General features: G+C 42.9%; 3 protein-coding genes across 13 annotated transcripts; all 3 read right to left on the minus strand.

Moving 5' to 3' along the window:
• Window positions 1-9,019: 9,019 nt before the first annotated feature.
• On the minus strand, window positions 9,020-16,410 carry cdca7a (cell division cycle associated 7a). 3 transcript variants are annotated; one of them, XM_029703185.1, is made up of 10 exons: window positions 16,390-16,410; window positions 11,259-11,402; window positions 11,032-11,142; window positions 10,686-10,910; window positions 10,518-10,592; window positions 10,213-10,383; window positions 9,912-10,046; window positions 9,652-9,801; window positions 9,416-9,552; window positions 9,020-9,311 (listed from the first exon to the last, which is right to left on the minus strand). In XM_029703185.1, exons 2-10 carry the CDS (start codon window positions 11,367-11,369, stop codon window positions 9,281-9,283), a joined length of 1,146 nt encoding a protein of 381 aa, XP_029559045.1. In that variant the 5' UTR covers window positions 11,370-11,402; window positions 16,390-16,410; the 3' UTR covers window positions 9,020-9,280. The 3 variants fall into 3 exon arrangements, with proteins under 3 accessions (XP_029559045.1, XP_029559044.1, XP_029559042.1); XM_029703184.1 differs by lacking the exon at window positions 16,390-16,410 and adding an exon at window positions 12,185-12,296; XM_029703182.1 differs by lacking the exon at window positions 16,390-16,410 and adding an exon at window positions 11,719-12,101.
• map3k20a (mitogen-activated protein kinase kinase kinase 20a) lies at window positions 12,450-49,965 on the minus strand. Of its 5 annotated transcripts, none has more exons than XM_029703177.1 (20): window positions 49,761-49,965; window positions 42,710-42,928; window positions 42,084-42,171; window positions 38,290-38,391; window positions 37,819-37,884; window positions 37,617-37,645; window positions 37,360-37,497; window positions 34,499-34,585; window positions 34,015-34,089; window positions 33,117-33,223; window positions 22,963-23,098; window positions 18,240-18,284; window positions 18,088-18,118; window positions 17,835-17,974; window positions 17,637-17,699; window positions 17,457-17,549; window positions 15,198-15,314; window positions 14,831-14,905; window positions 13,974-14,127; window positions 12,450-13,835 (listed from the first exon to the last, which is right to left on the minus strand). In XM_029703177.1, exons 2-20 carry the CDS (start codon window positions 42,866-42,868, stop codon window positions 13,114-13,116), a joined length of 2,427 nt encoding a protein of 808 aa, XP_029559037.1. In that variant the 5' UTR covers window positions 42,869-42,928; window positions 49,761-49,965; the 3' UTR covers window positions 12,450-13,113. The 5 variants fall into 5 exon arrangements, with proteins under 5 accessions (XP_029559037.1, XP_029559038.1, XP_029559039.1 ...); XM_029703178.1 differs by having other exon boundaries at window positions 42,710-42,924; window positions 49,761-49,830; XM_029703179.1 differs by having other exon boundaries at window positions 42,710-42,920; window positions 49,761-49,825.
• Window positions 49,966-50,260: 295 nt separating this feature from the next.
• Window positions 50,261-104,115, minus strand: rapgef4a (Rap guanine nucleotide exchange factor 4a). 5 transcript variants are annotated; one of them, XM_029703186.1, is made up of 31 exons: window positions 104,037-104,115; window positions 100,210-100,352; window positions 100,027-100,115; window positions 97,389-97,535; window positions 71,117-71,192; window positions 70,573-70,637; window positions 68,220-68,270; window positions 68,042-68,148; window positions 65,950-66,071; window positions 65,201-65,384; window positions 64,902-64,986; window positions 64,392-64,452; window positions 64,061-64,137; window positions 63,722-63,868; window positions 61,915-62,036; window positions 60,821-60,906; window positions 60,315-60,393; window positions 59,898-60,048; window positions 59,545-59,633; window positions 59,420-59,450; window positions 59,238-59,316; window positions 58,871-59,017; window positions 57,187-57,284; window positions 56,756-56,881; window positions 56,352-56,530; window positions 54,362-54,452; window positions 54,089-54,139; window positions 53,764-53,851; window positions 51,572-51,636; window positions 51,306-51,360; window positions 50,261-51,208 (listed from the first exon to the last, which is right to left on the minus strand). In XM_029703186.1, the coding sequence occupies exons 1-31, from the start codon at window positions 104,102-104,104 to the stop codon at window positions 51,081-51,083; spliced, it is 3,087 nt and encodes a 1,028-aa protein (XP_029559046.1). In that variant the 5' UTR covers window positions 104,105-104,115; the 3' UTR covers window positions 50,261-51,080. The 5 variants fall into 5 exon arrangements, with proteins under 5 accessions (XP_029559046.1, XP_029559048.1, XP_029559047.1 ...); XM_029703188.1 differs by lacking the exon at window positions 97,389-97,535; XM_029703187.1 differs by lacking the exon at window positions 68,220-68,270.
• Between the last annotated feature and the right edge of the window lie 12,596 nt (window positions 104,116-116,711).

Here is a 116,711-nt window from a genome sequence, read left to right on the forward strand (position 1 = left end):
ACAAACCTCAACAGAATGCAGACTCTGTCATCAGTATCATCGGGTGAGCCATTCTATCCCATTTTTGTCAACGTTTAACCCTTTTCAGTTTGGTAACACGTTCCCTGCTTTACTATAATGAATAGATAGAGCTATACTCACACGGTATATGTTGAGATGGGGATGTGCGAAACACCCAAACTCGGAGCAAGGCCCTTCCTTCTCCCCAGAGGACACCAGACTAGACCCCATGACTTTGGTCATTAGTCATCATGCTCCTCACCAGCATCATCACATTCATCACAGGGACGCAGAAAACGTACTCGCAACGTGCATGTGCACATTAATAACGCCACACACAATTCATCTTACAGAAGCAAAATTAATTTCCTTCCTATTGTGTAATTCTTCATTTTTGTCACTAGTCTACAAGCCCCCCCCCCCCTTTTTTTGTGTGATTTTGCCCAATATTCTGTGGTTCCTACCTCAGAAAAATCATTATCCTTGAGGTATGACTTATAAGCTAATCAAAAATGTTTTGCTACCAAGTAAGTCAACTAAGCTTATAGGCATAAACTCAAGTGAAAGATTCCTCTTTGCCGTTGAAAGAGGTCTTTGAACATCAGTCGACCGGGCCATAATTCCTCCCTGAATGTGTAATTTGAGGATTGAGTTTCCTTTTAATAAAGAGACTAAAGCGAAGATTTAAAATGAACATGGTGATTAAGAGCAAATGTGCCGGGCATTTATATAGCAGGACTGCAAGATAATTCATAAAGATTCATGCTTTAGACCCAAATGAAAATTTGGCACAAAATGTGCTTGATGAAGGCAGCATTTAATCACCTTGCTGACTGGAGTAACTGCTTTCATTTAACCTTGACTGAAGATCATGAATTCTACCACGTCTAATTGGAAACATCATTTAACAGAATGAACAGAGCAAATTGTCCCCAATTCAAAGGCTTTGATTGACAGACAGTGGCAGTAAGGCCTGCTACAATTAAAGCTGATCTGTATTCACTGGCCCCGTCACCCAGCTCCATAAGTGATGTGACTCTGTTTGATCATCGCTGTAGAGAAACTTTTTTTGAACCTCACCTTGTTTTGAAAAGGGAAGGTTGGGAGGGGAAACCCATTGGGTGCCAGCGATTCCTCCCACCTCTGGCCCAACAGCAGTTACCCTCCTTATTCCTGACAGGGACAGGACAAAAGACAACACCAGAAGTCTCTCACCATTATGTTTATTATCACCATCTGCAGCTTAATTGAAACGTTTCGAAATCAGGAAAATGACACTGCCATCTTTCTGAGACATTGGAAGTAATGATGTCTCATAGCCCTCTGCAGACAATTGCCCCGATGATGTGAAAACTGTGTTAAGTGGCATACAGTGAAATGTGATGCAGACACTTAATTGTTTTTTGCCTTTCTTGACTCTGGAGAGAACAAATGTAATCTGTGAGCCAGACATTTCCTCAGCGACGAAGCCTAACCAGCCAAAGCATGTTTGGTTAAGCAACCAAGCTCAAGGGTTAAATTTCAGATTTTGCAATTACAGGGTTCATTTTTTATGTAATGCATTATTTAAATGATCATAGCTTTGGGATGTTTCTGGGATCATGCTTCCAGGATGTTATATTAGGGAGCTTAAACAGTCAATATGTGAATCAGTGACATAGGCTACTGGCTAATGGATGCATAACCATGTCAATTTAATTATTCATCTATTTAGACGTTTGTGTTGGAGAAAGCCCCTTGGTATGGTGCCAAACCCTATGTTGTTGCTGCAGCATGTGCTACAAAACAAATGGATGCGTGACGGTGAATCTCCCTTTACGGTGGCTCTTTGTTAAGAGCCCTGATGTTTGGTCTGAAAGTTAACAGGCATTGCTTGTGGTTCTGTTTCGGAAACATAACAAACATGTGTTTAGAAAACCGCTTTGAAAGCGATGATTATTGACTTTTCTAAATGTTAAATTGTTGTTTACACAGAGCCAAATGCAGTGGTGTAAAGTACTTAAGTAAAAATACTACTTAAGTCGTTTTTTGGGGTATCTGTACTTTACTATTTATATTTGTGACAACATTTACTTTTACTCCACCACATTCCTAAAGACAATAATCTACTTTTTACTCCATATATTTTGCCTGACACCCAAAAGTACTCGTTACATTTTGAATACTTAGCAGAACAGGAAAATTATCTAATTCCCGCACTTACTGTATCAAGAGAACATCCCTGGTCATCCTTACTGCTTCTGATCTGGCAGACTCACTAAACACAAATACTTTGTTTGTAAATTATGCCTGAGTGTTGAACTGTGCCCCTGGCTATCCGTAAATTAAAAAAAACAAGAGAATTGTGTCGTCTGGTTTGCTTAATATAAGACATTTTAAATGATTTATACTTGTACTTTTGATACTTAAGTACATTTAAAACCAAATACTTCTAGACTTTTACTCAAGTAGAATTTTACTAGGTGACTTTTACTTGAGTCATTTTCTTTTAAGGTATCTTTACTTTGACTCAAGTATGAAAATGGGGTACTTTTTCCACCACTGGCCAAATGTGGGCGAATGTAATGGCTGAAAACCCTACACACGGAGAAGAGTTTGACAGCTTGGATACAACATGTTATGTGGACACCAAATCTCTCACGCTGGTTCATGGAAACAATCCTTGGGATGTTTACTGTGGGATGATGACACAGAGGTTTGTTAGGCCAGCTGGGTCAGAACAATACTGCCATTTAGGAACAGATGAAAGACATGTTAAAGGAAATGCACATTAAGGGAACCCAATCATATCCAGTCGAGTGTTGTTCATCCTGTTTCACAACAATAATATAAACCATCTGTGCTGCTTTTAAAATGGGGGAAATAGTCTTTAGATTACAGAGTGGTCTCTGGTGCTAATTGTCTAAGAGCTCTTTTATTTCTCTCCCATTAATTCTACTTCAGAGTGGCTACCTCAAACGTTTTCACCGTTTCTTTTGTCAACTGATAGCTTCGTGGCACGATTGCTTGAAAGTCAGCTAACAACCATGACAGAAACGTTACTCCAGCACGTGCGGTAAAACAGATGTCATTATGATGTTCTTTGGGACGGCAGTTCTAAAGCTAAATTGAAAAGCAGAAACTTTGGAAGTTGTATTGCCCCTGCAGAAGTGCTCCAACCATACGCCCGACACAGCCAATACTCTCTGTTTGCTCATCTTACCACCCTCACTCCACCCCACTATTCTCTCCAGTGTCATGTTCATCAGGGAAAATGCATCCATTCTCCTGTATTATACCATATTCCAGGTCAAGCATCAGATCCAGGGCTAATAAGACTTGTATGTCCAGCTGTTGGACTTGCTGGTCAATCTACAAGGTCACAATGGACCTACCCTCTCTCCTTTCTTCTCCCCTGTAAACCAGTATAGTCAACCGCCATGGGTTAATAGAGACAGTGGATATTACAGGGCAGAGAAGCATGCACAGGTGCTTTCATGACTGAGTTATATTGTTGGGTTTAAGACTATAATATTAAACAAATGGTCCATCGAAAAGGAGGAGATGCCATGAGAATGGTTGAAATCCTTGCCCAGGGAAAAGGGAGAGCTAGATGTCAAATAGATGTTGAGTAAACCAAGAGAAAGCATAAGAAACTTTACTTTGTTTGTCTTTTCAGCTCTGCGTATCCACAACCTTGAATGAATAACGGTTCATACATGATTCATTAATTTATGGTCTGCTTTTCTTCAGGCAAGACAAGACCCAGCTAGCACATAATGTTCTGAGAACCATATGTTTCTTAGAGCTTGGTGAGAGCATGGTTGTCCTATGGATATTTTGCATACAACCTTCCCACAACTTTCGGGGAATGGTGCAGGATAGTAGCTTGGCTTTGGAACATTCTTTATTTTCTTGGAATTTCATTACTTTAACAGAACGTTTCCTAAAAGTTCAAACACGGCTACATTTCATTTCATTTTTGGATCCTTAGAACGTTCTCCAACTGGTTTGACATTGGGAATGTTCTCAAGTAGTTCAGAGAACGTTAAGATACAAGGTCCTTCGATAGGAACTTCAGTACTTCAGCAAAACGTTTCCTACAGGTTTCCTCGTGGTTGTATTTAAAGTCATGTTCTCAAATTGTTCCGACAACGTTAAGGAAACTTTCTTTCAAAAACACAACTTTAGAATGTTATTTAAAAACATATACATTCTGTTCTCAGCATCAACAAAATGCACTCTGTCCTCTATCTTGTTGAGTATGTTCAGGTGTGATCTTGTGCTTGTTTCCTTTGCAATGGGGTCTGTTTAAATAGACTAAAATGAACAGCTTTGTATGCGTAAAAAAAAAAACATGGCACGTTGGCTGCATCCTGGTGGCGAAGAGGACTAATTCAATGGCTAGAGAACAAAGGATTATAGGTTCAAATCTCACTAATACCGCGTCACAATAAAAAAAATGTTTTTGCATGAATAACCCGTAATAAGCTAGCAGTGTTATTAAAAGTCTTGAGATATTCAGTGAAAGTTTAAAGAAAGTTATTCAAAAACCTCCAAGTAACCTCCAAGTAACCTATAGGCTAATTTCCGTTTTACATTTACATTTTAGTAATTTAGCAGACGCTTTTATCTAGAGAAACTTACAGTAGTGAGGGCATACATTTTCAAACAGGATTTCTTTGAGACATATCATTTCTACAGTTTAATTCAAATGGTTCCTTTGACTAGCTAGAGTAAAGAATGCTTTGTTTTTCAGACATGTTTTCCTAATGCGAAGACATTGATGAAATGCAGTGCAGCAAGGCAGAAATACAAAATGCCTCTGAGGTTCTGTATTTTGCATGTGTTTGTGATTTGTTTAGACTGTGAGCTGGATTTAATCTGCATCGTGGAAGATCCGCGTTAAAGCAGGATTGAAATTTAAAGGAAATGTTTCCGTGTTTGCGGAGACTGCGTTCAGGGTAAACGCTATGCATGTCAACTCAATTGGAAATGACCTTTACATTTTAACGCGGATCCTCCGCATTACTTCCGCAATACGGATTGAATCCACGCTTAGAGGGGATTTCCACATAACACGATAATTCGGATAGCCGCTCTAGCTTCGCCCTCATGTTGGTGCTAGCAAGCAGGCTAGGGAGTTCTAGGTATCAACAGCCAATGCAGTAGGGCTGGAAGCGATAGTGAGCTTCGATTGAACAATAGCGTTGCGAAATTGCAGAGTATTTACATAAAGTTGAGCTTTCCCCAACTTTGGTCCCGCCCTGTTCACTCTCCCATCGCCTTAAGGTCCCCCGAACCCTTCCCTTCTATTGAAAATGCATGGCTCTCCATTGTTTCATCGCCCCTATCGTGTTATGTGAAAATGCACTGTTAGTCAGTGTATCCATTGCATTGTTTTCTGTGTCTAATCCTGCTGTCCATTTGCCTGTGCTCTGGATTCATGACCAGCAATGAATTGTGTTGTAGGCTCTGGAGGAGAGAGTTAATGAAGTAAAAATTAATGAAGCATATGAGTACCACAAACTCATGGCTGTAAGCTCCTCTTCATATTATATGATCTCAATAAAATCAATCAAATGTACCAGTTCTTACTTAAGGTAAGATTAGATTTACACATTACGGCCCTGCACTCCCCGGCATCATAATTAGCCCCTCCCTCTGCCAGGTCACAGTGGCAGGCTGGACTCCCATTATCTCCCTATTGCTCCTCAAGACTTTAATGGGAACACTGACAATGTCATCACCCTCTCGGGCGATGGCTATAGCCCGTTTGTCTATATGAAGCCCTCGCCCGGATGACAGACACCCTAGACTAGTCATTCTCCTCCTCAGCGTATTGTGGGTATAAACTGTAGCGATTAAACGGTTGTCTAAATGAATCGGTGTGGAATACACTTTGCTATGTACAGGGCCGAGAAAACATGGATTGGCGACACCTCCGTGAAAGTGTTGCTTTCATTGACTAAAGACGAATGAATCTGTAATTTGTCTGTACTTGCAGGTAAATCATTGCCACAAAGTCAACGGTAAGATGCTTGTTTCTCCACCAACTCCGTGGAAGAGTCACTGAAAGTTGAAGCTGTCTGAAGATGTCAGGCTGTCTACAGAGTTGCCTGCATTAGAGCTCCCCCTGTAGGAAGTGAAGGGAACAATGTATTGGGTAACTTCCATCAGATGAGATGAATCGATAGAAATCAAACAGTCAAAACCTGGTGATGGTGTGAGAAGCCATGCTATGTCTGTCTAAACGGCAACAACAACAACAACAACAAAAAGCAGGTATGTATGGTTAAGAATGTGGCGCAATGACATCCAAGGATCATTTGTGTTACATGTGTGATCACAGATAGGGCTGCTAGGGTTGCGTTGGTGAGGAGAGGGTCAAAGGTGAGTGTAGTATATAGTAATATAGCCTAGCTGTGAGATGAACAACCTTGTCACTCTTCAGAAATTCCCTTTTAGATGTTTCACTTATATCTGAAATATCCAAATGACACTATTCGTGATATTGAACATTTGCTTTAAATGCTCCATGGGTAAACAAGTTAGCTTTAAGGAAGCAGAAATAACACAATTGTTTCGCTGCCTGATGTGGTTTTTTTCCCCCCTCTGTGAAGAATTGTCTATTTATAATGTCATCTTATCACGCTTCCTTTGAAGGCGGCAGCGAATGCACTTATGCCTTCCTTTGTTAGGGTGTGTTTTCAATTTCCTCCGAGATGGAGCAGGCTAGCTTTCTTCCCTTTGATAATTTCCCTGACACCTGGACCAAACGGCTATTTCTATCAGCGCACATTCTGGAGCCGGAGGTAAGAAACACGTCCTAAGCCTCCAGACACCCGGAGTCATTCGCTGCTGTGCCTCAACAGCAGCAAACTCTCGCTCCACTTTTCACAGGACGCGGTGGTCAGGGGGAAAGGAATATTATCGTCTAGAAACTTCTGTCTGCAAAAGGAAAAAGTGTACTGAGGATATCTTTGTCCCCCTTCTGGCTTTATTTTTGTGATCGTGTGACCCGGGCCTTACTGTTGCTCCTAACGTAGAACGACATGTCAATCTAGTTGTTAGGCACCGAGCTGAAAACGGGTGTTTATTGCGGAGGCCTGACAGATGTATTCCACATTGTAATTAATCTGTTGATTTTGACCTACAGATCCCATTGCGATAATGCCTCGTGTGTTCCATTTCGTCAGCTGTTCTTCCTCTGACTACACAACAATCACTAGAAACCTACAGGACACTAGGAAATTAACAGCAATTTCGCAACCCTGCAGCCATAATGAAAATATCAATCAATCAAACGGGAGAAAGAAAAAAAAACCCAGCATGCGAAATCATTCTATGTAATCTGAAAAGCCGCGTGACGATTCTCTACGAAGTTACTTCCAGCGCCACTGCTCACAGTTCAACCACCACATATCACTATCGCTATTAATGTAACAAGGTTGTCATCATTACCGCTCTGATTCCTCCAGCCCAAGCAGAACAAGGCATAGTGGGCTGAGGGCCCATCTGTGTGCTGTCTCCAGGTCCAGTGATGTAGTGCTGGGGGCTGGACAGACAGGCCCGGGGAAGGGCTGTGGCTCTGTGTTGCTCAGTGTTGCATGGCACTCAGGGCACTTCAACCCCCATTTCCCTCCTTACAGGTACCCGACAGCCCACCACCGTGCGCTACTCATTTACTGCTACACTGGTTTTCATAATTAGCGCCGCAAGGCCTCATTAAATCCGCTCTAATGAATAAATATTGTATTTCATAGCCTGATTACCAGATCAGCTCAATGCTTGAGCGTCGTAAACAATTATTTCCCTAAATATTCATCACCCCCAAAGTGGATGATCATTGGTATTTAATACCAGTATTTTCAAGTGCATCTTTATTATGCTAATAATAGATTTTGAAAAATTTGTTTCCGAGGGAGAAAAATATTTCTACACGTTTTTACATCTTTTTTGGGTGTGATGGAAATTTTTGTAAGGAATGGGGATGAGGACGTAACAGTGTCGCTGTATAATGAATGGCTTTGTGGAGAATAGTTAAAGAACTAGAGCACTCTGTTTTCTTCGCTCATCATCAGATAAAAAAACAGCTACTTTTCTTATATGCCATTCAGACAAAATTGGAAGCTTGATCAGCTTGTTTGAAAAGGTCTCAATGTTTTCTACAGCCTCACTGCATGCCAAAGCCATTTTCTACTGCACATGACTAGCAATATGACAGAACACAATGGACTACTTACTACCAACCGTTGTGACCAAACATATCTTTCTATAAACCCAGCTGGGCAAGCTGGCAACTTTTACAAAAAGAGAACAAAGCAGTGCACTCCGAATTAGAGTAGCAACTCTGGTAATAAGAGAGAAAGTCTCCTACCAGACTAGCAAAAACGCTCAAGTGTGGACAGTAATTTCAGAAGGTGTCGGTGTTAATGAGAGCATGTTCACTGGAAATGGTGCAGGTCAAATGAAGTACATTCTCAAAGGCTTAATAGCAACGAGCCACCCAAGATTTACCTCACGACATTTCCTGTGTAGTACCACACACACTGGACGGAAAATACCGGTAATAACTTTCATTGCCACTCGAGTGACACCTGAGAACATTACCATTTGCACTGTAAAACATCGTTGGGAAATGAAAGGAGAGAAAAAGACCAGAGCAACAAAGTGCTATAATAGGATAAATGATTTACAGGTATGAGATTCCCATTACGGACTGCTAATTGTTTCCACACCATTAGTGACAGTTATCTAATGAAGGATTTAACCAGGCACTGTAGTATATCCGTTTCTCTCTGTTCAGGAGGAAATAGCCCCCACTAGCTGTGCCCTTTCCACCCTCACCACCTCAGGGGTACAATGGGACAATGGTGGACTAACATTCCACTTCTTGTACTCCGTGTCATATGCCAAACATTGTGGAACGTTAGCACAAACGGACGAACACTCCCAGGCTAGCTGAGACTTATTACAAACAGCAAATAAACCTTATTGAAGTTTAAAGCGAACAAAAAAATGGACGACTCAAGTACAATTCACAGAGGACAACCAATTTATACATATAGTTTTTATCCAAACTTGCAGGTTAAAAGTGTGAATGTCACAGGCAAACATCACAGTATAAACATACCACTCACGTAATTGACAGTAAAACTGTACACATTTAAAACAATGTAAACATTTTCAGAATCAGGAGCAATAGAAAAATCTACTGTTTTGCATTATGGAATATAAAAGCCATATCACATGACAACATCGTCAGTCAGGTCCAGAAGCCGGTTACATTCTCCACGGTTTACTGGCTCTCTTCCATTTCCTTCTTCAGACTGCAGAGACACAGACATCATTAATTCCCAACACAGTAGCAGTCAAAGTACTAATACGACTGCAAGACAAAAAGGTTATAGTTCATAAGTAGAAAGAGCCTTACCTCTTGAGATAAGAATGGACGTTGTCGTAGCCGTGGTATTTAGCCAGGTAGACCAGGACTCCAGTGGCACAGCGACCCTCTCTGGCTCTACAGAAGCTGCAGTTACAGATCCCTCTGCACGACGGACACTCCCACTCCTGCAGGAGATCAGGGCGATGTCAACCAAGGCTGCATTCTCTTGACAAAACAGTCAAATAATCTGTCGGTGGCTCGGAGAAGAAGAGTACAGCACTTACAGGATCCAGCAGGGCATCTCGGACCTCCTCTCCATAGCGGTTGCGGAGACACGGGCCACAGAACTGACCCCTCACCCCCACACACTCCGGGTTACGGCAGTTGGTCTTGGTGTCGACCGTTTTCTGGCGGCACTGATGGCAAGTGGACCCCTACAGCAAGAACATTAGAGGGGTGAACGTGGCTGTATGAACGTGACTTAACAGAAATCAAACTTTGAAGACAGGCGTTTGAGAACCACTGTAGGAGAAAGGGAACTTACAGTGGATCGGTTGTAGACCTTCTGCCGCACGTTGTCTGCGATCAGATCCAGCTCCGTCTGGGAGATGTCCTCCACAGGCCGCACCACATGAGGAAAGGCCGGCACACTGTTGTAGCTGCGCCGACGGGGCTCCTTCTGTAAACACACATATATCAACCAAACTGTCAATTCCTGGAGTTCGGTATTCACCATTTCTGAAAGGACAGATCAGGAAACGGTGGGAGATTTATTTTTCTTTCTTCGCTTTACTTGATGTTACCAAACGAACGCTGAGGTCAACAAGGGTGTGTGCGTCACTCACTTCCTCGTAATAGCGGCTCCTGCGCACCAGGCTGAACTTGTCCTCTTCTTCCTCCTCTGATGGGGGGCCGTCCACCAGGGAGCGGGAGCGAGTGTGGAGCCTAGAGGTACGCTCAGGGTTCCTCCTGCAGGGTCCAGGGGCTCCCAAAGACCGGCGTGGGGTGCGACAGGGCTACAGAGGAAACAGAAATGCATTAACTACAGTCCAAAAATGTAAATGGTGATAGCATATTTCATCACTACTAAAATCTTTCCTGAATACATGTTTTATAGGACAGCCATATCCCTCCATATAGTCTCACTCACCGCATTCATCATGGGCAGGGATGTTCTTCTAGGGAAGCCAGGGATTTTGTTGAGTTCTGCCATCAGCTTCGCAAGCTAAACAAAATAAACGGAAATAACACAATTAGCACTCAAATGTCCCTCGGCAAGCTACAGCCACAACGACTTCTCTGAATGATTCTGTCGTACCATGGCTTTGTTCTCCCTGATGTTAAGCGCTCTCTTGTCCATGAAGTTGTCTCCCTCGTCAGTGGTCTGTTTGGGAGCGACTTTGGGCTGTTTAGGGGGCTCTGCTGCAATAGTCTTCTTCTGGCTGGCCCTCCTGGTGGGGAATTTCATGGCCACTTTCAGAGTTTGGGACCGGCGGCCCCTCTTCCGCGGCGTCACCGACTCCTCAGAGTCAGAGTCCACTCTCTGAAGTACACAGTACATTTGTCTGAGCACACATTCTGAAATGTTTTTTTGTTGTTGTGTATAGTAGCCACCATTGCATAGTAACATTAAGCTTCGTAATATCAATACAAAAAAACCACACCATTTCACTGCTGAAGGCCTTCTCAAACCCACTGAGAGACTCTTCCTCCGAGCTGGCCTCAAACACCTTGGCTCTTTCCGCCACCTTCTTAGCTTCCCTGAAGCTACTTTTCTGTGGAAAGTGAAAGCACAACCTTCAGTTAGTTTCATCAACAAATAACTCATTCGATGAGTGAATATGGTCAAACACTGATTGTAAACGGGGTGAAATGTGGCAATTTGCCTTACCGTGTTAGCAAAGCCACCGTCAGAGCCAAAGCTGTCACAACTGTCATCTGATGAAGAAGAGGATGTCTCCATGGGCACCAGAGGTACATTACGGAAACTCCGCAAAGCCATCCTGGTGGAGGGAGGCTGGGGGGCCCGCTGCCGCTGGAGAGACAAGATGAACGAGTCAGGAAAAATGTAATGGGTCGACTGGAAGCTCAGACCACAGATACGTGAACAATGTGAGTACTAGTAGTTTTGGAAAGTGCCTGCACACTGCCGCCCTTCTGGACAAGGAGAGAAGCAGCAATACCTATGGTGATAGAGATGTGACTGCAAGATTCAACAATGGAAGCTCGCATGGTTAAACCATATCAAGGCTACATTAACAGAAATGTATCTTTTACAAGGTCATTGAAGCTAGCTAGTTAACGTCAGGTGGTTATACAAAGGAGTGTGATTATAGCCAAGTAAGACTTACTTTGATGGTGGCCAAAACTGACATTTTAAATGGAAAAACTTTTGCCAGGATAAAATCTAAATCTGTGTAGCCAAAACTATGTTTTATAACTACTGTTAGATAGTAGAAATTGAAATTGTTATAACATCCAAACTGGCTAGATTCAAATGACAACTACATGGTAACTAGGTAACGTTAAACCTTTAGGATACTGGATTTGAAGCAAAGCAATGATTGCATTGCAACTCCAATAAGACCTAGGCCGTCTGTAGCAGCTTTTGCATAATGTAGCTAAGGCAACAGGTTTACTAAAATGTGAGCAAGAAAATAAGAGCCTAACGTTAAGTTTACCACAGCAGAATTGTTGCCATGTAAAGTTAGCTACTTAGCATTACATTCCCTGCAGCTATAAAAAGTAAATGACCCTGTTATTGTTTGATATATTAAGACATATATATTATATTATACTCTAAGAAACATTCATTACCTTAGAGCCAGATGGACGCATTTTGTTTTCTTTAAAGTTTTCTGCAAAGAAATTCAGTCAAAACTCGAGTACAAGTTTCTGCAGTCCTTTTATGAATGCAGAGAAACCCCACTAATCCGAAACTAGCAGATGCTGGCTGAGAAATCTCCCGCGTCAGGAAAGTGTCCTGAAAGCTGTATAAACTTTTGTTTCAAAAGACGGTCTAAAAGAAAAATAGAACCCACAAATATACGCCACATAAAATGTGAAAAAATCTTTAGAAAATACCGCTGGTGGACACTTATTTTTGTGCACATTTTTTAAAACATTATGTCATATGCGGATCCACCAACATCTAACCTTTCAAGTACTAAGCCGTGGCGCGAAATCACAAGGTCCACATTTGCCTAAAGGGGCGGGTTTATAGAAAAACTCCCGCGTCCTTTCCATCAGGTGTTGTCGTGGCGTCCTTGTTTAATAATGAAATAATACTTTGAACTTTCATGTATGTTTATGTTTTTTTTACCCAACATATAGTTATAGACTATTAAAAAAATCTATTCAACTTATGTATCCATAGGTAGATTAACCTTTTAATATTGTAGTAAAATAATGATCTAGCTATACAGTATATCTCATATATAAAAAGATTAGGACAATGTAGGCTATACAATTTACAATAGGCTTATGTACAATAGTTCACAATATACAACTACAAATGATATGTAGGCTTAAATGCTAAATCCCAAAAATATTTCAGTGCAAACAGTACAATTCAGAAATCAGCCCTAAAAGACTGAATTGGGTGCATTCCATAAAACACAATTCTCCCTAGCTCAAATAACACCTAGAAAGATCCCCCCAGAGAGAAAATGTATATATAGAAGTAGTGTGAAGGTTAATGTTCAAAGGAAACCTGATGTCCAGTCTGTTAAGAGATGTTAACACTTTCAAACAGCAAATGATTCTCTGCTTCGTCCACCACGGCCACCTCTACACCCTCTCCTCTGTCTTCCTCTGGCCTGTTTATTGTCCTGTCGAGGTAATCTTTTCTGGCGTTCCACTTTGATCCATCCCCCCTCATTGACTTTAGCCCCCTCTTGCTCTGTACTGGGGTTTTCCACCACCTCCGATATGCCCGGTATCACCCTGGCCCGGTTCTGACCTGCTACACTGTAATTATTGGTCCGAGGCCTCCCCATTTGCTGTGAGGTTCTGCTTGACTTATTCTGTGTGAAGTTGCCCCTTGTATGGGACCATGTGTCTCTGTTGTGTCCCCTTGTTGCACTCAATGAGTTGTCAATGCAGCTTCTGTGCCTGTGGTAACCTTGCACTTCCCCGGCACTGAGCAGGCGTTCTCGCTCCAAGGCACTCTCTGAGGTGGTGCTGGAGGGGCTGCTGCCCTTTGACCCCAGGTAGATGGGGGAGAGCATGGCGGACAGGCCGGCGGTGGGGGACGAGCTGCGGGAGCACCAGGGAGAGAGGGGGCTGTTGGGAGACCTCCGCACTGCTGCAGCGTAGGAAGAGGCCTGATCTCCATATGCAGACAGGAACTGAGACAGGGTGCGGGTTTCTGAGCCTCCGGTGGGGGTCTGGGCACCATGCTGCTGTGCTGCTGACTGGCTCTTCAGCTGCCTCTGTCTAAGGTTGTACAACCATCTGGGATCCACATCTGGAAGCAGAAAGAACATCCACTGCTAGGGTTGGCTACATAGATGTGTGCATGCATATTGTGCATTCTGTATTTAAGACAGCTCTAAATTGATCATTTGTCAATAAAATCTGCATCCAAAACACCATAAAAAGTGACCTTTTGAGTTTGATCTGCTTCTGGGGTTTCCTTCAATGTTTAACGGAGCTGTTTCTATCAGCAACTCCACAGTCTTGATCTCATCTCGTCCACCGGTGGGGTTCCACCTCACTGCATGGCTATGTCTCGTACACCTGGGTGATCTCACATCGTTCTAGTATAGGGACACAACAATCACCGTAGGGGATTTTAAACATTGAACACATCTAGCTACAATGTATTACATTTTTAAAGGCACACCACACAGTACATATGAAGCCATGACAAAATGTGTAGAATTGCAGAAATGTTGTTTTAAAACTGGAAAATGTTCTCCCAGCCTCATGGCAAATGCGTAGAATAGTATGAGATTAGCTATAAAGCTGCACATTTTTCTCTCTGCCCCATGGCAAAATGTGTAGAATTGCAGGAAATTAGCTTTAAAACGTTAAACTTTTCTCTCAACCTCATTGCAAAATGTGTAAAATAGCATGAGAGAAGCTATAAAACTGCAAATGTTTTATGTATTTGTATTATTTATTAAACGTTTTATTGAATATTAAAACATACAATCTACATGCAGTGAAGCCATTCAACATTTACATTACATTCAGTCATCTAGCAGACACTCCCATCCAGAGCGACCCACAGGAGCAGCCAGGGTCAACGCCCTGCCCAAGGGCACGTCGACAGGTCTCACAACGGGGACCCGAACCAGCGACCTATCGGCCACTGGCCCAAGCTCCCAACCACCAGGCCACCAACCCTCCAAGATCCCCCCCACAGTTCCCAGAGAGTTCCCTCTCCCCCTTTTGTGGACCCCCTGGAGGTAGGTTCCCTGGGGCCCTGTTCCTATAGCAGTGTTTGGACTGACTCACCTCATAATTTACAATGCAGTCAACAACCTCATTCTCCCATAGTCCAACTACCCATTTGTCCATCACAAATGGGGGCTGCAAGGAAATAGTTTGATGTTGGTTATTAATCGTCATACATGTTACATACATGTTCGCTACTTCAATACGGCATCTTCAACACGGCAATGACATTCATTTAAGGAATAATTAAACTTATCTGAAGATACAGAAAGGGATTTTTTTGTGGCATAACATTTAGCAAAAAGGTACACTCTTTCAATGATCCTAAAAAACCTTCAACAAATAAATGTAATGGACAAGGGACTGTTTTTAAGTCCTGATGCCCTTTCAGTGCATTCATTGCCTGGAGTAATGCTTATGATCACACCTTGGTCATCTTCAGGACATCCACATCCTGTCTGTTGGCATTAAAGGTCACATCCTTGATGTACGTTATTGCAACTTCATCTCCGTCAAGTTCAATGTACATTTTCCATTTGCAGTCCTAAAAATGACAGATTGTAGGTCTTAAAAAACATGAAATAACTGCTGTTAGTTGAGAACCTAACTGCATTTTTTTCCTAAACCAACAGCACAGCCTAGAGGTAGTTCCTTGGAATTGAACATTTCCGGAATGTAACATGAATTTCTATGAATAAATCACGATCAAAGCCTGACAGAAGCACACGTTATGTTGTACATTTAGATTTTAATCCTGCTTTCACCTAGTATCCACTGTGAGTTGCCTTCAATTGAGACAAATGTATAATTTTGTTTGGCGATTGATTGCTTTCCCCGCACTCTTTTTGATGTGCTCTCAGAATCACAGAAAGGATAGCATGTCTCTTGAATGATCATAGCATGAAGGACGACATAAGTGGTAAATGAGAATGTGAACAACCTATCAATCTTTGCAGAGACATTGGTTTTACTTCAGGGGTAAATATAAGTTGCTATGGTGGATAGCTTGTATTATTTCCTGTAGGGGATATGGTTTGCAGTATCTTAACACCTGGTGCTATTGTTGGTGAAATACACATTTGAGTAATGCTAATGTTATTCCAGTTAGGTGAAAATAAACTCGGTATTTCGATCACTGTTGCACAAGTCACATAGGGATCAAATCCTCACTAGGCAATACAAATCTGAACAAACCCCATACTCCTGCTGAATATTGCATGCTGACAAAGCAGTAATGATTTTGCCGTCCCCAAAAGCCAGCCATGAAGCCACAGGTCACTGCTTAACCACACACGGTTCACGGTGTGAGCCAATCTATTGTGTGGGGATCACAGAAGAAGACATCAAAGAAGTGGCACTAACACACTCATCTGAGGAGTCTCAGCCCACTCCTACACTGTCCCCAGGGGCTGGACCGGGGCTCAAAGGGGGAGCTAGCGCGAGGAAGGCTCAGGCTCCAAGACACACCAGGCAGCGGCCCCGTGTCGGCCCTGGGCAGTCGCACCAGGGCCCCCAAGTCCACTTGTTGGTCTAATCACTCCAGCAGAAACAATGTCTGGTAATGATGCCCAAGACCGGAGTGCGTCTGGTCTAATGGCAACTCATACATAATTCAGCACCTTTCTCTTGGCTGCGCGGTGATATCCTCATTAGTAGGGGACCCTCAGTGGTTGTCAGATGGTGGCCGCACAATCGCAGGCCCTCATTTTGTCTTTGAGAAGTGCAGCTGCTTCCATGACACCGCCAGCAAAGAGGGGCAAAAAAAAAACCGCAGTGCGGGTTTGTTTTATTTAGTGCAAAAAACCTTCCAGTTTGTAAAAACAAGGCTGACATGGAACCTGACACCAGGCAGGGGGAAAATAATTAGCTCTCATTTTCTCAGCCTCCTGTTTCCTTCTCCCTGCTGTGTTTTCTACACACTAAACCACCACATGTCAGAAGAAATGGGAGGCAATTAGCAGGCTCGTTTCAGCCCCGCCGAACGCACTGAAAGGGGACTATTTATGATGGGACAATGAACAGCTGAAAGATTAAATAACATTTGCCTTTCTAAAAAGAAAACGACTTCTGACTAAATTGGCTATTTTTGATTAAATTCAAACAGCAAGTGGAGAAGCAGCCTCTCTCCACCGTCGGAGACCCTAACAAAGGACGATGAGCAAGTGGGGGTGGATGGGATGTATGGCTTTAGATGAAATATTTATTCATCCGTTTCTCTTGCAAGGATATGTCTTGAAGGCAAAGCATGCTCAGTGTAACAGTGGTCAGTGTTTGCTTGAGTTTGATGGGGACCGTAATATGCATCTTTACCTAGAGAAATAGCATCTTGAAGGAGCATTTCCCTCTTGACATACCAGTTTTAAATCTTATCTGACAACACCAGTTGTAGCGGTATTGTTCGAGAGGGGTAAAGATAAAGATTTTGTTTGGGTGCCAGGCAGGTATTAACCCTGCCGAAATTTAAAAGAGTAAGATAGATTTTTTTTTAAATACCGCTAGTTAGCTATTCCTATATGCATTTGAACCAGACCAGAGCTGAGACTAAAGTTTACAAAAGTTTAGTTTACAAATACATTTGAAAATATTTGACCAAATGACTGTATTTGGATGAAAATACATACAGGTTCCCTCCAAGACATCTTGGTTATTGGTCATAGAATATTTTCAGTGTCCGTTGAAAACCTACCGAGTGACATGTTCCTGCTTTCCAGTGGTACCCAAACACCAGCTCCAGATTAACGATCTTCCTCCTCTCCTCCTCCTCCTCTGCCCACTCATCCTGTGGAACAGAGATTTTTCAGGCTAACATATTGCGACAGTAAACAATGCCAACCATTATATAACAAAGAGAAAGGACATACAGTACCTTCATTAGTGGAGGGAAGTGAAAGAGCACCATGTAATCATTGGTTAGCTTCTCAATTTCACTCTGTTGGGAGAAAGCAAGTTATACATAGACTTAAACATGTGTATGAGCATATAGCTCAATTAAAAAAAGTATACCATTTGGACACATTGTTAAATGACTGGCTAGTTCACTTTAGTTTGAAAGGTAGTATGGTACCTTGAGGTGCATGATGTGACCTTTGGACTTGACCCCCAGGTCTCGCATGTCTGTTTCCGTGAGCAGCAGCAGCCTCTTGCCTGTAATGTGGTTTTCCTTAAACAGGTCACCATACAGCTGCATGCCACTTGCCCCCTCCCCTGAGAACATGGAAAACAAATGCAAATGAAAGCACAAGACATACATGCCAAAATGAAGGGTTCATTCATTTGACCAATACCTGCAGTTTGATAAAACTATAAGGTGAACATACCTGCCCCAAATATCTGCTGCATCCAAAAGTACTGTGGGGATGGAATTGGAAAAGCATTAATATTGAAATGGAGCCGCTCATATGGAGCCATGATGGTTATTAATGGCTAATTAGACAGAGGAAGTGGTGGATTGATATTTGTTGATACTGACCACATGTTCCTCTGTCCAGGAATGAATATGAAGGTTGGAAAGGAGCTGCGTGGGGGGGAAAAAAAGACAAAACTGAAATAGTACCAGGCAATACTGCTCTAGTGGTCATATAATACAAACGTGTACAGCTCAAAGAAAGACATGTGCTGCCTATTCTTGGTGTTTGGAGTCTAATGCAAATCTTGCATTTAGCATTCATGTGCGCAAGTACAAAAATCAGCGCATTTACATGCAGTATACATGACAAAATACAAAATACCTCATTCCAAGACAAGTTTACCATGCATTATAACAATGATTTGTGTAGCTATTGTGGTCTGCAATCAAGATGATTGCGTCCTAATGGTCTAACTCAAACCAAAACGTGTCCAATGTCCATCCGACTCGTCTTTCATGATGCATTTCAACGATAAATCATTTACTGTTCATTAAGTGTAATCGAGCAGAAAGTAGCCAGCTAAAATAAAGATTTCATCATGATGATCATGATGCTGCTATGTGGGGATAAAAACAATGCACCGGGGGATAGATGACAAAATGAATGACTAATCTGAGCATTCAATATTTGCTTCCCACGGCATCTGATAACAACCCCAGAGACTGAGCTGAATGGCAACCTCAACAGATCACGTTCAAAGGGGGCCATTTCAGAATCAGCGCGACACATTTCTTTGCAGCCTCCTAAACTCCCTCACTCCCAGCTGCATTTTCCGTCTACTCCGGTGATATGGTTCGGAAGTCAACACATTCAAAAACCCTCCCTTGCCCTACTGCCAAAGTTCCATTACAGATATTGCCTAATTAAAGTGACATAATATCACATTTCGAGCAGCCATATTGTATTTCACAAATGACTTGCATCGTTTATTAAAATCCAAAGCATACTGTTGACAAAGGGAAACAGATCTTAATTGATAAGAGGAGGGGAAAGCGGGGGAAGTCAGCAGAAATTGCTCAGCCATTGGAATTCCTTTGGCAGGGAAGAGTTCAGTAGTTCACACCAATCTGCCCCCATGTGGAATGGGAGTATACTGTAGCAAGTTGATTATCCTATAGAGGCGGACAAGCATTGGAAACCTATTGGCTAGTATTGGCTACACCACAAATTCAAATCCAATATGATTTTCAATCCCCGCAGGGGCAATTAAGCAGGCATTGTCAGCAAGTGTAACATATACAATACAAACGGGTGTGCTGCACCAAGTATGAGTAGTGCCCTGTACTTCTTGTTTATTAGCTAATGATAGAAATTCTGCCATTGATTATATTTTTATTTGAATCAGAGGACTACAGTGAACATGGGTCTAATGCAAATCAATGAATGTAATATGAGAATGATTTCAGGTCTTACATGTAAAAAAATAAATAATATTCCAGACCTTTTCATCATTATCATTATATATCATTATATTTCTAACACCAGTCACATTTTTTTAAATCTTCTCCTGGCATAAATCTTTTCACTTGGAATTTTGTGGTTGACAAACCTTTGATTTGTGACACTATTGTGACATTATTGAATTAGTTGTTCGATTTTGGCCACTCTTGTGTCAGCGAAATGTCACGTCATCATCAAAGCTTGGCCTCCTCAATGCAACTTGTTCACATGGCTCTTTCCTAATTCAAGGTTAACAAAACTGGGAAAACCAAGAGGAAATTTGAGAAAACAGGAAGAGTGAAGAACCAAAGCAGGAAGCTCAATGTTTAATGAGAAAATGTTTATTGAGAAACAAGGAACAGTAGAGAAATTTTGCAGCAAAATAGGTTCACATCAAAAAGTGGTCGGTCTGATAGAGTTATGGCACGCCATTAAATAGACACTATTGGACTAATCCAAGGAACTTGACTAATCCAAAAAATGTGACTAATCCAAGGTGATGTAGTTTGCATAGATCATATTGCAACTCTGGGCATTAGATGTCTAGAAAATACCTTACAAAGTGTTTGACTTTCACACAAGGTAGTGGATCGGTTGGTTATAGTCTGTTAATGGATGTGTTTCAGACTAGGTTTAATAACTACACAACAGTATATAAAAAAACATACATCAACTAAGTAGAAAGAAGTCCAAGCTCTTGCGAGTCAAACAGAAAGATCCTTCATATTGGCGATGTTTAGAAGAGAAGAGCTCCTAGCATAATTTACAGGGCATTTAGTGATGACGCTCGTTAGGTGAGCTTTAATAGGCTCACTTTGGGGGTTGTTAAACTCACTTTGGCCTGTGGTCAAAACTGTTGGTGCAGATGCAAACATATTTAGCTGGTAGATCTTCTTTAGCTTAGAGAAGCCCTCTAAAGAGTATTTCACATCCTCTCTCCAATGAAATACTGTTTTTTACGTCATATATCATTTGATTTAATGAAATGATTCCAGCACACGGTAGCGCTTTTACCACTGAATTAAGTGAATGAAGGTCGTATACAGTTGCCCTTGTCTATGAGAACTTAGTCCTGTCAAGGTGTGGAAGTCTAAGGTCTACGGCACACCTCATAAACATCTTGATTATATGTATCTGTAACATGCTTCTTTCAACCAGCACATGAACCAAGAATTTACTGGGGCCCTCATAGATAGACACAAACACCTACAGTGCACTTTACACCACTAAGCCATAGTATGGGGGCCTGAAATCCAAAGATTCCTGACAGTGTATAGAGAAAAAAGCACAGGAAGTCTGTAGTTTAACAGTGCTATTAGGAAACTTTCTCTCTCTCTCTCTCTCTCTCTCTCTCTCTCTCTCTCTCCTGCTGACACCAGTCTGGGTCAGCTGAGGGAAACATGTTCTTTCTCATCCTGGTGAGACACTTAATCACAGCAACTACGCTCCACCACATACAGAACAAATTGGCCACTCTTAATGTCAGCAAAATGTCACTTCATCATAAAAGCTTTGCCTCCTCCTTGCAACTTGCTCGCATGGCTCTTTCTTCACAGCATGGCACTATACATCCAGTACATTAGGCATAAATGACATCCGTAAGGGCCATGTAGGCGAAAGGTTTCTAATACATTATGTTCATACAGCGTTTGAAAAAGAATGTATGCAAAAGAAAATGGATTGTTACAAAAAATATTAGTAATGAATTATCTAATGTAGCTTGTGTCCATAACACCAGTGATGTGAGAAGGAATATGCATGGGAGCATGCTGCAAGACCACAGTTTTGACACAGGCCAAAAGGATTGATTGACAGATGCTACTGAGTGGCCCACACATAGCTGGACCAATCAGTTCGCTCTAATCACTGTCGTCTGACCAGTTGAAGTTTGACATCCCCAAGGCCATGTTGATTTTGCGGCCCTCTCTGACACTGCTGGACTTGGAAGAGTTCTGCTTGGCCTGCATGTTGACCTGCATGCCAGAGTGCAGGACGGGGCCCCCCATGTCCAAGGCAAACATGTCCCCAAAGCCCTTCATCATGGCCTGCAGACTCATCCCCTCCACCTCCCCGTTACTGGAGGATGTGATCTGACACGTCATCTCCGAACTGTTCGACTCCTCCGTCTTAGACTCATAGAACGACTCAGCGCTAATCTGAGCCGCCACGGGTAGGAACAGCTGAGAGGGAAAGATGGGGGGGGATAGGAAGGGAAGAAGAGGGAGGAAAAGAGGACGGGAAAGAAAAGGAGGGAAGGAAATTAGACCACATACACCAAGAGGAATGATGAAAAGTGAAATCCTTTTTTTAACCAATATAAAAGGTGATTGTCAAAAACTAGAAGAGTAGAGTTCAAAGATACAGTCAATTGGGTTATCAGAGAAGGTTGGATTATAATGATTGGTCTACAGGACAGATTAAGGTAGAAGAAAGGGAGAAAACAAAGAATAAAGAGGTATTGACCTTCCTGACAATTGGAGAGCTAGCATGGCTATCTCTCAGGATGACGGTACTGCAGTCCGTGTATCAATTCCAACTCATGTCAAACTGATACCCAGGCAAAGCACCGTTAAGACAATACCAAGGCATGGCTGTAGCATGCAATCGCACAGCACAACGGACAAAACAAAGAATCTAGCATAGAACGTATTAGTGATGTGGACGTTTGGAAACCAAATCCAACCAATAAAACCAACTAGAAAGGTCATATTCAGGTTAGATGTGTTAAAATCAAATTCAATCAAATCAGGCAAAAGCAATTACAGAAACATGTGGCCAAGGTGGAGCGGGGCGTCGCTTTAGAAGCAGCACAAGGAAAGGGTAGTACAGGCACATACACATAAGCAGCAAAGACTCCCTTTTCATCCCATATCAGCGTGACAACATTGGCATTACCAGCGTTGCAATTACACTGACCTCTAATTATGACTGATCGCCAATAGGAGCTCAGTGACAGTCCCACACACAGAGTAGCACGATGAGCTAATACCTCTACTCAACTCAAACGCCCATCAGTGAGACTCAGTGAACCAGAGCCTTAGATTTCCCCTCCCTTCCACTGCATTTCATTCCGTTCCCCTTCATTCCAGACAGTCTGAAGCAACGTGAATTCTTTGCTTCTCCTTGTGACAATGTGGACAAGACGTGGACCGTGACACATGGTGAAAGGTGGCGCTAAGTGACCGACACAGTGAAGGTGGTGCTAAGTGACCAACACAGTGAAGGTGGTGCTAAGCTGGGGTGCTGGTCATGTTCAGTGACTAGACACAGTGTGTGGTGGTTGTGGTTGTGCTGAGGGTGTTGGTGGCGTGGTGTGCAGTGGGTATAGGCTACTGAGGAACTTACCGGGGTGTTGGACTGCTCAATGAGCTTGCGCTCCCACATCTTCAGCCGACGCTCTCTCTCCTTCAGCTCCTGCTCTTTGCTGCTCAGATCCCGCTCCAACTTCTTCAGTCTCTCCAGTGTGGCCTCGATCTCACAGCTACAGTACAGACATGCGTCGAGATGTGTTTAGGATCAAGCATCACCCACCTCATCACATCCAACTCCGCACTTTCAATACGGATGTCAAACCATTGACTTGAGATACTTGTGCTAAACTCAAATTCCCACTCATATCTCTCATTGACATCAATGCATTATACACAAAAGTTTGGAGTTATGAATGTATTTCTCAAGTTTGGATTCTGCCTTTTTAGCGATAGCCCCACGGCCTCAGACGGTAGAGGAAGACTTATAGTCCAGTGTCTTTGCTAATGGGATTCAGCCACTGAGAGTGGTCGGGTCTGCTTTGCCCAGCAGGTGGGGCTGTGTGGCGTACCACGGGGAAGCCAATACAATCTGCTCCCCACAGTAACTATTTATAAACAGGCAATGTCAGGCATGTGAAGCAGACAGAAACTCCCGCCCCCCGTCCCTGCACCCTCCCACTCCTCCTGTCCCTCCTCCCATCTCTACCTCAAAGACTTTCCACTCATGCTCGAAACTTTCCTCATAATTGATTCTCTTGCTTGTCGCTTTCCTGACCAACACTCTTGGTATTTCTCGTCCTCCTACCCTGCTCTTCCCTTATGGAAAAACCCCATGAATTCCACACGTGATAACATGTATTTCACATGTAATAGAATGACATCTCATGTGATCACAAGTTATCTTATGTGAATTTAATGTAATAACATGTGACAACATGTAAAACCAACATGGGATAACAAACTACGCATTTAAAAACATGATCTCGTCAAATAAATGTGACACCATGAAACTACAACTTTTATTACACGTGAAAGTCCAAATTCCAAATGTTACGATTTTCTGTTTACACCTGAATCACTATGATAACTATAATCGTTTTTCTTGAGTGTATTATACAGAGCTGAGATTTACCCTGAAGTCCAAAGTGTAGGAATACAGGTGAAATCAGTCATTGACACAGACATGGTAGTGTAGCAGGAAGATTGGAATGCTGGGAACCAAGAGGTTGTGGGGGCATGTTGATTAATTATTTACTGTATAAGTATATCATCTACAGTGCATTCGGGAAAGTATTCAGACCTCTTGACTTACAGCCTTATTCTAAAATTGACAACAAAAAAAAGTTTTTTAGAAAAACAGAAATACCTTATTTATATAAGTATTCAGACCCTTTGCTATGAGACTCGAAATTGAGCTCAGGTGCATCCTGTTTCCATTGATCATCCTTGAGATGTTTCTACAACTTGATTGGAGTCCACCTGTGGTAAATTCAATTGATTGGACATGATATGGAAAGGCACACACCTGTCTGTATAAGGTCTCACAGTTGACAGTGCATGTCAGACCAAAATGAGCCATGAGGTCGAAGGAAATGTCCGTAGATCTCAGAGACAGGATTGTGTTGAGGCACAGATCTGGGGAAGGGTACCAAAACGTTTCTGCAGCATTGAAGGGCCTTGGTCACTCTGACAGAGCTCCAGAGTTCCTCTGTGGAGATGGGAGAACAATCCAGAACGACAACGATCTCTGCAGCACACCACCAATCAGGCCTTTATGGTAGAGTGGCCAGAAAAAAAGCCACTCCTCTGTAAAAGGCACATGACAGCCTGCTTGGAGTTTGCCAAAAGGAACTTAAAGGACTCAGACCGTGAAAAACAAGATTCTCTGGTCTGATGAAATCAAGATTGAACTATTTGGCCTGAATGCCAAGCGTCACGTCTGGAGGAAATCTGGCACCATCGTTACGGTGAAGCATGGTGGTGGCAGCATCATGCTGTGGGGATGTTTTTCAGCGGCAGGGACTGTGTGGATCGAGGGAAACTCCATGTGAAATACACTACATGACCAAAAGTATGTGGACACCTGCTCGTCAAACATCTCATTCCAAAATCATGGGCATTAATATGGAGTTGGTCCCCCCTTTGCTGCTCCAAACGCTTTCCACTCTTCTGGGAAGGCTTTCCACTAGATGTTGGAACATTGCTGCGGGGAGCATTAGTGAGGTCGGACACTGATGTTGGGCGATTAGGCCTTGCTCGCAGTCGGCGTTCCAATTCATCCCAAGGGTGTCTGATGGGGTTGAGGTCAGGGGTCTGTGCAGGCCAGTCAAGTTCTTCCACACTGATCTCGACAAACCATTTCTGCATCGACCTTGCTTTGTGCATGGGGGCATTGTCATGCTGAAACAGGAAAGGGCCTTCCCCAAACTGTTGCCACAAAGTTGGAAGCACAGAATCATATAGAATGTCATTGTATGCTGTAGCGTTAAGATTTCCCTTCACTGGAACTAAGAGACTTAGTCCGAACCATGAAAAACAGCCCCAGACTATTATTCCTCCTCCACCAAATTTTACAGTTGGCACTATGCATTTGGGCAGGTAGCGTTCCCCTGGCATCCGCCAAAACCCAGATTTGTCCGTCGGACTTCCAGATGGTGAAGCGTGATTCATCCCTCCAGAGTATGCGTTTCCACTGCTCCAGAGTCCAATGGCGGCGAGCTTCCCACCACTCTAGCCGACGCTTGGCATTGCGCATGGTAATCTTAGGCTTGTGTGTGGCTGCTCGGCCATTGAAACCCATTTCATGAAGCTCCCGACTAACAGTTCTTGTGCTGACGTTGCTTCCAGAGGCAGTTTGGAACTCGGTCGTGAGTGTTGCAACTGAGGACAAACAATTTTTATTTGCTATGCGCTTCAGCACTCGGCGGTCCCATTCTGTGAGTTTGTGCGGCCTACCACTTCGCGGCTGAGCCCTTGGCTGCTCCTAGACATTTCCACTTCACAATAACAGCACTTTCAGTTGACCAGAGCAGCTCTATCAGGGAAGAAAATTGACGAACTGACTTGTTGGAAAGGTGGCATCCTCTGATGGTGCCACGCTGAAAGTCACTGAGCTCTTCAGTAATGACATTTTACCGCCAATATTTGTCTATGGAGATTGCATGGCTGTGTGCTCTATTTTATACACCTGTCAGCAACGGGTGTGGCTGAAATAGCCAAATCCATTAATTTGAAGGGGTGTCCACACATTTTTGTATATATAGTGTATAATCACATGTGAAGTGCTCCAAAAAATGTGCTAAATGTGAAATCATGTGTATTTTCAGTAAGGGTTCTATCATTTTTTAAATACCTCTCACATTTCCTACCCCAGCACTCTAACTCACCCTTTCTTTCCCTCCCCAACTAATTCCCCTTGTCTGCTCTTCCTCTCTGAGCCAGACAGCTGCCAGAGAAACAGGGAAAAGAGTATTTTCATGCTGCTCTGGACTATGTCCAAACTGCCTTAATAGACTGCAACAAGACCGCCCTCTGAGCCATCGTTACAGAACTGTGAGCAGCTTTTGACTGTCACATTTACACAAGTGAGTGCATTGATAGCCTAATGAGACAGAAAGACACTGTTCACTGGACTAACAGTCTGTTAAGAGAGAAGAAACATACTGTACCACCATGCCAGGTCTAATATAGCCGACAACAGGGGCTATGCAAACAGGGTTGGAAATGAACACCCACCTCCTGCCAAATGCGGGTAGATTTTGTCATTGGCGGGTAAGAATGTCTGTTTCACCAGCCACGTTGGCGGGTGGTCACACACAAAGGCTGTCACACAGAGCATTTGGGAACAGTTTCTTTTTTTAATCCAAACGCAACCTGTAGAAGTTGGTTGAATTGACAAGAAAAGCTACTAAAAGTGTGACTTTGTCCTCGTGTTTCTTGGCCAGTTCTATCATTTTGTATACACGCTAGGTTGTTTTTCAATGTTAGTTTGAGTTTGTTGCACCTGTCTGCTGCTATGAAGACATCACAGTCTGGGATTTTGTTTCATCACAGACAAGCCAGTTGCCAAGTTACCACGGTAACAGCCCGTCCCTTAAAGGGGCAGCTGAACATTTTTGTCTCACCTAATGATTGTGCTTGATTGAGCATGGATCACTCCCCAAAAACTTTATTTATCAACTTTACAGACTATTTAGGCCATTACACACTCACACACACACACACACAAATCAGTACCATAGACAGCCACATCATATAGCTTAAGTTGATTGGACAAAATATTTTTTGCTATCTTTTAGTTGTCACTGTATTAGTCTAAGTAGAGGTGATTTGATGATGTTTAATTTTTTACGTTGAAATGGTGCTGGAATAATGGAGGCGGCTCCTGTTTTCTTTGCAACTTGCGGTAACTCTCTGTGGTTCTAAATTAATAGTTGTTTAGTAGTCTGAAAATGTCAGAAACATTAACTTGCTTGACCATGCTGTAGGTAATGTAACTGTTTGTTACATGCAATATGTTTTGTGGACTTCACCAGACAGATGTAGCTCTCCGGTTTTGTGATGAAACAAAGGTGTGGTTGAATTTATTCTGCCACTGTGTCTTCTTATTGTCTCGACCTCAGGTCTATATATCACGGAGAAGCATTTTTTAATTATTTTGGCTCTGTACTTGAAATAATACAATGACTATGAGGTGTCTGTCAGCTTTAATTTGAGGGTATTTTCATCCATATCGGGTGAGCCGTTTAGAAATTACAGCACTTTTTGCAGTGGTGGAAAAAGTACCTAATTGACATAGTTGAGTAAAAGTAAAGTTACCTTAATAGAAAATGACAAAAAAAGTGACAGTCACCCTGTAAAATACTACTTCAGTAAAAGTCTAAAAGAATTTGGTTTGAAATTATACTTAAGTATCAAAAGTAAATGTAATTGCTAAAATATACTTAAGCAAGATAAGTAAAAGTATAAATCCTTTCAAATTCCTTATATTAAGCAAACCAGACGGCATCATTTTCTTGTTTTTTTACATTTATGGATAGCCAGGGGCATTCTCCAACACTCAGACATCATTTACAAACGAAGCATATGTTTAGTGAGTCTGCCAGATCAGGGGCAGTAAGGATGACCAGGGATGTTCTCTTGATAAGTGTGTGAATTGGACCATTGTCCTGCCCTGCTAAGTATTCCAAATGTAACGAGTACTTTTGGGTGTCAGGGAAAATGTATGGAGTAAAAAGTACATTATTTTATTTAGGAATGTAGTGAAGTAAAAAAAAGTACGTGAACCCTTTGTAATTACCTGGATTTCTGCATAAATTAGTCATAAAATTTGATCTGATCTTCATCTTAGTCACAACAATAGACAAACAGTGTGCTTAAACTAATAACACACAAATTATTGTATTTTTCTTGTCTATATTGAATGCATTATTTAAACATTCAAAGTGTGGAGTCAAATCAATGTGACGAGATTGGAGATGTTGGTTAGAGCTGCCCTGCCCTATAAAAAACACTCACAAAATTTGAGTTTGCTATTCACAAGAAGCATTGTCTGATGTGAACCATGCCTCGAACAAAAGAGATCTCAGAAGACCTAAGATTAAGAATTGTTGACTTGCATAAAGCTGGAAACGGTTACAAAAGTATCTCTAAAAGCCTTGATGTTCATCGGTCCACGGTAAGACAAATTGTCTATAAATGGAGAAAGTTCAGCACTGTTGCTACTCTCCCTAGGAGTGGCCGTCCTGCAAAGATGACTGCAAGAGCACAGTGCAGAATGCTCAATGAGGTTAAGAAGAATCCTAGAGCGTCAGCTGAAGACTTAAAGAAATCTCTGGAACATGCTAACATCTCTGTTGACAAGTCTACAACACGTAAAACACTAAACAAGATTGGTGTTCATGGGAGGACACCACGGAAGAAGCCACTGTTGTCCAAAGAAACATTGCTGAATGTCTGAAGTTTGCAAAAGAGCACCTGGATGTTCCACAGCGCTTCTGGCAAAATATTTTGTGGACAGATGAAACTCAGGTTAAGTTGTTTGGAAGGAACACACAACACTATGTGTGGAGAAAAAAGGCACAGCACACCAACATCAAAACCTCATCCCAACTGTAAAATATAGTGGAGGTAGCATCAGGGTTTGGGACAGCTTTGCTGCCTCGGGGCCTGGACAGCTTGCTATCATCGACGGAAAATGAATTCCCAACTTTATCAAGACATTTTGCAGGAGAGTGTTAGGCTATCTGTCCGCCAATTGAAGCTCAACAAAAGTTGGCTGATGCAACAGGACAACGACCTAAAACACAGAAGTAAATCAACAACAGAATGGCTTCAACAGAAGAAAATACACCTTCTGGAGTGGACCAGTCAGTCCTGACTTCAAAACGATTGAGATGCTGTGGCATGACCTCAAGAGAGTGGTTCACACCAGACATCCTAAGAATATTGCTGAACTGAAACAGTTTGGTAAAGAGGAACGGTCCAAAATTCCTCCTGACCGTTGTGCAGGTCTGATCCGCAACTACAGAAAACGTTTGGTTGAGGTTATTGCTGCCAAAGGAGGGTCAACCAGTTATTAAATCCAGGGGTTCACATACTCTTCCCACCCTGCACTGTGAATGTTTACACTGTGTGTTCAATAAAGACATAAAATGTATAATTGCTTGTGTGTTATTAGTTTAAGCAGACTGTGTTTGTCTGTTGCTGTGACTTTCAGTTGAAGTCGGAAGTTTACATACACTTAGGTCACTAAAACTCGTTTTTCAACCACTCCACAAATTTCTTGTTAACAAACTATAGTTTTGGCAAGTCAGTTAGGACATCTACTTTGTGCATTATACAAGTAATTTTTCCAACAATTGTTTACAGACAGATTATTTCACTTATCATTCACTGTATCACAATTTCAGTGGCTCAGAAGTTTACGTACACTAAGTTGACTGTGCCTTTAAACAGCTTGGAAAATTCCAGAAAATTATGTCATGGCTTTAGAAGGTTCTGATAGGCTAATTGACATAATTTGAGTCAATTGGAGGTGTACCTGAGGATGTATTTCAAGGCCTATCTTCAAACTCAGTGCCTCTTTGACATCATGGGAAAATCAAAAGAAATCAGCCAAGACCTCAGAAAAAACATTGTAGACCTCCGCAAGTCTGGATCATCCTTGGGAGCAATTTCCAAACGCCTGAAGGTACCACGTTCATCTGTACAAACAATAGTACGCAAGTATTAACACCATGGGACCACACAGCCGTCATACCGCTCAGGAAGGAGACACGTTCTGTCTCCTAGAGATGAGTGTACTTTGGTGCGAAAAGTGCAAATCAATCCCAAAACAACAGCAAAGGACCTTGTAAAGATGCTGGAGGAAACAGGTACAAAAGTACCTCTATCCACAGTAAAACGAGTCCTATATTGACATAACTTGAAAGGCCGCTCAGCAAGAAAGAAGCCACTGCTCCAAACCGCCATAAAAAAGCCAGACAACGGTTTGCAACTGCACATGAGGACAAAGATCGTACTTTTTGGAGAAATGTCCTCTGGTCTGATGAATCATAAATAGAACTGTTTGGCCATAATGACCATCGTTATGTTTGGAGGAAAAAGGGGGCCGCTTGCAAGCCGAAGAACACCATCTCAACCGTGAAGCACGGGGGTGGCAGCATCATGTTGTGGCGGTGCTTTGCTGCAGGAGGGACTGGTGCACTTCACAAAATAGATAGCATCATGAGGCAGGAAAATTATGTGGATATATTGAAGCAACATCTCAAGACATCAGTCAGGAAGTTAAAGCTTGGTCGCAAATGGGTCTTCCAAATGGACAATGACCCCAAGCATACTTCCAAAGTTGTGGCAAAATGGCTTAAGAACAACAAAGTCAAGGTATTGGAGTGGCCATCACAAAGCCCAACCTCAATCCCATAGAAAACCTGTTGGCAGAACTGAAAAAGTGTGTGCGAGCAAGGAGGCCTACAAACCTGACTCAGTTACACCAGCTCTGTCAGGAGGAATGGGCCAAAATTCACCCAATTTATTGTGGGAAGGTTGTGGAAGGCTACCTGAAATATTTGACCCAAGTTAAACAATTTCAAGGCAATGCTACCAAATACTAATTGAGTGTATGTAAACTTCTGACCCACTGGGAATGTGATGAAAGAAATAAAAGCTGAAATAAATCACTTGCTACTATTATTCTGACATTTCACATTCTTAAAATAAAGTGGTGATCCTAACTGAACTAAGACAGGCAATCTTTACTAGGATTAAATGTCAGGAATTGTGAAAATGAGTTTAAATGTATTTGGCTAAGGTGTATGTAAACTTCCGACCTTAACTCTAGATGAAGATCAGATCAAGGGTTATGACCAATTTATGCAGAAATCCAGGTAATTCCGAAGGGTTCACATACTTTTTCTTGCCACAGTGTATATGTGTATTAAAGTAGTCAAAAGTTTAGTATTTGGTCCCATATTCCTAGCATGCAATGACTACATCAAGCTTGTGACTGTACAAACTTGTTGGATGCATTTTCTGTTTGTTTTGGTTGTGTTTTAGATAATTTCTTTGCCCAATAGAAATGAATGGTAAATAATGTATCGTGTCATTTTGGAGTCACTGTTATTGTAAAGAAGAATAGAATATGTTTCTAAACACTGCTACATTAATGTGGATGCTACCATGATTATGGATAGTCCTGAATGAATCCTGAATAATGATGAGTGAGAAAGTTACAGACGCACAGATATCATACACCCCCCAATGCTAAGCTCCCCTGTAATGGTGAGAGGTTAGTATGTCTTGGGGGTATGATATTTGTGTGTCTGTAGCTTTCTCACTCATCATTATTTACGATTCATTCAGGACTATCCGTAATCATGGTAGCGTCCACATTAATGTCAAACTTTCTCACAGAGCCGTTGAGCCTTCATCAGTGGGACAGTGGCATATTACCTCGTAGTAGAAGCATGGATAAATACGCAGCTGTTGGCCCTGGCAGACTATTACATAGTACCCAGGAGATCTGTCTGTGTGTAACCCAACCAGCACATAGCATCTGTCTGCACAGGGACTCCCTCCTGACCAGGGTGATGAGAAACCATAGCGCAATGCACCTGCAACGCCTGTTTGCCTCTGAGGCACTACTCCACTCTTCTCCTGTTTCTTCACAATGATGATAGACAGCCTTGGAAGCTAGCTAGCACCGTGCTTGATGTGCAACACATCCCTCTTACTATCACACATGTTCTTTATCGACGCTTGGTCTTGAGCAGCTCACCTGCAGGTGCATGCTTGGACATGACTTTATGAAGCGTTGTCAGTGTAGAAAAGACCAAAGAGAGAGTAAGCAGTAGCAGCGAACACCCAGGCTGTGCTGAACATCACTAATCCTCCAGCTGCTCATACAGGCCAATTAAACACTTGGACTTGAAAAAGACCTTGATTATTTTATATACCTTATGGGTATAGAGAGGAAGAATATACAGACGGGGGATTCTTTAGATATTTGATGTCTTTACGTTATCAGTGCAATTATGAATATCTATATGCACACTGCAAGGTCCTTTCAGGCGTTTAGCGGCCCACAAAAAGCAGCACTTGCGCATACACTGAGTGTACAAAACATTAGGAACACCTGCTCTTTCCATGACATAGACTGACCAGGTGAATTCAGGTGAAAGCTGTGATCCCTTACTGATGTCGCTTGTTAAATCCACTTCAATCAGTGTGGATGAAGGGGAGGAGACAGGTTAAAGGAGGATTTTTAAACCTTGAGACATGGATTGTGTATGTGTGCCATTCAGAGGGTGAATTGGCAAGTCAAAAGATTGAAGTGCCTTTGAACGGGGTATGGTAGTAGGTTCCAGGTGCACCAGTTTGAGTGTGTCAAGAACTGCAACGCTGCTGGGTTTTTCACGCTCAACAGTTTCCCCTGTGTATCAAGAACGGTCCATCACCCAAAGGACATCCAGCCAACACGACACAACTGTGGGAAGCACTGAAGTCAACATGGGCCAGCATCCCTTTGGAACGCTTTCGACAACTTGTAGAGTCCATGACCAGACGAATTGAGGCTGTTCTGAGGGCAAAAGCGAGTGTAACTCAATATTAGGACGGTGTTCCTAATGTTTTGTTCACCCAGTGTAGATAGGCGCATTTGAAACATGTCTGGCATCTCCTTAGGCTCTAGCAGTGTGTCGGTCTAGAAGAGATAGGAGGATGCAGTTTGATACAGTATGATGTCAGTACCTCCATTCTGCCTTGTTGTGTAGGAAGGAGTTGCACTGTTCAGGAAGCTTGCTGTCATTGGACATGGCCTCCAGGGTTGTAAGGATATGTTTGAACATTGGTCTTTCCTACATGGAAACAAAAGCAAAAACATAGTGTGGTATTCATAAGCAGACATGGAGGGTATCTATTCATGACAATTCAACTGGTCTCTTGACCGTATGTGACATAAAATGAATCATTAGTATTAGCCATTGTAGTACGGACTTGTGTGCCGAGTCTATTGTGCACAGTGGATATGTGTGGGTGTGTAGGTATGCGTGAGCATAGAATTACCTACACTAACGTTCAAAAGTTTGGGGTCACTTAGAAATGTCATTGTTTTTGAAAGAAAAGGACATTTCTTGTCCATTAAAATAACATCAAATAGATCAGAAATATAGAGTAGACATTGTTAATGTTGTAAATGACTATTGTAGTTGGAAACGGCAGATTTTTTATGGAATATCTACATATGCGTACAGAGGCCCATTATCAGCAACCATCACTCCTGTGTTCCAATGGCACGTTGTGTTAGCTAATCCAAGTTTATCATTTTAAAAGGCTAATTGATCATTAGAAAACCCTTTTGCAATTATGTTAGCACAGCTGAAAACTGTTGTTCTGATTAAAGAATCAATAAAACTGGCCTTCTTTAGACTAGTTGAGTATCTGGAGCATCCGCATTTGTGGGTTCGATTACAGGCTCAAAATTGCAACATTAACAATATCTACACTGTATTTCTGATCAATTTGGTGTTATTTTAATGGAAAAAATGTTGCTTTTCTTTAAAAAACAAGGACATTTCTAAGTGACCCCAAACATTTGAACGGTAGTGTGTGTTATTTAAAAGGATCTGTGTGTGTGAGGATGACATACCTTTGGCTCAGTCACCCAGCACTTCCTCATCAGCTCAGCGAAACTAGCTGGGCAGCTACTGGGAATGGTTAATCTCTGGAACAGACAGACAGGATCACAGTTACACACACACTTCACTCTTCCCGTTTCCCTGAAAGGATTGCAGTAGTTTCAGCTTTCAGTTCTGAGGTCGGGATATTGGTAGAGCATTCATGTCAGGAGGCCGGTCAAACACACTGATGACTCATGTGACTGGAGACTGTGAATGCGGACATTGCACAAGTGGGATCAATTGGCATCGGCCCATATGACGATCTCCCTACTAGCTATGCTGGTGTGTGATGACTGAAATGATTCCTGTACAGATGCACTGGCTCATTACGAAAGACTGTCAGGTATGTGTCTCTTCACAAAATCTATTAGCATAGATAAAGAAAGCAGCAGCTGTTCCTAGAAGACTGCATAACGAGTAAAACGGACAAAAACAAGCGTAGCTGTACAGTACCTCACTCTTCTCCACCACCAGCCAGGCGACTTGTAAGCCCTCCAGGCCTTTAAAGGGAATCTCCCGGGTGAGCATCTCCCAGAGAACCTGAATACAGGGAGAGACGTCGTGGTCAGTCAATGAGCATAACGCAACTAGCCCACAGACTGCATGGTCTGCTCAGGGTCTTCCACTGAACTGAGACACAATACAGACTAAGACTTTACATATTAGATACCATATTAGGAGAACGGAAACCTTGCATGATATGAAATGGAGGGCTTGTTTGAAAATGCTAATTATACCCTTCACTCATTTAATTATTCACATCGCATCGTTTATAAGACGAGTAAATATCATTGTTCACTATGTAAGTAAACCCTTGTGTAAGTGAAAGCCAGGTGATTGTGATAGAAGAGTGTGTTGACCCAGAAACTTGCTGGCCTGAACCCAGGTCCTGCACTGTTTGTACACTGACTGTTTATGACACTCAGGAGTCAAGCCCTTGGCTGGCTGGGTGACACAGAACGCGCCTCATATGCTCTGTCACTCCACACTTCACACCTTCTCCATCACCACGCAGGAATGTGGCCAAGCAGTCATACACACAGGCTGGCAGATACATTGCCTTCAGAAAGTATTCACACCCCTTGACTTTTTCCACATTTTGCTGTGTTACAGCCTGAATTTAGAATTTATGATATTGAGATTTTGTGTCACTGATCTACACACACCACCCCATAATGTCAAACTGGAATTTGGTTTGGAGTTTTAGAAATTAATAAAAAAATGTAAAGCTGAAATATCTTGAGTCAATAAGTATTCAACCCCTTTGTTGTGGCAAGCATAAATAAGTTCAGGGGTAAGAATGTGTTTAACAAATCTGATAATAAGTTCATGGACTGTTTAATAAAAGTGTTTAACAAGATTTTTTAATGACTAGGTCATCTCTGTACCCCACACATACAACTATCTGTAAGGTCAATAAATCGAGTAGTGAATTTCAAGCACAGATTCCACCACTAAGACCAGGGAGGTTTTTCAATGCCTCACAAAGAAGGGCACCGATATCAGACGCTGAATATCCGTTAAAGCATGGTGAAATGATTCATTAGGCTTTGGATGGTGTATCATTACACCCAGTCACTACAAAGTCACAGGCGTCCTTCCTAACTTAGTTGCCGGAAAGGAAGGACACTGTTCAGGGATTGCACCATGAGGCCAATGGTGATATTAAAACAGTTACAGAATCTAATGGTTGTGATATCAGAAAACTGAGGATGGATCAACAACATTGTAGTTACTCCCCAATAATGACCTAAATAACAGAATAAAAAGAAGGAAGCCTGTACAGAATAAAAATATTCCAAAATATGCATCCTGTTTGCAACAAGGCACTTAAAATGTGGCAAAGAAATTAACTTTTTGTCCTGAACACTAAGTGTAATGTTTGGGATTAATCCAATACAACACATCACTGAGTACCACTCTCCATATTTTCAAGCATAGTGGTGGCCGCGTTATGTTATGGGTATGCTTGTCATCGGCAAGGACTACTGAGTTTTTTTGTGATAAAAAGAAACGGAATACAGCTAAAAGAACAGGCAAAATCCTAGAGAAAAACCTGGTTCAGTCTGCTTTCTACCAGACACTGGGACACAAATTCACCTTTCAGCAAAATCTAAACTGGAGTTGCTTACAAAGATGACATTGGTTGGTCTTGAGTGGCCTAGTTACAGTTTTGACTTAAATCGGCTTGAAAATCTATGGCAAGACTTGAAAATGGCTGTCTAGCAATGATCCACAATCAACTTGACAGAACCTGAAGAATTTTTAAAAGAATAATGGGCAAATATTGTGCCATCCAGGTGTGCAAATCTCTTAGATACTTACCCCAAAAGACTCACAGCTGTAATCGCCGCCAAATGTGCTTCTACAAAGTATTGACTCAGAGGTGTAAATTAGATATTGCTGTATTTCACGTGCCAACATTTCTAAAAACATGTCTTCACTTTGTCATTATGGGGTATTGTGTGTAGATGGGTGAGAAAAAAATTAGAAGTCAAGGGATAGGAATACTTTCTGTACACACACACGCGCACAGCCATGCGCAGTAACACACACACACGCAAACACACACCAACACCCACACACATACTAACATATGCCAAGGCTTCATACTCTCTCTCTACTCAGGGGTGACAGATGACATTTTCTGATGATGATAAGGAGGCAGAAAACATATGGAATCACTGTTAGTACTTCTACAAAGGTCAATAATGCCACTCACGTCTACTTTTCAAGTGGATGTAATGCAGGCATGAAAATGTCATCTCTGGAAAGTCTGTTCTTTCAAGTGCTAGGTACTGTTTGATTGACAGTTTACCCTCTCGACCATGAAGTTGCAACAGTGACATTAGAGCTATTTCTTTCCCAAGCTGGTTCAGTCCCTAAATCTCCTCTGATGGTTTCTGTAGTTAAATTACACTATACTACTGTAAATAAAATTCCACGTATGAGTCGATACATATGGACATCACATGCAGATTGTCTTGCAGAATCAGTTTGAGAATAAAAATAGCCCAGTCTAAGTAACTATGGGCTCCCGAGTGATGTAGCGGTCTAAGGCACTGCATCTCGGTGCAAGAGGCGACACTACAGTCCCTGGTTCGAATCCAGGGTGTATCACATCTGGCCATGATTGGGAGTCCCATTGGGCGGCGCACAATTGGTCCAGCGTCATCCGGGTTTGGCCGGGGTAAGCCGTCATCGTAAATAAGAATTTGTTCTTAACTGACTTGCCTAGTTAAATAAAGGTTACACAACTATTGTACTGACTATCAACAGCTGGTCAGTGTGTGTCCTATGTGTTGGTCACTCACCACGCCGTAGGAGTAGGTGTCACAGGTCTCAGACACGGGCAGGCTCTGGATGACCTCCGGGGCCATCCAGGGGAACGTGCCTACCAGGGACATGTGTGTGGTGTGGGAGTGGAACCGGGATGCCCCAAAATCACAGATCTACACAGGGAGGGGGGGAAACAGGTGGTCCTGGGATTTAGCAAGGGTTGGGGATCAAATCGTTTTGGTTGAAGCCAGTATGCAAACGTCAGATCCCTTGCATGTGCAAACAAATGTACCTTAAGAACTTTGTCTGCCGTCACAACCACTGCAATAGAAAACATATTTTTCAAGTCAGGAGAATGTGTATTTTTAGTTTTCTTCTAATTCAGCTTATGTAATATTTGCCTCTGGCCATAGACATAATCAGTTTGACCAGAGATATCTTTTGTACAGACTGAAACAGACACAGAGATCATGCAGATGGATCTGAAACCTTACCATTCCTGGACTTCAGATCCCTGTGGATAACCTTGACCGGGGCCTCTGAGTGTAAATAGTGCATGCCTAACGGAGAAATAAAGCACATTTCATCTGAGATCAATGTGCAACCAGCAGAGGTAAACAAGGCTGTGTTCGTCTGTGCTCTCCTCCATGCCTCCCTCTCAATGCTAATTTCTTATGCAAACTAAGGACATAGATTAATCACATTTAGGCCTACATGTTTTGACCTCACTTGTTCTCAGTGAGACCCGAATTCTATAACAAATATGCCTAGAATAACAATGAGTTGGAATAGACCATAAGCGGACAAATCTGAAACATATTCTATTGCTAAGTTGGTAATGAGCTAAAACAAATGTGGAATCTCAGTGGGTGGTTTAGTTAAGTCATATGGCTATGCAAAAATTCCAAAACAACATGTAGCATTGCCTGGTTTAAAGTAGATCATACAATGAATCGTGACTGTACCTTTGGCAATCTCCATGGCCCATGTCATGACCTGTCCCAGGTCCATCTCCTCACTCTCCGCACTGGACAGGTAGTCATACAGGGACCCTCCACCGGCATATTCTGTGGGAAACACATACAGTATTAAGACTCCCAAATCTACACTTACATTGCACTGCACCCTTAGAGAAAAGGCTTCCAAAAGGGTTCTTCGGCTCTCCCCATAGGAGAACCCTGTTTGGTTCCAGGTAGAACCATTTTGGGTTACATGTAGAACCCTCTGTAGAAAGGGTAGGACCCAAAAGAGTTCTACCTGAAACCAAAAGGGTTCTGCCTCCAACCAAAAAGGGTTCTTCAAAGGGTTCTCCTATGGGGACAGCCGAAGAATCCTTTAAGGTTCTAGATAGCACCTTTTTTCTAAGAGAGTGCAATATCAAATATATCTGTATCATTTAAACCGTATCTCATTCAGAAATCATGAGTTAATAAAATATGTGAGACAATATGTCCTCTATTTGTGAATAGACAGTTTGGTTTATACAGTAGTTAAGAGAGCAGTTGAAGTCCTGTTTACAGTCCTGTCCTCTGTCCTGTCATTGACCTGTCAGATGAGATGAGCTCATTAAATCACAATGCATTGAGGAAACACTACTAACCCAGCTTAGCACCCTGAGTGTCCCTGTTCCTCTTTTCCTTCACCTCATACTCTTTAACATTTCACTGCGGTAGGTTAAATCAGGGTCACACAGAGTCATTCTTGGTAGTCTTAAACAAATCTACGTTGAAACAAAAGTATACACCTCACACACCTGGTTATGGGCTTAAAAACAAGAAGACACCTGGACCATGTCAGAGATAGACTTAAAACGTATTCCATGTTGAGTTTGCATCCCAATATTACACTTTACATACATCACAGAAGACTGAAATATAACACAACCATTCAGCTTTTAAAAATATATAATGTTGATTCCTTTTGAAATTCTGAAAAATATGACTAAAATTCCGGTCACACTTTGGACATTCGACTGCCGGAAAGGGGTACTACTCTATCAACGTCACTCAAACTCACTGTTCAAACACCTGGGGCCTACGCTCTTGTGCACAGTTCTCCTGTCATTGTGATTCCAGCTGTAACTCTCCATATCCAAATGAAGTCAAGGTGTATGGCCACACAAATATCCCCATATACCGTAAATGATTACAGACAGGTACATGGCACTGTTAATACCATCCCTGTAAAACAATGTCCATATAACGTTCAAGAAGGATCAGGCCAATCATATTACTCAAATGCAATAGTTTTCCCAGACCAGAAGTGAAGGGAAACACACTAACAGTAGAAGCATTATGTGGACTTGGATGCTTCGCTACTCAATGCAACACCTCCTTCCAAAAAAAGCCTGCCAATAAACATTGTTAAATCACTGAGATACTTCAGTAGCGGGGAGACAGAGAGACAGACACACAACGCTCCAGTCGCTCCACGAACTATAAAGTGGCCTGACAAAGACAGATGATTCAAACTGATATTATCTGATACCAGCTGGACTAGTGGGAGTCGGATGTTCGTGCAACCAAAACGTCTACGTCACCTCATAAAATAGTGCAAACAAGAATCAACCTTGAGGGAAGGAACCAGGCCTATACTTGTCGTTAATAATATGAATTGACCTGACCATATTATAAATCCAGGAAGGATGTAGGTTATTGAACTAGTCATTTACAGTGTGTTTTAGAAGCGAACACCAGGACTTCCTACGGATAAAAAGAAATAAAAATGGTAATGACCTATGAAGGCTGTAACTACAAAACCAGTTCTGTGAAAATGGTTCATTGTAATGGCATTGCATGATTAGGTCCGCCTACTGGAAAACAAATACTGAGCCATCTCAATATAATATCTCTTAGATAGGCTCACTTTTTATCATTTGGCTCTGTACTTTGTACTGTTTTACAAGACTGGCAAATTCCATAGATAATGCATCTTCCTGAACTGCTTTCATCATACAACATTTGACTACCAGTCACAGTTTAGCCTCGCAAAGTGAGTATGAAGCATGAGTTAACTGAAAGGAATTATATCACCTGCTATGACATTAAAAAGTTAGCTTTTCTCTAGTAAATGTAGGTAGTTATTGACCAGCTCTCTGCCACGTGGGTCAGCAGAGACAAATGTCTTCACCTGATAGATATTTAAGCAATAAGGCCCAAGGGGGTGTGGTATATGGCCAATATACCACGGCTAAGGGCTGTTGTTAGGCACGACGCAAAACGGCCATATACCACAAACCCCCGAGGTGCCTTATTGCTATTATAAACTGGTTACCAACATAATTAGAGCAGGAAAAACAAATGTTTTGTCATACCTGTGGCATACGGTCTGATATACCATGGCCTTCAGCCAATCAGAATTGAGGGCTCAAACCACCCGGTTTATAACGTTTGTTAGATAGCTGAGACAACAGTCCCTGATATATGAGCAGACAGGGGCCATTTATAACAGAGCTGATGAATGTGGAAATGGCATGGTCAGAATGGTCATTAACATTTTTTCCTTTATCTCTTGCTAATTAGATTCTGCTTTGATAAATATAGACAGCAGCTCCTTGACAACCAGCCAACCCCTTCTCTACAACTCACATAACACTGACCGGAGGAGGGAAATGTCAAGTCTGAGAACTCTGATTTCAACATTACTGCCTTGTAACCGACTATAACGGCACAGGGCTAATATATGACTGTATTTTAAGACATAAACAGAGGGAAGCAAGCAGAAACATCAAAGGAGCATCTTTTTCCATCTAGCAACGCCTCCTCATTACAAAGACATGAGGGTATTTTCCAATTCCTCAATCCATGAAGTAGCACACAACATTTATGCAATGGGATTTAGGTTTTTCCCAACTAGGACAGCAAGTTTCCATACAACAGCCTTCCATGATCTATGAAAGTAGAGCAGGACCCAGCAGAGTAAAGTGTGTGAGTGTGGGTGGGTAGAATGGGAAGAAATACATGTCATAGTTTAATGTCATTTGTCTAAATCATCCTAAAAGCAGTGGTCGAACACTTCCAAAATGACCTGATCGCTTAGGTCACTGCTAAGCCAGACCGTGAGAGGAGATCACAAGCAAAAGGACAAAGACTTAAGCTTGCCCAAACAAGGAGTTATAGGGAACAAAGATAGAATCAAGTCTGAAGCATACCAGAATGCACCATAAAATGAGAGTGTAGAGCATGCCTAAAACCCCCCAAGGAAGAGATTAGAAATAGAGTAGGTAAACTCCTAGTAGTAAAAGAATGTAGAAAATCCAAGTCAAAAGTAAATAACTATCTTGAGTGAGCAGTGAGCAGTGAGCAGTGAGCACTGTCCTATTCCTATCAACAGCAGTGTTATTCACCACTCACTGGCTGAGAGAAGTTCACCGCTAACATCCTGATCATGGGAGCGGTGAGTCTGCCAATGACTACCATGTGATAAGATATTCAGAACATGAGCAGGGAGGGGTTCCCCATACCACGGGGAGAGGACTGTCACACGGCATGAACTTTAGAAACATTCAACATAAACAAAAAGCCAGCAACGCGTTATCTTACTGAACCATAAAGTCATCTAGCAATACTGTTAATATAGACCACAGCGCCACTCACTTCTAAGCAAACAGAATAGCTGTGAACCAATCACGAACAGATGGTGATCCCTGGTTTTCTATTAACGCAGCGGATATAAACGTGGTCTGAAGCTGCTGTGGAGATAAACGCTGCGGTTACTATTGGATGGCACAACTAACACGATAAGGGTTGCACGGACTTACCAGTGACGATTCCATAGTTGGGTGCTTCGAGGATCGCCCCGTAGAACTGAATGATGTTGCGATGGCTGAGTACACTGAGGATTTCAGCCTGAACAACAACAACAACAAAAAACACAGAAAACAAAAGATACAGACGGCATAACAGCGTGGCAAATGTTGCCGCAAAACGAGGCCGTATTGCATTTCCATTCAAAATGAATTGGCTTGGCTACGCATTATGTTAAGCTACTGAAGATCAACGGATATCAGTGAACTATTTCTTGAAATAAAGACTCGAAGTTATGCACACCCGGCAATAGGCCTGGAGATCAAATAGAATATGCATGAATAGGTATATCAGATGTGTTTTTTTGTCTTAAGACAATGAGGCCATCACTTACAAGAAATCTCCAGACTACGAAACACTTGCTTTAATTGGTCTTAATATGATCTCTCATTTGGCAATGATCTTTCTTTAAAGCATACAGTATGTGCCAATTCTGTGCACAAAGCGAGGAGGAGCATAATGACTATGACTGATGGGGTCCCAAAAGTCACCACAACCCACTAAAACGGGGCCAATTAAAATGATTGCTACACCGACAATTAAAAAGTATATGAAAAGCCTCGGCAATTACGACTCCTACCTCATTTTCGATCTTGAGCAGCTTTTTCACCGCCACTTCTTTGTCCTGAGAGATCCACCTGGCTCGGTACACGCTCCCGAAGCTGCCGCCGCCGCAGTTCTCGTAGAAGTGGACGTCATCAAACTTGATTTGCACGAAGGAGGCACTGAGAGACGACATCTCATAACGACACTCAGACACAACTCGACTGTCTGTCTGTCTGTCTGTCTGTCTGTCTGTCTGGAGGACCACAGGGAAGGAGACAGTGGAGGAGGAAGAAGAAGAAGCACAGTTCACTAAAACGCTTTTTCTTTTAGAACCAATGCTCAAATCTGTCTCAGGTTTGTTCCCCCCCTCCCCAAAAAAACTCTGATTCCTCAAGTAAAAGTCCTGCGCCGGTGGCACACTAAAAGAACAGCTTGGTGCAGTCCATGTACACTAGAGCACACCATTAGAGAGTGTGTGACTGGATGTGCTGATAACAGTACCCCAGGGAGGCCTCTGTGCCATTGGCTATGCCTGCCCGGAGTGGCACCGTGATATATCTCATCTCAGCCAGTGATTTACGGCACATTCAACATGCCTGCCAGCCCCAGACCGACGTCACACAGTCACCACTACCAGTAAGCACTGAATGAGTGGCCCAGGATCCTCTGTCAGCTTGTATAAGGACTATGGCATCCCTGGCATGCATTCTCCCTCTGCTGTGATCACTTTGCACAAAATACACGCGGCCAAAGCCACAGACTATTCCAGAACAGTCTAGAGTGGTCTGTACATGTAAGGCTAGTGAGTTAGACACAGCAGCGCTCATAAAGGGATCGCATCCTCTAGTCTCCCATGAATCACTGCAAACTTGGAACGACACGCAATCAGTGCACACTTGTTTTAAAAAAACAACCTCAAAGAAGGTGCTACACCTCTAATTCTATTTTCAAAGAACAGAGACTATGTTTTCCTAATGTATATCAATTGCAATGTTTAGGGAGAAGGAACAACTGATCAAAGCATCAAACTTGTGCCCACAGACTATGAGCACCTTTTGTTTTCACATAACCTAAATGCATCCTGTAAAGAAAGAATCCCCACATTACAGGAAATTGTAGCTCGGCTATTGTTCATAAGTTACCCATTTACTGCTCAGCAATTATGGCTTTTAAGAGGCTCTTACTTGGACCTGAATCAGGATTGCTATCCAACCCAGCCGAAAACGCCTCCATTTGTCACAGAGGGGAGTCAATGCTCTCTGCTAATTTATGGCTATTCATGCTATACTTAGCCTCACACCGATCTTCCCAGTACATGAGCAGCTCTGACATTTTCTGGGGCCACTCAAGACGCCAGGGTTGCTGGATGTTATTGGAGCACACACTCTACTTTAGGGCTCGTTTCTGCCTGTCCTCGCTGGAAAGTAAACACTCCGCTGCAGACATTGAAATAACGGGCCAATGCCCATGTGGAAATATACTCTGCAGATAGTAAAAATGTATTTGAGATAATCAAATGTATTGAATTACCTCATCTACTTTACCCATCTATATCATCCCTGTGGTGGATGTCATTACTGTAAATGTTGATATAGGTTTAACTCAGCTACATCAACAAACACGGTAAGTGTCCCATCAGGAATTCCTAAGTTCAGCTCCAGAGAAGCTGCAGTGTTTCAACTCTACCATGTTGATTACGTACATCATCTAAATGACTCCAGGGACGTACAGTCGATATTTCAGCCAGGGCAAAACAGCACTAAGGATGAAACAAAACGTGATCAGCTGATGTTAAGGACAGTGATGCTACACTGAATAGCCTACCGTGTATCTTGTACACGTATTGTGGACATTGTATTGTGGACAAAACGTTGGATGGTCAAGATCGTCCTCTTTACTCCCCTCAAATTCTCCACAACCCTAAGATAATGCATTTGATTCAAGCAAAATGTACTATGCAATTTGTGGCATAAACCGCTAGAATTACTAATATTACTAGTATAGATACTAGTATAGATACTGGTGCACCCAAGAGGACAGAACTGGTTACAACTACTGTGCTCGGTTTGGAGAGATCACCATATCAAGGAAAACAATGGGTGAGCTACTGTATGGGGAGGGACCGTTGCTCATTGGTGTTTATGCTGCTGCACACACCACACCCAAAATATGTACTGGCTACCCACTGGGCAAAAACTGGTTCAGCGGTTGTTTGCACATCATTTCAAGAAGAAAATGTCACGTGATGATGTTGAAACAACGTGGAACATTTATTGGATTTGCAAAAAGTAATCAACGTCAGGGAATTGTAACTTGTTTCAATGACATGTTTTATTGATTTCATGTTGAATTCACGTTAGTTGACGACTCAACCAAATGTAAATCAAAACTAGTCGTTGAAATGACGTCTGTGCCCAGGACGTAGTGCAAGGCTGGGATTCATTCCAACCTGCCATAGCAATGTTTACGCAGTGTCTTTACAATACTCATCCCGTGCCCACACACTTCTAATTCTGAAAGTTAAAGCATACCTGTGAGGGGAGTTGCCCTGGTAGTGGTTGTAGGTTTTTATACAGTACCCAAAACCAGTCTGAGTTAATCTGACCATGGGAAAAAGAGCTAAGGTAGTGTAGGTTATTTAAACTCAGCAAAAAAAGAAATGTCCCTTTTTCAGGACCCTGTCTTTCAAAGATATATCCAAATAACTTCACAGATCTTCATTGTAAAGGGTTTAAAAACTGTTTCCCATGCTTGTTCAATGAACCATAAACAATTAATGAACATGCACCTGTGAAAGGGCCGTTAAGACACTAACAGCTTACAGACAGTAGGCAATTAAGGTCACAGTTATGAAAACTTAGCACACTAAAGAGGCCTTTCTACTGACACTGATAAACACCAAAAGAAAGATGCCCAGGGTCCCTGCTCATCTGCGTAAACGTGCCTTAGGCATGCTGCAAGGAGGCATGAGGACTGCAGATGTGACCACGGCAATAAATTGCAATGTCCGTACTCTGAGATGCGTAAGACAGCGCTACAGGGAGACAGGACGGACAGCTGATCGTCCTCGCAGTTGCAAAACCACGTGTAACAACACCTGCACAGGATCGGTACATCCGAACATCACACCTGCGGGACAGGTACAGGATGGCAACAACAACTGCCCGAGTTACACCAGGAACGCACAATCCCTCCATCAGTGCTCAGACTGTCCGCAATAGGCTGAGAGAGGCTGGACTGAGGGCTTGTAGGCCTGTTGTAAGGCAGGTCCTCACCAGACATCACCGGCAATAACGTTGCCTATGGGCACAAACCCACCGTCGCTGGACCAGACAGGACTGGCAAAAAGTGCTCTTCACTGACGAGTTGCGGTTTTGTCTTTATAGTGTCGGATTTGCATTTATAGTCCAAGGAATGAGCATTACACCGAGGCCTGTACTCTGGAGTGGGCTCGATTTGGAGGTGGAGGGTCCGTCATGGTCTGGGGCAGTGTGTCACAGCATCATCGGACTGAGTTTGTCGTCATTGCAGGCAATCCCAACGCTGTGCGTTACAGGGAAGACATCCTCCTCCCTCGTGGTACCCTTCCTGTAGGCTCATCCTGACATGACCCTCCAGCATGACAATGCCACCAGTTATACTGCTCGTTCTGTGCGTGATTTCCTGCAAGACAGGAATGGCAGTGTTCTGCCATGGCCAGCGAAGAGCCCGGATCTCAAACCCATTGAGCACGTCTGGGACCTGTTGGATCGGAGGCTGAGGGCTAGGGCCATTCCCCCAAGAAATGTCTGGGAACTTGCAGGTGCCTTGGTGGAAGAGTGGGGTAACATCTCACAGCAAGAACTGGCAAATTTGGTGCAGTCCATGAGGAGGAGATGCACTGCAGTACTTAATGCAGCTGGTGGCCACACCAGATACTGACTGATACTTTTGATTTTGACCCCCCCTTTGTTCATGGACACATTATTCCATTTCTGTTAGTCACATGTCTGTGGAACTTGTTCAGTTTATGTCTCAGTTGTTGAATCTTGTTATGTTCATACAAATATTTACACATGTTAAGTTTGCTGAAAATAAACGCAGTTGACAGTGAGAGGACATTTCTTTTTTTGAGATTATAAGGGTTACCTGGAGAAAATCGGACCTCTCTGAAATGAAAATGGATGACCCTCTCTCCAGCATATTTGAACTAAATACTCCCTAAATGCTTTGGGGGAAAAAAGTGACTCTCCCCTATGCCCAAAATAAAAATGAAAACATAAAGTGAATAGCAGATAACATGCCTACCGTTTACCAGAGACTTAGATATGCAGTTTTGGAAATTGATCTTCGTCCTGCACGCAGTACATCGAAACGCAGGAATTTTGATAGCGCACATGGCTGCGAGATAGAAGGTTGTGGGTTCGCAGACCACCATGGACAAGAGTAGGGATGGAAAGATCACCTTTATAGTAAAAACATTGCTGAATCTATTAGTGTATTGACGTGTCCATGAAAAAAATGCCTTTTATAAACATTTCCTACAATTCTACATCATTTTACATGGAGACCTTAGTATAATCTTTTGTATTACCACATACATTACAGGCTGAGAATGGACAGAGAAATAGGCTCATCTTATCATATTTATCCAATGTCAAATCAGTGTGTGTTTTGTTTGCATGGAAACTGTCCCTGTTTGCAAATAATTAAATAAAACCGCTGGTTGACTTAACAAACAAGACGAACTGGCACAGAGAGACAGGAAACACAGAGATAAATACACCGGGGGAAATAAGCGACACCTGGAGGGGGTGGAGACAATAACAATGACAGGTGAAACAGATCAGGGTGGGACAGTACCCCACCACCCCCCTCCCCTCCATGGGCACCACCTGGCGTCCCACCTGGGCGCATACCTGGTTGACCGGGGTGTCGGAGGTGGAAGTCGGCGATGAGGGCTGGATCCAGGATGTCTGTAGCGGGAACCCAGCACATCTCCTCCGGGCCATAACCCTCCCAGTCAACCAGGTACTGGAAACCCCTGCCCCGTGGTCGAACACTCAGTAGGCGTTTTACCGTGTATGCCGGATGGTGGACAGGTGAAACAGATCAGGGCGTGACATTAACGGACCAAAAATGTGCTTTTCTTTCAAAAACAAGGACATTTCTAAGTGACCCCAAACTTTTGAACGGTAGTGTATATAATGTTTAATATTGGGATGCAAACTCAAATGTAATACATTTCAACTTTATATCTGACAAGATGTTTTTTTAAGCCCATAAGCATGTGTGTAAGGTGTATACTTTTGTTTCAAAGTAGCTTTGTTTAAGACTACCAAGAGTGTGACCCTGATTTAGCCCACTGCAGTAAATTAAGCTAACAAGGGATAGGCCTATTGTAATGAGTATGATGGGAGACAGAGAGCTGGTTTCAAGCGCAGGGTTCAGCAGGTGTTTATTTAGTAAAGGACCACAGGAGGAGGCAGGTAGCCGGGTCCAGGGACAGGCAGAAGGTCATACACAGGGAATCCAAAAAGGTAACAGTACAGGCAGGGAATAGGCAAAAAAAAAAACGGATAATAACATAGTCCGGGAGGTCAGGCAAGAGGTTGATGACAGGAAATCTGATAGGCAAAAGTACAGGCAGGGAATAGGCAAAAAAAAAAAACGTTGTTAGTGAGGATGGCCAAAAACTACGATACACGGGAGGACTAAAATGGAAATAAACAGAGCTCCGAATAGAATGTGTACAACAAAAAACAATACCTCACAATGACGAAGTGCAATGAACTGAACTAAATAGTGGGTGATAATGACATACAGGTGTGTGAACTGGTGATCAGAATTCAGGTGATTGGGATCTGGAGAATGAGCTGCGTTCAGGGGATCTAGGTGTTTGAGAGTGTGAGTTGGAAAGTGAGCTGCGTTCAGGGGATCTAGGTGTTTGAGAGTGTGAGTTGGAAGCAGACGTTACACCTATGCTTTTTGCCTTTTTCTTTAATATAAGGAAGGCCTATGGCATACCCTCTCATACACCTCAATCCGAGTCCTGGTTTTAACTTAACAACCCTTCATTGACACGAAGATAGGCTATTTAAAGAGTGCATTGTGGGTGGAGGAATTGGACGAACAATTGATGGATAGCAGCCTATAGCCATATTCTGTCTGTCAAGCAAGTAGGATAACCTCTTATATAGGAAGAAATAAGGTCCAACATAAACCCCTCTTGTTGTTAGTAAAGTAAAATTAAAACGAAGATGGTTTAAATGAATTATACCTACTCGAATTTGCCTAATTTCAGCACCATGAGCTGTCCATTTCAGATTGATTGTGCAGCGGCTGCCACTTCAAGTTTCAGCACCAAGTTAATTGAATCAGGCTTATTGTGAGGTCAAAAACTCTAATAAACACACAATGGGCAAGTGTTCTGCAGCGCATAAGACTCAGGAAGCATGTACATTTTCTTAGAAATATGACTTGGCTCTGAGCTTCTCCAAGCACTTCGTATAGCCTATAGGCTATGGATCATTTGATTGAGACCACACCAAATAGACTACAGACGCTTGATATTGTGTACCCAGCGGAGAATCAGAGATGAGGGGGTGGTATCGGACACACATCGATATATAGCCTAATAAGCAACTAATTGTAGAACACTGATAAATATAGAAACGTAATCAATTACAAATGAAATGACCCTACCATGGACTAGAGTTAAAAAAAATACTAAAAGCTCCCCCTGACTGAAATTGAAAAAGCATGACCCTCCCCCATTTTCTGTCAGGTCCCCATTATGCACATTTAGTAAAAAGACACTTCAGCAGCTAAGGATTAACATAAGGTTTTTGAGGCAAGACAGCCCATTTCCTCGATGACACCCATGTTGCGCATAACTAGGCACTTTTACGCACGAGACCGAGCTTTGCCAAAAACAGACAACTGTAAAATAAAGAAACAAACCATAGGATTTAGGTTATTGGTCTGGTACATGACGGTTACGTCACGCATGAATGATTATCACAGCTTTCAGAAAATGATGTAATTGAAAACATCTCATGGCGCGTAGGCTAGGCTACACTGAAACATAATGCGATGTTACCTACCTTTGACTTTTCCAACAAATAAAACCGGCGATCACAGTCTGACAGATCCAATGGGTAGCGTAACTTCTGCAGGTAAACATATAACCAAAGACAGGACTGTAAAGAACCCACATTCGGGAACCCGAGCGTGACGTCTATGATTTCCCCATACTGTGAATTCTAGAGTTAACCCAACTTCCTTGACCCGGGCTACCAAACGCTGTAACACACAGAGAGAAAATCCCAACACATTTCGAGTACTTTCACACTAATTCTGACGACAACAGCTCCACTCCATGGACAAAATCTGAACACACCAAAGAGTCACTACTCAGACGTAGCAGCTATGTTATAACAACCAACACAAGCAGTCTTAGGGAATTGAATTAGTTTCCCTATCATCAAAAGACTACTATGACAGCATGAAACTGTATTTGAAATATTACTTCAGGCTACTCTGAATATATCATCAGCTCAGCTCATAATTACTTGTTATAAAAAAGAATCAATGGACAATCAACTGGACAGCATCATCAGCAGATACATCTAATTCGTTTTTAATATTTACAGAATAAACATGGCAAAAAATCTTGCAGACAATAGTTACCTCACAGATATTTATAGAGGAATGTGCTCACATATATGCAGCCCAACATCTCAAATCATTGCATGCTGAGGTCATAATAAATAGAGGAATACATTGTACAACGTGTAATAAAAAGCCACAAACTAAAATATGTATAAATATAATCTGATTTACAAAAAAAGATATGAAACCACAACTGAATATTAGGATTTGCAATTTATGAGGTCAGGAAGTGAAATAAGAGCCAATGTTTCCATTCTGAAAAGTTTCCTAACTAACATCAACCCGACATAGATTTGTGCAACGATCTAATGGATGATTATTTCCAAAAGATCCTTCGCTTTATACATTGTGTCCTTTTCATGGGGCAGGTGACTTCAAAGTATCAAATAGACCTTCAGGGACATAAGAATGAGATGAATTTGAAAATGCTGTGAAATTTAAACCAGGCTGTTGCCCATTGTTTACAAAAATTGAAACAATACACTTAAGGAAACAAAGAAGCAGAAATTATACTGACATTTGAAATACAGTTGAAGGTGGCGCTGATGAACTCTGTAGCATCTAAAATGATACTTGACTATACATGTAATAATGTGAAGTTCTATGTAGCAGAGTGGGTATGTGTGTGTACTGGTATAACATACTGTATAAAGCAAGCTTCTTTTTTGGCAGTAGAGCAGCAGCATGTGACATGTGTCCGTCCAGTGTCCGTCCAGTGTCCGTCCAGTGTCCGTCCAGTGTCCAGGGAGGATTCAGGTTCTGCGAGGCTCCAGTCTATGGGAGAGCTGAGACAGTGTTCTCTGGTTGTCAATAACAGCCAGCTGACGCACGTAGCTCCGCACGTCCGGGTGGTTCTTACTGGTCTGAGACGGCTCTGCACCTGAGAGAGGACGAGGAAAACCCACCTTTATGAAAACAACGTCCTGTTGGAAGCCAGTCAAGTGAAGGCTACACAGAAGAACCGTATGTTGACTTACTGAACGGTAGACTTCTGCAGTATCTCACGATCCTCGCTGTATTAGCGATCATTCGCTGGGAGAAGAAAAACATCACGTCTAGATGTTGTTATTGTGAATTTACACAAATAGAGAGTCACACACTATATGTAAGCGCCCGGTAATGTATTGGGTAGAACGCCAACGTTTCGGCATCACTGTGCCTTCTTCAGGGTACCATTAAGAATGTAGACTTCCAATATCAAATAATATCATGTACAGATCTATATCATCTTGGAGGGCCTTACCATTTTCTCAAAATTGACCAAACTGTCAATGAACGTCTTGTTTCCATCATGAGTGAATGTCATGTCTGAAAAGATAATAGCAGTATGATTACACACAGAGAGAGCATACAGTGGAGAAAAAAGTATTTGATCCTCTGCTGATTTTGTACGTTTGCCCACTTACAAAGAAATGGTCAGTCTATAATTGGTAGGTTTATTCGAACAGTGAGAGACAGAATAACAACAAAAAAATCCAGAAAAATGCATGTCAAAAATGTTATAAAATGATTTGCATTTTAATGAGGGAAATAAGTATTTGACCCCTCTGCAAAACATGCCTTAGTACTTGGTGGCAAAACCCTTGTTGGCAATCACAGAGGTCAGACGTTTCTTGTAGTTGGCCACCAGGTTTGCATACATCTCAGGAGGGATTTTGTCCCACTCCTCTTTGCAGATCTTCTCCAAGTCATTAAGGTTTCGAGGCTGACGTTTGGCAACTCGAACCTTCAGCTCCCTCCACAGATATTCTATGGGATTAAGGTCTGGAGACTGGCTAGGCCACTCCAGGACCTTAATGTGCTTCTTCTTGAGCCACTCCTTTGTTGCCTTGGCCGTGTGTTTTGGGTCATTGTCATGCTGGAATACCCATCCACGACCCATTTTCAATGCCCTGGCTGAGGGAAGGATGTTCTCACCCAAGATTTGACGGTACATGGCCCCGTCCATCGTCCCTTTGATGCGGTGAAGTTGTCCTGTCCCCTTAGCAGAAAAACACCCCCAAAGCATAATGTTTCCACCTCCATGTTTGACGATGGAGATGGTGTTCTTGGGGTCATAGGCAGCATTCCTCCTCCTCCAAACACGGCGAGTTGAGTTGATGCCAAAGAGCTCCATTTTGGTCTCATCTGACCACAACACTTTCACCAGTTGTCCTCTGAATCATTCAGATGTTCATTGGCAAACTTCAGACAGGCATGTAATGTATTCTTGAGCAGGGGGACCTTGCGGGCGCTGCAGTATTTCAGTCCTTCACGGCGTAGTGTGTTACCAATTGTTTTCTTGGGGACTATGGTCCCAGCTGCCTTGAGATCATTGACAAGATCCCCCCGTGTAGTTCTGGGCTGATTCCTCACCGTTCTCATGATCATTGCAACTCCACGAGGTGAGATCTTGCATGGAGCCCCAGGCCGAGGGATATTGACAGTTCTTTTGTGTTTCTTCCATTTGCGAATAATCGCACCAAATGTTGTCACCTTCTCACCAAGCTGCTTGGCGATGGTCTTGTAGCCCATTCCAGCCTTGTGTAGGTCTACAATCTTGTCCCTGACATCCTTGGAGAGCTCTTTGGTCTTGGCCATGGTGGAGAGTTTGGAATCTGATTGATTGATTGCTTCTGTGGACAGGTGTCTTTTTTACAGGTAACAAGCTGCAGTTAGAAGCACTCCCTTTAAGAGTGTGCTCCTAATCTCAGCTCGTTACCTGTATAAAAGACACCTGGGAGCCAGAAATCTTTCTGATTGAGAGGGGGTCAAATACTTATTTCCCTCATTAAAATGCAAATGAATTTATAACATTTTTGACATGTGTTTTTCTGGATATTTTTGTTGTTTTTCTGTCTCTCACTGTTCAAATAAACCTACCATTAAAATAATAGACTGATCGTTTCTTTATCAGTGGGCAAATGTACAAAATCAGCAGGGGATCAAATACTTTTTTCCCCCACTGTAGGTAGCCTGGTAGGTAGGAGCACTGGGCCAGTAACCGAAAGGTTGCTGGATCGAATCCCAGAGCTGACAAGGTACAAATCTGTTGTTCTGCCCCTGAGCAAGGCAGTTAACCCTCTGTTCCCTGGGTGCCGTGGATGTCCATTAAGTCAGCCCTCTGCACCTCTCTGATTCAGAGGGATTGGGTTAAACGTAGAAGAGACATTTCAGTTGAATGTATTCAGTTGTACAACAGACTAGGTATCCCCCTTTCCCAATTCCCAGGAGTGGAATTGACCAGAGCAAACAATACAGAAGCAACTGTAGTTACACTGTGTCGCAGGTCGACACTCCAAAACAAGAGGTCAAAAGTCACCGATAATAAATTCTTCACACAAGAGGCAGTGAGGATAAACCTCTCAATTAGTAAATCAATGGGTAAGATAATGGGTAAACAACATGGAGGGTCATGAAGGCAGTGGAGAGAGAGCTGTGTTGTGTTGCACTGACCTTTGATCAGCAGCGGCATGAAGGGAATGATGGGTGGGTCCAGCTTGGCCACAGTGAGCCGGTACGCCCGATGGTTCCTGGACGGGTCCTGTGGAAACACTCACACTGTTCTGAGATCTGCCATAACCATGTTAAGTGGGCACATCCCAGTCACAGCCAAGGGTGGTGCTGCTCAATCCATACATTGCTCGATGACAAAAGACCATGCAAGAATGTCAAGTTTCAATTCAATATTTGAATAAAGAGAAGTTATAGAAAGCAAGGCTAGAGACTATGTGAGTGGATGAATAGTTGATACGGGGCTAAAATGGTTCATGCTACTCACCATTAAGCTTTCAAATTCGCTGTAAAATTTCTTGAATTTGCTGGGTAGTTTCTGTCAACACAAATAACAGGGAAGGTTAACAGACAGTTGAAATCCCCATATCCTTGGGCAGGTGCTAAACACAGGTGAGTGTTGTTGGACAGACAGATAGACAGTGAGTGACAGACGGACGGATAGACCGACCGACACAGTGACAGACAGACAGACAGACAGACAGACAGACAGACAGACAGACAGACAGACAGACAGACAGACAGACAGACAGAGACCCACCTCCCAGGTCTGACTCAGTCTGCTCACGGCTGGGTTGCTCATGCCCATAATGATAGCGAAGAAGGAGTTGAGGTTCTTATACTCCTTACAGCTGTCACAGAGAGAAAATAGTCCAATGATTAATCAGGATCGGGTCACATCATAGGGGACAGGAGAGGAAACACATGATACACGTACATTCAGCCATTTACACATTTGTTCATCTCGACATATAAACCTTCCCCTTAGGGATGCATTGGGAGGGTTGCCGGACTGTACCCTACAGCTAAGTGTGTGTGTGTGTGTGAGTGTGTTACTTCAGCTCCACTGTACACTGTTAGGTTGCTGTCCCATCAGCGTCGGGCCAATGTGAAATTCTACCTCCTACACAAAGCGTGTTGTTTTGAGAGTGGAGAGGGGCAGAGGGAAGAGCATCTTTATTCTATGTTCCCCAACTGTACTGTACTGTCACATCCTGACCAGTAAAGGGGTTATTTGTTATTATAGTTTGGTCAGGACGTGGCAGGGGGTATTTGTTTTATATGGTTTTGAGTGTGTGTTTATGTAGAGGGGCGTTTGATTTATGTATTCCGGGGTTTTTGGTTTAGTTCTATGTTGTATAGGTCTATGTATGTTCTAGGGTATTTAGATCTATGTTTAGGTAATTGGGATTGGGGCCTTCAATTGGAGGCAGCTGGTTATCGTTGCCTCTGATTGAAGGTCCTATATTTAGGAGTATGTTTGTTATGGGTATTGTGGGAGGTTGTTCTTAGCACTGCTGTATTTAGCCTGCAAGACTGTTAGTTCATTTCTTGTTTTGTTTATTTAAGTGTTCACAAATAAAGTTAAGATGAGCACTCGACCCGCTGCGCCTTGGTCCATTCACTACGACGACCGTGACATGTACCATATTCATCCATTATGTGGAAGTAGAATAGATTTGGTCCAGTTTTTCGCAAGTACTCCTTAAATTGTCGCTAGTGGTTGTACTAAATTACCCTCTAATTGCACTAGTTGCTTTTGTTTACATTGTGAACATAGTCAGTGAGTATATTTACATACACACTAATAAGTCGATATTAAACCGATTATGGCAATATGGCGAGTATGGCATTAGTCATGTAAACACCTAGCTCTGTTTATCTTAATCGGCGTAAGGTCATAATCAAAGTAAGCATACACCGATTAAAACAACTGGTTTTCTGAGAAATCTTTTGAATTATTAGGACATATAAAGGCCTTAATCAGAGTTACAGCGGTGTATTAGATCTGCGACTGTCGTAGCACTAGCAGCGCATGTTTCCTTCTTCTGCGCGAGTGGAGTGAGTTCGGGAAAAACGAAAAGTATGCATCTTAGAAATTGTTTTCCCGTACAACTTTTATATGTCTGAAATCCCCAAAAATAACACGGTGGCTGTGGTAGAACTAGTAATAGAATTTATATTTTGAGTTGCAATTTTCTGCATTTATCAAAGTCCCATCAGGTAGCCTGATTTCAGATGTGTCCATGTAAACAGGATTACTAGGGACATCGTTCTTCTTGCAAAGCATGTAAACGTTTAAATCAAACTATTATATTTAACTGACTATTCACAATAAACAGATTATTGTGTGCATGTAACTGTACTCAGTGTAGCTAGCTAGAAAGCTAGCTAAGAGTTTATGCTAGCTAGTAGCGTCTTAGTAAAATGACCAGTGATGAATAGTCGAGGCCATGTGCAAACAAAATCAACTTTATTTCTCATTATTTCAATTCACAAGATCTATTGAACGTGCGCGTCAGCCATCAAGAATTGAAACTCAGCCATTCTTGAGCTTGGACGCTGCCATTGGAGCACAAAAAGGGCAGCATAGCAGCTTTCATTTATTTTCAAAGGAATCATTTCCTCAATGGCTGACGCCCCCGATGGCTGTAAAATAGCAGGGCCATGTGTGTGTGCAAACGTGCATGCGTGCGTGCATGAGAGAGAGAGGGCGACACGACGACTGGGACAAGGCAAGGGCCACTTACTGGGCAGCGATCTTGATGAACTTCTTGAGCATCTGAACGCGCTTGCTGAGCTGAGTACACAGACAGATCTCTGTGATCACCCACAGCTGGATCTCATTGAACCTCCTGAGGAACAGGTCCATGTTGGCCGTGGTCTTCTTGAAGTTCTGCCTCCCAAACGTATGGTAGATCAGCTCAAGCTGTAGAACAGGGCAAGAGAGAAAGTCAATTACCGTGTCCCTGATAGTTTCCATAATAATGTATCAATATATTGGTTGAATAGTTAATCGCTAAGAGCCCCAAATGGCTCCCTATTCCCCATAGGGCTCTGGTTGAAAGTAGTGCACTATATAGGGAATAGGGTGCCATTTAGGACGAATCCATGGAATCAAGTAATTCCTCATTCCCTCAGTGGTCTGACACACCTCATGTACACAGTGGAAGAGTTCCCAGTCGTAGACAGTCATCTGGTAGGCCAGGTCTTTCGAGCTCATTAACTCAAAGCTGCCCATGGAGCCAGTGGAGGGCCCTTCCTGCTCTGGCAAGGGTGTCTGAAATATAGCGCACACTTAATATACAGTATAATTTGCATTTGTCTGTATATCATCCTTCATCATACAATTAACAGTCATGTGAAATACAGGACCGTTTTGATGGATACAATGGCAGTTATACAACTATAACAAGTCGAAATGCAACAGTAGCCTTGGGCCACTGTTGATTTAAAACAAAATATTACATGAGCGAAATACATGAGAAGTAACAGCTGCAAGAGATGTACAGCTTGTAGGGGAACCTCTGGAAATCAGTCGGGTCAGTCTGAATGCGTTTTTTTTTCTGAGGGGCATTTACACACCAATGAATCCAGTTGATCCCTGGGGCAGACAAACAGACGGCCGTTGATGCTGAGTGTGGAGAAGACTGAAATATCGTTGGGCTTCAGCACCACTTTATCTGAAGGAAAACAACAAACAAGAGATGGCTAAGACATGAGACCAAGAGCTCCTGTAAATGTGTACATATTTTATTATTTTTAAGTGACTGAATTATTATTATTATTTATCAGCTGTTTTGTTTTTGATAACATTGAGTCTTTGTCACATATATAGTTTTAACCCACAAATTTGCAGATTGACAGGCAGGTCAACTCTTTTTGGCTTTGCTACTGTAGCTAGCAAGTTAGCTGGCTAATGTTTTTGTTGATTCATTTTTTTTGGTGTGTGATTCATCTGGACACAGCTACCAGCTTTTTTGTTTCACCTGGCTGCTGGTTCCTGATCTTTTGACATCATTTGAGGAGTCTTCTAAGCTTGAGAAGAATGGGAGATGCAGTAGAGGAAAGCAGTGCTGAGGGTTCGTAGGGAGGACGACTGGCTACTAACTGTGTGTGGTGAGCTTCCTGGTGTCCAGAGCTACTGAGGCTACGCAGAGTGAAGGAAGAAAGGTCCAGTGGCTTCACAACTCAAGCTTGTTCCCAGAGTAGCCCTCTACAAGATTGTCACCAGACTCTTCATCAACCATCTCTCTGACCAACTTCCTCTGATCACGCCATCAACTGTCCCACTCCATCTATGGCCTCTATTGGTTGACCTAGCTAGATTTTTATAGGCTACTCATGATGATGTATTGCTTGTTTGTTTGTTTTTTACTTTTGAAGCGCTTTCAGATTTCTTTCTGTTATGAAAAGCGCTATAGAAGTTCAATAAATTATTATTATTATCATATCAAAGCATTAGCATATTATTATGCTATGTTCAAAAGTCACACAACAAGGGTAAGGTGCTAAAGATGCCCCCCGGTATTTGACTTATCCCTAATCCTAGGAGTAGATACGGTTACACCGCTACAGGGTTTAACTGGCTATGGTTGCAATGGAGCTCTGCTGTTTCATCTGATATAACCCCCAGTCGTCCTTGAACTTCATCATCAAAGAAAGTGGTCAAGAAGACTCTGAAGAGGCTGCATTATGTTTGCATTAGAACTGGCAATCATGCATTGAATATGACAGAATGGGGCATCCATACTCCTCTGAATCCTCGGCAAAGAATTGGGCCCAGATTCTTAGCAGCGAAACAAATGCTAGTAAATAACTAGATTAATGGGCAATATGATTAGGGTCTCAGAGACCATAGAGCAGCTGCGCTTCTGGCTTTATTTACAACTTGGTACAGGGAAAGGGCAGATCAAACATGGGCCAGAGAGAGAGGTGCATAAGTACGCCCTGGCAGAGACACTGGAACATCCATATAGCAAGTACCAGCCAATGGCAGCAACAAGCAAGTGTAGAATCTTATGAGTTGAAGCAAGAACAGCAATATTGCCCCAAGCTTTTCTCTATGCAGCTCTCCTGCAGGCCACGGTACTATCTTGAGCATTTACCGGGTAATTGAAACAGAGTAATCCAGCATCAAAAGCCAATCATTTCCCAGTAAATCAGCCCCTGATTGATGAGCATCATAGCATCTGCAAATATCTATGCGTGGAAAGACTGTGTGGCGTCCACCGTCGTTTGATTAGCATGTGGCTGTGGCCCTTCTCACCTCCGGCCGAACTGAGGTTGACCAGGAGGAGGTCCTCCGCTGACCCCAGCTTGTCGGCCACTGCGCTGATGACCTCTCTGACCGAGGCGGCCACGGTGACCCGGATGGTGGTGTAGGTGTGGTCGCTGCAGTACACTTTGAACAGGACTGCATGAGGACAGAGCACAACGCAGGGTCATTAACATGAAGGAATGGGGGATGGGAAAAACTAGAGACCAGGCCATTGTAGATGTTCAAAACACTGTGTATCACTGCTGGCTGCAAGGCCAAAAGGCTCTTACTACTACACAGTGCTTTTCTATAGATTTATAGCTCTCTTCTACCTCATATCCTGCATGATTTCACACATACACTACGCCACACTTACTCTCATCATTACTCTTGATGGGCTGTCGTTTCTGCAGCTTCTCATCCCCCATGCTGAACTGCCGCAACAGGACCTTGTGCTGAAACAGGACAGACAGAACTGTACGTATAGCACGGGTTGACAATGAAAACAAAAGCACAGAATACGACTACAGTGCTCGGGGTCACAGCTGGGTCACATACCTTTTGTGGAGAGGATCTGGCATCGTCAGAGCTGAAAGGGGTAAAGAAAGTGAGATTACGCCATGCTTAAGCCCGGGACACTAAAGACAAGTGCACGCAGTAACAATACATTTACACACACTTACCTGTTTTTAACTAGCTTCTCTAACTCTGGGAGTTGATCTTTCAGAGCAGGAATCACACGGGCATCATCAGATACAGACACAAAGAACTCCTGCGACACGTGACACACTCACAATGAGGGGAGGTTCAAAATGAGCCCAAAACTCATTTGGATTATCAGATGACGATCGCTAATAACTCTACAATTTACCGCAAGCTGTATCTATTTAAACAACGAGCTGAATTCAGTACACAAGAAAAGAGGGTGAGGAAGACAAGCCCCAAATGGCACCCTATTCCCTTTGGGCTAGGGCTCTGGTCAAAAGTAGTTCACGACATAGGGAATAGAGTGCCATTTTGGGATGCATACACTGACCTCTAGGAAGGCTAGTGAGGCGTCCTCCTCCTGAAGGTGATCTCCATGTACTGAGGCCCACTGCAGCACCAGCCTGATCACCCTCCTCTTGTTGTTCAATGTGTAGTCCAGACGCTCCTGTTCTGAGCCCTGGGAAGCCTCAGCATGGTAGGTGCAGTGACGTTAAGGACAGAAACACATAGGGGCTACAGCTTGACTCCCATTTGGTCCAGGGTTGATTCAGGATCAGTTTTGCCATTTAAGTCACAATCAATATGACTATTTGGACATGGGGGACCTGATACTAGATCCTGATTCAGATCCTACTCTTGGATGCCTAATACATACAAGAGGGCTAAGGGATACTGATACACATTAGTAGAAATCCACACAAAAACATATACGCTCATTTGCTATTTCCAGTGACTGAAAGGATATTGGGCCATGAGCACCGGGCACAGCTGGCTGTTAGGGATGAAGACGCAGTGCATGAGCACAAAGTCGTCCAGAGCTGGGTCTGTGCAGAGCGAGAGAGCGAGAGAGAATGAGGCACCTGTGATGTCAGATGAAACGATGCCAGGCCAGCATGCTGACAGTATTATAGGCCTGATCACACATGGCTCTGTCACCGTGGACGGCTGGGGCATGAAAGCAGCCAGGAGAGTCCACACAACCAAGCGTAATTAGATAAGCACTGTGATGCGCTGCTAATTATAGACATGAATAAACAGGTCAGCAGCAGCAGCACGGAGGATGAATGCTCTCTCTCTGAGGGTACAGAGGAGACAATCTAAACACGACAGCCACGACGAACACAACACATCCATCTACATTAGTCAATATCACATAGGGTTGAAATAATGGTCATTTGGTCCCTACACTGAAATACAACGGTTTCACAGTGGCCAGAGATGTTATTGGAGGGGCAGAGTGCACTACCGTACCTGATTCATTGAGGTGAGAGTCCAGTCGCATCATTTCCAGAAAGTGCTCCAGAATCTTCTCTGGTGCCCCTGACATCACAGTGTATCTGGAATGGCAGTGTCAATCAATCACCTAATAAATTAAACAAGACAGGTTCTTTCTAGTTCTCACTACTGTTCCTATTCCATCCACACTTCACTGAGCTGTGTGATCTGAATACCTGCCTGTGATTAGTACATTGGATAATAATCCAAACTACAGTCAAAAGAGGTCCTGACCACTGCTTAAGATTATAAGGGGCTGGCTGGGTGAGAGAGGGTGTGGAAGCCTCTCCATAGGTAAAACAGAAGGGAAGACCGCCACTTGACCTTAAGAATCAACACAGTACACAGCCAGGCTTGTTGTGATTGGTTAGTTGAGGGGAGACAGAAAACAAGGTGTGTGTTCCCCAAATGGCACCCTATTCCTCCGATAGGGCCCTGGTAAAAAAAAATATAAAAAATTGTGCACTATATAGGGAATAGGGTGGAATTTGGGACAGAATGTGTGGCAGGCACTCCATGGGGGAAGGAGACGTGCTTGACACCCTCACACTCTTCATATGTGACTGGCACTGTAGTTGATTAGAGTCCAACCCTGGCGGAGTGATTGCAACCCGCGCGGCCTGCCTTCTCCCCGGGAGCCCATCTCTCAGTCATTACCATTAATGTGTCTCTCTCTCCATTACTGCAGCCGCGGTCACTGGCAGCAACCTCCATTAAGTCTAGCTAGTAGATAACACAAGTCTGCAGCCTCGCAGTCACAGCCTTGGCTTACCCTAGAACTGATGCCCAGTCTCTAGCTCCACACCCTTTAGCAGAGAGTAACTCACAAACTCACCCACTTCTTCCACTCACAAATCCTTTTCAAGAGGGTATCTCACACACGAAACCACACTCCCCTAACTGTGTCTGCAGGAGAGTTTCTCCTCCTCTTTTCTGAAGGGAGTGAGGTTAGTGTATCTTACATACCTACAGTCCCCTTTAACTTCCTATATAAATCTACCTCTGTTGAACAGGGCTGTAAGTGGTTTAGGTGAAAAGGTGATTCAGATAGAGTTATCTCAGTAGGCTACTTGTAGTGGGAGGGGGTGGTGGTGGTGCCGTGGGTGGAGGTCTGGATGCTGCTGGGGCTCTTCTCCAGGACCAGAACATCCTGATCATGTTCCTTCAGACGCACCGTGTTGGCCTCCACGTCCTGGACACACACACACACACACACACACAGAGGCACAAATTCATCATTATATCATCAGAAATATGACCCGTTTCAAGAAGCTTGTTGCTCCTAGACGATTCCACTTCACAATAACAGCACTTACCGGGGAAGCTCTAGCAGGGCAGAAATTTGACAAACTGACTTGTTGGAAAGGTGGCATCCTATGACGGTGCTATGTTGAAAGCCACTGAGCTCTTCAGTAAGGCCATTCTACTGCCAATGTTTGTCTATGGGGATTGCATGGCTGTGTGCTTGATTTTTAACACCTGTCAGCAACAGGCGTGGCTGAAATAGCTGAATCCACTAATTTGAAGGGGCGTCCATATACTTTTGTAGATGTGTATATATATATATATATATATATATATACACATATACACACATATACACACACATTGGACAGTTTATTAGGTACACCACCCTGTTTATTAGGTACACCACCCAGACAGGCATCAAGGCATTCAGTTACTGTTCGATTAAACAATATAATGGGCAAAACGAGTGACCTAAGCGACTTTGATCGTGGTATGGTCGTCAGTGCCATGCGTGTCGGTTCCACTATCTCAGAAACGGCCAGCCTCCTGGGCTGTTCACGCACTACAGGGTTTACCGAGAATGGTGTGTCAAACCAAATAAATCCAAACGTGGCGAAAACAGCTCATTGTTGAGTGGTCGAAGGAGAATGTCAAGCTAACAGGCGGGCCACAAACAGGCAAATAACTGTGGACTGCAACAGTGGTGTGCAGAACGGCATCTTGGAACACTGTTCTGGAGGCAAAGATGGGGTCCGACCTGGTACTAGATGAGTGTACCTAATAAACCGGTGTGTATATACAGTGTTTATATATACTGTATATTATAATAATATATATAGGTAATATAGTACAAGCAAATCCTGCAGAATAGGCCTACAGTACACGCATCATGCAGCCAAAATAATATGGAGGGGTAGTTGATATATTTATCTGACTTAAATATGACCCCTGGCCTGAGGCTAGACTACATCATCCCATCAGGACTGTGGTGCTGTATGTCTGGTGGATTAGTATGCTACTACTGACAGAGAGACTGGGAGGTCAGCAGTTTGACTGAGGGAGCATCCCAAATGGCACCCTATTTCCGATGTAGTGCGCTACTTCTGACCAGGGCCCATAGGGCTCTATTCAAAAGTACTATATAGGGAATAGGGTGCCATTTGGGACGCACACTGTGTCTGGCCTAGCAGCCCATCAGGCCAAAGCCAACAGGAGATTTACAGAGGATTGAGTGAGCCTAATACAGAGAGCCTGCCTCTGTGGATCACACAGATAACCATCATCCATCCATCCGCTTTTCAATAGACACAATCAAGGCCCCGATGTCCTATCAAAGTCTGATGCAGGCTGCACGTGGGCCAGGCTAACAATAGGCAGTGGAGGGAGAACGTAGAGAGACAAAAGGTTAACAGCTGATCGTTTGGCCTTAGGGTTTATACTGTACCTTTTCTACAGACATCTGTCGACATTGAACCACAAAGTTGATAGTAGAATATCCTTTAATGTAGGCATCATTCTGCAATGCTGAACCTCAACCAATAGAGGGAGACTATACCATTGAAAAAGGATACTGGGACTTCACTGAGCAGAGGTGGAGGAGGGCCTCGTTAACTTCCCCAGATAACTCACTCTGAGGATCCGGTTGAAGTCCTCCTTGTCCACACGTAGGAAGTGGCAGTTATCCTCTCGTAGAACAATGGAGGCGGCACGGGGGGCATCGTTGACCAGAGCAAGCTTCCCAAAGTCATCTCCCTCATGCAGCGTGCAAACAACCCCCTTTGTGAAACAAGCAAACAAAGAATGTATGTGTGAAGCAGGGGGAAATGAGGTGAGTGAGTGCATGTACAGCATATTTTAAATGATATAACTCTTACACACTCATATATTCTATAATAAGCTATGGTGATGAGCTGTACTGAGGATCAATTGTATGAGATGAAAAATTCAAATAATATTGAAAAAAATTACCTTTCCATAAATGACAACGTTTACAGAGCCCTTTAGAATGATGTACCACGACGTGCCTTCCTCCCCTTGATTGAACACTGAACAAGTGAAGGATTACAACAACAAAAATGATATGTAAAGAGGTTATAAAGAGGTTATAAAGAGGTTTTCCACCAAAACATTTCAAAGAATTCCACAGAAATAGAGAAAAACAAAGGATTTAGTATATAATCTGGGATTTTCTTTCTGCCTCCATGTGGATAATGCATTTAGAAAATGATGTCTTGCGTGCAACGTTGATTAAGTTAAATCGATTGAGCTCCAGTCATGGAGACAGTGTTATACTACTTACACACTGTTCCTGCTTTGGCATGGGACTCAAAGATCAGGACACCGGCTAGTTCTTTCTTTACCTATAGAAGCAGAGGAAAAACAGATAGGTTAGAGGTGACGTCATATAGACCACGGGTAGGCAACTAGATTCAGCCGTGGTCCGATTTATGCCCAAGCGGATGGTCGGGGGACATAATTATAATAATTTGTACACTGCAAATTGACCACAAGTAAACTTTTTTTTTTATGTATTTGAAAATAACAATAATTTCACACCTCATTAGATTGAGACACGATCACATATTTCTCTCTTTTTATTTGTAGGAATACTTGGGAACAGATTTACTGACTACATTTTATTTTTGCTTAATGCCTGGTTATTTGTTTTTGTCCTTTTTTAACCCCACAATTTTTTTTACTAAAATCATTGGGGACCAAAAAAACCCGAAAAAAAACCCATCCAAAACCTCTTGCCGACACCTGATATAGGCCTACAATGGGTTATTATTGTAACCAAATTTGCACTCACAGTGGTGGATAGGTGCGATAAGGCCTTTATGTGAAGCAGCTCCTCATAAATGATCTCCAAATCATCCGCTGCCCTCTGTCCTGGACTGGGGAAGGGGAAATATGCACCAATTAAAAAATAATTTGACCTTGACTACAATCTATTTGATTCACTTTGAACAGGATTTTAGCATCAGCTTTGCTAGCATCAGCTTTGCACTTAGCTTACATATCTAATATATCTTTCCTAATCCTGCCAAACCTGCAGATACTGTATATCTATCATACCAGCAGGTGGCGATCTCTGTGATTGGTCCTTACTGTTTCCTCAGGATCATGCGCATGTGGGCATCAGGGCCGACCTGGGAGAGGAGGAGGAGGGTATCCTGCAGCTCCTCATCGCTCTCTCTGGTCTCCTCCTCGGTGGGCAGGGGAGCGTCGTCCTGTTCATCCTCCAGGAAACGGTAGAAAAGATACTTGTCCTGGAAGGTCAGCTCCTGGTCCACTGCAGCACAATACCAACACAGATCACACAGATTTAGAGGTTTAGAAATAGAGCCTCTTTTACATGCACGCACACACAGGCACACACACAGGTCATTCCACCAATCCAGTGCCTTTTGAGAAGTATAACTTGGTGGGAGGAAAAAACGTTTGTTTTCATCTAATTTTAACATTCTGTCAACTTCATAAAAAACATGTTGTTTTCTCAAGAGGTGCAATTAAAAAATACTATAGTAAGTGCCTATTAAGTGCCAAATAAAGTTTAAACAGGTTTGACGATGTCTTCTTAAATCAGCCATAAATCCCCTTGAGACAGAAGGAATGGAAGCTTGTCGTGTGCAACAGAGAGTGGCAATTGAATGCAAGACATAAATGAATCACTAATCACATGATATCATGTCAAAGCAACAGAATAACTAGCAACAGAATAACTAGGGCTTAACAATGATGGTGAAACTTGGAGAAATGTCGCAAAAGGCACTATTTCCGTGGAATGACCCCCCCCCCCACACATACACACACAGAGGGTATCCTTAGCTACTGTCTACTGCACTGTTGTGGCTCACCATGGTTGAGAACACCTTCCTCTAACAGCACCTGCCACATGCCCACTGCTTGAATACGAGAGTAAACAGAGGAGCTCTGCTGCATCTGCCAGTCCACCAGCTCTGTTCCCACACAGCATTGCCTGCAGGAGATACACATATCACATCAGGAAATAAATACATGAATCCTACTACTCTGTCTGCGATGCTCGTCGGATGTGGCAGGGCTTGCAAACTATTACGGACTACAAAGGGAAGCACAGCCACGAGCTGCTCAGTGACACCAGATGAGCTAAATTACTTCTATGCGAGATTTGAGGCAAGCAAAACTGAAGCATGCATGAGAGCACCAGCTGTTCCGGACGACTGTGTGATCATGCTCTCCGTAGCCGATGTGAGTGTAATCTTTAAACAGGTCAACATTCATAAGGACGTAGTGCCAGACAGATTACCAGGATGTGTACTCCAAGCATGCGCTGTCCAACTGGCAAGTGTCTTCACTGACATTTTCAACCTGTCCCTTTTTCAAGCAGACCACCATAGTCTCTGTGCCCAAGAACACCAAAGTAACCTACCTAAATGACTACTGACCCGTAGCACTCACATCTGTAGCCATGAAGTGCTTTGAAAGGCTGGTCATTGCTCACATCAACACCATTATCCCAGAAACCCTAGACCCACTCCAATTCGCATATCGCCCCAACAGATCCACAGATGATGCAATCTCTATTGGACTCCACACTGCCCTCTCCCACCTGGACAAAAGGAACACCTACATGAGAATGCTATTCATTGACTACAACTCAGCGTTCAATACCACAGTGCCCTCAAAGCTCATCACCAAGCTGAGGACCCTGGGACTAAACACCTCCCTCTGCAACTGGATCCTGGACTTCCTGACGGGCCGCCCCCAGTTGTTAGTGTAGGTAACAACCCACCTGCCACACTGATCCTCAACACAGGGGGCCTCTCACTCCAACACCATCACTAAGTTTGCCGACAGTGTGGTGCCAGGATAACAACCTCTCCCTCAACGTGATCAAGACCACAAAGATGATTGTGGACTACAGGAAAAGGAGGACCGAGCACGCCCCCATTCTCATTGATGGGGCTGTATGGGAGCCAGTTGAGAGTTTCAAGTTCCTTGGTGTCCACGTCACCATCGAACTATCATGGTCCAAACACACCAAGACAGTCGTGAAAAGGGCACGACAATGTCTATTCCACCTCGGGAGACTGAAAAGATTTGGAATGGGTCTTCAGACCATCAAAAAGTTCTACAGCTGCACCATCAAGAGCATCCTGACTGGTTGTATCCCCGCCTGGTATGGCAACTGCATGGCCTCCGACCGCAAGGCACTACAGAGGGTAGTGTGTACGACCCAGTACATCACTGGGGCCAAGCTTCCTGCCATCCAGGACCTCTATACCAGGCGGTGTCAGCGGAAGGCCCTAAAGATTGACAAAGACTCCAACCACCGTAGTCATAGACTGTTCTCTCTGCTACCGCACGGCAAGCAGTACCAGAGCGCCAGTCTAGGTCCAAAAGGCTTCTTAACAGCTTCTACTCCCAAGCCATAAGACTCCTGAACAGCTAATCAAATGGCTACCTGGACTATTTGCATTGCCCCCCCCCCCCCCCCCCCCCCATTTTACGCTATTCTCTGTTTATTATCTATGCATAGTTCCTTTACCGACATGTACATATTACCTTAATTACCTCGACTAACCTGCGCCCCCACACATTGACTCTGTACCGGTACCCCCTGTATATAGCCTTATTACTGTTATTTTATTGTTGCTATTTAATTATTTGTTATTTTTCTATTTTCTTCTTTTTTCTTTTTTCTTTATTTTTTACTTCAGTTTATTTTAGTAAATACTTGAACACTTTTTCTTAAAACTGCATTGTTGCTTAAGGGCTTGTAAGTAAGCATTTCACTGTAAGGTCTACTACACCTTTTGTATTCGGCGCATGTGACAAATAACATTTGATTTGATTTGATACAGCAAAAAACAGACATTAAAAATACACGCACACACAGATGTAGAAATTCTTTGACATGAGAGTAGCCGGTGTACATGGTACTGTACATGAGATACTACAACCCACCTGTATGTCTTCAGGTGGTACTTCCTGTCTCGGATCATGTGGGGAGCTCTGGAGAGGATGGCATCACGGAGAACCTTCCCTGCTCGCAGGATCTTCTCAGATGGGACCTGTTGGGAGAGCAGAGCTTTACAATAGAAACAGAGGAGTTGGCCTTTACTGATGTGATGGTCTTTACTACCTGAGAAATGGATTTAGGACGGAGTTTGGCTGGGCTTTCAATTAATGACTTCTGAAAAATAAAATGACATGACAATGACTGAAAAAAAACACACAAGGAAACATCATGGATTGGAAAACAAAAGCACAAAATAAAGTACAGGCATGATATGGAAATGAGCAATGTTATGACATGATACAGACTGTAGTGAATGGTCACAGTTCCCTCCCTATGTTTTTCAATGATGACAGATATTAGGTGTTTTGTAGAGGTATTCTTTACCACTAACAACCTCCACTATCAACAGGGCCCTTCAGGATTGGAATTTTTGCCTAAAATGACATACCCAAATCTAACTGCCTGTAACTCAGGCCCTGAAGCTAGGATATGCATATTCTTGGTACCATTTGAAAGGAAACACTTTGAAGTTTATGGAAATGTGAAAGGAATGTGGTAAAAGATAATACAAAGAAAAAAACAACCATTCTTTTGTATTTGTTTTGTACCATCATCTTTGAAATGCAAGAGAAAGGCCATCATGTATTATTTCAGCCCAGCTGCAATTTAGCTTCTGGCCACTAGATGGCAGCAATGTATGTGCAAGGTTTTAGACTGATCCAATGAACCATAATATTTCTGTTCAAAAGTTTGTATGAAGACTGCCCAAATGTGCCTAATTAGTTTATTAATAACTTTTCATTTTCAAAACTGTGCACTCTCCTCAAACAATAGCATGGTATTATTTCACTGTAATAGCTACTGTAAATTGAACAGTGCAGTTAGATTAACAAGAATTTAAGCTTTCTGCCAATATCAGATATGTCTATGTTCTGTGAAATGTTCGTGTTACTTACAACCTCATGCTAATCACATTAGCCTACGTTAGCTCAACGTCCCGTAGGGGACCCACGGATCCTGAAGAAGTTTAAATGGGCAGTTATTTACTAGATTCACAAGCAGGTGTTGGTGCTTACATCCTAAACCCTTGGACCCACAGCACAGAAACCACCTTGAACTAGTCCTGTATGGATGTGGTATTCATGAGGTAAAAAGATCAAGCAGAGAGCAGAGAACAATCAAACAGAGACAACGCACTAAACCAGCACACCATGCACTACAGAGCGGACATAATGACTGCTGTTCAACCTCTACATAACCTCTTTTCGAACATCATTACTCTCACAGCCATGACCAACAGTTACATAGATGCTTAACCGCCATACAAATTCATCAGTAACACTTTCACCCTATGATGAGGGTGAAATGCACTAACGCCACAGCCCCCTTTAACATCTTGATTAAAATGTCGCTGAGCGCTGCTCTTTCCTCACTGCGGCGTCTTATGACAGTCATAAAATGACACAAGCGAGGACGAACACAAGGATGTAGTTCAAAGGGGGCCATATACTGTAGGTGACGTTTCAAGATCTTTCTACATGAATCACTGGTCATTTGGACTCATGAAGAATACATAAGGTACAGCATGTGTATGTAGCGTGCATGTCAGTGAGGACTCTGGATTGCCTTAATTCATGTATTACTGTGGGAATGTATGCATTCTGTGCCTATAGGGTTTGGGTTCACTGGTCTACGATTCATACAGACGGATGCACTCAGCTTTAACTGAAGGTATGAGTTACAAAACAAAAAGAATGTCACTGCATTTGTTTTTTTTCTGTGACTGGAATATGTAGAGCCTTCGAGTTAGGCCAATATTTACCAACAATTTGCAGACAATACAACCGCAGGGGACTTTGCAAAAAAAAAAAAAAAAAAAAAAAAAAGACACTCAATTATAATGTCCTTCTAGTTATTTATAGTGCACATGTTTTGGCTGGTTTGAAAAGAACAAAGTCCAAGCCGCAATAAATAGTGAAATCCCCTCCAGAGTAGCACCGTGTTATATGTATGGAGGTAAGGAAGTCCCAACGGGGTTAAGGTGGAACGGGAACTATTAAGGACATGATGCACATCTTAGCAGCAGCCTTGTTTATATTTAGTCAAAGTTTAAACAAACTCCACATTCCAGACTTATTTCGAGCTTCTGGCAACTGCAGAGGATGTTGTTAGATCAGGATCCAGGTAAGCAGCAAGCACATATGAGTAAACAACCATCGCTTTGCCACCCACTGTCACTCTGCCATTCACAACAGCGTTCAATCTGGATGATACTCACTTCACATAAAGTGGTCACTAATCTCTCGTACACAGATGAGTACCTGGTTGTTTACGTTAGATATTGTCTCTGGGCTGCCAAGATTACATGGTTACTGCAGCATCATACAGTGCTTTTTGGATGATGATGATAGTGGACGATGTTTGATGGTGAAACTAAATCATTACGATGTTTTGTGTTCAGGAGACACTACCGTACCTTATTCAGATGTTTAGAGATGGATCCAAAAGAGTTGCTGCTTATGTTCTCTTTGTCAGACATTCCTGAATAAGAAAATAGAAAAATGGCACTTGTTGTCATTCCTAAAAAATGAAGTCTTGAGTTTAAAGCCAAAGCAACACAAAATAAATCCCATACTGCACATCAGCACTTGTTTATCTGCAACAATTGGTGCATGTTCGCAAATATACTTAGACAGATGTCAATACATAATCTCGATGCTATGTTGAATGTAGATACAGTATGTGTCGACTAGAATCTCCTTGAGGAGTGAGTTACATAATATCATCGAACAGTCCCCAAGGGAGATTTGTACAGTAAGAAGTGTGTGTGTGTGTGTTTTAGCCTTCAGGAAAAACATCATTAGTCATTTCACTTCAAAACCTTATCTGAGGGTATTCTTAGACTTGACTTGAAGACTGCTGATATTGCTGATTTCATATTAAAGGCGAGAGGTAGGCCCAGTACGGAGCATTTTACGGTAGGTGAACATTACTGATGTCACTGTAGCTCTTGTACTCACTGTCAGTGCTACGTCCACCACTTTCCATAACTCCATAGGGTGGGGCAAGCAGTCCAGCCATGCACTGACGATATTTCTACAGAGACACAGAAGACAGAAGAACGGTTTTATACTTAGACATGGTGGGACCAGCCACAAAAGCCAAATCCTCAACACTGCAAGGTTTATTTTAGTGTGTCGATGCAATTCAATTCAAGATGCAGGTCATTGTCAACTATTGTCACCTGTTTATGTCAATAGAATTATTTGGATTGTATTGTTATGTGTCTGTGTTTGACCCCCTCCCCCCCTTGGTGTGCATTCATGGCTGCCAAAGGAAGCCAGTCTTCCCAAAAAAATTTACCAACAAAAAAACATTAAATAATCTATCTTTCCTCTCTCTGTGTTTCATAATTTTCCTTCAATTTGCAAGAGGCTGAATGTATTTCACTGGAGAAAGCATCCGAACGAGCGAAACAGCGCCCCTCTGTCTCTGTATGTGTAGCCCATCTATCTGATGCTGTCTGGTCAAAAAGAGTATGACATTGTTGCAAGGGAAGCCATCGAGCATTTGGCCTGAGTGAAACTGAGCTCATCTGTGAATGGTCCTGGCGCACCAAAAAAAAGTGTCAATGGATGCCAGGCTGGATTTGGCTTCACACCAAATCACATCACATCAAAGGCGAAACATAATTGTCAGACAAAACTTGAATTGTTGCATCTCGTTGTGTTGTTGTCCTCTGGTGGCTAGCTAGCTAAAATTATCCCTTTCCTAAATTAGCCATGGGTGGAGATAGGTATTTGGACTTGTGATTGTACTTAATTCTCCGTACTAGCCAATGATTATAAACTGAGATTCTGATCCAACTATGAATTCATATATTGTGCCCCTGATGGAAGTTCAATATGTAGCTAGATGTCGTAGGCTAATGTTTACCAGCTGGCTAATCGTTGCAGACGAAAGGTATTTAGGCTAGTGAGCAAGCATTTTAGCCAGGTACTGTATGACAGAGTCAAAGACCGTTTCATAAACATGAAAAATAGGTGGATGACATTGGCGTTTCTCTACATCTAGGGTGAATCAACATGTTTTTTCTACTTGCACGCACGCACGCACACACACACACACACACACACACACACACACACACACACACAGAGAAATCAGAACTATGGACAGCCACATCATATTTAGCTGACGTTGACTGGACTATATTGTTGTTGGTATATTTTAGTTGTCACTGTATTAGACTAAGCATAGGTGATTAGATAATGTTGAAATGTTGAAGTTGAAATGGTGCTGGAATAGTGGAGGCAGCTCCTGTTCTTTGTGACTTGCGGTAACTCTCCGTGGTTCTAAATCAATAGTTGTTTAGTAGTCCGAAAATGTCGGAAACATTAACTTGCTTGACAGCTGTTTGTTACATGCAATATGCTTAGTGGACTTCACCGGACAGACATTGCTGTGATGAAACAAAGGTGTGGTTGAATTTATTCTGCCACTGTGTCTTCTTATTGTCTCTGCCTTTAGGCCTATATATCACGGTGGCAAGGCATAATGAACTAACAGGTTACAGAGCAAACCGCAAACCGCAAACAGCGCAATTTGTCTTCTGTCTTGGCTTCCCCGGTGATTTTACCCACGCACCACTCCTGCTCCCCCTGTACTCTCTTCATCAACATGGCCATTGAGGACTATGTAAATACACAGCTGAGACCTCCAGCTGGCAGTTATGAGCATTCAGAAGCTTTACAACTGTTGCAGCCTCATTTAAATGAGCCTTCATCTCACAAAAAGCTCCACCGTGTCCCACTGCATTTCAAAAGGACAGAACAAAATACACGTTTCATGTGGCTTCATTTGAAGTAAAAGCCTATTGCTGTAGGCCACAATAGCCAACGTGTATACAGGACAACAGGCTACAAAACCACAGTAAGGAATCAATGGTGAGAAATGGGCAAATGTTCAACTATATATGCTTGCTTTCCATGCCATATTTGACTAATGATGGCATTACTGGGGGATGAGCAGATTGTGGCAGAGAGTAGTTGACTTACGAGTTGATCAAATCGCCTCAATCTGTAGTCTTTACAGATAAGAAGGCATTACAAACAGATTACGCCAAGATTGAACAAGGCACACACAAAACGCATACACAGACACTCACACATGCACACACACAAGAGGGAAGCGTCCAAACTTCTGAAAATAAGTCTGGCTCTCTTTACACTGCACTGATATTCTAGTGTGTAGTCCCTCCCACCAGAGCACAGGCACACACAGCTAGGATCCAGTGGTTTCTGGTGTACTGTAGAGTAGGCCTATCTATGTATGCTGCACAGACTCCAACTACTTGGCTTTAGCCTCAACCCATATCTGTCTGTAAGCATTAGCGCATTCACCCTACATGTAGAGAGATCCTCAGTGGTCCCAAACTTTTTATAGTCCCGTACCCCTTCAAACATTCTACCTCCAGCTGCTGTAATCCTCTAGCACCAGGGTCAGCACACTCTCAAATGTTGTTTTTTGACATCATTGTAAGCCTGCCACACACACACACACTATACGATTCATTTATTAAACATAAGAATGAGTGTGAGTTTCTGTCACAACCCGGGGTGTGGGAAGTGGCAAAGAGCTTTTATGGCACAGGCCACAAATAATAATATAATAATAATCCATAATTTTGCTCTTTATTTAACCATCTTACATATAAAACCTTATTTGTTTATCGAAAATTGTGAATAACTCACCAGAGGTTAATTAGAATGAGAAGGGTGTGCTTGAAAGGATGCACATAACTCTGCAATTTGGGTTGTATTGGAGAGAGTCTCAGTCTTAAATCCTTTCCCACACTCTGTGCCTTTATTTAGCTAGTGAGGGCCGAGAATCCACTCTCACATAGGTACGTGGTTGGAAAGGGCATCAGTGTCTTAACAGCACGATTTGCCAAGGCAGGATACTCTGAGCGCAGCCCAATCCAGAAATCTGGCAGTGGCTTCTGATTAAATTCGATTTTCACAGAACCTTGCTTGTTGCAATTTCAATGAGGCTCTCTTGTTCAAATCTAGGTAAGTGGATTGGAGGCAGGGTAAGATAGGGATAATGAATCCGGTTGTTTGGGTCATCCGTTTCGGGAAAGCACCTGCGTAATTGCACACCCAACTCACTCAGGTGCTTCGCTATATCACATTTGACATTGTCCGTAAGCTTGAGTTAATTTGCACACAAAAAAATCATGCAATGATGGAAAGACCTGTGTGTTGTCCTTGTTAATGAAGACAGAGAAGAGCTCCAACTTCTTAATTATAGCCTCAATTTTGTCCCGCACATTGAATACAGTAATCCTAGATTCAGATCATTCAGGAAAGAAAAAACATCACCCAGATAGACCAGTCGTGTGAGAAACTCGTCATCATGCAAGCGGTCAGACAAGTGAAAATGATGGTCAGTAAAGAAAACTTTAAGCTTGTGTCTCGTTTTTGAGCCAGGACAGTTACCAACACATCTTGACTAACAAAGTCCATTTTATATCACAAAGCTGTCCAGTACTTTAAAAATATCCTCTCCTGTTGTCCTGGTTTCCAGTGGTTTGCAGAAGAGGATGTCTTACTTAATTGACCCCCCATAAATGTAACAGACATATACCAGGAGCTGTGCCAGGCCCGCCACGTCTGTTGACTCATCCAGCTGTAACGCATAGAAGTCACTGGCTTGTAAGCGAAGCAGTAATTGTTTCAAAACATCTCCTGCCATGTCACTGATGTGTTGTGAAACAGTGTTGTTTGATGAAGGCATTGTCTGTATCGTTTTTTGGCCTTTTCCCCCAGCATTGTCCCAGCCATATCCGCGGCAGCAGGAAGAGTTAAGTCCTCCACAATAGTATGGGGCTTGCCTGTCCTAGCCACTCGGTAGCTCACCATATAAGACACTTCTAGCCCATTCTTCTTAATGGTATCTGTTGCTTTCATACATGTCTTACTACTCAAAAGTTGTCTTAATTCTCGCTCAAAAAACTCCTGTGGCTTATTTTCCAAATTGACATGTTTTGTTTCTAAATGTCTGTGAAAGAGTGAAGGTTTCATAGAATTGTGAGGTAATACTTTTGCACATATAACACACTGTGGCTGAGGAAAGGCACTACTCCCAATATAAGTGAACCACAAATCAATGTAGTTCTCATCATATTTGCACCTCTTCGATGGTCCAACGTCCCTGTCTGTTGTTCGGTGCGTTCCCGGGTAAGGGGACAGTAGCTCTTCAGCTGCATCAGATTCACAACTGTCAGTGTCCATGCTAGCTGGGCTAACAACAAATGTAGTTAGTGCTCGTGGAAGCAGAACAACTTGTGTCATCAACAGGTGCAGGTGTAGTACTGCGGGTAGTAGCAGTACTACCAGTAGAGCTGGTATGTCTCTATGGACGCGGGCCTTACTTTTTTTAACCATTTATCCATTTTCGAGCAAACGGAATGAGCAGCAGCTACGTTTGGCTACATATGGACCGTTAGTGGAATTCCCACGAGAGAGTAACGGTTAATGTGATTGGATGTTAATTATTTGACTAGGCTACCTGTATTTGACATTGTGTTGTTATTTCACTGAAAACTAGATGGTTTAATTGTATTTTTGGCAGTGAAACGAGGCTACTCAGGCGAGAAAAAACCTCACCCAAATGTATAGCCCCGTTGGAAAATATAAATGGACTGTTTAAAAATGTGAATCACATTTTTATTTGGCGTACCCCTGACTGCATTGCGCGTATCCCTGGGGGTACGCATACCCCAGTTTGGGAATACCTGCTCTGAGGAATCAGAGTATGACTATAAGATTATAAGTGGCTTATAGTGTAGCTGTGCCATGCAGAATGACTATTATGTAACAAACAATGCAGTATAGGCCTAATATTGAGTTGCATCCTCTGAATGGCACATATACTGTACAATAATCCATGTCTCAATTGTCTCAAGGCTTACAAATGCTTCTTTAACCTATCTCCTTCCCTTCATTTACACTGATTGAAGTGGATTTAACAAGTGACATCAATAAGGGATCATAGCTAATGTTTTGTACACTCAGTGTATATCACTTAAATAGTTTTAAAAAATGTATGAAACCATTTGCATATTTAATTATATGAGAGCTTCCATATCAAGGAGAGTGTAGTAGAGCTCTGCTTCTCTGTCAGAATATGACATTTCTTGAGCTAAGCTTTTATAGGCTAATTCTGTCTCCCTACTACTAGACCCTCAGGTACAAAATAAAATACACAAAATCAAGAAAAGGGTCATTTAGAGCAGTACTTTGTCTCAATCAATTGTCTTGAGTTATTGACACAATAAGAAACTAAACATAAATCGCCATCACAGTGGACAACTCCATTGTGTCCTCCTCCCAGAGTGCTAAGAGCCTCGGCGTGACCCTGGACAACACCCTGTCGTTCTCCGCTAACATCAAGGCGGTGACCCGATCCTGTAGGTTCATCCTCTACAACATTCGCAGAGTACGACCCTGCCTTACACAGGAAGCGGCGCAGGTCCTAATCCAGGCACTTGTCATCTCCCGTCTGGATTACTGCAACTCGCTGTTGGCTGGGCTCCCTGCCTGTGCCATTAAACCCCTACAACTCATCCAGAACGCCGCAGCCCGTCTGGTGTTCAACCTTCCCAAGTTCTCTCACGTCACCCCACTCCTCCGCACACTCCACTGGCTTCCAGTTGAAGCTCGCATCTGCTACAAGACCATGGTGCTTGCCTACGGAGCTGTGAGGGGAACGGCACCTCCGTACCTTCAGGCTCTGATCAAGCCCTACACCCAAACAAGGGCACTGCGTTCATCCACCTCTGGCCTGCTGGCCCCCCTCCTCTGCGGAAGCACAGTTCCCGCTCAGCCCAGTCAAAACTGTTCGCTGCTCTGGCACCCCTATGGTGGAACAAGCTCCCTCACGACGCCAGGACAGCGGAGTCAATCACCACCTTCCGTAGACACCTGAAACCCCACCTCTTTAAGGAATACCTGGGATAGGATATAGTAATCCTTCTAACCCCCCCCCCCCAAAAAAAAACGATATAGATGTACTATTGTAAAGTGGTTGTTCCACTGGATATCTTAAGGTGAATGCACCAATTTCTAAGTCGCTCTGTAAAAGAGCGTCTGCTAAATGACGTAAATGTAAATGTAAAATAAATCATCAAACAACCATAATCTAAATTAAAAACAAAAAACAATGTTTTAAGTGAAAACTAGGCATTGGTCTGAAGCCTAAAAAGAAAGAAAATTCACATGAACACCACAATGCCTACTCCACCCATGCTCTACCAAGGTTTTCCAGCACACAGCTTTGACCTACTACAGTAGCTACAGTGACTTTGGAAAGTATTCAGACCCCTTGATTTTTTCCACATTTGGTTACATTACAGCCTTATTCTAAAATGGATTAAATACAAAAATATCCTCAGCAATCTACATACAATAGCCCAGAGTGACAAAGCGAAAACAGGTTTCAAGAAAGTTGTGTACATTTATTAAAAATAAATAACAGAAATACCTTAAAAACATAACTATTCAGACCCTTTGCTATGAGACTCGAAATTGAGCTCAGGTGCATCCTGTTTCCATTGATCATACTTGAGATGTTTCTACAACTTGATTGGAGTCCACCTGTGGTAAATTCAATTGACTGGACATGATTTGGAAAGGCACACACCTGTCTATATAAGGTCCCACAGTTGACAGTGCATGTCAGAGCAAAAACAAAGCCATGAGGTCGAAGGAATTGTCTGTAGAGCTCCGAGACAGGATTGTGTCGAGGCACAGATCTGGGGAAGGGTCCCCAAGAACACAGTGGACTCCATCATTCTTAAATGGAAGAAGTTTGGAACGACCAAGATTCTTCCTAGAGCTGGCCGCCCGGCCAAACTGAGCAATCGGGGGAGAAGGGCCTTGGTCAGGGAGGTGACCAAGAATATATAGTTCCTCTGTGGAGATGGGAGAACCTTCCTGAGGGACAACCATCTCTGCAGCACTCCACCAATCAGGCCTTTATGGTAGAGTGGCCAGATGGAAGCCACTCCTCAGTAAAAGGCACATGACAGCCCACTTGGAGTTTGCCAAAAGGCATCTAAAGACTCTCAGACCATGAGAAACAAGATTATGTGGTCTGATAAAACCAAGATTCAACTCTTTGGCCTGAATGACAAGTGTCACATCTGGAGGAAATTTGGCACCATCCCTATGGTGAAGCATGGTGGTGGCAGCATCATGCTGTGGGGGTGTTTTTAAGCGGCAGGGACGGGCAGACTAGTCCGGATCGAGGCAAAGATGAACGGAGCAAAGTGCAGAGAGATCATTTATGAAAACCTGCTCCAGAGCGCTCAGGACCTCCGACTGGGGCGAAGGTTCACCTTCCAACAGGGCAACGACTCTAAGCACCCAGCCAAGACAACGCAGGAGTGGCTTCAGGACAAGTCTCTGAATGTCCTTGAGTGGTCCAGCCAGAGCACAGACTTGAACCCGAAAGAACATCTCTGGAGAGACCTGAAAATAGCTGTGCAGCAATGCTCCCCATCCAACCTGACAGAGCTTGAGAGGATCTGCAGAGAAGAACAACAAAGTACTGAGTAAAGGGTCTGAATACTTATGTAAATGTGATATTTATGTTTTTTATTTTTAATAAGTTAGCAAAAATGTCTAAAACCCTGTATTGTGTGTAGATTGATGAGAGGAAAAAATGTAATACATTTTCCAATAAGGCTGTAAACTAATAAAATGTGGAAAAAGTAAAGGGGTTTGAATACTTCCTGAAGGCACTGTATGTTGGTCTATTGTACTTCAAACAATGTGTATGCAGGTTGCTTAATATTCGAACCCGCAGACAGACCCAAGAGAAGAAGAGGCGGGGGGGGACAAACCTGGTAGCTAGCTAGGGACAACGGTAGACAGTGTCCTTGGCCCCTGCCTGTAGAGCATGTTTCCCGTAGTTCTGTTAACGACGGCAAGGGCAGGTGTTCGGCAGGCATTAGTGAAAGACACTGGGTGCTAGCTAGTCAAAGAAACTGCTCATTCTCCCTCATTTTTTCAGAATAAAGGCCTGAAACAATGTCTAAAGACTTTTCACAGCTAGTGGAAGCCATAGGGAATGCAATCTGGGTCATAACCATTTATATGGTGGATAGGCTTTCAATGAAAAAAAAAACATTTCAAAATAATAGCACTTCCTGGATGGATTTTCCTCAGGTTTTCGCCTGCCATTTCAGTTCTGTTATACTCACAGACATTATTTTAACATTTTTGGAAACTTTAGAGTGTTTTATATCCAAATCTACCAATTATACGCATATCCTAGCTTCTGGGCCTGAGTAGCAGGCAGTTTACTTTGGGCACGCTTTTCATCTAAAATTCCGAATGCTGCCCCCTATCCTAAAAAAGTTTTAAAAAATTGTCTAAAACAGTTGATGCGTTGAAAACAGTCACATAGCTAACCAAGTAAGCAAGCATGACATTTTCTTTTGATTGCGCAAAGGTCACGCAAGCAAGCAATGATGTTTGTGTTGTTTAACCTGGATGCACCCACACCCCCTTGGCTATTTTTACTTGAATGGCGACTTCAGGTTTTCAGGAATACATTGAAAAGCAACTTGACACTATGTCAATCAGTCAGCGCATATTTGGATTATAATAACATGAAGAAAATTGCACTGACAGAGGAGTGAGAGTACTGAATCAATGCATAAAGTAAAAGGCTGTAATGTTAGCTCGCTACATTGCTAGGCAAGCCAGATTGACTAGTGTATGGAGTAATGTTAGCGTTAGATGAGCAATGCCCATTGCTTCTATTATACATTAGCAGCATGGCAGTTTCCCAAAGTTTGATGTTGACTAACTTTACTTACTAGCTAGCTAGCTGTGCTTTGTGGAAGAATGTGGGCGATATTGTATTTCTATAGATATTTGGGGCGGCAGGAAGCCTATTGGTTGGAGCGTTGGGCCAGTTATCGAAAGGTTGCTAGATCGAATCCCTGAGCTGACAAGGTCAAAATCTGTCGTTCTGCCCCTGAACAAGGCAGTTAACCCACTGTTCCTAGGCCGTCATTGTAAATAATAATTTGTTCTTAACTGACTTGCCTAGTTAAATAAAGGTTAAATAAATATATATATATATTTTTAAAGATTAAGTTGTGCTGGTGCATTGCGATCTGTCCATACTGCTAATGTTACAGCCTTGTTGGCTTGTAGCTAGCTATTTAACGTTACTGGCTAACTTAGCAGCCAAGGATGTTTGCTATCTTATTTGTCTGTGCTCTGATTACACGCAACTGTCAAGGCCAACAGTTTAAACAGATGACTTCAGCCATGTGAAAACCTTCCAAAGCAAAATATAGCTAGCTTCCTTTGCTTGTAGCTTGCCTCTCATCCGACTGGTGTTAACTAGCTACTAGCACTGGTGCTGCGCAACCCAGCTGCTTTGGTCCGGTTTTAGAACTCCGAGAAAAGATGTTAGCATTGTCAGAAATGCTACAAAAAGGTAGCACATCTCTGGTTCTTAATGGAAAGAAATGAGCACATGAGAGTGACAAATTAAAAATGTAATCAAACCTGTTGCCCCTACAAACTTATTGATTCCGAAAAGTGGCAAGTCTAATGGTCACTTTATAGACGCTATAGTCTCGTTCTTAACCGACACCTAGATATCGAGCTAGGTCGGGCAAGAAATAGCATTTTCTTTTACTAATGCTAATGACCCTGTTAAAAATTCGGTATGTGGTTCTCAGTAACGCCCGGGCAGCTCATGTCGAGAGGAGGGGAGTGTGTTATGTGCCTCCAATCAAATTGATTTGCAAATGATCATCATCATTGGTGTCATATTGGCTTAGATATGATAGTAGAGAGATTAGAATTTCACATTGAGCTTCAACCAATGCATATACTATTGTGAGGGCATTAGCATTCCTGGAATGGATTACTGTTAAATCAATACCCTGTAACAACATGTCCAACAACAGGTCAATGGACACTAGCATAATACAATGGGCTAAGCACCTAAATGAACGGTGGGACTCCGTAGAAGCTGGTTAAGGAGCATTTAGCAACATATTAATGCTGCCTGCCATCCTTTATATTTTTGGTCACTACAGACCTAATGAAAGCCAAACCAGTCATTTGTTACCAGATGTCAGTTTGCTCCCAGAGGTCCAATTCTAAATTCAATTCTACCCAGAGCTAATCACTTTAAGACCCCTCAGAGGCAAACAGCTTTTCCCCCCAATTAAGAAGCCTTTTGAAAATGTCTCAATGACTTCCGATTTTAAAAGCATTTCCCTTAATGTAATCCAAAACTCTATGCTCTTTGAGAGTTACCAAGATATGAGCAAAAATTGTATCATAAACCATGACATTGTATATCAGCATGTATTCAATCTTAGAACTGACCTAATCATCACATTTGTCTGAAAAAGCATATAACAGCATGCTTTTTTGATAAATTATTCAATGTAAATGAATTTGTATTAGTGGCATAGAAAAACAGCCTCCAGGATCAGTTACTGTAAGCATGCCCATCATTCTTTGTTGAAAATGAAAGGGCTAGGTCTTGAGAGGAGCACTTAAACTGAGCAACAAATAAGCATTCAGTGCACATGAGATGCCTCCAACACTTAAATGACCCTACTGGACCAATAAGTCTCTCCCCTGAGGTACTGGCTGATGGAGAAAGGGTGGGGTGTTGGAGGCTGGGTGGGGGTGTTATTTTAGATGGGGATTAGCGCCCACATTAAAAAAAGACTATAGTGTATACTATGGTAGGTAGTTCTCAAAAACACTACAGTGAATACTGAATCATTTACTGTAATATACTTTAGTATTTGTAATATACTTTAGTATTTGTAGTTTACTATAGTATAAATACTGTAGTAAAAAAAAGAGTATATACTATTGTAATTACTGCACTGTTTTTGTGGACTGTAGTGCGGTATACTTATAAGGCACGAAGGCGTGTGGTATATGGTCAATATACCATGGCTAAGGGCTGTTCTTATGCGCGACAGATGCAGCCCTTAGCCATGGTATATTGGCCATATACCACAAACCAGAGAAGTACCTTATTGCTATTATAAACTGGTTACCAACTTTATTAGAGCAGTAAAAATAAATAGTTTGTATTACACTTGGCATACGGTCTGATATACCACGGCTTTCAGCCAACCAGCATTCTGGGCTCGAACCACCCAATTTACAATGTATTATTTACTGTAGTGTTTTTGGGGACATTACTGTAGTGTTTATTAACGTGTTTTTTGTTTTATTGTCTTTGACATAGAAGTGGGGGGCTTTACTAAAAGAGCAAATGTTCCACTACCTGTAGGTACTGTAGGTAGGACTGGGTTCTGAACGGAGATTTCAGAGCTTCTGCTATTTTCTATAACCATAGGGAACCATATGGTCTATACTCCGCATGTAGGTTTCTTGCACAAATTGGGATATGGAGGAGGGGAATGGGCAGGGTGTATATGCAAATTAAATACTCTAGTATTCACTATAGTTTTCAAAAAAGTGTTTTTGCGTACTGTAGTGTATTTACAAAATACTACACATGAATGAGGGATACTACAGTGTGTAGTATAGTATTCTACAGTATATTACAGTTTACTACAGAATTCTACAGTAAGAACTGTAGTATTCTATAGTAAACTGTAGTATTTTGTTATGTGGGAGGCGTGTCAGAAAACACTACATTTACACAAAGCGACACTCTCCCCCTGTGACCTACTGCACTTGCTTCTATAGGAAGCTTTTAGCAATGCTGATGAGGAACAATCAAATACATGATCAATCATTTATTTTGCCAGGTTAGCCTTAAAATATGCTCTCCTGACAAAAGAAATATAGATACAACATCAAAAATAATGTACGGTATATTTGATTGTTCTTCATCTGTAAAAACAGTGGGTAGAAAATGTACTCATCAGCTCACTAAAGGCATCTGCATGCTTCCCATCCGAAACAGTTCGTTACAGTTTGAGCATATACTGTATAATGACAAAATTTGGATCGTTTTAGTCTTCGGCAAGGGTTTTTTCAGCTGTTCGTGCACACACATTGTTTTTTCGAGGCAGGCCGAATTTCAGTAGCCGAAGTCTACACCCCTACATCGGTCATTGGTCAACAGTAGTGATTCTTCAATAAAGTCTTTGTTGTCATTCAGCGACTCATTTTCATGCACATTTTTTCACTTGAGAAATACTGCATCAAACACCTTACTTAGATGTACACATTTGCGGCTAAAAAGTAATGATAACTTTCTTGAGTTATCTTAGATTGGTTGTGACTATTGTGAGGAAGTGGCTACCGTGGACAAACAAAACTATTGTCGCTTTTTTTTCAAGTTTTTCAAGCGAATGTCTTTTAAGGGAGTCTGCGAGCACGCTCTATCTGTTGTCCTAGCCGAGTTTGGCTAGGCGCCAGCCGAACCGAAGCATGCAGAAGCCTTTAGACACTCTATCTCAGCTCATCTTACAGTAATACAGTAGGACTTGTGGACCAACTGAAAAATAGACTGTTCTCGACAATGCAATTGACTCTCGCCCATTTCCCTATTTTCTTGTCACTCTAACCCCTTCATTTTATTAGTTAGCCCAAATCCCATTAGCAGAGATTCTGCTCTGTAATTACAAAGAGAACTTCACAACTGCAATATCCATTAGAATGATCTCTCAAATTAGCCTCCATTATTTCAACTCACATGGGATTACATGTACAGTATCAATTCATTTTTCACATGCCAACTACTGCAGAATGACCAGGGTTGGAAAAACACCATGATCAGCTCTGTCTGTTGCGGGTAATGGTGTCACATAATGGTTGGTCCATTTAAACAAGACTATTCCAGTTCAAAACAACTGAACTACTGGTAAAGTTGTGTACCTTTCAACATTACATTATGCCGGTCATAACCGCAAGCCTCGTTCACACCAGATAGATACACCACATTATTCATATGAAAGTGTGTGCCACTACACAACAAGCCAACCATCAAAGATTTGATGCAACAGGACATGACAGGTCAACAGAGCTTCATTGACGGCCTGGCTGACACACCTACCACGGCATCAAAGGAAGTGTCCTAACCACCGTGTCAGATTACCTAGCCAGCCCTACTGTATCACTTCACCGAAAGAGGCTTTCTGCTGTACATTAGGAGCAGTACTGTATTTAGGCTAGATCAGATTTTAGGAGATAGGGGTCAAAGGTTTGCATGAATCACATGCAAAACCTATCCATCCCAACTCCCACAGTGTCAGACACGAGGTGGAAGGTTCCGCAGATGATCGTTCAGAAGATGATAAGAATTTCAAGATGCTAAATGGTTTTCACGTTAAATATTACTTTAGTCAGTTGTAAATAGGACTGTCATATTGGGGTAATGTAGTTTACGAAAGCTCAATCAGGAAGGCCGCTCTGAACGCCCGTTTAACTTCATCAAGTAAGCACAACATCAATCACTTCGTTTCCTATTATATGGGCATAGTGGGAATGAATACCAACGTATCATCAGCATAGCATCTTGCTTCATCTCTTCTTTCCTATTAGCCATGTGTGGAAGGTCATTCACCTATTTTCTTTACGACACAATAATGCACATTCCTCATGCCTGCTGTTCAATCTACTGTATGGGCTCACTCTTGCAATGATCACCTTCCTCTCAACCAATGGGCATATATCTTGGGATGTATTTATATGTCAACATACCCATGTTCTCTCTCTTGCTTATTTTTAGCAACAGTTGTTGACAACCATCCAACTCCCCACCACTACCAGCTATAATAACCTTAAGCCCAGTCATTGGAACTCCTTTCCCCCAGCGGGGGGTTTTGATGCCAGCTGCCCAGCAAAGGGCTACCTGTCATCAGCATCTGGCTCCGAGGGGCATTCATTGGAGACGAGGCCATACCCCAAACTATTTAATAAAATTCCATATTGCATTCCGTCTCCGTTGTTCGTTCAGATAATCCTGTAGTCGAACTATAGAAGGGTCAGTCACTGATGTCTAATCCAGAATCCAGCTTAACCTCCAGCAAAGCAGTCAACAGGATTGGCGGTCACCATTCAAAGTAAATGCAGTCTTTGGAGGCAATCCTTGTCCAGAAATCTTTAAAGACCGTTTTACAGCAAGGCAACAGCCAAAACCATGGTTAAACAGTCAAAATTCTCTTTGCCTGATTTAACTCAGAAATACTAATCTTAGTCTTCGTCCAAATAATGAAACAGTTTGTGATCCCATCATAGCAGCAGTCTTAGGACGTTATGATTAGAAACATTGTTCGAGTGGATTTACTTTGAGTTAATGAAAGGAATTAAAGGCATACACAGGAAATAACACAGCTGTTCTCTGAATAGGAGGACATGATCGAACCAGATCAGGTAGTTACCTGGGATTTGAGTCCGGGAGAAGGGAACGCGGATTACTGTGGAGGAGTGAATCCAACCCACAAACCCAGATTACAGAAAACAAAATGACTACCGTATCATATTGTGCAACAACTATTCTATGCAATTAAATAGTGACATGTCAAGTATAAACACAGACTCAAAAAGGCCCATATCTATGTGATAATACACTCATAAGAGGAGTGCAACTATAACTCTGTGAGTCATCATAACCATCACTTAACCCTCCATACAAACAAAGGCTTTATCAATGGAGTCTGCAATGACAGATGTCCATTCTCATGCGCTTTCCCTCTGGGGGGAGAAGTGGGGGGTCTGGGCAACTACTATCTGATCGGCCACATCCACTCTGACACACTGATGCGCACTGTTGTTCACAAACACACACACACACAGACACACACACGTGATCCACTCCACCTCTCCAACCCTTATGGATTGTCTATGTTCATATTTCTATAAATACATGCTTTAAAATTCTAAAATGCTTCAAAAATAACTATGTGTTTGTTCAAATTATACAGAATCATTTCTAAATGAACGCTATGGATCCAATAGTGGATCTTAAAATCAAAGTCTAGAAACACAAAAATATAACATGTCACGTTACTAAATTCACAGGTCATGAGTACATTTGGCACTCTGTGCATCATTATGCATGGATGCACACTTGTATGTTGAATAATTCATCTCAGATTACATAACATGCATAATACAAACTGCTGCCTGCTCTCAAGACGTTTTATAAACTAGTACATACCTTCTACTGACTGGCAGACTTCAGGCTGCTTGGAAAACAATTCGGGGAAGCCCCTCCCAAGAGTTTCAGTTCAGTTCTTCAGCTTTAGGTTCTCACCAAACAGAGACATTTCAAGTATCCAAAACATTATAGTTATGCACATTATCCTTGTGATAAGTTTCTGTACAAATGATAAGACATAATTAAAATGTTGTCAAATTACGTATTACAATGTGTTCATGTATAGAAGATCATCCCATTTTTAAGCTCCACATTAGCATTACACAGATGCTTGATAAAGCAAGACTCACCTAAAAGTGTTCACACTGTCCCATCTGCAGACAACTGTTACTGTCTAGTTATCTTAATCAGACGCGCCTCCCTTCTTCCATAGTCCCAGTACTCCCTGTGTCAGTAACTATTCTAAACCCCCCCCACATCCCCTGGTTGTTAGTGTGGTCCAGTCCTGGTGCTCCAGCCTCCATCCCTCTCTCAGAGCAGAGTGAGTTGAGCCCAGCCTGCCTTTGCCCAGCAGAGTGCCTTCCTCCCTCCCTGCCTCCCTGCCTGCCAGCTTACTTCCCCCACGCAGCAGTTGCTAGGCGATTACTCTACTCCTCCAATCATCATGAGCTCATGAGTGGACGCTCACTCCATCGCAGCGCCACACAGCTACAGTACACTATGCACACGCAGCGCAGACACAGATGTGCTGTAACTCAGATGTGCTGTAACTCATGTGGTCCCAAAAGGCAGGGACAAACGGGAGCTTTACTCGATTATTTAAACGATTAAGTCGTATTTACACAGAAAATACACGTGTACCATAAGTGCCATCTAGTCTTGAAAAGTGAATACATTAGACTGCAACAATGATTTGGGAGAACACTCATCATCGTACTTTTTATGCAGTTATCCTTCAATTTGACACCTACTCAAAACTTGAGGATTTCATTATTTCATATTCACGTTGGAATTGTTGTTTTGTATGCTGTGGTTCATCCACTTTGTATGCAACAACTGTGCATCTCTTGTTGAGAGTGACTTCTAAATTTAAACGTACCAATGGTTAATGAAGGCATATTACATTTACAGCACCCGACTTGCCATTTCGCTATCAGGGCATTCATGAAATTCATTAATTTATACTAAATTGCATGTTCAAACCTACAGTTGAAAGTAAACTGATCTGACAGTATGGTATTGTCCAGGCACACTGGGGCTACAGCAGGGTATTCAGTGACATTACATCCAGAGCAAAGCAGAAAGCCAACTGCAGTAATAGCTTTTTGGACTCAGGAATCGCTCTTGTTCTCCTATTACCCAGGGGTGGCAGGGTGGCATACAAGGAGCATTATTTGAGGCCCTGAATCCTTTCTCCTTTATTTCGAGAGTTCTGACCTCCGAAATGTTCCGTACATTCAGTACCCCTGGTTCTATTACTTAGCCTCTCTGCATTACACCAAGGACAGTGGGCAGATGGAATCTTATCTTTGACCTTCCTACTGATTACAGCCACACAGGTCTGCAGCGTTTATCTCTGTTCTGGCCTTGTAACCAACAGCCACACGGCATCCAATAAGTGTTTTTGACAATATTGTTAGGTAGTAACATATTTCCAATCTGTCACGTCTGCTCTTGCTCCTCCCCTCCGGCGTACGACGTCGCCAGTATACTAACCACCGGTCCTGGGATTCATCATTACGCACACCTGGCACTCATCATTACGTGCACCTGTGAATCATTATGATTCATCATTATGATTCACACCTGGACTCCATTACCTTCATAAATTCCTCCCCTTTATATGTCACTCTCACATGTTCACTCACCAGGTTGGTATTGTTCTTGTTTATTGGTGTACTGTTAGTGTCGTGTTCTGGGTTTTGTTGTTTTAGTAAAACGTTTAATCTACTTCCGACTCACCACCCCATCATTACAGAATACCAACTCAAAATATGGAAGCAGCAGGACAACCGGACATCTCCCAGACGATCAGTGAACAAGGTAACCTTCTTCGTCAACACCATGATCAGCTGGCTCAACTGGGGATGGCCATGGAAGATGTTCTCCGCCGTCTACAACGTCTCAACAGCAGAGGATATTCTAGAGCCAGTCTACCTAACAAGTCAGCACACCAGCCCATTCAGCAACACGCTCAGGTCAGCGATGCCCGTCTATCCCTCCCGGAAAAATATGACAAGACACCATCCAAATGCCGTGGCTTCCTCCTTCAGTGCTCCCTCTATTTCGCACATCAGGTGGGAGCCCCCACCACCGAGAGGACTAAGGTTGCCACGGTTATTTCTCTGCCTACTGGGCGAGCATTGGAATGGGCCGTCTGGGAGAGAGGAGGAGCTTGAGTCTTATGAGGGGTTCATGGCTCTGTTTTTAAATGTATTTTCAATCCTCCCGCAGAGGGCAGAGAGGGAGGTAAGCATCTGCTTCAGCTCCAGCAGGGGAATCAGACGGCTGCTGAGTATGTGCTTCCGGACAGAAGCAGCTTCCAGTGGATGGAATGAGCCGGCGCTGAGCACGTTATTTAGAAGAGGTCTGCGTGAGGAGGTCCAGATGGAACTAGCCTTCCGAGATGACAACCTCACTCATTGCTATGGCCATCCGTCTGGATAACCTCCTTTGAGCGCGTCGGCATCTCCATCGTATCTCTCCCTCCTTCGGCGAGTGTTCGGGATCAGAGCCTGAGCCCATGGAGGTAGGGGTCACACGCCTTCCCGCGGCGGAATGACGCAGACGGATACAGCTGAGGCTGTGTTCGTACTGTGGTCAGGGAGGGCACCAGTGGTGTCTGTTACTTCAGAATCCAGGATACACTACCCCTCATAAGACTCAAGCTCCTCCTCTCTCCCAGACGGCCCTAGACCAGGAGTTAGTATTCCATCTACTGCTCTTCCTGTTAGACTCTTTTTAGTACCCATCACTCTGGCTGACTGTCCCTCATGCCCTGTGTCTACAGCGGCGGGGAACTTTATGGATCAGACCCTTGCCTCCTCTCTCAATATTACTACCTACCTGTTGTCATCTCCATTTACGGTTCAAGGTCTCAAGGTGTTCTGGAACGCCTCTTGGCTAACCACCTGTTCGTCAAGGTGGAGAAGTGCCAATTCCACCACAGGGCTGTCTCCTTGGACTACCAAATCAGCCCGCAGGGAGTGAGGATGGAGGACAAGAAGGTAGATGGGGTAAGGTCAGGTCAGTCCCAACCACCATCAAGGGATTACAACGTTTTTTTGGGGGATTTGCCAACTTTTACCCCACCGCTTCATCAGGAACTTCAGCGCCGTCACCACCCTTCTCACCTCCCTCCTCAAGGGTGGGCCTCGTAGGTTGGTTTGGTCTCCAGCAGCCGACGAGGCCTTTCGTCTCCTCAAGGGGCGTTTCACCCCCGCCCCCTTGCTAAAACACCCAGATCCCACGCTACCTTTTGTGGTTGAGGTAGATGCATCGGAGGTGGATGTGGGGGCAGTTTTGTCACAAAAACAGAGGGACACTAAAATTGTATCCTTGTGCTTTCTTGTCCAAGAAAATATCCACCGCAGAGAGAAATTACGACGTCGGCAATCAGGAGCTCTTGGCGGTGAAGTTGGCATTAGAGGAGTGGAAACACTGGCTGGAGGGTGCCAAGGAACCATTCGTCATCCTCACGGACCATCGGAACCTTGCGTACATACAGACAGCGAGGAGACTGAATCCGCGCCAAGCCAGGTGGGCCCTATTTTTCACCAGGTTCAACTATCGCCCAGGTTCTAAGAACATCAAGGCCAATGCCCTGTCCCATATCTACAATTTGGGAGAGGCTCCCGTCCAGAGGGCACCCATAATCCCATCCTCCCGAGTCGTGGGTCCAGTGGTTTGGGACGTAGATGTGGACATCTACGTTCCCACAGGGATAAGGGATCGGCTGCTGACCTGGGCATACACACAGCTGTCATCGCAGGATATCCAGGTTCCTCAGCGACCTTGGTCCCATCTATCCATTGACTTTGTTACTGATCTTCCCCCTTCTGGTGGTTTGACCACCATTCTGGTGGTAGTGGATAGATTATCCAAGACATGTCGATAAATTCCTCTTCCTGGTCTTCCCACTGCTCTCCAGGTCGCTGAGGCACTCTTCCAACAGGTCTTCTAGTATTATGGCCTTCCGGAGGACATCGTCTCAGACTGTGGCCCCCAATTCATATCCCGAATATGGAGGGCCTTCTTGGAGAAGCTCGGGGTCACGGTTAGCCTCACATCTGGGTATTGGCCTCAGTCTAACGGGCAGGTGGAGAGGATGAATCAGGAGCTGGGGAGGTTCCTGAGGAGTCACTGTCAGGACTGGCAGGGTGAGTGGGCATGTTTTCTTCCTTGGGCAGAGTACGCCCAGAACTCTCTACGTCACTCCTCCACTGGGTTAACCCCCTTCCAGTGTGTTTTGGGTTTCCAGCTGGCCCTGGCCCCGTGGACCGCGGGCCAGACCGTGGCTCCTGCGATAGATGAGTGGTTCCAGCGCGCGGAGGAGGTGTGGAACAATGCGCACGTGAGACTCCAGCGCGCCGACCATCGTCAGAAGGAGCAGGCAGACCGTCACCGCAATGAGACCCCTGTGTACCACCCTGGGGATCGCGTCTGGCTCTCTACCAGGAACCTCCCACTCTGCCTGCCCTGCAAGAAACTGAGCCCCCAGTTTGTGGGGCCATTCAAGGTTCTCCAGAGGGTCAATGAGGTGACATACAGGTTACGATTACTCAGTCACTACCGTATCTTACCCTCTTCATGTCTCCCTTCTCAGGCCGGTGGTTCCTGGTCCCCTAGCTGATGCTGTCCCCCACGACACACCACCACCCCCAGGATATCGAGGGGGGGGGGGCCCCGGCGTAAGCTGTCAGATCCCTACTAGACTCCCGACGTCGTGGGGGTCAGCTCCAGTATCTATTGGACTGGGAGGGGTATGGCCCGGAGGAGCGGTGTTGGGTTCCGGTGGAGGACATTCCAGACCCCAACATCATCCGTGATTTCCACGTTCGCCGCCCGGACTGACCCGCTCCTCGTCCTCGGGTTCGCCCCCCTGGTCGGCGTCATCCTGCGACTGGAGCTGCACGTCAGAGAGGGGGTACTGTCACGTCTGCTCCTGCTCCTCCCCTCCGGCGTACGACGTCGCCAGAATACTAACCACCAGTCCTGGGATTCATCATTACGCACACCTGTGAATCATTATGATTCACATCTGGTCTCCATTACCTTCATAAGTTCCTCCCCTTTATATGTCAATCTCCCATGTTCACTCACCAGTTGGTATTGTTCTTGTTTATCGACGTACCGCCTTGTTAGTGTCGTGTTCTTGGTTTTGTTTTATTTTATTAAAACGTTTCACCTGCTTCCGACTCACCGCCCCATCATTACACTGGGGGGTGACCACTGCAAAACTTTTTTTTTATTTTTTAAGATTAGAGTAACAGTTGGATGAAAGTATGGGCCAGCCATACATGGAGAGAGGTATCTGTGGGAATGACCACACTCTCAGTAGGGTTTGGAGTGAGACGGAGAGAGAGCATGGTCAGAGGCAAGGAGGTGAACAGGTGCTGAGACGTGTTAGCAGAGGAGCTCTGGTAAATGTGGACACCTCATACCCAGCTTCTGAGCAATCCGGTCTGTCACGGCTGCTTTGAGGAACCAACAAAATAATCATGATTGGACAAACCATTTAATTGTAAATAATATCACTTTTTTTTGGTTTGCCATGCTCTGGAATTCACACTTTGACCCCCAAAGCCATGGTTTAGCACACTTTCAATCGGCGTTGGACACAAACGCTCTGAGGTTAAAATAATGTGTTGTGTAATGACAGGAAACACAAAGCTCTGTTTTGAAGTTGTTGATTAGATACGTTTTGGGTTATATTCAGAGACTGAAGTTGCTTACATGATAAATTGTGAAGTTAACAATACAATAAATAATGGACCATTGTGAAAAATGTATATATTCCGTTTTCCTCATGTAATCTGACTGGGCCACTCCAGAAGGCGTATTTTCTTCTGTTGAAGCCATTGTTGTTGATTTTACTTCTGTGTTTTGGGTCGTTGTCATGTTGAATCGACCAACTTTTATTGCGCTTCAATTGTCGGACAGATAGCTTAACATTCCCCTGTAAAATGTTTTGATAAACTTGAGAATAAATGTTTCCGTCTGATAGCAAGCTATCCAGGCCCTGAGGCAGCAAAGCAGCCCCAAACCATGATGCTCCCTCCACCATACTTTACAGTTGGAATGAGGTTTTGATGTTGGTGTGCTGTGCCTTTTTTTCTCCACACATAGTGTTGTGTGTGTTCCTTCCAAACAACTCAACTGTAGTTTCTCGCCACTGTATCTAAAGACATGGTGCTGTACACTACAATTGCTGCACAACTAAAAATGTATTCTCTTCCAGGTTCAAAAATCACTGTTCTATAGTTTTGAATTATGTAATAACTCTGTGAGAACAGATAAGGATATAAACAGGTGTTGTTGTAACAATCATCTCTGTGCTCTTTCCTTATGTATATCCGCTGTTCTCTGGGAAGGACTGTGGTTGTGCTGGGATCGGCTGGCATTTAGATGTGGTAAGGGTGCATACACATGCACACGCAAACACACACACCGGCGCTCTGTCCCCTGAACCGTGCCCTGGGGGCACGCTGTGTCTCTGCCACTTCCTGTTAATCATGTCTCTCTGTGGACACCACTGACCACCAGGCTACTTCATGGACTGATGTTACAGTGGTCGCCCACCACCCACCCACTGCCGTGCCTCCAACAGAGCCTCGTCCCGCCTCAAAACCTGCAGGGCTCGCCTGTAATGCACACACGCCAACATGGACATGCCTTTGAACACTGTCTCTCCACTAACCTACAGCACAGATGTACAGTGTGTAATATAACAGAAAATTGGGCGACAAATACAATCCTGTGTATGAAAATCATTCCTTTGTGCATCAAGGACAAGGAACAGACAGCGATAGACTGGCTACAAGCTACCGATACAGATTGTGCTGTCGTGCAAGAAAAGAAGAAGAGTGGGGAAAAGCAAAGCACAAATCACAATTGTGTTGTCCCAATCTCGGTGGCCGGCGGAAGCAGGAAAAGTGTATGGGAAATTGATGATCAGGTCATTGGAGCCACAGCCAATTTTCCTGTGTGTGAAGAGCCCAGCCCATGTCTTCTCTGTTAAACAAACAAGCACACGCCTGCCTCTCCCAATAACATAAGCCAGACTCTGACATGTGCAGAGTGGGAGCCATGCCTGATACACTCTTATAAACAAATGTGCTATCTACAACCTGTCTCCATAGGAGAACCCTTTGAAGAACCATTTTTGGTTCCAGGTAGAACCCTTTTTAATTCCATGTAGAGCCTTTTACACAGAGGATTCTACATGGAACTCAAAAGAGTTCTACCTGGAACCATAAAGCATTCTACCTGGAACCAAAATGGGTTCTCCTATTGGGACTGCCGAAGAACCCTTTTGGAACCCATTTTTCTAAGAGTGTAGACGTGACAGTTGATATTGTTGTTGAAGGCGAATAGAGAACAAGGAACATGGCATGTTCCAGAGATATTTCTGTGACTCAGCCACAGTCAATGTCAAGCTGAGTGCGACAGTATATCACACCATAATCCCAAACGGTTTGTGTCCCATTCACTTCAGCAAGCCATAAAACTGGGAGCAAACATGGAGCAAAGACCATCAGTGAATATACACGTACTGTCTGGACATTTGTGTTTTTCACGATGCCTTGGAGTGAGAAGGCTGAGACTGGATGAAGAATGTGTTCTGAACACAACATGGCAGCCATGAATAAAGAATAATGCCCAGTTCATACAGGCAGTGCTGTTCTTAGTCTGCCACCACTCTGTAGGAGTGTTGAGCTGTTCTCAGTCTGCCACCACTCTGTAGGAGTGTTGAGCTGTTCTCAGTCTGCCACCACTCTGTAGGAGTGTTGAGCTGTTCTCAGTCTGCCACCACTCTGTAGGAGTGTTGAGCTGTTCTCAGTCTGCCACCACTCTGTAGGAGTGTTGATCTGTTCTCAGTCTGCCACCACTCTGTAGGAGTGTTGAGCTGTTCTCAGTCTGCCACCACTCTGTAGGAGTGTTGAGCTGTTCTCAGTCTGCCACCACTCTGTAGGAGTGTTGATCTGTTCTCAGTCTGCCACCACTCTGTAGGAGTGTTGATCTGTTCTCAGTCTGCAACCACTCTGTAGGAGTGTTGAGCTGTTCTCAGTCTGCCACCACTCTGTAGGAGTGTTGATCTGTTGTTCTCAGTCTGCCACCACTTTGAAGGAGTGTTGAGCTGTTCTCAGTCTGCCACCACTTTGAAGGAGTGTTCTGCTCACTTCCGGGAGAGAGATCTCAGATCTGTGTGGGTGGAGGTCTGTGGTGTGTGTGTGTGTGTGTGTGTGTGTGTGTGTGTGTGTGTGTGTGTGTGTGTGTGTGTGTGTGTGTGTGTGTGTGTGTGTGTGTGTGTGTGTGTGCGCGCGCTCATGTGTATCAACCTCTCTCAAAGATCGGGCTGTGCTCAATCAACTCCCAAAGGAGCTCCTAAGGCAACTACTACTCTTTGATTCTTCAGACAAATAATGATATGCAACTCATACATGGTGGAATACTACTGTAGTCATGGCCTGAGGGAGATCATTTGCCTTTAATTAGCTTTGCGTTTGACTCAATCAGAAAAACACACAAGGTGAAGTCGGGTTGTCTATGCCGCAGGGAGTTAGGCTGCGTTTACAATCAATTACAGCACAGTGCAAGTGATGTATCGTAAACAGGCAGGGAATAAACATTTGAGAAAATGAAGAATTTCTAAAGCCCTGTGCTGCTAGTAAGAGGATATCAGGAACACTTTCTGCATTGCGGCATGTCTGACAGAAATAGATGGGCACCCCTGGACCGTCTCAAACCAAGGCTCCACAGGCAAGCATGGCTAAATATTCCTATCGCACATCGTGTCCAGCACCTTGATGCTGAGCAAAGAGGAGATTCTCAAAAGAATTGAAAGGGATCAACGAAATCTGGTGATCATGAGCAAAACACTGAGTGACGGCATGCCCAGTATACAACCCAAAGTCACAACAGAGACACGCTAACGACATCATTCATTTAAAGCTTGTCAACGGGCAAGTTCACAGGGTTCACTTCTGATAGCAGTTCAGCCACTCACAGCTTGTGTGACATAGCTAACTCAGCACGTCAGGCAGTCAAGCAACGGCGCCACGATGGAGTGATGTTTTCGCAGAACCAAATGGCTGTCATGGGCATTGGCTAGAGTGGCTGGGCCGAAAGAGATTGCTTTCACTGAGCATTATTGACAGCAATTAAGCAATGAGCTGTGAGTTGCTACAGTATCTCCAATGACTTGGCTGCGTTAGTAATGAAATAGGAGCAAGTCAATGAAGCACTAAACATTTACCTCACAGCGAGGGAGATGCAGACACTTCTCTAGACACTAATGTATGTTATTGTCGAATCGCTATTGTCGAATCGTTTGAAAAGAAGTCGCTGGACATAACTACACAATCATCCAAAGTTCCGAGCTGAAACCCATCAACAAATCCAACAGAAAACCACAATATAGAAAGCCATTATATCACTCAGGACTCCTCTTATCCCCGCTCTAAAAAGCTAACCACGACCGTGGGCAGAAAGTATTATCTTCAGACAGGACAAACACATGTTCCATCAATGAAGCATGAGCAAATGTACAGTGATGGTGTTCCTGTCTGGCAGCTAAAAGCCTTTTTTTTTTTACGAGAGCGGCTCACCTCAGACCGACCTCTCAGAAGAGCTTATCCTCTGAATAGAGATGTGTAGTATTTCCACGTGGTTGTCCACAGCATAAACATTCAGTACATTCAGACTGGGCTCAGATTCCAGCTCCAGTGAGAAGGACCAGTGAGTGACGTAGAGTCCATAGCTTTAAAACTAACAACCCCCCCTGCCTGCCCTCTGCTCTCAGAGGAAACCAGTTCTCTCACTCAGGAAACCAGTGTAGTGGCTCCGCCAGGGCAGACAGGGGCCTTTGGACAGTGTGTCACCTCCTATCCTGACCAACTCACTCACTCATGCCTTCCTGTACAACTGAGGGGGTGGAGGGAAAGGGGAGAGAGGAGCTCCTCAGGGCAGCGGGAAGGGACAATTTGGCAAGGGATATCATTTTGTAACCTGCTAATGACAAGCTCTACTCCTTTAGTCTTAAACCAACATGGGTGACACTGACAAGACATACAAACATCAATACTGCTCTTCCAAAACAAATCCCCATGGAATACTTGTGACCTGCGCACAAGGATCCATCCGTCATAGACATGGGGAGAAAAAACTATTATTCCTACACTAATTATTCAAGGGAGGAATGGCTCTAGATGGCCGCTTAAATGACGACGATGACACCAGTGGTCTAACCACAATTGTAAAAACGTATCATGGGGATCGGTGAGCCCACACACAACAGGAAGTGCACCGATTCTCTATAACACTGCACTTCCCCCTAGTGGTCGAAATGTCTAAATGATATTGCCTCACATTGGAACTTCAAACAGATGTTTCAAGAAAAGAAATACCATCCCAATTAATATATTAAAAAAGGCTATGTCTTGTGGAATATATAACCTGCTTTGCGCTTTCATGTCCTCCTCACGTGACATGAACACATTGTATAAACACAACTGAAATCCGCTGCCTCAGTGACACACCTCAAAGAATGTAAACATTACATCAACAGGCCTGCACGCTTATTTTGCAGATATCAAAGAAAATCCAAGAACCCCCACAAAGCCTCATTATTTCCAGTGTGTGGGTATTATCAGTCCACCGATACAGATAGTTTCCAGATAGTTACAGCCCACGGGAGGTTGGTGGCACCATAATTGGGGAGGACAGGCTCGTGGTAATGGCTGTGGCGGAATATGAGGAATGGTACCATGTGTTTGATGCCATTCCATTCGCTCCGTTGCGGCCATTATTATGAGCTGTTCTCCCCTCAGCAGCCTCATTTGCTACAGCCACTATCTGAGGTGAGTCATACTGGATGGTGTATTGAAAGCTGAATCCACAAAGGTAAGGCGTAAATGCTGAGGTGCTTACCTCCCACAGAGACTTGAACTCCCTCTGGTCGATGCGGAGGAGTTCACTGAATTCCCGGGTAACAATGGTGGCGTGCCGAGGGGTGTTATCCAGGATCGACTCCCCAAATGCTGTCCCAATACCCAGAGTGCAGATTGTGACAGCATCCTACAAGAGACACTGAAAATGATCTCTGCTTGGATGGTTCCTCGTCATTTTCAAAAGAGGAAGAGACAGGGAGGATGTAGGGGGACTATGCTAATCAAATGTTTTTAATCTGCTTAAAAAATGGGCCTTGCCTTAAAAATGGGACTGGAAATGCTGGCTTTGGCAGTGATCAGATCACTCCCAAAGGTGGAACGCAATCTAGCAGATCTGAACACTTGCATTAGACAGAGGGCTTCTAAAATCACTCCAATCAACAGAGGGTCGCCAGGCAGACTAGAGCACATGGGGCGCTGGTAATTATAGGAAAAGACTCCTGGTGTCCCCAAGGTTACCAATCTCAGAAGACACAAATCACTGTGAAGTAGAGTGCCCTTTCTAGTTGGCTCTTCAGATGAGCTCCAGGGTTAATGTGCATCTTGATCTCCTCATGCACATGTTACAGTGCTGTTCATCCTTTATGACGTGAGAGGAGACCAACTAACTAATAGAATCGAAGGTATTGAAAAGATTTTCTCCCATGTCAGGCAATTAGGGTTGCAAAATTCTGGGAACTTTCAATAAATTCCCTGGTTTCCCAGAAATCCTGGTTGGAGGATTCCGTATTTCCTGGTTATTAACTTCTGATTCCGGGAATCCTCCAACCGGGAATTCGGGAAAACCTGATAATTTATTGAAAGTTCAAGGAATATTGCAACACTACAGGCAAACCATAAGGAATATTAATTATTTATTTATTGCAGGAAAGTGGACACACCTCCGATATATCTCATTTAATGATTGTATGAATAAATATTAACTGTAGCTATAGTCAAATTTATTTTGGAACCAAGGAATGGATTGAATACAATACAGGGTAGTGATTTATATTACACAGAAAAGTAATTCACATTAAGGGAGGTCATTTCAATCTGCCGTTTCATTTTGCAATCTTGTTCATTTGCTATTTTTCATGCCATCTACTGTTTATAGCATCTACTCAATAAAGTATATCGCTTTTCATTAAAGGTAGTGTTTCCCCTATATTAATTTAGCAGCAGCATGCTAGCTGTTCCTGTAGGATTCCAGTCAATGGCTTGTGAAACTACCTTCAACTTCCTTCAAACTGCACTGACTCTGGTTAAATCAAAATCTCACACTGTCCCTTTAAGATCAGAGTGAAGATCACAAGTTATATTTGTAGCAAACAGAGCGAGCAGTGGCAGGAATGAGAGACGAGTGCACAGCCACCTATAGTGCAGTGGCGCACATCAGTTATATTTCCGATGGTGTCAACATAATTACAGTTTCATGCATTTTGGAGTAGAATATCTTTTTAAAAAGTGACCAGAAGTGACCTCAGTAGAAATCTCCCGGTGGTCACCCACTCGGCAAAGAGCAATAGAGCCCCATATTGGAAGTGTCATAATACCCATAAAACATGCAGGTCAAACAAGGAAATAAGTGCTGTTTCGTGTAGGCTTACCCTGGCGTAAAGTTTTGATAACCATGTAAATCTCTCTCAGACAAGTTGACTTTTATCAATATATTTGGCTCTATTTACTCTCCGATTCGAAAATGCTAATTAGCATCAATGTAGACATCATACAAGACTACAAATCCCTGCAAGCTCCTGCACGTCATCGCTAGCTAACCCCTTTGCTAAACGGTATTGTGTCAATTTAAAACTTGCACAAGACAGTTCACAAATAAATGTAGCCAATTTATTTGTTACTACATTTAGCTAACATTAGATAGTTAATCCAAGATTCGTGCTTTTGCCTTGATTCGGCAGTCTCATCCCAAACATCATGGCATTTGTAGTTCTTTATGATAGCCACATTAGCAGCCAATTAGCATTTCATTTTGGGAGAGAAATGGGAAAAATGTATGGTGGAAAAACGATTGGAACAATTTCCCTGTTTGACCGTTAGGGTGTTATGACTCATACTGTGCTACTCTATCAACCCCTCCTCCCAACAGTCTGACGAGGATATCCTCAAAGCTTTAAAGCAGTAATATGTAACTTTTTGGGCGACCCGACCAAATGCACATAAAAATGTGAGTTCTAGATCTGTCATTCTCATTGAAAGAAAGTCTAAGATGTGGTAGATCTGTTGAATTTTTATTTCTATGGGTCCCGTTCATAAGTTTTGTTTTTGCGTCTTTTATTTTTGGTTTTGTACACCAGCTTCAAACAGCTGAAAATATACGATTTTGGGTTATGTAAAATATATTGTATTTCACAGCGGTTTAGATACAATGATTATCTACACTACACATGCTTGTTTTGTCAAATAAACAGAAATGAGGTGAACTATTAAAATTTTTGCAAGGAAATGGCAAAGCGATTTCTGCGTAGTGCATCTTTAATATTATTCCTAACCACCTGTGGTTTCAAGTCTAGAATATAAACAACAAGAACCTAGTTCCAGTCTACACCATACCCCAATTCAGAAGGTGACGGTAATGCACCATCTGGTTTGCACTCCGCCATAACCCCCTCCCAATATACCTGATGATTTGCTGTCTCTGACACTTTGACATCAAGTGAGCCAGAGATGACAGCATACCAGCTGGTACCAATATCTCCTTGACGGTATACTGTAAAAGAAAATACATGAGGTGAGAACATATTCTCATATTCTAGAGCCTTGTTTTGACATACAGGTCTTTTGAACATGAAGCCAAAACTTACACGTGATACCCTTCTCTAGACATTCGTAGAATCCACACAGGCATATCTGCTGTAGAAGGCTAGGGTGGAACCGCTCAAAGGCCTTCACACATTTCAGCCTGGCCAAGATGATGTCCACATCTTCCCCAGAGCGTTCAGCAGGTCTAGATGGAGAGGACATATCCTATTGGTCAGTTATTCAGCACAACGTTAGAGAATGAGGAAAATAATTGTGTGTGACAATTCTCCCTGGAGAGCACCCGTCAGACGTTCAGCTCAGTTCGTATCCCCTCGATTAGAGCCAAAAACTGATTGAAAATGTTTGCAAAATGGCTGTTTATGTTATGTTTTCAAACTTACTTCTATCGCTTAACATGTCCAACAGTTTTATACAAAAGTTGTTAACGTTGTTTATTCGAATTTAAACTTTAAAGTTACATAAAATTGACGACTTGTAGCTTCCTCACCACAGTGGAATGTTTGTGTACTGATTTGGAGAGCACATGCCGACCCAGACCGCATAGTTATCCAGCAGAATGTTCTACAGCATTCAAATTTTTCAGCGGGGATTCCATTTTTTTCCGACAGAATTTCTGGGGACCCTATTTTTTCCTGACAGAATTTCTGAGGACCCTTTTTTTTCCCCCCAGAATTTCTTGCGATCCCACTCCAAATTTAACAACCTTAAAATCTGTAAATTTAGATTTTTACATCAACAAATAGCCTTCAATTCATTTCATTTTCATCTCTTATCAAAATGAAGAGAAACCAATAAATACATTTACTCAATAAAATTGTATCTTACAAATTATCTTTCTCAAAAACGTTTGTATATTGTCCCATACAATAATCTGTAGTCTTAATCTTTTGTTCCTTAAAACCTCTTAAGGATTAGCCCCTTTTTTTAAATTTCCGCCTAAAATGACATACCCAAATCTAACTGCCTGTAGCTCAGGCCCTGAAGCAAGGATATGCATATTCTTGGTACCATTTGAAAGGAAACACTTTGAAGTTTATGGAAATGTGAAAGGAATGTAGTAGAATATAACACAATAGATCTGGTAAAAGATAATACAAAGAAAAAAACAACCGTTCTTTTGTATTTTTTTGTACTATCCTTGAAATGCAAGAGAAAGACCATAATGTATTATTCCAGCCCAGGTGCAATTTAGATTTTGGCCACTAGATGGCATCAGTATATGTCTAAAGTTTTATACTGGTCCAATGAACCATTGCATTTCTGTTCAAAATTTTGTATCAGGACTGCCCAAATGTGCCTTATTTGTTTATCAATAACTTTTCATGTTCAAAATTGTGCATTCTCCTCAAACAATAGCATGGTATTCTTTCACTGTAATTGCTACTGTAAATTGGACAGTGCAGTTAGATTAACAAGAATTTAAGCTTTCTGCCAATATCAGATATGTCTATGTCGGGGAACTTTTGTTGTTACTTACAACCTCATGCTAATCGCATTAGCCTACGTTAGCTCAACTGTCCCATGGAAGGGACACCGATCCCAAAGAAGTTTTAACCTGTTCAGGATGCTTATTTCAGGAGAGCTTGGGCTGGAGTGACATGTTGTCCCAGGGCTCTCAGCCTGAGTGGTGTAAGAAATTATTGACTGTCAAAATTATAGGCGCTCTGCCTTAGAAGCCAGTAAATTATCTGTTATTTTTAAATTCTCTGTCTATTTGTCAGTGTTTGTCAACGTCTTGTAAATATTCATGGATCCAGCTCACGTTCTGTCCCTGTAAATAAATACCACCATTTTGCACCTGATTCTTCGCACCCCCTCACAAGACCGTGTTGGATCCACTATCTTGCTTTCACATTACTCTGTGGAATTACTTGCCACAGGTAATGTATATATAAAAATACAACATATTTCACTGACCTAGAGCCTGGGGGTAAAGTGCGGAAAAAATATAATTTTTCTGGCACACTTTCAACTCCCTAGCGGTGCGATAACTTCCCAATATTGATAAAGTGTAACAACATGACTGGATGCAGATTTAGGAAGATACTTCCTAAATGTGAGGGATACAGCTGCATATTCAGCTATTCCTATTTCCTGTCGTTCCCTTCCTACACACCAGCAATATTTTAAGCCCCAAATTGCATCGTGTGAGTTAAACATTTTCCTCATGACATATTATAGCTGCTTGTCTGTACCTTACTAGCCGACTATGGGATCATACATATTTGAGAGACTACCATCTGTCTTGGTAGTTGGTATAGGCCCTTTGATACCTGTTGTGTTTAATGCAAGACAGAGTATAACCATGCACATATGAAATTCTCTATTTAGCCATTCACATTGTATTTGCACTTACATTTGGTGGGGGAAGTGACACAACCAACCAAAGTCAAATCAAAAGTCTGTACTGTAAATGTCAAATATCTACATCATATGGTGAGTCATGTTTGCCGGCAGGTGATAATGAGCCACACCAAAAGCAACTCATTTAAGCTGCACTGCCTAAAGTGCCTAGTACTCTCTACAGTGACAAAGGGACATGTATTGTGTAAACACATCTGGCAAGCCGTGATGGCCGTGTGGCTAATGCACTTTGAACCTGCTCTCAGAATGGTTGTGTATCTCTCTCTCTCTCTCTCTCTCTCTCTCTCTCTCTGTCTCATGGAGGTGATGGTGCAGAATGGAGAGACTGTAGAGAAGGAGGTTTTCTAGAGCGTTGGGACCTCTTTGCTTCCTCTCTCCTGCAGCCTTATCCACAGCTTAGTATTTAGAGCAGAGGCCCCGGAGAACCCCCAAGAATAAACCATCTCAGCCCCAGCATCATCTCCTCCCTGTGTTACATGTCATTTTCCAGACAGGTAACGTTGCATCATGCTACTCTGGGCAAAGCTAGAATGGCACGTTTAAAGCTCTAGACTGGAGCGATCAACAGTGAAACAACCACAAAATCCCACCTGTATCACCTAATAGATGTCTTTGGTGATTTAACACATGCCCTTTCTATTTAACATGCTGTTAGGAAGCACATATAATCCAAGAACTATTCACTTACGTTTACAATTCTCACTGGACAATAAGAACCAAATAAGTCAATGTACAGTATTTCTGACTTGAGGTTATATTCTGCATGAAGAGTAGTGCAGTAGAAGTAGGGATCGGAATAGAGCAACATTGATTTCTAGAAGGATCATCCCTTGGTTTCCAACTCGTGACCATCATGGGGAGTTATGCACCTGTCAGTCATAAATAGATGATGAACATTCAACACTCAATGACTGATATTTCCATCTAATAATTTACACAGTGGTACACCCTAGTCACTCAATAGAACGCATGGGGTGCACCCACAGTGGGGGACCATAGCAGTATGTGTTTGTAAATACATCACTGGTTCTTGTCCATCTCCTCGTGACATTTGATGTAAACGATCTCCTAATTATAGTACGTAACCTACTATTACTTTCAGAATCATCAGTTAGTAGTATTGTATGTTGATTAGGAATGAAGGCACATCCACGCTCTGAATCAGTTCATATCGTGTTTAGAAACGGGCTGTATCTGGAATATAAAACATACGTAGGCTAGGGCAGTGTTTCGTATGGCATATTTATGAAGACATATAAAGGCATGAACCTAGCGATATTCACTATATCAAATTCGCCCGTTAGACAACATATGGTAGGCTAAAAAGAGTGCATTGCGGAGGATAGCCTGCTTCTGTGAGGCAAAGTAAACAGGCTACACTGGTCCCATTGGAAAGAAATGCCTAAAACGTTGTAGTCATCTCTATACTCAGACTAATACACTACGTAGTGTGAAAAGTATGAAGTTGGTTTCAAAATACATTTAAAAACAAAAATGGAATTACCTTTTATCAAGGCAAATAATCCAATCTGCAGACGCAGAGGAATGGCCAGAGGAGTGCGCTGCTACCATTTTCGGAGAGATCATAGACCCGGTGAAAGGAAGACTTGCATCAGCAGCTCTTTTTATTGGTCTATTCCCTTATCCCTCCTGCTCTTCAATGGATCGTTGAATTTGACGCCTTTTTTGTGATCCTATTCACGCAATAGGTTAACTTGAGTAGAACGTTAAAAATAATATTTTTTTTGTAAATAGAACATCTGATGGGAGACGGGGGATTATATTCTGAAAACAAAGTATTTATAGGACCATTTTTAGCCTACGAGTTACAACTGTACAGTTGGCAAGTTTCCAAAAACAATACAGACATGGGAGCTTTTGCCAGACTTCAACTGTCCAGACCAGCTTATACTTTTTGGAAAACATACCTACTACAATACAAGAACAATAGACTGTGGGACAACATGTGAAGCAAGAAAGGTTCAAAGTCATTAAAGGGGCAATCTGCAATTGGTACACCCAATGTTGGACTTTTAAATGAATGATATACACCCATTGATTCTTGAAGCATATAACTTATAAATGAGCTTACATACCCCATACATACCCCATCAGAACCCAAAATATAAGCTTGTTTTATTTCATTGTTTGTAAGCAATGTATTTGTAAAAAAAACATTGTATAGCATCAGAACATGGTTCTATAAGGGCACAAGGCGAGACCCATATGTAGACACAGGAGGCACATGGTTGAGCTCCGATATTTATTATAACACAAGGGGTAGGCAAAAAGGCAGGCCGGATACAGGCGAGAGTTCATAAACCAGGTCAGAGTCCAAACAGTACAAGGCGTTTGACAGTCTCGAGGTCAGGACAGGCAGGGGTTCAGTAACCAGGTCCAAGTCCAAACAGTACAAGGCGTTAGACAGTCTCGAGGTCAGGACAGGCAGGGGTTCAGTAACCAGGTCCAAACAGTACAAGGCGTTAGACAGTCTCGAGGTCAGGACAGGCAGGGGTTCAGTAACCAGGTCCAAGTCCAAACAGTACAAGGCATTAGGCAGGCTCTAGGTCAGGGCAGGAAGAATTGTCAGGCAGGCGGGGTCGGAGTCAGGACAGGCAAGGGTCAAAACCAGGAATACTAGGAAAAACAGAGACAGGGAAAAATAGAACCTAGGAGATAAACTCTGGTTGACTTGGAAAACAAGACAAACTGGCACAGAGAGACAGAAAACATAGGTATTTACACCGGGGATGATGAGCGACACCTGGGGGTGAGGGGGGGGGGAGACAAGCACAAGGACAGGTGAAACAGATCAGGGCGTGACAGGTTCAAACTACAATTTGGATGATGGATGGTCAGTCCTTCAATCCGAAGCTCTGTATATGCATTTGAGAGTGTTTACATGTCTACAGCCCCTTCCCTCAGCTGTTTACCAAAACAGTGGTGGGTGGCTGCTTTTTTGTTGTTTGCATTACAGATTGCCCCTTTTAAAGACAGGCTTTGCAATAGCTCAGTGTTTACAACCTTGCCTGGGACCTAAAACAGTGGCAGCACTGACAGCCAAGGTTTGATGGAAATCGGTTACAGTGGTGCTGCGACTCCTATCTCCAGAGAGCTGGTATTAGTCAGCTGCCGGGGTTGCTGCAGAGAGGAAGAGGTGGTCAAATGAGCTTGAATGTAGGGGTGAATGTAACAGAGGTAATGTGCTGGGTTGTCACCTTAGTGATGATGAATAAAACAAGCCGGCTATTTCCTCCGGAAAGGAAGCTACTGTGGCTTGGAAATAATGATGTGCAGACTTTGTGGATACAAAGCCATTATGACTATGGTGTTCGATTGCAGTAGATTATACAAACACAGTAAATGCACGGCCACCAGAGAGATGTTACTGAGTTGATGGGATGACAAAGCAAAGCAGACGAGCAATAAACAACACAATAGCTGTGAAGGCCAGTCACCACGGTGACAGCACTGCAGCAAGATGAGTGGGAGGATGTAAAGAGAAACAGTTAAATGCTTTTATTTCCACCGTAAGGAGGAACCTGCAGTCAACCCATGGTAGGTCATGAATAGTCAATATTGGAATGACACACTGGTACGCTGTGGATAACAGGACAATAAAAGTGCAAATTTCGCATTCACGTAGGCTAATGCCTGCTTAACATTTGCCAACCCGAGAGAGATTCCTGTGTTTTGTGGTTTTGCAAAAATATGTAATTAACATCACACTGGTTCACTCAAATCACTCTGGGTTCCAACCATCTCTCTGATTGATTTGGAGAACTTCTTGCACTCTGTGCTCAGACATTCAGACGAAAAGGAACCCCAGGAGCCCTAAGGTAGCTAGCTGCAGGCTCTGCCACTCTCATTCCACTGCAACACACACGGACTACCACAACACAAAAAAAAAGCAACTCAAGCCCAATGGGCTCTTTGGATTGGCAGGAGGGGACGGTTCCACATCCTGCAGATGTATCCCACACAATATCCGATGTCCAGACGGTGTGCGCGCGCTATACCCAGGGAATCAAGCGGCAGCAGCTGCTGAAGACAGATGTGCCAAACAGCATGATTTAAATGGCCAGGGGAAGGGGAATTCAGTGCTAAAGGGTATTAGTATGCCATGCAGGGAGGCAGACGTACAGTGTGATATTTGGAGGATCGTACAGGGAGGGTCCGGTGAAGTCAAGTAACAGGAAGCTAGGACAGACAGGGAATAACATTTGCTTATGTCTGCTCTATAGTATACTTTGGCTGCTATAATGACCGTAGAATGCATTTTTATTCACATTGCACACCATTTCTTCTCCTGAAAACAGTATGCTAATCTCATTTATGCACCGTTGGAGCTGTGCCCGTGACTATGGAGAAGAGAAAATAGAATTCATAAACAGTATCACATTCATTACAATGTTAAGTTGCTTCTTGTCCTTCCCTTAACAGTTGCTTTGGAAATGTGAAAGTAATGCCTATGTTGTTATCTTGCCTCATTAGATGTGGCAGTATTTTTTTGAAATACACTATGTGTTTGTTAGCTAGACTGTAATTTGTGTATGAAAGTTCCATCTGATTACAGTTTTTAGTCCAAAATGACCTCACTGAACTGGGAATAAAAACTAAGTGTGGTATTATATTAATTAACGAGGGCACTTACACAGTGTAGATTATTTTTTAAGTTATTATTTTGGCATGAGATTATCATTGTCATCATCATCATTGCCATCATCATACTACTGATATGATTTAGGAGCATTTCTGATCTATCTCACCCATGGAGGAGGTCAGAGACCTGGCAGTGTGCTGCCAGGACAACAACCTCTCCCTCAACGTGAGCAAGACAAAGGACACGCCCCCATTCACATTGACGGGGCTGTAGTGCAGCGGGTCAAGAGTTTCAAGTTCCTTGGTGTCCACATCAAATCAAATCAAATGTATTTATATAGCCCTTCATACATCAGCTGATATCTCAAAGTGCTGTACAGAAACCCAGCCTAAAACCCCAAACAGCAAGCAATGCATGTGAAAGAAGCATGGTGGCTAGGAAAAACTCCCTAGGAAAAACTCCCTAGAAAGGCCAAAACCTAGGAAGAAACCTAGAGAGGAACCAGGCTATGAGGGGTGGCCAGTCCTCTTCTGGCTGTCCCAGAACATGGTCAAGATGTTAAAATGTTCATAGATGACCACCATGGTCAAATAATAATAATCATAGTAGTTGTCGAGGGTGCAACAAGCACATCCGATGAACAGGTCAGGGTTCCATAGCCGCAGGCAGAACAGTTGAAACTGGAGCAGCAGCACGGCCAGGAGGACTGGGGACAGCAAGGAGTCATCATGCCAGGTAGTCCTGAGGCATGGTCCTAGGGCTCAGGTCCTCAGAGAGAAAGAAAGAAAGAGAGAAAGAGAGAATTAGAGAGAGCATATTTAAATTCACACAGGACACCGGATAAGACAAGAGAAATACTCCAGATGTAACAGACTGACCCTAGCCCCCCGACACATAAACTACTGCAGCATAAATACTGGAGGCTGAGACAGGAGGGATCAGAAGACACTGTGGCCCCATCCGATGATACCTCCGGACAGGGCCAAACAGGCAGGATATAACCTCACCCACTTTGCCAAAGCACAGCCCCCACACCACTAGAGGGATGTCTCCAACCACCAACTTACCGTCCTAAGACAAGGCCGAGTATAGCCCACAAAGATCTCCGCCACGGCACAACCCAAGGGGGGGGGGCGCCAACCCAGACAGGAAGACCACGTCAGTGACTCAACCCACTCAAGTGACGCACCCCACCCATGGACGGCATGGAAGAACACCAGTAAGCCAGTGACTCAGCCCCTGTAATAGGGCTAGAGGCAGAGAATCCCAGTGGAGAGAGGGGAACCGGCAAGGCAGAGACAGCAAGGGCGGTTCGTTGCTCCAGCCTTTCCGTTCACCTTCACACACCTGGGCCAGACTATACTTAATCATAGGACCTACTGAAGAGATAAGTCTACAGTAAAGACTTAAAGGTTGAGACTGAGTCTGCGTCTCTCACATGGGTAGTCAGACCATTCCATAAAAAAATGGAGCTCTATAGGAGAAAGCCCTACTTCCAGCCGTTTGCTTAGAAATTCTAGGGACAATTAGGAGGCCTGCGTCTTGTGACCGTAGCGTACGTGTAGGTATGTACGGCAGGACCAAATCGGAAAGATAGGTAGGAGCAAGCCCATGTAATGCTTTGTAGGTTAGCAGTAAAACCTTGAAATCAGCCCTTGCCTTAACAGGAAGCCAGTGTAGGGAGGCTAGCACTGGAGTAATATGATCACATTTTTTGGTTCTAGTCAGGATTCTAGCAGCCGTATTTAGCACTAACTGAAGTTTGTTTAGTGCTTTATCCGGGTAGCCGGAAAGTAGAGCATTGCAGTAGTCCAGCCTAGAAGTAACAAAAGCATGGATTAATTTTTCTGCATCATTTTTGGACAGAAGGTTTCTGATTTTTGCAATGTTACGTAGATGGAAAAAAGCTGTCCTTGAAATAGTCTTGATATGTTCTTCAAAAGAGAGATCAGGGTCCAGAGTAACGCCGAGGTCCTTCACAGTTTTATTTGAGACGACTGTACAACCATCCAGGTTAATTGTCAGATTCAACAGAAGATCTCTTTGTTTCTTGGGACCTAGAACAAGCATCTCTGTTTTGTCCGAGTTTAAAAGTAGAAAGTTTGCAGCCATCCACTTCTTTATATCTGAAAGACAGGCTTCTAGCGAGGGCAATTTTAGGGCTTCACCATGTTTCATTGAAATGTACAGCTGTGTGTCGTCCGCATAGCAGTGAAATTTAACATTATGTTTTCGAATGACATCCCCAAGAGGTAAAATATATAGTGAAAACAATAGTGGTCCTAAAACGGAACCTTGAGGAACACCGAAATTTACAATTGATTTGTCAGAGGACAAACCATTCACAGAGACAAACTGATATCTTTCCGACAGATAAGATCTAAACCAGGCCAGAACTTGTCCATGTAGACCAATTTGGGTTTCCAATCTCTCCAAAAGAATGTGGTGATCGATGGTATCAAAAGCAGCACTAAGATCTAGGAGCACAAGGACAGATGCAGAGCCTCGGTCTGACGTCATTAAAAGGTCATTTACCACCTTCACAAGTGCAGTCTCAGTGCTATGATGGGGTCTAAAACCAGACTGAAGCGTTTCGTATACATTGTTTGTCTTCAGGAAGGCAGTGAAAAGCAACAGCTTTTTCTAAAATATTTGAGAGGAATGGAAGATTCGATATAGGCCGATAGTTTTTTATAATTTCTGGGTCAAGATTCGGCTTTTTCAAGAGAGGCTTTATTACTGCCACTTTTAGTGAGCTTGGTACACATCCGGTGGATAGAGAGACGTTTATTATGTTCAACATAGGAGGGCCAAGCACAGGAAGCAGCTCTTTCAGTAGTTTAGTTGGAATAGGGTCCAGTATGCAGCTTGAGGGTTTAGAGGCCATGATTATTTTCATCATTGTGTCAAGAGATATAGTACTAAAACACTTTAGTGCAGACTCAGGACAATGGAGCTTTGGAGGAATACGCAGATCACCAATGGTCCAAACACACCAAGACAGTCGTGAAGAGGGCACGACGACACGTTTCCCCCTCAGGAGATTGAAAAGATTTGGCATGGGTCCCCAGATCCTCAACAAGGTATACAGCTGCACCATTGAGAGCATCCTGACCATCACCGTGTGGTATGGCAACTGCTCGGCATCCAACCGTAAGGCGCTACAGAGGGTAGTTCGTACAGCCCAGTATATCACTGGGGCCAAGCTTCCTGCCATCCAGGACCTATATACTAGGAGGTGTCAGAGGAAAGCCCCAAAAATTGTCAAAGACTCCAGTAACCCAAGTCATAGACTGTTCTCTCTGCTACTGCACGGCAAGCGGTACCGGAGCACCAAGTCTAGGTCCAAAAGGCTCCTTAAAAGCTTCTACCCCCAAGCCATAAAACTGCTGAACAATTAATCAAATGGCCACCCGGACTATTTGTATTGACACCCGCCCCCACACACACACCTTACATGTACATATTACCTAGACTAACCTGTACCCTGCACATTAACTCGGTACCGGTACCCCTGTATAGCCTCGTTATTGTTATTTTATTGTGTTACTTTTTTTATTTGATTTGATTTTTTACTTTAGTTTATTTAGTAAATATTTTATTGACTCTATTTTCTTAAAACTGAATTGTCGGTTAATAAAGCGCTTGTAAGTAAGCATTTCAAGGTAAGGTCGACTGCTGTTGTCTTTAGCACGTGTGACAAATAACATTTGATTCGATTTGTTCCCAGCAATTTTATTTTCTCTCAGAAGATGGCACCATTGACTGTTTCTTCTCGAAGGTAAACCTATCAGGGTTCATTCTGTCCAGTAACGTCATGATATCCTTTATTTTCTAACTTTTGAATACTGTATACTTATCCAACAGACCACAACTCACATACATACCCACATACGACTGCCTAGTATGATCTACTGTTGTGTGCTGGCGACAAACCACCGTGTGTGTTTCAGAACGGTAATTGCCATCAACTGAAGGGAAAGTTTGCTGCCATCACCATAGTTACTCCTTCTCATCTGAGTTGGAATTTGTGAGTTGGTCAGGAGGATGGGTCATGTGAGCAGTTTCTACGCAGGCTTGGGAATGCAGTGCATGGCAGCTGCACCATGCAACCGCATGACATTCACCCTGCCATTTAACGCTACGTCACACTGCCTACAGGCTAGAATTAGTGATCACTGTCGCCAAGTTTTTATTTTCAATTAAACAGGCAACCACATTGTTACATAATAGGGAACTGTTGAGAACATTTAATGTTTCGAATGGAGTATGATTTGCTTCATGTAATTGAACATGAAATTATTATACAACACGTGCTACGTATTTCCAGTCAAGAAGCCAAGAGTGGAAATCTGAACGTAGTCTGTGAAGTTTTACTGATGCAATTTTAGTAATGTAACTTCGGGCAGAGATCTGAAACATTGAGGAAAATAATCAGTTAGCACGTCAGAGATCTGATCTGTGAAGAACTCATAGATTTGTATGACGTGACTAAGTTTCCAACAGAAGAAAAAAAATCTGTGCTGCTGGAATGGGAAGTAGTTCACTCCAGAGGGCCTTTGTCCACATGTGGAGGATTAAGGCATATATGGGGTTTTTTGCCAAAAGACTGTACATTAATTATCTGATTTGTGTATCTGAATTAATTGAATTACTTTAGGATCTAGTCACTTGCCATTTTACTGTAACCTCTCGCTTGCTGAATACCAACACGGCCCACTTCATGGTACCTTGGTGAAACTATTCTCTTGAATTCATAAAAAATGTGCTGAGAAAACCTTCATATGTCGAATCCACTGTATCTCTGAGAAGAAGTCAATGGACTAATGCAGCTAATAGAACACCTGAGATTTACAACAGAGAGTGAAAAGGTGTTCTGAGAGGAAACACAACTAACCTTTGTTTCCGGATTCATGGCTGTATTTCATGAGTTCTCTGGCAGTAAAGGGGAGGCTGCCTGCAAAACCGTCAGAAGGATCTAAATTGTTTAACTTGGGTCAAACGTTTCAGGTAGCCTTCCACAAGCTTCCCACAATAAGTTGGGTGAATTTTGGCCCATTCCTCCTGACAGAGCTGGTGTAACTGAGTCAGGTTTGTAGGCCTCCTTGCTCGCACACGCTTTTTCAGTTCTGCCCACAAATTTTCTATGGGATTGAGGTCAGCGTTTTGTGATGGCCACTCCAACACCTTGACTTTGCTGTCCTTAAGCCATTTTGCCACAACCTTGGAAGTATGCTTGGGGTCATTGTCCATTTGGAAGACCCATTTGCGACCAAGTTTAACTTCCTGACTGATGTCTTGAGATGTTGCTTCAATATATCCACATACTTTTCCCTCCTCATGGTGCCATCTATTTTGTGAAGTGCACCAGTCCCTCCTGCAGAAAAGTACCCCCACAACATGATGCTGCCAACCCCGTGCTTCACGGTTGGGATGGTGTTCTTTGGCTTGCAAGCCTCCCCCTTTTTCCTCCAAACATAACGATGGTAATTATGGCCAAACAGTTCTATTTTTGTTTCATCAGACCAGAGGATATTTCTCCAAAAAGTACAATCTTTGTCCCCATGTGCAGTTGCAAACCGTAGTCTGACTTTTTTGTGGCGGTTTTGGAGCAGTGGCTTCTTCCTTGCTGAGCGGCTTTTCAGGTTATGTCGATATAGGACTCGTTTTACTGTGGATATAGATACTTTTGTACCGGTTTCCTCCAGCAACTTCACAAGGTGCTTTGCTGTTTTTCTGGGATTGATTTGAACTTTTCGCACCAAAGTACCTTCATCTCTAGGAGACAGAACGTGTCTCCTTCCTAAGCGGTATGACGGCTGCGTGTTCCCATGGTGTTTATACTTGTGTACTATTGTTTGTACAGATGAAGGTGGTACCTTCAGGTGTTTGGAAATTGCTCCAAGGATGAACCAGACTTGTGGAGGTCTGCAATATTTTTTCTGAGGTCTTGGCAGATTTCTTTTGATTTTCCTATGATGTCAAGCAAAGAGCCACTGCGTTTGAAGGCAGGCCTTGAAATACATCCACGGATACACCTCCAATTGATTCAAATGATGTCAATTAGCCTATCAGAAGCTTCTAAAGCCATGACATCATTTTCTGGAATTTTCCAAGCTGTTTAAAGGCACAGTCAACTTTGTGTATGTAAACTTCTGTCCCACTGGAATTGTGATACAGTGAATTGTGAGTGAAATAAACAATTGTTGGAAAAATTACTTGTGTCATACACAAAGTAGATGTCCTAACCGACTAGCCAAAATTATAGTTTGTTAACAAGAAATTTGTAGAGTGGTTGAAAAACGAGTTTTAATGACTCCAACCTAAGTGTATGTAAACTTCCGACTTCAACTGTATATAGGCCTAATGAAAAATGGCTTCCAGCTGGGCTATTAATAAAACGTGATTTATGGCCCTTCAGAGGGCTGAACGTCTTCGTGATATCATGTGAGCTGTCTACCTTGTAGTATGATTTTAGAGTGCTTTGTTGCCTGTACAATGTCCTGTTTTCCCTTGATTTGAAGATACTGGTGCGTTCAGACATCGTTTGAGATGTTGTCATGGGGACCATGGGCTTGACAATGGCCTGCTGCGATTTTACCCCTGGGAGGGAGGCTTCGGGGCCCAATGGCCCACCGTTGCTAGGAGATAATCCAGCGAGCTGGTAATAGTAAACACACACATGCAGACCTCATGTGCACACGTAGCATCATTTCAGATGCTGACAAGCATTCAGGAAGCTGTTTGTTGCAGCTGGTATGTAGTAGATAAGTGTCCATGTTACCCACTACTGAAAAGGCAATACTATAGTCGTTTTCACACAGAATAAATAATATTTTACCTTTCTTTCAAGGTTAATTTAGATAATCGAGACCTTTCAACCTTCACCTTGTTGAACCCACAACCAATTCCGATGGGTGACCAAATTTGAAATCTATCTATAGAATTAAACCAGAAGCACATGTGGGTTTCTGTGAGAAGCTTTATAAAAACCTCCTACATCAGATAACTGTCTAAAATGGAATGTGAGAGCAGATAACTCCCCAGGAAATGCCTGGCGAACAGCATTTCTCCAGTCAGACAGCACAGATCCCTTCCCTAAATGTAGCTACTGCTACGCTAACATGTCGTAAAACAGTGTTTTGCAGCTTTGATAAGCTTTACTAAACTTGTCAGGAAATACATTGGGTAGGCCTACTTTGCACTGCAGTGAGTGAGTAATTGGGTAAAAGATTATGTTTCTGAAGAAACATGTTTGATGTCTTTCTTGGTGTCAACAAAGGTTAATTTTTCATGTTTCACACAGTTAAATATGTATGGGTTCACTCCCGGGGCGATTGAAAAAATATCAGAGCTCAAAACTTTGGCCTGCTAAATAGATCACCATCTGTTTACGCATTAGCTGCCAAGTGTATTTCATATTTCATTCAAAACAAATCGCTTGTACCCAGATGAGTTTTTCTGTATTCATTTTGTTATCTATGATTAGCTTGGGTAGACCAGTAACTATAGCCTACTCGCAGTGGTTACCAAACTCTGGGATGACATTATTAGTGCATAGCTAAAAAAAATGGAATACATTTTCAGAATGGAAAAAATGCTTTCAGTGTAAACTTAAACGACTAAAACCCAAATAGAAAATATTTAGAAAAGATAATTGGACCTATATATTTCTCAAAAAATTGCCTATATCTTTGAAAACTTACAATAAACAAAACATTCTAGGCAATTAGTCCCCATTGACTTTGTTATAATGTTTAAGCATAAGAACACGGGATTAGCCATGTAGAATTGTAGAAAATTTGCTTAAAAATTCCAACATTTTCTCTCAGCTCCATGGCCGGATGTGTGGAATTGCAAGAGATTAGCTTTGAAACAGCAATGTCTTATTCTTTGGTCTGTGTTTGTTTTTTCACCTTTCAACCCTCATGGTGGGTCACGACTTAAAAAGGCACGTCAATTGGTTGGTCACGAAGGAAAAAAGTTTGGGAATCCCTGGCCTACTGCACCAAGACGGACATTGGGCAGGAGTTGATGCTCTACAAAAGAACTACTGTTAAACAAATCTTGGCTCAGTACAGCAGAGGCCTGTTTGCCTTCACTCAGATGTCATTAAAACTTCCATTTATCAACGTTTTTAAGATATCTAGTTAGTCTTGTACGTTCAAAGCTCTTTTTTCTTCAACTGTTCTTTCCCCCTTTCTATTTGATTGGTTGGTATTTTTGAAAACTAGGTCCTCAGGCCACTTGGGAAATGTCACTAAACTCTCTTTCCGTGAGTCTGTGGCTGATCTCAAGAACATCAGCAAATTCTGATAAGGCTATCTTCGTATATTCACATTAGAATTTACATAAATGTCAAATATTTGTCTGTATTTACAGTGAAGAAATGAAAGTACATTTTGGTGCTATTTCGTACACGACTACTATCCCCAAGGAGGGAACCAGTTTTTAAGTGCTGCATGGTAAGTAGTTGCTCCATTTTCCATATGAATGAAGTACTGCATTTACTCTCCTGCCTATATAATAATCCAGTCATTGCATTATAATGTGATGTACTGTTAAGTCTAAAAATAATATGACTGCCATTGTATGGATTGTGTGGAAACATTTGGCAGGTATAGCCTAATTTGCCAACTTCATTTTCCACAGTAAATATCTCAATGAATAGTTAACTGTGAGTGTGAAGCCATTTACTAAGTGTTATGGTGTGTTCTCCACAGAGAAGATGATCTCTCCTTACCGTACCTGTGCAAACATCACCAGTGTTTACGTTCTCGTTCCCCTGTACTGCACTCGTCATTTTCACTGTACTTTTCCGTCCTCATTAAGCAAGCACCGAAGCACTAGACAGTGCATCTAAAATTAAAACCAGTCATGTTTTCTTTGAGACAGGCTGCACAGCCATAAATGCTGCTGAGAGAGAGTGAGACAGAGAGAGAGAGAGAGAGAGAGAGCTCTGTGATGGTGACCTATTTGCTTTGTATGAGGGAGACTAGTTTGGCTTCTCTGCAAGGCAGTGTCTTTTATTAAGCTTTTTTGAGAGTCTTCACAGGTCAGCTATTCTGGAACAATGTTATTAGTCTATGAACAGAGTCAAATTATGACACATACACAGTCAGGATTAGGTTGTGTGATATCTTGGTTGAGTGTCACGTATCTGTCAGTTAGAGTCATGCAGGTGACCATTTAGGGAGGTGAGGTCTGACCAAGGGGCCAGATATCGCAAGTGTCATAATGCCAAGCCTATTTCACACAATATCTCACTCAGATTATTCACCAAAATCGCAGCCACTGAAATATCAAATATACATATTGCTCTTGAGAGACGTTTACCCTCCAAACAATACTATCACTCCCCAAACAATACTACCACTATCAGATAGAGCAGTTGAAGACACATAGCCACCTATAATAATAATAATTTTGGGTTGAGGCTTATCTTTGCCTTGTTACACACAAGTGTGTGATTGAAATGTGTTTCTTGCATATCCCAACTCCCCCTAAAACACCTGCTGGGAGTGGGGTCACAATTGTCCAGCACCACTGGAGCAATTAGGGTTAAGTGCCTTGCTC

Source organism: Salmo trutta, chromosome 20, assembly GCF_901001165.1.
Source record: "Salmo trutta chromosome 20, fSalTru1.1, whole genome shotgun sequence".
Lineage (NCBI taxonomy): Eukaryota > Metazoa > Chordata > Actinopteri > Salmoniformes > Salmonidae > Salmo > Salmo trutta.

Bases quoted from the DNA above. Each gene is read 5' to 3' on its own strand.
- rapgef4a (XM_029703186.1), bottom strand. From the start codon at position 104,104: ATGGTAGCAGCGCACTCCTCTGGCCATTCCTCTGCGTCTGCAGATTGG. The intron at 97,536-100,026 runs GTATATTGGGAG...TGTCTCTTGTAG, and splicing joins CAGAGACAGCAAATCATCAG to GATGCTGTCACAATCTGCAC. The intron at 64,138-64,391 runs GTAAGTAGTATA...TCACTTGTTCAG, and splicing joins TGCCAAAGCAGGAACAGTGT to TGTTCAATCAAGGGGAGGAA.
- map3k20a (XM_029703177.1), bottom strand. From the start codon at position 42,868: ATGTCGTCTCTCAGTGCCTCCTTCGTGCAAATCAAGTTTGATGACGTC. The intron at 38,392-42,083 runs GTAAGTCCGTGC...TGTTTCCCACAG, and splicing joins CAACTATGGAATCGTCACTG to AATATGCCGGTGGAGGGTCC. The intron at 23,099-33,116 runs GTACTGACATCA...TCTGTACTGTAG, and splicing joins CACAACAAGGCAGAATGGAG to CTGTGAGATCGAGGCCACAC.
- cdca7a (XM_029703182.1), bottom strand. From the start codon at position 11,742: ATGTCAGTTTTGGCCACCATCAAA. The intron at 10,384-10,517 runs GTGAGTGAGACT...TTTCCTCTGTAG, and splicing joins CCCTGCCCATGATGAATGCG to CCCTGTCGCACCCCACGCCG. The intron at 9,802-9,911 runs GTAAGTTCCCTT...TTCTTGCTGTAG, and splicing joins AGGTCTACAACCGATCCACT to GGGTCCACTTGCCATCAGTG.